This window comes from Strongylocentrotus purpuratus, unplaced genomic scaffold (assembly GCF_000002235.5).
Source record: "Strongylocentrotus purpuratus isolate Spur 01 unplaced genomic scaffold, Spur_5.0 spur5_scaffold_4, whole genome shotgun sequence".
Classification (NCBI taxonomy): Eukaryota; Metazoa; Echinodermata; class Echinoidea; order Camarodonta; family Strongylocentrotidae; genus Strongylocentrotus; species Strongylocentrotus purpuratus.
This window is the reverse complement of record NW_022145610.1, coordinates 31,491,545-31,635,723: the sequence shown is the minus strand read 5'-3', so window position 1 is coordinate 31,635,723 and position 144,179 is coordinate 31,491,545. Positions and strand designations below refer to the sequence as shown.

The window sequence follows — 144,179 nt, the reverse complement described above, 5'->3', positions numbered from 1 at the left end:
AACACAAAAATTTGAAAAACCAGGGTTATTCCTTATGTTATCTATTGTTTTGATAATTTCTTATGTATTTCTTTGTTTTTTTAACTTATGTATTTTATTGTTTTTGTTGTTTTATTTCATTTCCAACTATAATTCAACTATTTTGACCCCAAAATAAACACCTAAAATCTAAACAAGACCAAATAACCAATGTTTTACCTCTTTATTTGAAAAATGAGATTTCCATATGTTTTGTACACAAATCACAAAAATGAGCGATTTTCGGGCTGACATGCGAAGACAAAAGGACACGTGACTTTGTAATGGTAGGTCCGATTTTCGAAAAATTTCTTTCAAAAGTTGCGCAAGACTCGAAAGAAAAAAGTCACAAAATTTCAGTGCAAGATTTTCTTGCGTTAAAAAATTATCGCGAAAAATGTCGAGGGGGGGGCTTCTCAAGCCCCCCCCGGGCTAAATAGGGTTAAGATGTAAAGATTGTGGGTTTGAGCTGTGGTTTAGTAGTAATGTAATTTGATGAGACATCGATCAGAGTCAGTCAGTCATTCACATATGCCTCTGTAATACCTCGATTACACCTCTGCACCGACTCTGCACTGACTCCAAACCAACCAATTCTTGGCCATTGGAGTTAATGTAATTTCTTGTTTTAATAGTCTCTTGTTGGTCTCTTATTGGTTGATAGGACCAAAGTATTAAAAGGTGAAAGCCACTGTAGTATATGTGATATGTGATCTCATACATGTTATATATTGACCTAACATGATCAAATACAACCGTGCTGCGCTGTCAAAACGAAGTTCATGTGTTGTAGTAATACAGACAAACAACACCACATTACACGGTGGCAGCGGTGAGCTTCTAACCCACGCCATTGAAATGACTGGTGGCTAGTCTCGTGATGCTAAGTTGTCAACCAAGTTTTCATTCAAAGTTGAAATAACTTATAAATTCCTTTCTGTCTGTTTCAGATACAATGCCTGCTGCATGGCAATTATGCTCGTCGTCATCGTCTCTCTATCTGGGCTGTTTTGTTACATCATACTGCGCCTTGGCATGGTTCGTTGACATCAAAACAAGATAGATGAATTTCCAATCCTTCAATAAACAGAACACTGCTCACAAGCTCATTTAAATCTAATCTTAGCTTATTGCATTTATGCCTTTGCTAGAAAGATTCATTGTGTAATCCCAATGGTAAGTTATGAGAATTGAAATATTGGGATGTACATGCAAGGAGAATATATCTATTTCTATGCAAAACATGAATTCAAATGGCCGGTAATTTGATTTTTCAAAAGGGAAAAATCTTGTGGCCATTATACAATGTTCGTTGAAGAAAGTCTTTCTAACCTTGATGTATTAATTGTGTTATAAATGTCTGTAAATACTGGTACGCTTAACGGTAGATTCTTAGTTGCATAGTTCCATGTTGATGTAAGACATAGTGGAATGCCAATACATGGAGGAGGTTAACTATTTGGTAATAATATGTTATGTTACTACTCTAAGATTACCCTAAGAATATTCTCTCCCCGTGAATAATAATAATAATTTATAAAGCGCTTACCACCAAAGTCTATAAAAACACTTACTAGCCTTTCTCTCTGAAATTCAGTCTAGAAATGCTGTTTTTGTAACGTTTTTTTAATGACAGAACTGATCATTTGTTGATCTTTTTTTTCTCAAAGTCAAACTAATTATTGACAACTTAGACTTAAATGCCAACTGAAAAATATGGCTATGTTTAGGTTGTTTTGTTGGGAGGGAGTAATGTTTGGAAGTATTTTTGACTTTATTTTGCTTTAGGTATGCTTATAAGCGATGTTGTGGGGTTTAAATCCTGACTATCATATATCGAACCTACTTAATTCCACTCTCAAAGTATTTCAAACAACGAAGCATTTCAAAAATGCCAAATATATCATGTTTTATATTGCATTCACTTATATATATTGCAGAATTTTTATATTGAATTACATCAATTCTGTTTTGTTATTGTCAATTTTTTATCTTTGCCATAAAGTCGTGGCTATCTAGAATATGAATTCATTTAGTGACTTGTGTTTGTGTTTAAATAGATATGAGTTTTTTAAATATCTTAATTGATATAATAAAATAAAAAATGGCCTGATTGCATAAATAATGTTTATACTGATTTTCCTTGTATTATTGTGATGGTAGTGGCGGTTGTGATGATTATGATGATGGTGGTGATGGTGTATGAAATTGATGATGATGATAGACTTGGTAAAAATGATGATGCTAATGATGATGCTAATGGTGATAGTTATGATGGTGGTGATAACGGCTATGATAATTGTGATGGTGATGGTGATGATGGTTCAAGTTCAATTTAACATTTATTCTGATCATTTTTTTTTTAAAGAGTACATTGACACAATTTATAGAGGAGATCATAAAATAACAATACATGAATAAAGAGACAGCTCAATTTCAAAAGGCAAGAGCCTTATAGGTGCTGCCATCGAAAAAAGGTGGCATGATGGTGATGATGGTGATGTTTCTCGTACCGACTAAACTAAACAAATAACAAAAAATCATGAAAACATAATTCACAAACATGAAGTCAGTAGATAGCATCACTCCTTATGGAATTAAAGACCATACACATATGTAACTGTTTACCCACTATTTGAAACATGTTTAGATTCATAACTTCAATCAAAACGGTTACAAATTATAATTGTCTGAAACGTATAGAAAACGAGATTTGAATTTGTCACTTTGCAAATGAGGTGGTCTGTCTGTTTTGTATAAGGGTCTATGGTGTTAATGGAAAGATAAAGAGAGAGAAAAAAAATGGCAGTTAGATATATATAGAGAAGGAGGGAGACGGGGTATAGTCCTGTAAAAAAAAAATGAGCTGGACAGAGGGATAAAAGAGGCACCTGAATGCATGCACTTGGAAGGAGAGAGGAAAGTGAGGAAAAGTGGTAGATGTAAAATAAGAATACAAGGGGCAAAGGGAAGTGCAAGAAAAAATTAAAGAGCATCCGAAGATAAAATAGAGGGAGAACAAAAGCCAGAAGCGGGAAAGTAGAGAAAGAGAGAGACAGAGCAAGAGAAGGAGAGCGGGCAGAACAAGATAGGCAGAAAAGGGGGAGAGTAGAGAAAGATGCAGAGCAAAAAAAAGGAGAGCCAGAGGCGAGAAAGAGAGAGAATAGAAAAGGAGAGATGCAGAGACAGAGCAAGAGAAGGAGAGCAAGCAGAAGAGAGAGAGAGAGAGAGAGAGAGAGATGCATTGAATATCTCCAGCATGAATAGAATGGAATATTTACTTGCGCCAAAGTGATGCCTACAGCATGTATTATGTTAGGATTAGCGGAGTAAGAGAATGAATTGCATGTATCAAATGAAATGAATTGCATTTGCTGTTTGGACAAGCAGAGTCACACACGCGCACACACACGCGCGCACACATGTTCGTTAATATTTGATATTGATATGTGTGGCATGAATTTGTAAGGGCTGTTATTTGAATCTGCAAAAAACGATTTAATACCCAAATCTCAATTGTGTTATTGAAACATCACATAATCAACTTTGGCGCAAGTCGATTTTTGCACTCTCGCAAACAATGCCTCCTGTTCATATCACACAAAAATGATACCAAATGATTTGGGATAAAACACTCTTTCATAAGATGTATAATAATTTACTGTTCATAGATGATTTTTAAAATAATTAGCAATTTTCTAGGTGTAAACTTGTTTTTGACTCGCACTGTATAAAAAAACTAAGAGAGAAGTTCATGTAGACAAGTAAATAATTCTATTTCCGTGGGAGAGACGTAAACATGCATATACCTGGACAAAAATAACGTATGCAAAGGAAACTAGCATAATAGAAATGGGACGATTTGATATTGTAGCAGACTCGAGAGATTAAAAATATCGCAAATAACGTATCACTAGAATCTGGTAAGTTAACAGATGGCCATCGTACAAGTTTTAGGTCAACTACATATCGGGTGATTTTTAACAATACAAATTAAACCACCTCCATATAACATCTGGGATATACGAGAGATTCGCCAGAAAAATAACGATGTTTTAATGACGTCACAGTATAGACCAATCCTGCCCAAGCAGACGACATCCCATAAAGAATGAACATAATTACAATGCTATTATTTCTCGAATTATAATGAGTTAAGTAAGTGTATATTAATGTGATAGCATTTTAAACCATTCAAAAGGGATATGAAACCGATTCTGATGAATAGATTCTTTTGTTTTTAAATACACAGGATAGGAGTTAATAAACAATTTTTTTAAAAACTTTGAAATTGAAAAAAAAAAAACGGAATGATTTCATGGAAGGGCATTTGTTCCCTCTTGAACATATACCGCACGCTGTATGCAGCTGAAAATACAATGGCGTCTTATTTTGTTTACAAGTGACGGATTCCTTTTTTTTTAATCGCTGCATTATTCATCAACCATGCATGCGCAAGGTTGAGAGTGAGGCAACAGATTTAACATTTAGCCTGATGGTAGTAAAGTAAGATAAATAATTGAAGAGAAGATGACAAAACAGGCACTGCAAATGTGTGAGATGTCATGGGACACCCTACTTCTGCAAATCCTGTTCAACATGTGACGTCACACATCTCAGCAGCGTTCGGAGAGTTCTTCAGGTGCTATGCCGGGGCTGTATTTAAGCGTTTTGTAATTGATACTAATCATTACTTCGGATGTTTCCTAGCATTGAATTTTGATAACCTTGTCCAATCAAAGTTTCACCTTTGCAATAATGACAATAAAGTATTTTTAAAATCAATAAATAAATGTACGGCCCATCCATAACCCAACATCTATAAGATGTTAAATCTAGAAATGATTGTTAGTATGCATGGCAGTGAAAGTGTAGAAAGCGAGAGAGAGAGAAGAAAAAAAACAGGATCGGTGAAATATGGAACTTTCTTTTTCTTTGTGTGAAAAATTAGACCTACATATTTAGTTTTTGCATAATTCAATCAAAAAAATCATTTAAACCAATCATTCAATTTTATTAACTCTTCATTTAAAATAGAAACTAAGCGTGTTACATTGGAAACTAAGCGTGTTACATTGGAATGAGAAAATAAACAACTGTATCATCAGCAAATAATGAAAACCAAAGTAATTTGGATGAGCTAATAATATCATTCATATATATGATAAATAAAAGTAGTCCGAGAACCGATCCTTGCGGAACTCCATTATTTACATCCATATAATCAGATTCAACACCATCGACCACCACATATTGTTTTCTATTATACAGATAATCAGAAAAACACTGATGAGGTATAGCTCGTACACCGTAATGGTTCAGTTTTTTAAGTAAAATATGGTGTTCGATGGAGTCAAATGCCTTAGATAGATCCATAAATAATCCATAACACAGAGTAAAAGCTTACAGAGTTAGGCATTTTAATTGTTTGTAATAGTATATCTAATAAAAGTTGAAGAGCCAGGGTGATGAAATCATATGTAAAACAGAACCAACAACAAAAAATATAACAAATATTGACCTACCGGTTATCGAACGTTCGAAATTTGGTCGATTTAATAAGAGGCAAGTGCTTCAACCAACTTGGACCAAAATATTTCCATAGACATGACACGTAAACAGAAAATGGGATTCTCAAATCACATTTTGTAGTTAAAATATCACCATGATCCCAACATCTGATTAAACAATAAAGGTCACCCTCCTTGTAGAGAATTTTCCCAGCTACAACATATCTAAATTAATTGAGATATTGCTCAAACAAAACTGGAATGTAGAATCAGGATTTGAGCAAAATTCACCTCCCATAGGCATGAAACGCACATTGTGAAAATTCTGACATGTCACCTATGATTGATTTTCTTATTATGATAACATCATGATAATGCTAAATGGTCTAAATAAATCTTGTGGAAAATTGTCTCAGCTACAACATACTCGAAAATCACAAAATCCAAGCAGAAATAACGGCGATATCGCTCGCAAAAGACAGAAATGTAGAATCCAGATATGAGAAAAAGTCATCTCCCATAGGGATTACACGCAAAAAGTAATGGATTAAGTGAAAATAGGGTAATAATAAAGTAAATAGAGTTGTTTATTACATTATTTGCGATTCTACGTGTTTTAATACTCAAAGGAGATGGTACAGTGAAAGGTCAAAAAATAAAATGAAGACAAATATTGTTGGAGACACCCGGACTCGAACCATGGATCTAGAGGATGGAAGTCAAGTGCTTTACCGATATACCAAAACATTTCCCATAGCGATTACACGTAAACGGGAAATGGAATTCTCAAATCCTACTTTGCAAGTGAAATATGAGCATAATCCCGGCATCTGATCGAAAAATGAAATGCACACGTGTGATAGATTATTGTCTCAGCTACAACATACTCGAAGCTCAGCGTAAACAAAGCTAAAAGAACGGAGATATTGCTCGCAAAAGACAGAAATGTAGAATCCACTTTTGAGGAAATGTCATGTCCCATAGAGAATACATGCAAAATGTAAAAAATTGACATGCCTCCTTTAATTGCAAGATTTCGCCATGATGCCTTTGTCAAAATGAAAAATTGTGGACACTTTATTTGTAGAAAATTGTCTCAGCTAGAACATATCAAAATTTGAAACAAAATTGATCAATATTTACAGAGATACAATCAGTTTTCCAAAAATATGCTAACGTCATAATGTGCAAATTAAAATTTTGAGTTCGGAGGCCATTATGATGACGTCATGATTTAATTGAGGGTCAAATGAGACATGAAATCATATCTCCGACTCATAATCTATCCAAATATCAAAAAAATATTGGGAGTTCCCATCTATTCTGAAGAGTTACAATGAATTTTGTATAGGCATGATTTTGCCCATGTATTGTGGATAAAGATAACGCAGATCCGCGCGTGCTGCCAACTTTGACGGACGCTCATTGCGTTATTTAAAGGTGAACAAGTTATCAAAATGCTTGGAAAAATGTGCCAAATATGATGATAGAGAAAATTCGGCGATTCTATGTTGCAAAATGCCAGTACGCGCGGAAACGCGCACGTATGTGCGTGTGCGCGATTTTTTTGCAAAATGCTTTAAATGGCCTGAAACGTATGCAAAAAATTTTTTAAACGATTTTGAGCATTTTAAATTTTTGCGCGCGCACGAACGCGTACGCGCGCGTTTGCGCACGTTTATTTACCTAAAATTGACCGGACGGATATTAATCTTAATCATGATAAATATGAATGAAAAATTACTTTCCGTTATGAAGATATGATCATAAGTTGATTTTCACAAAATGGCGCCTGGATGACGTCACGATGATTTTGAGTCTTTGAAAAGTCACACAGTTCTAAGTTAGACTAAGATCTATCATCATTGAAAGATTCATAACAATAGCTTTATTCAGTCTTGAGATATCCTGCGAACAAATTCGAGGAAGAATAATAATAAATAAACTAGACTTTAATTCGTCACTTAGACGAATTAGGTGATACGTATGATAGTGGTTTACATAGCGAATAATGCATTACACGATATATTATTTTGTAAAATGCTTCTCCCATTTATATGCTTCTCCCATTATGATCTATTCATATGTCAAGATTAAATTGTGTCTCCTTGATCATCATGGATCTAGGGAAGATAGATTGAAACAATATATGACCTTTGACCCTGTGCAGTAACCAGTTACACATTTGACTCTAATTTACATCATGAAGAACACCTTTTGACGATTTTTATCTTATTCAAAGAAATGAAAATGTAATTGATAAATGATTATCATCATTATGATAATGATGATCATGATGATCATGGTCATGATCATAAGCGCGATCATGACATCTTATTGAAAAAAAAGAGGGTTGATTTAGATAGCATATAGTCTCAGCTACAACATACTCAAAAATCAACAAAATCCAAGCCGAAATAACGGCGATATTGCTCGCAAAAGACAGGAATGTAGAATCCAGATTTGAAAAAAAAAGTCATCTCCCATAGGGATTACACGCAAAAAGTAATGGATTAAGTGAAAATAGGGTAATAATAAAGTAAAAAGGGTTATTTATGACATTATTTGCGAATCTACGTGTTTAAATAATCAAAGGAGATGGTACAGTGAAGGTCAAAAGGAAAAAAAAAGTGAAAAAAAAAGTGTTGGAGACACCCGGAATCGAACCAGGGATCGCGAGGTTGGAAGTCAAGTGCGTTACCGATATACCAAAACATCTCCCATAGCGATTAATTACACGTAAACGGGAAATGGAATTCAGAAATCCTACTTTGCAAGTGAAATATGAGCATAATCCCGGCATCTGATCGAAATATAAAAGGCACACGTGTGATAGCTTATTGTCTCAGCTACAACATATTCGAAGCTCAGCGAAAACAAAGCTAAAATATGGGAGATTTCGCTCGCAAAAGACAGGAGTGTAGAATCCAGTTTTGAGAAAAAGTCATGTCCCATAGAGAATACACGCAAAATGTGAAAAATTGACATGCCTCCTTTAATCGCAAAAGTACGCCTTGATGCCTTAGTCAAAATGAAAAATTGAGGCAACTATACTTGTAGCAAATTGTCTCAGCTAGAACATATCAAAATTTAAAAGAAAATTGATCAATATTTACAGAGATACAATTAATTTTCCAAAAATATGCTGACGTCATAATATGCAAATTGAAATTTTGAGTTTGGAGGCCATTATGATGACATCATGAGTTAATTGAGGGTCAAATGAGACATGAAATCATATCTCCAACTCATAATCTATCTAAATATGAAAACATATTGGGAGTTCCCATCCATTCTGAACAGTTACAATGAATTTTGTATAGGCATGTTTTTGCCAATGTATGGTGGATAAAGATAACGCAGATCTGCGCGTGCTGTCAACTTTGACGGACGCTCATTGCGTTATTAAAAGGTGAACAAGTTATCAAAATGCTTGGAAAAATGTATCAAATATAATGACAGAAAAAATTCGGCGATTCTATATTGCAAAATGCCAGTACGCGCGAAAATGCGCGCGCATGCGCGTGTGCGTAATTTTTTTATCAAATGCTCCATATGGCCTGAAACGGATGTAAAAAAAAATTGGGATGATTTGGAGCATTTTAAATTTTTTTCGCGCGCGTAAACGCGCGGACATAAGCGTACGCGCATTTTTGCGCGCATTTATTGACTTGAAATTGACCGGACGGATATTGAGTTTAATCATGATAAATATGAATGAAAAATGGCTTTCCTTTATGAAGATATGATCATAAGCTGATTTTCACAAAATGGCGCCTGGATGACGTCACGATGACCTTGACTGTCTGAAAAGTCACACAGTTCTAAGTTAGACTAAGATCTATCATCATTGAAAGTTTCATGATAATGGCTTTATTCAGTCTTGAGATATCCTGCGAACAAATTCGAGGAAGAATAATAAAAATAAATAATAATAATAATAATAATAATAAAGAAAAATCTTGACGAAATCAAAAGGTGATACGTTGACTTCGTTACGTATCACCTAATAATAAAAATCTTGACGAAATCAAAAGGTGATACGTTGACTTCGTTACGTATCACCTAACTAGACTTTAATTCGTCACTTAGACGAATTAGGTGATACGTATGATAATGGTTTACATAACGAATAATGCATTACACGATATATTATTTTGTAAAATGCTTCTCCCATTCATATGCTTCTCCCATTATGATCTATTCATATGTCAAGATTAAATTGTGTCTCCTTGATCATCATGGATCTAGGGAAGATAGATTGAAACAATATATGACCTTTGACCCTGTGCAGTAACAAGTTACACATTTGACTCTAATTTACATCATGAAGAACACCTTTTGACGATTTTATCTTATTCAAAGAAATAAAAAATGTAATTGATAAATGATTAGCATCATTATGATAATGATGATCGTGATGATCATGATTATGATCATGAGCGCGATCATGACATCTTATTGAAAAAATGAGGGTTGATTTAGATAGCATATAGTCTCAGCTACAACATACTCAAAAATCAACAAAATCCAAGCCGAAATAACGGCGATATTGCTCGCAAAAGACAGGAATGTAGACTCCAGATTTTAGAAAAAGTCATCTCCAATAGGGATTACACGCAAAAAGTAATGGATTAAGTGAAAATAGGGTAATAATAAAGTAAAAAGGGTTATTTATGACATTATTTGCGAATCTACGTGTTTAAATAATCAAAGGAGATGGTACAGTGAAGGTCAAAAGGAAAAAAAAGTGAAGAAAAAAAAGTGTTGGAGACACCCGGACTCGAACCAGGGATCTCGAGGTTGGAAGTCAAGTGCGTTACCGATATACCAAAACATCTCCCATAGCGATTACACGTAAACGGGAAATGGAATTCAGAAATCCTACTTTGCAAGTGAAATATGAGCATGATCCCGGCATCTAATCGAAAAATAAAAGACACACTTTTGATAGCTCATTGTCTCAGCTAAAACATATCCAAAGCTCAGCGAAAACAAAGCTAAAACAACGGAGATTTTGCTCGCGAAAGACAGGAGTGTAGAATCCAGTTTTGAGAAAAAGTCATGTCCCTCAGAGAATACACGCAAAATGCGAAAAATTGACATGCCTCCTTTAATCGCAAAAATACACCATGATACTTTTGTCAAAAATAACAATTGTGAAAACTACATTTGTAGAAAATTTTCTCAGCTAGAACATATTAAAATTAAAAAGAAAATTGATCCATATTTACAGAGATACAATCAATTTTCCAAAAATATGCTGACGTCATAATATGCAAATTGAAATTTTGAGTTTGGAGGCCATTATGATGACGTCATGAGTTAATTGAGGATAAAATGAGACATGAAATCATATCTCCGACTCATAATCTATCCAAATATGAAAAAAATATTAGAAGTTTCTATCTATTCTAAAGAGTTACAATGAATTTTATATAGGCATGTTTTTGCCCATGTATTGTGGATAAAGATAACGCAAATCCGCGCGTGCTGTCAACTTTGACGGACGCTCATTGCGTTAATAAAAGGTGAACAAATTATCAAAATGCTTGGAAAAATGTACCGAATATGATGACAGAACAAAATCGGCGATTCTATGTTGCAAAATGCCAGTACGCGCGAAAACGCGCGCGAATGCGCGTGTGCGTAATTTTTTTATCAAATGCTCCATATGGCCTGAAACGTATGCAAAAAAAATTTGGGATGATTTGGAGCATTTTAAATTTTTGCGCGCGCGTAAACGCGCCGACGAACGCGCACGCGCGCATTTGCGCACTTTTATTGACCTCAACTTGACCGGACGGACATTTATCTTAATCGTGATAATTATGAATGAGAAATACTTTTCCGTTATGAAGATATGATCATTAGTTGATTTTCACAAAATGGCGCCTGGATGACGTCACGATAATTTTGACTCTCTAAAAAGTCACGCAGTTCTAAGTTAGACTAAGATCTATCATCATGGCAAGTTTCATGATAATGGCTTTATTCAGTCTTGAGATATCCTGCGAACAAATTCGAGGAAGAATAATAATAAATAATAATAAATAAATAAATAATAAAAATCTTGACGAAATCAAAAGGTGATACGTCTACGTACGTATCACCTAATAAATAACAATCTTGACGAAATCAATAGGTGATACGTAGACTTCGTTACGTATCACCTAATAAATAAAAATCTTGACGAAATCAATAGGTGATACGTAGACTTCGTTACGTATCACCTAATGATACGTATACTTCGTACACATCACCTAATGATTCCTTCAAAATTTGCAATTTCAACTTTCGATTGAAAATTTCGATATGATCTCAACATCTGATCGAAAAACAAAGTACACCGTTTTGATAGCCCATGGTCTCAGCTATAACATACCCCAATTTTGGAGAAAACAGAGCACACATAAGATAGATAGTGCTCATAGATGAATGCCATGTAGATTCATGATGTGAACGAAATTCACCTTCCATAGACAATTTTGAGCAATTTAAAATTTTACGCGCGCATTATTTTTGCGCGCATTTATTGACCTCAAATTGACCCGACGGATATTGATCTTAATCTTGATAAATATGAATGTAAAATTACTTTCCGTTATGAAGATATGATCATAAGTTGATTTTTACAAAATGGCGCCTGGATGACGTCACGATGACTTTGAGTCTTTAAAAAGTCACGCAGTTCTAAGTTAGACTAAGATCTATCATCATTGAAAGTTTCATGACAATGGCTTTATTCAGTCTTGAGATATCCTGCGAACAAAATCGAGGAAGAATAATAGGAAGAAGAAGAAGAAGAACTAGACTTTAAATCGTCACTTAGACGAATTAGGTGATACGTATGATAATGGTCTACATAACGAATAATGCATTACACGATATATTATTTTGTAAACTGCTTCTCCCATTCATATGCTTCTCCCAATTTGATCTATTCATATGTCAAGATTAAATTGTGTCTCCTTGATCATCATGGATCTAGGGAAGATAGATTGAAACAATATATGACCTTCGACCCTGTGCAGTAACCAGTTACACATTTGACTCTAATTTACATCATGAAGAACACCTTTTGACGATTTTTATCTTATTCAAAGAAATGAAAATGTAATTGATAAATGATTATCATCATTATGATAATGATGATCATGATGATCATGATCATGATCATGAGCGCGATCATGACATCTTATTGAAAAAATGAGGGTTGATTTAGATAGCATATAGTCTCAGCTACAACATACTCAAAAATCAACAAAATCCAAGCCGAAATAACGGCGATATTGCTCGCAAAAGACAGGAATGTAGACTCCAGATTTTAGAAAAAGTCATCTCCCATAGGGATTACACGCAAAAAGTAATGGATTAAGTGAAAATAGGGTAATAATAAAGTAAAAAGGGTTATTTATGACATTATTTGCGAATCTACGTGTTTAAATAATCAAAGGAGATGGTACAGTGAAGGTCAAAAGGAAAAAAAAGTGAGAAAAAAAAGTGTTGGAGACACCCGGACTCGAACCAGGGATCTCAAGGTTAGAAGTCAAGTGCGTTACTGATATACCAAAACATCTCCCATAGCGATAACACGTAAACGGGAAATGGAATTCTGAAGTCCTACTTTGGACGTGAAATATGAGCATGATCCCGGCATATGATCGAAAAATAAAGTGCACACTGGAGATAGCTCATTGTCTCAGCTACAACATACCTAAAGCTCAGCAAAAACAAAGCTTAAACAACGGAGATATTGCTCGCAAAAGAGGGAAATGTAGAATCCAGTTTTGAGAAATAGTCATGTCCCATAGACAATACACGCAAAATATGAAAAATTGACATGCCTCCTTTAATCGCAAAAATACGACATGATACCTTTGTCAAACTGAAAAATTGTAGACACTGCATTTGTAGAAAATTATCTCAGCTAGAACATATCAAAATTTGCAAGAAAGAAAATCAATATTTACAGAGATACAATCAATTGTCCAAAAATATGCAAACGTCATACTATCAAAATTTAAATTTTGAGTTCGGAGGCCATTATGATGACGTCTTTAGTTAATTGAGGGTCAAATGAGACATGAAATCATATCTCCACCCCTTAATCTATTTAAATATGAAAAAATATTGGGGGTTCCTATCTATTCTGAAGAGTTACAAAGAATTTTGTATAGGCATGTTTTTGCTCATGTATTGTGGATAAAGAAAACGCAGGTCCGCGCGCGCTGTCAACTTTGACGGACGCTCGTTGCGTTATTAAAAGGTTAACAAGTTATCAAACTGCTTGGAAAAATGTGCCAAATATGATGATAGAGAAAATTCGGCGATTCTATGTTGCAAAATAATAGTACGCGCAAAAAACGCGCGCGCATGCGCGTGAGCATAATTTTTTGTCAAATGCTTTAAATGGCCTGAAACGTATGCAAAAAAAATTTGGGATGATTTAGAGCATTTTTAATTTTTGCGAGCGCGTAAACGCGCGGATGAACGCGCACGCGCGCATTTACGCACGTTTATTGACCTGACATTGACGGGACGGATATTGATCTTAATCATGATAATTATGAATGAGAAATACTTTTCTGTTATGAAGATATGATCATAAGTTGATTTTCACAAAATGGCGTCTGGATGACGTCACGATGACTTTGAGTTTTTGAAAAGTCACGCAGTTCTAAGTTAGACTAAGATCTATCATCATGGCAAGTTTCATGATAATGGCTTAAGCCATTCTTGAGATATCCTGCGAACAAAATTGAGGAAGAATTATAATAATTTCTTCTATACAGACACAAAATAAATACTAGACTTTAATTCGTCACTTTGACGAATTAGGTGATACGTGTGTAACATAATGAAGAACGCATTTTCACGATTTCATCTTTCGTTATTAAATACTACTTCCATTATGGTATATCCATGAGTCAAGTTTCAACTGTGTAGAACAGAGGGAGACAGAGCAATATAATAAGAAGAAGGCAAGGCAAGAGAAAGAGAGAGAGAGAGAGAGAGAGGGAGAGGATAAAAGTGTAGAGAGGGAAAGAGAGATAGAGAGTGAGAGAGAGATGCAGAGACAGACCAAGTAAAGGAGAGGGGCAGAACATGAGGGGAGAAGGGAAACACAGCAAGAGAGAGGAGAGAGAGAGAGATGCAATTGAGAACAATGCCTTCCATATTTCTAGCATAAATAAGCTCTTTTGAATATTGGTCATGAAAGTGTTGCCGATAATCAAAAAACGATTATGTTCATGAATACGATGATGACGATATTAAAATGATGACCATGATTGAAAGTGGCACAGCGCCCCCTTCATGTTTTCGATTGAGGATCGTTATATATGATAACTGTTAACTATTACCAGGGAGAGTGCCCTGCTATTACTAAACATTGCAGAGATATACTTATACCAATCATTGAAGTGATATTTCGACGCACTAAATACGCAACAATGACGTCAATAGAGCTGATTATGACTAATAAGGACTATATCTTAATTAAATTTCATGCTGCTTATTGACCGTTCCGTATTGGAAAGAAAGATCTACCGTTTGAATAACGTTTTAACGCACTAAGGATGTGAATGCTTCCGTGTGCCATCTGTCAAGTCTTGAGATAACATGCAAATAAAGTTTTTAAGCCCTTTTTTTATCAATTAAACATGAACACAGTGATTTATTTAGTCCTGATTCAATATAAAATATGAGTAAGATATTTATATTTTACCCATCCATAAACCAACATCTATAAGATGTTAATTCTAGAAATGATTGTTAGTATACATGGCAGTGAATGGCTAAACGATTGAAATTGCCTCAAATTTCCTTTGATTTGATTTGTATACATGTAATACACTAATAAATGAGACACTGGGATGATGCAGAGAGAAAGGGGGAGACTATACAGAAATAGAGAGGCAGATCGAGACAAAACAAGAGATAAAGAGGAAGGCAGCAAGGCATCTCACCCATCTCCTTTTTTCTCAATTCTCTTTTCCCTCTTTCTTCTTCTACTTTTACTTCTTCTAATAATTCCCCTTTTTTTACAGTTTGGATAAAACATAACCTTTTTCTTGTAGTAGCTATTACCTAGAGGAAAATATAAATGTGTACAATTTGTCATATAAGTATTCGCATAATAACTTCGCCTCTATCATTTGTAATTTGTATAATGTGTAATGCTTGAATATTGATATCGATACCTTAGGATAGTGTTACTATACCCTCTGTCTATCCTCTTACCATCTTACCATCAACTTTTCTTTTCTTTCTTTGCTTTACATCATCATGTTCTTCTTCACTTTGTGTATCTCCTTTTTATATCAAATGATTTCGGAAGATCAAAAATGAAATACAAATTTCGAAGTTGAATATTGTTTTTAACAATTTACTCATTCAGGTTCAATTCTTTAATTTCGATGTTATTTAATATGAATGTTTGAATATATTGTATTTTAAATTTGTAAAACATTTCCTAATTCATCCGTTTATGCCGCAATGCATTGTTGTTCTTTTATTTTTATTCTCAATCAAACCATCATCAATTAAACTCAATACTAGGACACTGCTAACGTTAAAATTTCACAAATAGGACATACGTGACATCATAATTACTGCAAAGTTCTACGGAATTTGCAAATTCGACTTTCAATTGAAAATTGTGACATGATACCATCATCTGATCAAAAAACTAAAAGCACCGTTTTTATAGCCCATGGTCTCAGCTATAACATACCCCAACTTGGGAGAAAACAGAGCACACATAAGATAGATAGTGCTCATAGATGAATGCCATGTAGATTCATGATGTGAACGAAATTCACCTTCCATAGACATAACACGCAAATGACGAAAATTCTGACATGTGGCCTTTAATTGAATTTTGTACTATGATGACCTCATTAAAATGCAACTTAGTGAAAAGTGATCTTGTAGAGAATTGCCTTATCTACAAGATATCGACATTTCAAAGAGAATCGATGAATATTGAGAGAAATACACTACATTTTCCATAAATATAATGTCGTCATAATATGCATTTTTGTATTTTGACTTCCAAGGCCATTATGATGACGTCAAGATGTACTTAATGGCCAAATGAGATATGAAATCATACCTCCGACTCATACTGTATCTAAATAAGAAAAAAAATTGGTAGTCCTTATTCATCCCAATGGACTTTTTATAGGCATGTTTTTGCCCATATATGCTATGTATTGCAAAAATCGTGCGTACGGACGGTTATTTTGAACGGACGCTCATTCCGTTTTTAATAGTGATAAAGAGCTAAACATGGTATCAAATTTTCCGGAAAAATATGAGGAATATTCGGTCAAAAGCTTTTGCGGAGAAATTATTTTTCGTTCGGCCGTGACGAACGAAAACGTGCAAAAATGCGTGTTTTGCGTGATTTTTTATGAAATGCTTATAATGGCCTGAAACGTATGCAAAAAAAATTTAAGACGATTTTGAGCAATTTAAAATTTTACGCGCGCATTAACGCGCGCGCCTACGCGTACGCGCATTTTTGCGCGCATTTATTGACCTCAAATTGACCCGACGGATATTGATCTTAATCTTGATAAATATGAATGTAAAATTACTTTCCGTTATGAAGATATGATCATAAGTTGATTTTTACAAAATGGCGCCTGGATGACGTCACGATGACTTTGAGTCTTTGAAAAGTCACGCAGTTCTAAGTTAGACTAAGATCTATTATCATTGAAAGATTCATAACAATGGCTTCATTCAGTCTTGAGATATCCTGCGAACAAATTCGAGGAAGAATAATAATAAATAAATAACAATCTTGACGAAATCAAAAGGTGATACGTTGACTTCGTTACGTATCACCTAATGATTCCTTCAAAATTTGCAATTTCAACTTTCGATCGAAAATTTTAACATGATCCCAACATCTGATTAAAAAACAAAGTTACCCTTTTTTATAGCCCATGGTCTCAGCTATAACATACCCCAACTTGGGAGAAAACAGAGCACACATAAGATAGATAGTGCTCATAGATGAATGCCATGTAGATTCATGATGTGAACGAAATTCACCTTCCATAGACATAACACGCAAATGACGAAAATTCTGACATGTGGCCTTTAATTGAATTTTGTACTATGATGACCTCATTAAAATGCAACTTAGTGAAAAGTGATCTTGTAGAGAATTGCCTTATCTACAAGATATCGACATTTCAAAGAGAATCGATGAATATTGAGAGAAATACACTACATTTTCCATAAATATAATGTCGTCATAATATGCATTTTTGTATTTTGACTTCCAAGGCCATTATGATGACGTCAAGATGTACTTAATGGCCAAATGAGATATGAAATCATACCTCCGACTCATACTCTATCTAAATAAGAAAAAAAATTGGTAGTCCTTATTCATCCCAATGGACTTTTTATAGGCATGTTTTTGCCCATATATGCTATGTATTGCAAAAATCGTGCGTACGGACGGTTATTTTGAACGGACGCTCATTCCGTTTTTAATAGTGATAAAGAGCTAAACATGGTATCAAATTTTCCGGAAAAATATGAGGAATATTCGGTCAAAAGCTTTTGCGGAGAAATTATTTTTCGTTCGGCCGTGACGAACGAAAACGTGCAAAAATGCGTGTTTTGCGTGATTTTTTATGAAATGCTTATAATGGCCTGAAACGTATGCAAAAAAAATTTAAGACGATTTTGAGCAATTTAAAATTTTACGCGCGCATTAACGCGCGCGCCTACGCGTACGCGCATTTTTGCGCGCATTTATTGACCTCAAATTGACCCGACGGATATTGATCTTAATCTTGATAAATATGAATGTAAAATTACTTTCCGTTATGAAGATATGATCATAAGTTGATTTTTACAAAATGGCGCCTGGATGACGTCACGATGACTTTGAGTCTTTGAAAAGTCACGCAGTTCTAAGTTAGACTAAGATCTATTATCATTGAAAGATTCATAACAATGGCTTCATTCAGTCTTGAGATATCCTGCGAACAAATTCGAGGAAGAATAATAATAAATAAACTAGACTTTAATTCGTCACTTAGACGAATTAGGTGATACGTATGATAATGGTTTAAACAACGAATATTGTATTACACGATACATTATTTTATAAAATGCTTCTCCCATTTGGATCTTTCTATATGTCAAGTTTAAATTGTGTCCCCTTGATCATCATGGATCTCGGGAAGATAGATTGAAACAATATATGACCGTTGACCCTGTACAGTAACCAGTTACACCTTCGACTCTAATTTACATTATGAAGAACATATTTTACGATTTTATCTCATTCAAAGAAATGAAAATGTAATTGTTAAAGGATTATTATCATTATCATAATGATCATGATCATGAGCGTGATCCTGAAATCTAATTAAAAAAATGAGGAATGATTTAGATAGCATATTGTCTCAGCTACAACATACTAAAAAAATCTACTAAATCCAAGCAGAAATAATGGCGATATTGCTCGCAAAAGACAGGCATGTAGAATCCAGATTTGAAAAAAGTCATCTCCCATGAGGATACACGCAAAAAGTAATGGATTATGTGGGAAAAAGGGTAATAATAAGGTAAATACGGTTGTTTATTACATTATTTGCGAATCTATGTGTTTTAATAATCAAAGGAGATGGTACAGTGAAAGGTTAGAATGAAAAAAAAAAAAGAAGGAAAAAAAATGGTTGGAGACACCCGGACTCGAACCAGGGATCTCGAGTTTGGAAGTCAAGTGCGTTACCGACATACCAAAACATTTCCCATGGCGATTACACGTAAACGGGAAAAAGAATTCTCAAATCCTACTTTGCAAGTGATCTTTGAGAAAGATCCCGGCATCTGATTGAAAAATAAAAGACACATTAGTGATAGCTGATTGTCTCAGCTACAACATATCCGAAGCTCAGCGAAAACGAAGCAAAAACAACGGAGATCTTTCTCACGAAAGACAGGACTGTAGAATTTAGTTTTGAGAAAAAATCATGTCCCATTGAGAATACACGCAAAATGTGAAAAATTTACATGCCTCCTTTATTCGAAAAAATACGCCATGATGCCTTTGTCTAAATGAACATTAATGAATACTGCGTTTGTAGCAAATTGTCTCAGCTAGAACATATTAAAATGTGGAAGAAAAACAATCAATATTTACAGAGATACACTCAATTTTCGTAAAATATGCAATTTAAAATTTTGAGTTTGGAGGACATTATGATGACGTCATGAGTTAATTAAGGATCAAATGAGACATGAAATCATATCTCCAACTCATAATCAATCTAAATATAAAAGAATATAGGGAGTTTCTATCTATTCTGAAGAGTTACAATGAATTTTGTATAGACATGTTTTTGCCCGTGTATTGTGGGTAAGGATAACGCAGGCCCCCGCGCGCTGTCAACTTTGACGGACGCTCATTGCGTTATTAAAAGGTGAACAAGTTCTCAAAATGCTTGGAAAAATGTGTCAAATATGAAAACAGAGAAAATTCGGCGATTCTACGTTGCAAAATGCTAGTACGCGCAAAAAACGCGCGCGCATGCGCGTGAGCATAATTTTTTGTCAAATGCTCCATATGGCCTAAAACGTATGCAAAAAAAATTTGGGATGATTTAGAGCATTTAAAATTTTTGCGCGCGCGTAAACGCACGGACGAGCGCGCAGGCGCGCATTTGCGCACGTTTTTTTTATCTGGAATTGACCGGACGGATATTGATCTTAATCATGATAATTATGAATGAGAAATATTTTTCCGTTATGAAGATATGATCATAAGTTGATTTTCATAAAATGGCGCCTGGATTACGTCATGATGACTTTGAGTTTTTGAAAAGTCACGCAGTTCTAAGTTAGACTCAGATCTATCATCATGGCAAATTTCATGATAATGGCTTTAGCCATTCTTGAGATATCCTGCGAACAAAATTGAGGAAGAATAATAAAAATTTCTTCTATACAGACACAAAATAAATACTAGACTTTAATTCGTCACTTTGACGAATTAGGTGATACGTGTGTAACATAATGAAGAACGCATTTTCACGATTTCATCTTTCGTTATTAAATACTACTTCCATTATGGTATATCCATGAGTCAAGTTTCAACTGTGTAGAACAGAGGGAGACAGAGCAATATAATAAGAAGAAGGCAAGGCAAGAGAAAGAGAGAGAGAGGGAGAGGATAAAAGTGTAGAGAGGGAAAGAGAGATAGAGAGTGAGAGAGAGATGCAGAGACAGACCAAGTAAAGGAGAGGGGCAGAACATGAGGGGAGAAGGGAAACACAGCAAGAGAGAGGAGAGAGAGAGAGATGCAATTGAGAACAATGCCTTCCATATTTCTAGCATAAATAAGCTCTTTTGAATACTGGTCATGAAAGTGTTGCCGATAATCAAAAAACGATTATGTTCATGAATACGATGATGACGATATTAAAATGATGACCATGATTGAAAGTGGCACAGCGCCCCCTTCATGTTTTCGATTGAGGATCGTTATATATGATAACTGTTAACTATTACCAGGGAGAGTGCCCTGCTATTACTAAACATTGCAGAGATATACTTATACCAATCATTGAAGTGATATTTCGACGCACTAAATACGCAACAATGACGTCAATAGAGCTGATTATGACTAATAAGGACTATATCTTAATTAAGTTTCATGCTGCTTATTGACCGTTCCGTATTGGAAAGAAAGATCTACCGTTTGAATAACGTTTTAACGCACTAAGGATGTGAATGCTTCCGTGTGCCATCTGTCAAGTCTTGAGATAACATGCAAATAAAGTTTTTAAGCCCTTTTTTTATCAATTAAACATGAACACAGTGATTTATTTAGTCCTGATTCAATATAAAATATGAGTAAGATATTTATATTTTACCCATCCATAAACCAACATCTATAAGATGTTAATTCTAGAAATGATTGTTAGTATGCATGGCAGTGAATGGCTAAACGATTGAAATTGCCTCAAATTTCCTTTGATTTGATTTGTATACATGTAATACACTAATAAATGAGACACTGGGATGATGCAGAGAGAAAGGGGGAGACTATACAGAAATAGAGAGGCAGATCGAGACAAAACAAGAGATAAAGAGGAAGGCAGCAAGGCATCTCACCCATCTCCTTTTTTCTCAATTCTCTTTTCCCTCTTTCTTCTTCTACTTTTACTTCTTCTAATAATTCCCCTTTTTTTACAGTTTGGATAAAACATAACCTTTTTCTTGTAGTAGCTATTACCTAGAGGAAAATATAAATGTGTACAATTTGTCATATAAGTATTCGCATAATAACTTCGCCTCTATCATTTGTAATTTGTATGATGTGTAATGCTTGAATATTGATATCGATACCTTAGGATAGTGTTACTATACCCTCTGTCTATCCTCTTACCATCTTACCATCAACTTTTCTTTTCTTTCTTTGCTTTACATCATCATGTTCTTCTTCACTTTGTGTATCTCCTTTTTATATCAAATGATTTCGGAAGATCAAAAATGAAATACAAATTTCGAAGTTGAATATTGTTTTTAACAATTTACTCATTCAGGTTCAATTCTTTAATTTCGATGTTATTTAATATGAATGTTTGAATATATTGTATTTTAAATTTGTAAAACATTTCCTAATTCATCCGTTTATGCCGCAATGCATTGTTGTTCTTTTATTTTTATTCTCAATCAAACCATCATCAATTAAACTCAATACTAGGACACTGCTAACGTTAAAATTTCACAAATAGGACATACGTGACATCATAATTACTGCAAAGTTCTACGGAATTTGCAAATTCGACTTTCAATTGAAAATTGTGACATGATACCATCATCTGATCAAAAAACTAAAAGCACCGTTTTTATAGCCCATGGTCTCAGCTATAACATACCCCAACTTGGGAGAAAACAGAGCACACATAAGATAGATAGTGCTCATAGATGAATGCCATGTAGATTCATGATGTGAACGAAATTCACCTTCCATAGACATAACACGCAAATGACGAAAATTCTGACATGTGGCCTTTAACTGAATTTTGTACTATGATGACCTCATTAAAATGAAACTTAGTGAAAAGTGATCTTGTAGAGAATTGCCTTATCTACAACATATCGACATTTCAAAGAGAATCGATGAATATTGAGAGAAATACACTACATTTTCCATAAATACAATGACGTCATAATATGCAATTTTGTATTTTTGACTTCCAAGGCCATTATGATGACGTAAAGATGTACTTAATGGCCAAATGAGATATGAAATCATACCTCCGACTCATACTCTATCTAAATATGAAAAAAAAATTGGCAATCCCTATTCATCCCAATGGACTTTTCATAGGCATGTTTTTGCCCATATATGCAATGTATTACAAAAATCGCGCGTACGGACGGTTATCTTGAACGGACGCTCATTCCGTTTTTAATAGTGATAAAGAGCTAAACATGGTATCAAATTTTCCGGAAAAATATGAGGAATATTCGGTCAAAAGCTTTTGCGGAGAAATTATTTTTCGTTCGGCCGTGACGAACGAAAACGTGCAAAAATGCGTGTTTTGCGTGATTTTTTATGAAATGCTTATAATGGCCTGAAACGTATGCAAAAAAATTTAAGACGATTTTGAGCAATTTAAAATTTTACGCGCGCATTAACGCGCGCGCCTACGCGTACGCGCATTTTTGCGCGCATTTATTGAGCTCAAATTGACCCGACGGATATTGATCTTAATCATGATAAATATGAATGAAAAATTACTTTCCGTTATGAAGATATGATCATAAGTTGATTTTCACAAAATGGCGCCTGGATGACGTCACGATGATTTTGAGTCTTTGAAAAGTCACACAGTTCTAAGTTAGACTAAGATCTATCATCATTGAAAGATTCATAACAATGGCTTTATTCAGTCTTGAGATATCCTGCGAACAAATTCGAGGAAGAATAATAATAAATAAATAATAAAAATCTTGACGAAATCAAAAGGTGATACGTTGACTTCGTTACGTATCACCTAATAACAATCTTGACGAAATCAAAAGGTGATACGTTGACTTCGTTACGTATCACCTAATGATTCCTTCAAAATTTGCAATTTCAACTTTCGATCGAAAATTTTAACATGATCCCAACATCTGATTAAAAAACAAAGTTACCCTTTTTTATAGCCCATGGTCTCAGCTATAACATACCCCAACTTGGGAGAAAACAGAGCACACATAAGATAGATAGTGCTCATAGATGAATGCCATGTAGATTCATGATGTGAACGAAATTCACCTTCCATAGACATAACACGCAAATGACGAAAATTCTGACATGTGGCCTTTAATTGAATTTTGTACTATGATGACCTCATTAAAATGCAACTTAGTGAAAAGTGATCTTGTAGAGAATTGCCTTATCTACAAGATATCGACATTTCAAAGAGAATCGATGAATATTGAGAGAAATACACTACATTTTCCATAAATATAATGTCGTCATAATATGCATTTTTGTATTTTGACTTCCAAGGCCATTATGATGACGTCAAGATGTACTTAATGGCCAAATGAGATATGAAATCATACCTCCGACTCATACTCTATCTAAATAAGAAAAAAAATTGGTAGTCCTTATTCATCCCAATGGACTTTTTATAGGCATGTTTTTGCCCATATATGCTATGTATTGCAAAAATCGTGCGTACGGACGGTTATTTTGAACGGACGCTCATTCCGTTATTAATAGTGATCAAGAGATAAAAAGGGTATCAAATTGTTCGGAAAAATATGAGGAATATTCGGTCAAAAGCTTTTGCGGAGAAATTATTTTTCGTTCGGCCGTGACGAACGAAAACGTGCAAAAATGCGTGTTTTGCGTGATTTTTTATGAAATGCTTATAATGGCCTGAAACGTATGCAAAAAAAATTTAAGACGATTTTGAGCAATTTAAAATTTTACGCGCGCATTAACGCGCGCGCCTACGCGTACGCGCATTTTTGCGCGCATTTATTGAGCTCAAATTGACCCGACGGATATTGATCTTAATCATGATAAATATGAATGAAAAATTACTTTCCGTTATGAAGATATGATCATAAGTTGATTTTCACAAAATGGCGCCTGGATGACGTCACGATGATTTTGAGTCTTTGAAAAGTCACACAGTTCTAAGTTAGACTAAGATCTATCATCATTGAAAGATTCATAACAATGGCTTTATTCAGTCTTGAGATATCCTGCGAACAAATTCGAGGAAGAATAATAATAAATAAATAATAAAAATCTTGACGAAATCAAAAGGTGATACGTTGACTTCGTTACGTATCACCTAATAACAATCTTGACGAAATCAAAAGGTGATACGTTGACTTCGTTACGTATCACCTAATGATTCCTTCAAAATTTGCAATTTCAACTTTCGATCGAAAATTTTAACATGATCCCAACATCTGATTAAAAAACAAAGTTACCCTTTTTTATAGCCCATGGTCTCAGCTATAACATACCCCAACTTGGGAGAAAACAGAGCACACATAAGATAGATAGTGCTCATAGATGAATGCCATGTAGATTCATGATGTGAACGAAATTCACCTTCCATAGACATAACACGCAAATGACGAAAATTCTGACATGTGGCCTTTAATTGAATTTTGTACTATGATGACCTCATTAAAATGCAACTTAGTGAAAAGTGATCTTGTAGAGAATTGCCTTATCTACAAGATATCGACATTTCAAAGAGAATCGATGAATATTGAGAGAAATACACTACATTTTCCATAAATATAATGTCGTCATAATATGCATTTTTGTATTTTGACTTCCAAGGCCATTATGATGACGTCAAGATGTACTTAATGGCCAAATGAGATATGAAATCATACCTCCGACTCATACTCTATCTAAATAAGAAAAAAAATTGGTAGTCCTTATTCATCCCAATGGACTTTTTATAGGCATGTTTTTGCCCATATATGCTATGTATTGCAAAAATCGTGCGTACGGACGGTTATTTTGAACGGACGCTCATTCCGTTATTAATAGTGATCAAGAGATAAAAAGGGTATCAAATTGTTCGGAAAAATATGAGGAATATTCTGTCAAAAGTTTTTGCTGGGGGATTATTTTTCGTTCGGCCGTGACGAACGAAAACGTGCAAAAATGCGTGTTTTGCGTGATTTTTTATGAAATGCTTAAAATGGTCTGAAACGTATGCAAAAAAAATTTAAGACGATTTTAAGCAATTTTAAATTTTACGCGCGCATTAACGCGCGCGCCTACGCGTACGCACATTTTTGCGCGCATTTATTGACCTCAAATTGACCCGACGGATATTGATCTTAATCTTGATAAATATGAATGTAAAATTACTTTCCGTTATGAAGATATGATCATAAGTTGATTTTTACAAAATGGCGCCTGGATGACGTCACGATGACTTTGAGTCTTTGAAAAGTCACGCAGTTCTAAGTTAGACTAAGATCTATCATCATTGAAATTTTCATGACAATGGCTTCATTCAGTCTTGAGATATCCTGCGAACAAAATCGAGGAAGAATAATAGGAAGAAGAATAATAATAAAAATCTTGACGAAATCAAAAGGTGATACGTTGACTTCGTTACGTATCACCTAACTAGACTTTAATTCGTCACTTAGACGAATTAGGTGATACGTATGATATTGGTTTACCTAACAAAGAATGCATTACACGATATCATATTATTTTATAAAATGCTCTTCCCATAATGATCTATCCATATGTCAAGTTTAAATTGTGTCGATCCCTTGATCATTATGGATATAGGGAAGATAGATTGAGACAATATATGACCATTGACTCTGTGCAGTAACCAGTTACACCTTTGACTCTAATTTACATCATGAAGAACACCTTTTGACGATTTTTATCTTATTCAAAGAAATGAAAATATAATTGATAAATAAGAGCTTATGCCTGAATAATTAAAAATGTTTAGTGTATGACGTCACGATGTCCCGGCGTAAATGAAAAGTGTGAGAATACATTAGCGATCATTTTGAGTTGTCGACGTGAGATTCACTAGTTGCTTGAAAATAAAATCTTTAAATATCGGATGGATATTTACTGTCACTGTATAAGGAATGTGGATTAGAGGGATATTAATCCATCAGTCTTTCTTGAAGGCTTGTCAATTAAAGGAATACAAAGATTTGAATGTATTTCGCTCAAGAAATTACATACAGCATTGCCAGTAAATTTCACGGGATCAATGTTAAAATTTCCCATTTTATAAACCTGTTTATGTTCAGTATGTGTTTTTTGTAAAACATTTTCAAAGACAGGGATGAAATCATTGATATTTGATTGGGGTTTCCTATATATGACACTTACAATAATATTCTTATGTCTCGGCAAATTGCTTTCAATAAACAGTGATTCATAGTTGTATGATGGGTATAATATAAATATATCATTGCGTATTTCATATTCAAAATTGTCAGCGACCAATAGACCAATACCTCTACTCTTTTCTACTTGGCGATTAAAATGTATAAATAAATGACCAGACACATTGAATAATAGTGGCGTACTATCATTAACCCACGTTTCTATACATAAGTACAGATGAAATCGGATAAAGCATTACAATGTATGTTTAAACTACGCGAATTAAAATGTAAAATACTAAAATGATAGTTAATGTTACTGAATTCAGTCGTAAAATCCTCATCAATATAATATTTAAAGTTCAGAAACCTACTGAAATGAAACTCATATTCTTTTTCGGATAAATAGTTTAAATCATTGATATCAGTATAAGTATCTGTAGTATTACTACCATACATTGAATCAAGTTCGTCATTATTCAAGTCCTGAATAGGAAATGAACAATGAGAACAGAGTGGGTTATTAATGTAGCCGAATGCTCATGTTCTCTATAACGCTCATTTTACGTATTTTATTACCAGAGAAAAAAAGATGTCAGTCAGTCACTCAATAGTGTCTGAGAGTAAAGTCTAGAAAGTAAAAGGGTTTCCTTACATAATTTCAATACGAGGACACTGCTAACGTTTAAGTTTCACAAATAGGACATACGTGACATATTCATCATTTCAACATTCAACTGAAAATTGTGATATTATCTCATCATCTGATCAAAAAACTAAAAGCACCGTTTTTATAGCCCATGGTCTCAGCTATAACATACCCCAATTTGGGAGAAAACAGAGCACACATAAGATAGATAGTGCTCATAGATGAATGCCATGTAGATTCATGATGTGAACGAAATTCACCTTCCATAGACATAACACGCAAATGACGAAAATTCTGACATGTGGCCTTTAATTGAATTTTGTACTATGATGACCTCATTAAAATAAAACTTAGTGAAAAGTGATCTTGTAGAGAATTGCCTCATCTACAACATATCGACATTTCAAAGAGAATCGATGAATATTGAGAGAAATACACTCCATTTTCCATAAATACAATGACGTCATAATATGCAATTTTGTATTTTGACTTCCAAGGCCATTATGATGACGTTAAGATGTACTTAATGGCCAAATGAGATATGAAATCATACCTCCGACTCATACTCTATCTAAATATGAAGAAGAAAATTGGCAATCCCTATTCATCCCAATGGACTTTTTATAGGCATGTTTTTGCCCATATATGCAATGTATTACAAAAATCGCGCGTACGGACGGTTATCTTGAACGGACGCTCATTCCGTTTTTAATAGTGATAAAGAGTTAAACATGGTATCAAATTGTTCGGAAAAATATGAGGAATATTCTGTCAAAAGTTTTTGCGGAGGAATTATTTTTCATTCGGCCGTGACGAACGAAAACGTGCAAAAATGCGTGTTTTGCGTGATTTTTTATGAAATGCTTATAATGGCCTGAAACGTATGCAAAAAAAATTTAAGACGATTTTGAGCAATTTTAAATTTTACGCGCGCATTAACGCGCGCACCTTCGCGTACGCGCATTTTTGCGCGCATTTATTGACCTGAAATTGACCCGACACATATTGACCTTGATCATGACAAATATGAATGAGAAATGGCTTTCTTTTATGAAGATATGATCATAAGTTGATTTTCACAAAATGGCGCCTGGATGACGTCACGATGATTTTGAGTCTTTGAAAAGTCACGCAGTTCTAAGTTAGACTAAGATCTATCATCATTGAAAGTTTCATGACAATGGCTTTATTCAATCTTGAGATATCCTGCGAACAAAATCGAGGAAGAATAATAAGAATAATAGGAATAGGAATAAAAATCTTGACGAAATCAATAGGTGATACGTAGACTTCGTTACGTATCACCTAATAAAGAAAAATCTTGACGAAATCAAAAGGTGATACGTTGACTTCGTTACGTATCACCTAATAACTAGACTTGAATTCGTCACTTAGACGAATTAGGTGATACGTATGATAATGGTCTACATAACGAATAATGCATTACACGATATATTATTTTGTAAAATGCTTCTCCCATTCATATGCTTCTCCCATTATGATCTTTTCATATGTCAAGATTAAATTGTGTCTCCTTGATCATCATGGATCTAGGGAAGATAGATTGAAACAATATATGACCTTTGACCCTGTGCAGTAACCAGTTACACATTTGACTCTAATTTACATCATGAAGAACACCTTTTGACGATTTTTATCTTATTCAAAGAAATGAAAATGTAATTGATAAATGATTATCATCATTATGATTATGATGATCATAATGATCATGATCATGATCATGAGCGCGATCATGACAACTTATTGAAACAATGAGGGTTGATTTAGATAGCATATAGTCTCAGCTACAACATACTCAAAAATCAACAAAATCTAAGCCGAAATAACGGCGATATTGCTCGCAAAAGACAGGAATGTAGACTCCAGATTTTAGAAAAAGTCATCTCTCATAGGGATTACACGCAAAAAGTAATGGATTAAGTGAAAATAGGGTAATAATAAAGTAAAAAAGGGTTATTTATGACATTATTTGCGGATCTACGTGTTTAAATAATCAAAGGAGATGGTACAGTGAAGGTCAAAAGGAAAAAAAAAAGTGAAAAAAAAAAGTGTTGGAGACACCCGGACTCGAACCAGGGATCTCGAGGTTGGAAGTCAAGTGCGTTACCGATATACCAAAACATCTCCCATAGCGATTACACGTAAACGGGAAATGGAATTCAGAAATCCTACTTTGCAAGTGAAATATGAGCATGATCCCGGCATCTAATCGAAAAATAAAAGACACACTTTTGATAGCTCATTGTCTCAGCTACAACATATCCAAAGCTCAGCGAAAACAAAGATAAAACAACGGAGATTTTGCTCGCGAAAGACAGGAGTGTAGAATCCAGTTTTGAGAAAAAGTCACGTCCCATAGAGAATACACGCAAAATGCGAAAAATTGACATGCCTCCTTTAATCGCAAAAATACACCATGATACTTTTGTCAAAAATAAGAATTGTGAATACTACATTTGTAGAAAATTGTCTCAGCTAGAACATATCAAAATTAAAAAGAAAATTGATCCATATTTACAGAGATACAATCAATTTTTCAAAAATATGCTGACGTCATAATATGCAAATTAAAATTTTGAGTTTGGAGGCCATTATGATGACGTCATGAGTTAATTGAGGATAAAATGAGACATGAAATCATATATCCAACTCATAATCTATCCAAATATGAAAAAATATTAGGAGTTTCTATCTATTCTAAAGAGTTACAATGAATTTTATATAGGCATGTTTTTGCCCATGAATTGTGGATAAAGATAACGCAAATCCGCGCGCGCTGTCAACTTTGACGGACGCTCATTGCGTTAATAAAAGGTGAACAAATTATCAAAATGCTTGGAAAAATGTGCCAAATATGATGATAGAGAAAATTCGGCGATTCCATGTTGTAAAATGCTAGTACGCGCAAAAAAACGCGCGCGCATGCGCGTGAGCGCGATTTTTTGTCAAATGCTTTATATGGCCTGAAACGTATGCAAAAAAAATTTGGGATGATTTAGAGCTTTTTAATTTTTTGCGCGCGCGTAAACGCGCGGACGAACGCGCACGCGCGCATTTGCGCACGTTTATTGACCTGAAATTGACCGGACGGATATTGATCTTAATCATGATGAATATGAATGAGAAATACTTTTCCGTTATGAAGATATGATCATAAGTTGATTTTTACAAAATGGCGCCTGGATGACGTCACGATGACCTTGACTCTCTGGAAAGTCACACAGTTCTAAGTTAGACTAAGATCTATCATCATTGAAAGTTTCATGATAATGGCTTCATTCAGTCTTGAGATATCCTGCGAACAAATTCGAGGAAGAATAAAAAGAAATAATAACTAGATTTGTAATACTTGTTTGGAACAAGTATAGGTGGGCTGATCCAACAAAAAATTGAGACAAAATAAAGGGTACATTTGAAATAGCTTTTTGTCTCAGCTACAACATATTCGGAGTTCAGCGTAAATGAAGCTAAAACGACGTAGATATTGCTCGCGAAAGACGGGAATGTAGAATCAAGTTTTGAGAAAAAGTCATGTCCCATAGAGAATACACGCAAAATGTGAAAAAATTAGCTTGCCTCCTTTAATCGCAAAAATACGCCATGATGCCTTTGTCAAAATGAAAAATTGTGACTACTGGATTTGTAGAGAATTGTCTCAGCTAGAACATATCAAAATTTTAAAGAAAATTAATCAATTTTTAGAAAGATACAATCAATTTTCCAAAAAAATGCTGACGTCATAATAGGCAAATTGAAATTTTGAGTTCGGAGGCCATTATGATGACGTCATGAGTTAATTGAGGGTCAAATGAGACATGAAATCATATCTCTGATTCATACTCGCTCAAAATATGAAAAAAAATTGGGGTCACCTTGCATCCTAAAGAGCTATAATGGATTTTGCATAGGCATGTTTTTGCCCATATATGCTATGTATTACAAGAGCTCGCGCGCATTGAAATTTATGTTAAACGGTCGATTATTCAATTATTTATAGTCATAAAGAGACAAACATGGTATCAATTTGTTTGTAAGAATATGTGGAATATTATGAAAGAAAAAAAATGGCGATTCTATGGTGTCTAATAGTTTTACGCGCGAAAACGCGCGCGCATGCGCGTGTGCGCGATTTTTTTAAAAATGCTTAGAATGGCCTAAAACGTATGCAAAATGATTTTGAGACGATTTTGAGCATTTTAAAATTTTGCGCGCGCATTGACGCGCGGACGTACGCGCACGCGCGCGTTATTTGACCTGAAATTGACCGGACGGATATTGACCCTGATCATGATAAATATGAATCAGAAATACCTTTTGGTTATGAAGATATGATCAGGAGTTGATTTTCGTAAAATTTTACAAAATGGTGCCTAGATGACGTCATCAGTGAAGGTCAATGTTGAAAACGTTATTGTGCTTTGTACATATGCCTATACATATGTGTGCCAAATTTCAAATTATTTGATTGAGCCATTTCCAAGTTATCTTGCCAACAAAAAAGTGGTTAGAAATAAGAAAAATATATAATAAACTAGAAATTTAATTCGTCATGGGGACGAATTAGGTGGTCTGTCTTCAAGTCTTATGAGAGATTATAATATTTACTATATTGAGAAAGGGAGAAGTTATATAGACATGTAAACAATGATGATCATCATGATGATCATGATGATGATGATCTTGATAGTAATGGGGATGACGATGATGATGATCATGATGATCATGATGATGTTGATGATTATCATCAACAGACCACGATGACATCAGACTGAACAAAATTAGAGAAGATTTAGATAGCGTATAGTCTCAGCAACAACATACTCAAAAATCAACAAAAACCAAGCAGAAATAACAGCGATATTGCTCGCAAAAGACAAGAATGTAGAATCCAGATTTGAGAAAAAGTCATCTCCCATAAGGATTACACGCCAAAAGTAATGGATCTAGTGATAATAGGGTAATAATAAAGTAAATATGGTTGTTTATTACATTATTTGCAATTGTACGTGTTTTAATATTCAAAGGAGATGGTAGAGTGAAAGGTCAAAAAGAAAAAAAAGTGAAGAAAAAAAATTGTTGGAGACGCCCGGACTCGAACCAGGGACCTCGAGGTCGGAAGTCAAGTGCGTTACCGATATACCAAAACATTTCCCATAGAGATTACACGTAAACGGAAAATGGAATTATCAAATCCCACTTTGTATGTGAGATATGAGCATGATCCCGGCATCTGATCGAGAAATAAAGGGCACACTTGTGATAGCTTATTGTCTCAGCTACAACACACTCAAAGCTCAGCGTAAACAAAGATAAAACGACGGAGATATGGCTCGCGAAAGACGAGAATGTAGAATCCAGTTTTGAGAAAAAGTCATGTCCCATAGAGAATACACGCAAAATGTGAAAAATTGACATGCCTCCTTTAATCGCAAAAATACGCCATGATACCATTGTCAAAATGAAATATCGTGGTGACTGCTTTTGTAGAGAATATTCTCAGGTAGAACATATCAAAATTTGAAAGAAAATTGATCAATATTTAAAAAGATACAATCAATTTTCCAAAAATCTGCTGACGTCATAATATGCAAATTAAAATTTTGAGTTCGGAGGCCATTATGATGACGTCATGAGTTAATTGAGGGTCAAATGACACATGAAATCATATCTCCAACTCATGCTTTTTCCGACCATGATATAAAAGTTGGGGTCAATTGACTATCTGAAGAGCTATTTTGATTTTTAAAATGGGATGTTTTTGATCAAATTTGCATTATATTGCCCATAGCAGCACGCGCAGATTTTGAACTTTGACGCGCGCTCACGGCCTTATGAAAAGTCAAGAGTGACTGAAATTAATGTAAATTGTCATTTACAGTAAGAGGAAGCTAAATCATGTAAACAAAATTGAATTTGACCTTTAACGCGCGTTGTGAGCGCGCGCAACGCGCGCGGGGACATGTACGGACGGAAAATTTCGAAATGCTTAAAATGACCTGATTCGTACTCTCCTTTAATAGTTAAGTGATTTTGAGCATTTTAAAATTTTGACGCACGCGTACGCGCGCGTCATGACCTTAATGTGACCTTTGATGACATGACCTGTTGACCCTTGACCTGACGTATATGTGATATGAATATGAATGACCTTTGCTTATGCATCATGAAGATATGATGGATAACGTGATTTCACAAAATGGCGCCTGGATGACGTCACGATGACCTGATGACCTCGAAAATGTTCCTGTCACGTCTCATGACAATGATCTATGACTGTGTCAAAATTGAAAGAAATTAACACAACCAATCTTGAGTTAACCGATAAACAAAAACGGGAAGAAATAAAAATAAATAATAATAAATAAATAAATAAATAAATAAAGAAAGAAAATTCTGACGAAAACAATAGGTGATCTGTCGAAAACGACAGACCACCTAATAATAAATAATAAATAAAGGCAATTCTAACGAAATTATAAGGTGGTCTGTACGTTATACAGCCCACCTGATAATAATAACTAGACTTTAATTCGTCACTTAGACGAATTAGGTGATACGTATGATAGTGGTTTACATAGCGAATAATGCATTACACGATATATTATTTTGTAAAATGCTTCTCCCATTTATATGCTTCTCCCATTATGATCTATTCATATGTCAAGATTAAATTGTGTCTCCTTGATCATCATGGATCTAGGGAAGATAGATTGAAACAATATATGACCTTTGACCCTGTGCAGTAACCAGTTACACATTTGACTCTAATTTACATCATGAAGAACACCTTTTGACGATTTTTATCTTATTCAAAGAAATGAAAATGTAATTGATAAATGATTATCATCATTATGATAATGATGATCATGATGATCATGATCATGATCATAAGCGCGATCATGACATCTTATTGAAAAAAAAGAGGGTTGATTTAGATAGCATATAGTCTCAGCTACAACATACTCAAAAATCAACAAAATCCAACCCGAAATAACGGCGATATTGCTCGCAAAAGACAGGAATGTAGAATCCAGATTTGAAAAAAAAAGTCATCTCCCATAGGGATTACACGCAAAAAGTAATGGATTAAGTGAAAATAGGGTAATAATAAAGTAAAAAGGGTTATTTATGACATTATTTGCGAATCTACGTGTTTAAATAATCAAAGGAGATGGTACAGTGAAGGTCAAAAGGAAAAAACAAGTGAAAAAAAAAGTGTTGGAGACACCCGGAATCGAACCAGGGATCTCGAGGTTGGAAGTCAAGTGCGTTACCGATATACCAAAACATCTCCCATAGCGATTACACGTAAACGGGAAATGGAATTCAGAAATCCTACTTTGCAAGTGAAATATGAGCATAATCCCGGCATCTGATCGAAATATAAAAGGCACACGTGTGATAGCTTATTGTCTCAGCTACAACATATTCGAAGCTCAGCGAAAACAAAGCTAAAATATGGGAGATTTCGCTCGCAAAAGACAGGAGTGTAGAATCCAGTTTTGAGAAAAAGTCATGTCCCATAGAGAATACACGCAAAATGTGAAAAATTGACATGCCTCCTTTAATCGCAAAAGTACGCCTTGATGCCTTAGTCAAAATGAAAAATTGTGACAACTATACTTGTAGCAAATTGTCTCAGCTAGAACATATCAAAATTTAAAAGAAAATTGATCAATATTTACAGAGATACAATTAATTTTCCAAAAATATGCTGACGTCATAATATGCAAATTGAAATTTTGAGTTTGGAGGCCATTATGATGACATCATGAGTTAATTGAGGGTCAAATGAGACATGAAATCATATCTCCAACTCATAATCTATCTAAATATGAAAACATATTGGGAGTTCCCATCCATTCTGAACAGTTACAATGAATTTTGTATAGGCATGTTTTTGCCAATGTATGGTGGATAAAGATAACGCAGATCTGCGCGTGCTGTCAACTTTGACGGACGCTCATTGCGTTATTAAAAGGTGAACAAGTTATCAAAATGCTTGGAAAAATGTACCAAATATAATGACAGAAAAAATTCGGCGATTCTATATTGCAAAATGCCAGTACGCGCGAAAATGCGCGCGCATGCGCGTGTGCGTAATTTTTTTATCAAATGCTCCATATGGCCTGAAACGGATGTAAAAAAAAATTGGGATGATTTGGAGCATTTTAATTTTTTTCGCGCGCGTAAACGCGCGGACATAAGCGTACGCGCATTTTTGCGCGCATTTATTGACTTGAAATTGACCGGACGGATATTGAGTTTAATCATGATAAATATGAATGAAAAATGGCTTTCCTTTATGAAGATATGATCATAAGTTGATTTTCACAAAATGGCGCCTGGATGACGTCACGATGACCTTGACTGTCTGAAAAGTCACACAGTTTCTAAGTTAGACTAAGATCTATCATCATTGAAAGTTTCATGATAATGGCTTTATTCAGTCTTGAGATATCCTGCGAACAAATTCGAGGAAGAATAATAAAAATAAATAATAATAATAATAATAAAGAAAAATCTTGACGAAATCAAAAGGTGATACGTTGACTTCGTTACGTATCACCTAATAAATAATAATAAAATCTTGACGAAATCAAAAGGTGATACGTCTACGTACGTATCACCTAATAAATAAATAAATAATAAAAATCTTGACGAAATCAAAAGGTGATACGTCTACGTACGTATCACCTAATAAAAACCTTGACAAAAATACAGGGACAAAAAAAACCTATGCTAATAGAGAGAGGTGAATTCATTTTTTATAAGTTCATACTAATTTTTTATTAAAGGTTAGTGATAATAGTCAAATTTGACTGTTTGCTATATAATGCTGAACTCAACAAAAACAACATCAACATCGAGGCATCGTGGGTGGTCGGGGTATACGAAAGCGGAAGATGACGCGACCTTTCCTAAATTTGCCGTAGGGTTCGGGTAAATTGGACCAGATGATTTGTAGATGACCCGTGATTCGAAGTAAGCCATATAAATAATTATGTGTTGCTTCGAATCAATACCATAATGTGCTGAGCCGAGTCGACTGTGGATCAAAAGTTTTTTCTTCCTGCCATATCCATTCGTTATCTTTTATCTTTCCTTAGGAAGCTATCAAGGTAAGTGACTTTTTATTCCGAATGTATTTTTCATGAAATTTGTAGACATAATATTTATTATAGTCATAATCGTAATATAACTTAATCTAAACCAGATCGTTGTGCAATATCCTTTCTTACCAAATTAAACCTGGGAATGCCATTTTTTGTAAACCTTTCAGTTAGTACCCCCTTCTTTGTGCACTCTTCTTATCCATTTGCAATCTTCCCTTTAACCTTTCCACCCCTGTTTATTTCTCTCTCTTTGCCCATTACCCTCATATTAAACTGACGCAAGCAATTACATTCTCAGGCTGTAAGCGTTTTTATCCCTTTCACGACAAGATTTATTTTCCGGGCTAATTTGATAAATATTTTCATCAAATTGGCAACAATGATATATTTTTCCTTTATTGCTACATTATTTGAAAAAAATGTCTCTGAAAACATTACATGTGTGCCCATATGACTCCGAATAGTCTCATTGAACAACGCCCCCTATCGTCACAGTCCAGCAGCCTAACATGTTAGCCTACTGACTTTTACCCCAAAAAATCGTTAAAAATTCATTTTTTGTTTAAACGAAAAGCACATTTAACCCGACGTACGTTGACACTAGCTCTTTCATTGGAACCCTCATGTCCCATTGACTTTTGAAAGTTTACCCACCGTAATTTGGTCAAAATAGGTCGCTAGCTCGCCATTGCCTATATAACACTTGTAAAACAAGTCGAACTTTGGACGCAATTTGCAAAGCTATTGTAAGGTTATAGGTAAAGCACACGAAGGATAACAAGCACAAGCATTATAAATGCATTCATGAATTGGCACCAATTTATCTGCAAGAACTAATCCAGGAAAACAAACCCTCGCGCAATTTACGGTCATCTTTACAATTAAACCTCATGTCTACTTCTGTGTCAACTCTATCTTATGGTAATCGCTCTTTTTGCAAAGCTTCTGCTGAACTTTGGAATAGACTACCTTTCAATGTCAAAAACTGTCAAACTGTTAAACTAAGTCTTAAGACACATTTATTAAAAATTGTTTTCGCTTATTAATTAACTCTGTTCACTTTGATGTATATGTATTGTAACTTGTATGTTTATTTGCACTATTTTGTTTTGTTTAATATGTAATTGTTTATCAGTATATTTTGTTTGTTATAGCGCTATAGAGACTTTATAAGTAAAGTTTTTATTATATTATTTATGAATTATCATAGATCAGTTCTGATCGGTTCATTATGTCTGTTTCAGCTAACCCCCTACCGTATTTTTTTCCATTTAGTATAGGCACGCTTTTTGCCGAGGTAAGCAAAAACATGAATATTCATGATCGCCATGGACTATTCGATTATTTACAGAGGAGTGAAATTGTGCACCACATCAACTCCCCTACTTTAAGTCAAGTATTTCATTGTATTATGTAGTTTGGTAGGTTTATTTTAATAACTGTTTAATTATAAGATATCAATGATAGTTTAAAGATATGGAAAATGTTCTTGTATTTTATATTTAGCAAAGCAATCTCACATACAAATTCACTACCTAGTGTCGTCTAATCCGCGGATTGCCGTCTGCTATATACGTCCAGCGAGCGGAAATGAGACAACCGGATTAATATGCACTATGTTGTCGACGTGGTTTAATAAAAAATGTCCCAATGTTGATCGAAAAACAATGATGTTAATCTTTAAACGTGTTGCCAATTTGAGGATTTTAAATCATTATTTCCTTTTTAAAGTTCCTGGCATCAACGCAATAACGGCCATGAAACAAAAATGGACGCAATGTTGCTAAAAATGCCCTTTCTACCCATATACTTTGCATTATAGGGCTCTGGATCAAAAGTTGGTAAGCCAAATCACAAAACGTGGAATGAGTGGTGCTGAAGGGTTATAATCATAGCGCCTGGTTATTACAATGGGTATATTATCAACATTTTGAAGTAACCAATCTTTTCTTTTATTGTCCCTTTTAAACCTGTAGCCCGATAAAAATGGCAAATATTCATCTTGATGAAAAGCCCTATATCATGGCTCCTCATGAATACAAGGGCATCCAGTACCCAGGAGTAGTGCTTCCATCCAGCATCGACGCGATGGAGACCTTCGAAGTCCGTCCCGACGACGTCTTCGTTGTGACGTTTCCGAAGTCAGGTAAGGATTTGGTGAAATCATCTCATTACAAGGGCGAATACTTGTTCTCGGTAGTAAGGGCGGTGGGGAGGGGGGGGGGGTATATGTGTAAAATACCGTTCGCTTTTTCGAGTGATATTAAATTAGACTTAATCTAAAATCCTTGGCATGCCGTTGATTCTATTCATTTGATAACACTTGAACCTTTACGAATATTCTAACTGAAAATAATTAGTGTTCCAACTCCAAATATCAATAAAGGTACTCATTGGTTGATGGAGATCACCGGACTCGTTCTCACCGATGGATATCCGGAGAATATCAACCGGAGTACCTGGGGTTGCATCGAGATGATCAACATCCATGCTATCCAGTTGCCCAAGACAAGAGCCGAAGAGTTGGCCAACCCAGTGAAAATGACGCCAATGTTAGACGAGATTGTGAAAGCGCCCTCTCCAAGGCTGATGCGGAGCCACTTGCAGCTGAAGAATTTGCCGCCGAATTTGCACAAACTAGCCAAGGTATTTTTATTCTTTCGTATCAATGTTGTGTTCAGGCGCGCCGGAAGCAGTTTGGGATAGGGGGGGGGGAAACATTCCAGGGGGGCTCACCTTCCAGGGGCAGTAACGTAATGAGAAAAACGTTCGGAAGGTGGGGGGGGGGCATACGAAAAATCTGCATCACCACCAGTCTTACACGTTACATGCAGGTCCTGCGGAACGTTTTTCAAAGTGGAGTACAAACGATCAGGAAAGGCGTAAATTGGCGTGGGGTCCAGGGCGTGAGCCTCAGCAGGGTGTCAAGGGGCTGAGCCCCCGGAAACTCAGGGGTTTTAGGTATTTAATTACGGTTAGATGACCAACCAGGTGCCCTCTTTAAGCCATTGACGTGTTCCAGGGGGGGAGAGCCCCCAGAAGCTCAGAGGTTTTAATATTTAACTACGGTCAGATGAGCATGCAGGGGCCGCCTTAAGACCCTTGGTGGGGTCCAGGGGGCAGAGCCCCCGTAAGCTCAGGGGTTTCAGGTATTTAATTACAGTCAGATGAGCATCCAGGGGCCGCCTTAGGGCCTTTAGTGGGGTCCAGGGGGCAGAGCCACCGGAAGCTCAGGTTTTTTTAGGTATTTAATTACGGTCAGATGAGCATCCAGGGGCCCGCCTTAGGGCCCTTGGTGGGGTCCAGGGGGCATAACCCCCGGAAGATCAGGGTTTTTAGGTATTTAAATACGGTCAGATGAGCAACCAGGGGGCAGAGCCACCGGAAGCTCAAGGTTTTTTAAATATTTAATTACTGTCAAATGAGCATTTTTTATACCTTTTTTGTGACATTGGCAGGTCACTTATTTTTTTCTCTCCGTCTTTCTTTCTTTTTCTCTTTAACATACTTTTTCAAAAAGTGAGGGGGGGGGGCTCGAGCCGAGTCACTTTGCAGACCATGATATAAAGGCTTATTAATAAGCGTATTTTTAGCCCGACTGCGCATTTGGGAATTTCTTATTTTTCAACAAACGCATAAAAAGGTATGACCTACAAAAAAATGGAGAAAAAATACCGAAAAATCATGTCATAACATCAACATTTGCAAATCACTGGTATCGAATAAGAAATACACCCACCCCCCCCCCCCCTCATTAGTATGCCAACGTCCAGGGGCTCATGTCTTCTCACCCCTATAACAAAAAAACAGAAACGCTTTCCCATTTTCGCATAATATGTCCACGATATGCGCGTATTGCTATTATAAAGACCTCCATTGATAAATACCGTGTATAGGTGGCATGCGCAATGTTTATGAAATTTAATTCCTGTGAACTTTCCTTTTCTTTGAATAGAATTGTATATGTGATTTAATTCCAGTTTTTATTATTGTTGTTCTTTTGGGTTAAAAATACAAAACATGTTTACTCCTTTACTGCTTTTTTTTGTTTTGGAGGGGGGGGGGCGTTTTTTTGTTTTTTGTTTGGGGGGGGGCAAAAATGCGTTTTGCCCCCCCCCCCCACTTTTTTGGTTGGGGGCAACTGCCCCCTGCCCCCTGCCCCCCCCCACTTCCGGCGCCTATGGTTGTGTTATATTCGAAAGCAAATGTGCCAACAAAATAAATAGGTTTACTGATTTGACTCCCCCCCCCCCAAAAAAAAAAAATAAATAATAATAATAATAATAAATAAATTAATAAAGAAAAATTGTGTTTTTCTGGGAGAAAGTATTTCTAAAATGCCTTTCCAATTTTTGTTCCTATTTACGCAAGTTATTCTTATATATATATATATTAACCTGTATTTACGTTAGTTCCCCAAAACATACATTCATCCAAGCGGATGTTAAAATGTGTTTTTTTTCCGTTCGTACTCTACGCAGATTATATATGTGGCTCGCAACCCCAAAGATGTGATCAACTCTTATTTCAATTTCCTGGGGGACACGCGAGCTTTTCATAACAAGCCGTTCGACAAAGTTTTAGAGGACTTCATGGAAGAAGGTGAGGTGATGAATGTTATAGTAACGATGATGGTGTTTAATAATATGCCTATGATAATCCATAATTAAAAATTCCTTTTCGTTTCGAGTAATTGAAGCGAGCAATTGAAGCAAAAAACTTAAACGAATCATTATTATCAGTACTTTTTCTGTATAATTTTCTCTTTTTTCCGAATTATTATATTTTAATTTTGCTCTTTAATCCGTGGACAGACAACTTCCGGTGGGGTTCTTGGTTTGATCACGTGATGGCTGCATGGAAGATTCGAGACGAGAAGAACGTTCTATTTCTCTTCTTTGAGGATGTGAAAAGGGTATGAAGGCTTAACATACACTTAACATTAATTAGATAAATTTTTGATGATGATAAAATAATGTGCTCGTTATCTCTTAACGCCATTACAATGACAAAATAGTACTTAACTAAGCAATATAACTCTGTAATATATTTTTCAGTTAATTACATATACCCCCATGCATTTCTTGTTAATAAAACTGACATTGTGTAACGTGAAATATGAATTATAAAAATAAACCGAACTGATCTGAACTGAACTGAGAAATGTAACACTGATTACAATCGGTTCTAGGACTCTAATCCCCTGGACAATCACCCCTCGGCCAATACCAGCGGGACAATTACCCCCCAAAGAAAATTACCCCCCCCCCCGCGGAAAACCACTCTCGAGAATAATTACCCCCGGAAAAAAAAAACCTAGGATAATTTCCCCTCCGAGGACAATTACCTCCGTTGACACCCCCGCCCACCCCCCCCCGAGGACAATAACCCCCCGAAAAAATTCTGCTTTTATTAAAACCAACTTATTATCAGGGTAGACTTCCACTTTAATGAACAGGGGGGGGGGGGGTGTTTGGTGTTTAAAGTCCACACGGCCCGATTCTTTGTGTATTACCAGCCGGACTTTGTAGCGTGAAAAGCACCCCATTACCGGAAATTTTGGAAACATGAATGCGGTCCCTCCGTTCCCGGAACGGGGGGGGGGGGGGCGGAGGGCCCGGGCCCCTTTTTGTAAAAACACGTGATTTTTATCTTTTTTGGGAGGTTGGGGGGTTGGGCCCCCCTGGCGTTCAAGGGGGGTGCAAATTTTTAAATTTTCGAGGACCAAAAAAAAAATGTGCTCACTACCCTCCCCCCCCCCCCCCCCCCCCCCCCCCCCACTTAGCGACTTTACGGCTGGCGCGATTTTCAAATTTTCGGGAGCAAAAAAAAAAAAAAAAAGTTAGGCCCCCTCCCCTAAGAAATCCTGGATCCGCACCTGGCCTCCCCTCCCCCTCCCGCATTTCTTTAGTCCTTCTCTCCCTCCTCCTCTTCCCACTCCTCCTCCTCCTGCTCTTCCTTTTCTACTTCTTCTCCTTCTTTCAAGATTCTTCACCCTTGTTTTTCACAAATTCAGGATCCAAAGAAATGTATCCAGCAAGTCGCCGAATTTCTAGGGGGTCCTCTCTCTGAGGAGGCCCAACAGCGAATATTGGAAAAGAGCTCATTTGAAGGAATGGGGCTGACCTACAAAAAGCTTGCAGACGATGCTGCAAAAAGCGGGAAGGCGGACCCAACGCGTATCGACGGAAAACGGGGCTACATAAAGAAAGGTACATGGAAAATTTGTGCAACTTCATATGAAACTTTATAGGTACATAATTTTTCTTTGAGTCGTTTTAAGATATCGAGTACAATTTTCTCGGAAAACGTCATCAATTCATAATCGTCAATTCAAATCATAATGAGGACAATGTACAGTGGCGGATCCAGGGGGGGCCGAAACGGCCGCGGCCCCCCCTATTGGCAGCGCAAAAAAAAGAAAAAAAGAGGAAGAAAAGAAGAGAAAAAAAAGAAAGGAGAAGAGAAGAAAAAAAGGAGAAGAGAAAAAAAAGGAGAAGAGAAAAGAAAAGAGAAGAGAAAGAAGAGAAAAGAAAAGAGAAGAGGAAAGAAAGAAGAGAAAAGAAACAGAGAGAGAGAGAAAAAAAAAGAGAAATGATAACGAAGAAAGCTCCCCCCCCCCCCCCCCCCCCCCCCACCCCCCCCCCCCCCGAATTTGTGTTTCCAAAATCTCCGAAAAAGGGTTACTTTTCACGCAACAAAGTCCGGCCCGTACTGATTTTACACACCGGAGATAGAGGGGTGCTTTCAAAGAGAGGGAACATAATTGCGCGTACCCTAGATAACACTGAGTGAGTGGGGGGGGGGGGGAGGAAATGGCGCTTAGTGACAGTAACAACGAATAAGGGAAAAACTGTAATCGGGAGATTAGGGGTCATTCCAGTAGGCTTGGCAAACGTCATTGAATAGAGGGGGCCGGGCCGGCCGCATATAATCTCGAGCCTCGGATTCAAAGTTAAACGTTAAAAACGGCCCCTGCGCTACAAAGGTCACCACTCTTTAGTGAGAAATTTGAAAAGGGCACACTATTTTGGATGTCTTTTAAATAGAAGCTATATACTCAACAGTCACATTTTTAATTAGCGGTAGGGCCGCTTCACAACTCTTATTTTGCCCTTCATTTGGATTCAGCTTATACCAACTCGCTTGTGCTTGTATTTGAACTCATGTTGGTAAAACCATGGATTTATCCATGGTTGGTGTAATAAATCTTTCATTTCTACTGGTCTAATTGTGTGCTATCACAATCATGATTGTTTCATTTTCCCTGTAAAGCAGGCGCGTAGCCAGGGGGGGTATAGGGGCAGTGAGAGAACATAAGACGAAAAAGGAGCAGACAAGGAAATATTTCTTGAAATTCTGACAAGTCGAGAACGGTACAACGAATCGTCTTCTTTCTCTAATAATTTAATGAAATGTCAAAGCTTCCGCGCTACGCGCGAGCGGGGAAAAACTAAATCCAAACAACGATATAGAGTCGAGAATGGAACAACGAATTATCTTCTTTCTTTAATAATGTAATGAAATGTCAAAGCTTCCGCGTTTCGCGCGGGAGGGGGAAAACTGTATTGAAACAAGGATTTAGAGTCGAGAATGGAACAACGAATTATCCTTTTCTCTAATAATTTAATGAAACGTCAAAGCTTCCGCGCTTCGCGCGGGAGAGGGGAAACTGAATTCAAACAAGGATTTAGAGTCGAGAATGGAACAACGAATCTTCTAATTCTTTCTCTAATAATTTCATTAAACTATGAAAGGTCAAAGTTTCCGCGCTTCGCGAGGAGGGGGAGGGGAACTGAATTCAGACAAAGAATAAGAGTCGAAAATGGCACAACAAATCTTCTTCTTTCTCTAATAATTAATGAAAGGTCATAGCTTCCGCGCTTCGCGCGAGAGGGGGGGGGGGGGTGACGAACTAAATTCAAACAAGGATTTAAGTCGAGAATGGAACAACGAATCTTCTAATTCTTTCTCTAATAATTTCATTAAACTATGAAAGGTCAAAGTTTCGGCGCTTCGCGCGGGAGGGGGAGGGGAACTGAATTCAGACAAGAAATAAGAGTCGAGAATGGTACAACAAATCTTCTTTCCCTAATAATTAATGAAAGGTCAAAACTTCCGCGCTTTGCGCGAGAGGGGGGGGGGTGACGAACTAAATTCAAACAAGGATTTAGAGTCGAGAATGAAACAACGAATCTTCTAATTCTTTCTCTAATAATTTCATTAAACTATGAAAGGTCAAAGTTTCCGCGCTTCGCGCGGAGGGGGAGGGGAACTGAATTCAGACAAGAAATAAGAGTCGAGAATGGTACAACAAATCTTATTCTTTTTCTAATAATTAATGAAAGGTCATAGCTTCCGCGCTTCGCGCGAGAGGGGGGGGGGGCGAACTAAATTCAAACAAGGAGTTAGAGTCGAGAATGGAACAACGAATCTTCTAATTCTTTCTCTAATAATTTCATTAAACTATGAAAGGTCAAAGTTTCCGCGCTTTAGAGTCGAGAATGGTTCAACGAATCCTCTCCTCTAATAATTTCATGAAACATCAGAGCTTCTGCGCTTCGCGCTTAATAGGGGGGAGGGGGGACAGCGAGCTGCCCGAATATGAATTTTTGATATCTTTTCTCGTTTATTTTCGTGATAAATAACACTTTCATAATATACATGTAAATATATAATGCTCAAATTTTTGCTCGATCGCTTCGCTCACTAGCCGAATTGTGAAACCAGAAAATTACTTTTTCAGGCAAGAGGCTATAGCCCCCCCCCCCCCCCGATTGAAATGACAAAAATTGTACCGGTATGGTGCTTCTAATATGACCTTGTAAGTATTAATATGTTGAGTTTTAAAAAAAGGTCTGCGCAATTTTCAAATTTCTGGCCCCCCCCCCCCCCTATTGGAAAATCCTGGATCCGCGCCTGATGTACATGTAATTCCATCACTTCAAGACATCAATCTATCGAATAAACTTTTAGCAGTGTCATATACTCAACTTGGTAACATTATATGTATTTTAAAACTGCTCTCTAATCTATATACCTATGACATTATAACGTCTCTGTAATTAGTCCATCGTGTATTATCTTCTTCTTGCCATGTCGGGTAAACATCAGCAAATCTATTTCTATAAGATTGAAATAAAGCAACCCATTCAAATTAATGCTACATCCGAGAAAAACTAGGAACCAAATTCATTTTTGGATGTTATTCCCGTCTGTAATATACCTCTCTCACACCCCCAAACACACTCTACACCGACTCCAAGCCGATCAATCGTTGGCAATTCGTGATATTATAGATTTCTTTCGGCATGTTGTCGGTCTGGTGTCGGTCTTGTTCGTGTGACTGGGGTAGGCAAATTATAATTTATTTATTTATTTATTATTTTTTTTTTTACATAACCACACTCTTGGTATTATTTCTATACTAGGGACGAGTGGCCAGTGGAAGAATCGTTTTACGGTGGCTCAGAACGAGACTTTTGACGAATGGTATCAACGAAAGAGAGCGGGAACAGATCTTGATTTCAGCTTTGAATGATAGGGAAAGTTTTAGCCCTTCAACTTCATAATCAGGTCCTTTCTTAGGGTGAAAACAAAGTCTCAATGTATTCATCAATGCAAAATATATGCAATCGGAAACCCTTTCACCCCATGCGGTTGAACAAATTTGCCCAAAGAGCCCTTTTTATGTTTTAGGGCCCACCATCGTTTTATGCACTGAAGAACAATTTTTTTGGCTGAACATTGTCGGTGCCACCGTTTAAAGCATCAACACCATTTTGTAATAATTTGTTTTAATCTAACAGTGATCAAAGGGCGACGAAAACAGTTGGTGATCAAACAAATGTTGGCTTAGGGTCAAATTTATCGAGTATCGTTACATGCCGAATAAAAGCGCCATTTTGGGTAAAGAACTTCCTTAGGACCTATTGAACGATATAAGGTTAGGAGCCCCCGGAAAACATTTCAATTTAATGGTGTTGGGGCAGGGCCGTCGTCTCGAAACTCCAAAATAAGGTAAAGTAACATTGATTTGTTGTTGGGCTGGGGCGTTGTTCCGGAGCCCCCATATCATATACAACGTATATTCATATTGATTGTTGTAGGACCTGTCGAGAGTTGCATAGATGATGCAAGAGCAACATAACAGAAGTAGATCAATCAGACACTCCCTCTTCTTGAAAAGGAGGAACTAAACAGCAAAGATGCTATCACATGGGCAGCATACCATGCATCTTATCAACCGGCGACGGAATACCCACCAGCTAAATCTGCACTACTACCTCCGTTATATGACAAGTCTGCTATGCCAGCGATGATCAAGCATGGGATGGACGTAAATGCAGAATCAAGTCAATGCCCTTTCTGTAAGCATCAGGCAAATGGGTAATCCATTTCTGGATGAGTTTGATGATCTGATAATGATTGACAGTCGCAAATGCACAGACAGAGCCGTTGTTACTGGAGGAGATAGTTCAGGAGAAAGTCAAGAAGATCAAAGTGATTTAGATCAATGTAGCACTATTTGGGCGACTCTACATAACTATGCAGAGTCGTGAGAGTGACTTAGATGAATTCTTCACACACGAGATACAGTCCTTCCCTCCTTCTCTCTCAGACTTTGGTAAATCTACATCTGCCAGGTACAAAGTCTAACCTGCTGCATTGTCTTGAGTAGCCTGACCAACCAGAGCCACCATCAGCATATTGCTGTAAAGTCTTCGATGGAGCTGTCATCGTCCACTGTCTGCCTGATATCGGCTTCAGTACATTTAATGGATACGCCAACGAAGTCTTCATTCCCTATCTCGAGAAGCAACTGTAGACTACAAAGAGAATAGATCTTGTGTGGGACACTTACATTCCAGACAGTTTGAAAGAGTCTATACTCGTGAAAAGAGAGAACTGGCATCTGTTGGAAAGTGTCTGGCCAGACCAAGCTTCCAGGCAATTGGATGGATTTTCTCTGTGACCCAATCATTCAGAAAGAACTGTTTGCCTTTCTTACATCCAAAGTGAAAGAGTTCCACTGGCCAATGGCAAAGAGGTGTTTGTCTAATCATGAGAAACTGTGTCATCTGTCATATCTAGCATCGACATGGAAAACTGCAATCACGAAGAAGCCGAAACGAGGATTGAGGTTCATATTTTGCATGCACTAGAGCAGGGAGCAAAAACTGTCCTGATGCGAACAGTAGTCATCCGTGTCGGCAAATTCTATGATCTCCTCAAAACTCAACCATTAACTGACAACTGCATTCGGTATGGGTAAGAAATACAGATACTTCCACATCAATGCTATTTGTGGGAGTTTGGGAGAGTCAAAGTCACAAGCCCTTCTTGTGTTACTACACTCATGTTCTGGTTGCGACACAACATCGGCATACTTTCATGGCAAGGGAGAGAAGTCAGTCTGGCAGGCTTGGAAAGTGTATGATGATGCCACAGAGACATTTGCTTGTCTATTATCTAGCCAAGCATCCAATCCACAATATGACCGTTTACTCTGAGCCTTCCTAGTTTCTTGAAAGGCTGACCGTTGTGTTGCACAACAAATAGACTCCATCAAACTCTACCAATGCGGAGACAAGAAGAAGCATCTTCTGCCAAAAAAAATTCGATCGATGGAGAAACTGCCACCCCCGCTGAACGCACTACTATGGCATGTAAAGCGGGCCGTCTATCAAGCAGGAATCTGGACTTTAAGCACAAAAGCTAATCAAAATGTTCCCTCTCCACAGGACTATGGACGGACCAAAGGATAGGGTCTTGGTTACCAGTGTGGATGACAATATCGGATGTCTCTAAAGAATGTCAGGAACTGGTCAAGTGTTCATGCAAAGGAAACTGTTTTACCTGAAAATATGGCAGAGCAAATCTGCTCCTACTCTACTATCATTCTGAATGTCCTAAGGGATCACTATAGCAAAAAATGGTGATTGTATAACAACAATCCATACGAATTTACCTTACATGTATATATCATTCGGGGGCTCCGGGACAACGCCCCCACCTTCATACACTTATAACAACAATTTGCCGGGGCTCCTACCTTTATATCGTTCGATAGGTCCTAAGAGAGCCCTGTACCAAAACAGGCGGTCGTATAACAACAAACCAATGTGATCTTACATTATAATTATATAACATGGGGCTCCGGCACAACGCCACACCCCTAATCACACATATGTGAATATTATGCCGGGGGCTCCTAGCCTACCATCATTCAGCATGTCCTAAGGAAGCCCTGTACACAACATGGCGTTTGTACAACAAAAAAAATCAATGATATAATAGTACCTTATACATTTGGGGGGCTACGAGGCGACAACCCCGCCCCCACACACTTAGAGGAAATCATTGCCGGGGGATCCTACCCTAATATCGTTCAATAGGTCCTAAGAAAGCCCTGTACCGAAAATGGCATTTTTATAATAACAAATAAATGTTACATTAGCTTCTAAATTATTTGGGGGCACCGAAACGACGCCCCCACCCTTATATTAATTTTTTGCAGGGGGCTCCTAGCGTAATATCGTTCAAAATGTCCAAAGGAAGCCCTGTACCAAGAATGGCGCTATTAGCCGGCATGTAACGGTAATTTCACTAAGCCACGTGACTATCTTTTGTTCATGATAGTTTCTTGATTTAGATCTAGCGAAAACTGATCTCCTTTGGGATAAATTTTGAATACTCCCCATACCATATTTAAAGGAGTTTTTCATGTAGTACGTCATAGTATTTACAGAAATATGAATGATACAACGTTGCTATTATTATCCTTGTTTGGTTGACGAGTGTTTACGCCCCAGAACGATGAATACATCCTGAAAGCCTGGAACGAAAATACCATGTTTGTTTGCTTATTATTATTATTATTATTTATTTGACCAATCGGAAAAACATACAGTGAGTATAACAATCAGATAATACATGGACATTTCATAATACATTCAAACAGCTTTAGGAAAGTGGAGAAGAGAAAGAGAGAAGGATACAATCTGCTGGTCAGGGGTGACAAAAGCAATTTAAATTGCTATTACTCGAAAGCATGTCACCCCCACAGTCTGCATCCTGGAAAATTAAGAGTAAAGAAAGAACAGAATAAAAATTTACAATATGAGAAAATATATAAATATATATATATATCAGGGCCCCGTCTTACAAAGAGTTACGATCGATCCAAATCAATCGTAAGTCCTCCAATCAATCGCAAGTTTGCAGTCTCCTATCTCTTATGTACATAGTTACGATTGATATCAATCGCAAATAAGTTACGATTGATATCAACTCTTTGTAAGACGGGGCCCAGGACATCAATAGTTGGAGCAATTACTATTATATCCTTGATTACTTTCATTACATTATTATGTCATTACAATGGCTTTACGTTCATCACATAGATATAAAAACTTTCAAATCAATAATCTGGTGCTTACATTAGAAACATTTGATATGATTATTATTGGGAAGGAAAGTTACGTAATGGTATAAAATGATTAACAATAATTTCTAACTTTCAAAATGAAATGAATACAATTGTAATCTGAAGCCTGTATGTACTGAACGGAACGAAGAAATGAGCTTGCAATATTGATATTATTTCTATTATTTTCTAAGTGACAAAATAAACAAATTAGTCAGTTATGATCTAGGTAAGATGTATAATTAATCTTAGGGTTTCTACTACTACGTACGGAACTTAAGTACGACAACCACTTCTGATGTTGTTGCTGCTACTACTATTTTTTAAATACTACAATCACTTTCATTGAAATACTGATAACCATCTCTAGATTCGTACATGACTGCTACTCGTTTGGGATCAAGTCATTCGTCCTTAGATTAATAGTCAGGGTTTTGGTCAATTCATCCCAGAAATATTCTTGTCCTCTCATGTCCTCAGTCCAGTGGATATAGGGTCTGCCATCGTTGAGGTACAACCTCGCCAAGAACGGCATTTCATCATCAGGGATATCTTCAAGGAAAACCACGACTACGAATTCAGTCAGAGTGTCACTCACGTGATCCATGGCCGTACGGAACTTTAGTATGAACCAGCGGTCTTGCACAGCAGCTCTGCTAAGCACTATGATGGTCTTGTAACTATGGCTCACCACGTAATCGACGGAATCTAAGTAATGCATACCCAATACAAGGTCGTCGTCACCGCAGACGTTCCTCTGAAACTGTGGTAGTCGTTCTTCGAGAGCCGGTCGGAGCTGTTCGCGAATCCACTCTTCGTCATCGTCGTAGAAAATGATGTTCACGTCAAACTCGTATTCATTGTGGTCTCGAGCGTCTCGCATCTCTTTATAGCCCACTGCGGCCAGTTTCAGGAGAAATAGTTTGTACCTCAACTGCCATCGGTAGTGATACAACAGCACGCTGATTACAACCAAGCCAATGGAGGCGAGGGGAATCAGAAACAATAGACCATTTATTATACAGAGTTCATTTGGATCAACATCAAGCAGGGGTTTCTCACGAAAACGCTCCAGAGATTCTGACGAACAAATGGTTTTGTCCTTGTCTATCAGGGTACGTATAGGTTTATTTATCCAATCAATTAGCCACTTTAGATCACAGTTACAATCAATTGGGTTCATTGATATATCAAGTAAAGAAATGGAGGAAAAGATCGGCTTGAAAGTCCTTCGATTAAGGTGGGTTAATTTGTTGTCGGCCAATGAAAGATTTGTGACTTTCCACTTATTTGAGAACATTAGCTCCCCCAAGTATTCGATCTGGTTTCCTTTAAAGTTGATACTGTTTATTTGACCTAACCCTGACAATGCATCATCATGAATATGTTGGATGTTGTTTCCCTCCAAACTCAACTTCTGCAGCGATTCCAAACCCGAGAAGACAAGAGGATGTAGATTTGTAATAGCGCAGTATTCTAGATTTAGCTCTTGTAAAACAGAGAGTTGCCGGAATATCGCTGGCGGGAAAAAACTCAGGAAAGGGTTACTACTCAAATCCAAATGATTAAGATACAATAGTCCATCGAAAAGAGACGCATTTCTATCCTCATTCCATATGATATGTATTCTAAGCCGAGAGTTTTTCATGTCTAAATTAACAAGGGATTGTAAATGTTGAAACGAGCCAGGTCCGATACTAACCCCGATTTTGTGTCGATCAAGAATGTTTAGGAAAAGTGATCTTAATATTGGGGTGTTCAATTCCAGACTTTCGTGCAATTGACTTCCGGACAAATCAATGATTTGAATATTGTCAAGTCCCGAAAAGGCCGTCAGCTCAAAGACAGAAAGTTGTCTGTTAAAGCTTATGTTTAAGAAAGTCAAATTTCCTAAACCCCGAAATACAGATGCAGATATTTCTGTAATCAGATTACCGGATAAGTCCAATTCCAATAAGTCCACCGTCCAAATCTGATTTTGGGGATTTATTTGTGTTACTTGGTTGTCGTTGATTATCAGTACCTTTAATGCCTTCATGCCCTCGAAAAAGTCTGGTTGAATTTTGAATATGGGGAGATAGTTATAACTGATAGTTAATTTTTTGAGTTGTGTTAAACTTGAGAAGACTAAAGGATGGAGGCTCAGGTAGTTGCTGTGGAAGTCCAGAAGAGAGAGAGAAAAATCGCGCAGTGGATCAAAGAAACCTTCAGGAAACGCACCAACAGAGCCTTGCTGGATTGTAACCCCTTCGATGTCTGATTTTGAGATTCCGAGGATGATGTTCGCTAACACCTCGTCACTCAAACGGCAGGCACCCAAATTTAAAAAGCGAACATGTAGTGATGCGATCACATCAGGGTCTACTGATTGGATAGGGTTATCTCTAAGATCCAGAATATCAGTGTGGCACACAAAGGTGAAATATTCAGCCGTAAGGTGTTTTAGTTGATTAGAAGTCATGATAACAATGTTGGCATGCATGCCACAAGAACTTACATTGATGGAGGAGAGCCGGTTGCGGAACAGAATAACAGTATCTAGATGTGGACTCCATTTTAGAGTGTCGTTGGGGAGCGACGTCAAGTTTGTTTCCGTTAAATCGAGAAAGGAAAGCTGTGAAGACATCATAAAGACGCTTGTTGCCGGAAGCACAATACGCTGGTTATAGAATAGAGATAGATTCATTAAGCCCTTGAGGGGGTAAAAAGCGGCGGATTCTATCACTCTTATATCGTTAAAAGAAATGTCCAAGGAGTTGATCAGAGGGTATACTTTAAACGAGGAGTTCAAGAGTTTGGTGATAATGTTATAAGACAAGTCAAGCACCTTGGTATCCCCAGAAAGATTCTGGGGAACCGTCTTCAGGCCTTTATTGCTGCAATAAGCTTTTTTCAGGTCAAGGTTCTGATCGCATCCATGGTAAGATTTGTCCATGTCCATTGTTAAGGATGTCTTAGCCGAGTCTGGCTCGCGTCGATGTAAAGACTGGAAGGACATGCTGATGAGAAAACAAGCGACAAGCAATGGGTACAAGATTGAGCCGTTTGCCATGACGTCAAGATATCACCTCTGAAATAAGAAGGGTACACCGGTACCTTTGTCGGATGATAATGTCGTGGGAAAACTTTCAATGAAGGAAAGTGTAGACGTGGTGTATTTTTAGTTCATCATTTTATTTTGTCATCAGACGAAACCAAAACAAAGACCTGCAAGAAACAGGAGAATATCAATCAATTAATACTCTAGTTATTTATAATATCGATGAATGTAAATAAACATCTTTCGTTGAATTACAATCAATATTGTCATAACATAAAATATAAGTTTCATCAGCTAGTAACGCTGACACATTACCCATTAAACATCGGAAGTCTGTATCTACATCCACAGACCACAATAGAATAATTCAGTCAGAACTTCGGGAACATCATCATTATCACAAAATTACAGGCAAATCCCCTTTCATTCTCAGTAGCCACCATCATTATCCTCTGATAACAATGCCTCCGTCTTAAAACACATCAAAGACAATTTAGAATTTGGAGCTATTCAATCAGAATTACCTACTATGGTAGAATTCCTATCAAATAATATATTAATTGAAACAGTAGAATTAAAATGATTAAACCAAATTCAATTCTTATATGAGTCATTTCCAATTTAGATTCTTATAGAAAATATGATGTTCCATGATAGAATAGTCAACAAATGTTACCAGTGTAAAGACACATGATTAAAAGCATATTTAATGGGATTGCTTCCAGAGAAAAATAACTAATATACAATGTTACTTTTACTGAACTACAAGATTACTGTGATATTATAGTCATCTTGAGAAGAAACCTGCTTTATGATTTATGCTATACAATTCTCAAAATTATTGTAAACATCAAGACCAATTTTAAGTATCAGTGAGTGTGAATGATTCATACCTAATTCAAAATGCTTACACAAGATCGACATCATCCTGGCATGAAGCCGATTTACTAGGAACTTAAATCACCCAAGAAGATAACCATCATTTCCCATGGCCGATTTTGGTTTTGTTTAGAGTCAGGGACGGATCCAGGGGGGCACAGGGGGCAAGTGCCCCCCGGCCAACAAAAATATGTGAAAATCAGCCCTAAATTCGCCAAAAATGCACTATAAAACAGGGACGTGCCCTACATATATATATATATATATATATATATATATATACAATGGCTGACCTAAAAAGATGGCCTTAACAAAATAATATTGTACTTGCTTTCTATATCAGCTGAATGTACAGTATGAAGCAAAATGACCTTTTAAAGTTCTCGGAATTCCCGCCCCATATAATTGTATCATATGATTTAAAAAATAAACCATTTTGGCCTTTGTAGTTAGGGGAAAAGTTACAACAAAATAAACTATAGGCATCTTCAAAAAATAAAAGAGTAAATGCATTAAAATGTGAGGAATGTATGTCCATTCTGTCACTCTGAAGTTATCACACTAATAAATGAAATAAGGAGCAGATAAGACACGTTGACTATAAAAAGTAAATAAAATTAAAAAAATTGTATAGTTAAAAACCTAAATTAGTCATAGATGACGTAACAACAAATACAATAAAACATTAACAAAAATATAATAACAATGTTCAATGAAATGAAAATGTTACATTGATTTTTTAATAATTATCGGGAATAAGATCATTAAATTTCAGCACATAGGATTTGGGGTTATCAATTAACAGTAGTCTGTTTTAAAAGAAAACAAAAACAAAAAAGAGGCATTTCATGGCGACGGTTAAACTGTTTGATGTGACAGGGAGTGGAGGTTGTGCACACAGTGTGTGCGGGCAAGCACTGAATCCAAAGACCGGGGTAATTTTGTAAAGCGCTTAGAGACATTATATTAAGCGCTACAAAGCTAAATATTCAAGATTCAAGATTTATTCATTCCATTCAATAAAAAACATAAATGTATATAAAAGATATTACAAATGCAAAAGAGAAAGAAATATAAGTTATACAAGTTACAAAAACATCAGAAGGTCAGTGGTAAAGAAATCAAATGGAGTTTGGGTCACTGCAAAAGTTCAAATAAATTTGAACTTGTCGAGGCTGTACCAAAGGTTTGAATTAAAATATTTTTGCAATGGATAACTATGAACATAAATAATTTACTGGACAATAAAACAATACAAAAAGAAACAAATATATATATATATATATACATATATATATATATATAAGTGAAGAAGGAACAAAAAATGGAAATTCTTTTTATCACATAAAATAGTATACAGGGGTTACGTACTTGCTAATAAATAACATTTGAGTTTCCTTTTAAATCCATGAAAAAAATTCTAGTTTGACATATTTCCTGAGGGAGTGCATTCCAGACAAGAGGTGTGTTATGTTTAATAATAATTATTATTATTATTTCTTGAAGTATTTCGAGAGTAACTGTTCAATTGTTATCCGACTGATGTTAATACACATTTTCGTCATATCATGGGAAAGCAAATTTGAAATGAAAAGCATTAAATTATAATCTTAATGTGACCAGCAGGATCGACACAAAACCTGAGTTGCGTTTTTCCCAAACTCTGGGGGGTGGGGGGAGACCGGTCAGAGGTTCCCATAGCAATCAAGCCCATGGCCTGCCTACACAATGCTGAAACATTTTAGAATGACAAGTGACATTTTCATTTCAATGAAAATTACCGGTATATGCTTTATATATTAAATGGATATGGTTTATATACATTTTACCTATAGAAATAGAACTACTTTTGTATTTTTCAGTTAATATATATATAAATAGGCTATTGCTTGGATCAAAAAAGTCTATAGGTAACGAGTCAAAAATAATATATTATACTCACTGTTTACCTTGATCCTGCTAAATGCGAAATGAATCGTGTAATGAAGCGTCGAGTCTTCTCCTCAGAAAAATATATCAAATTGTAGCCGAGATAAAAGGATTCACACATAATTTTACCCAGTTCAAATAACAGTAACTGGCAACAAGTGACATGAGAGGTCTCTTCTAGAACGTGTTATGAAGGCGTTAACAATGTCTCTTTCGCAAGATATAAGGAGAGTTTTCTCTGGGTCTTGAATCCCGTTTGCCAGATGCCAAACATGCAGTTCGTCGAATAAAATGATCTAGAAATTAAATGTGCTTCGTTCCACCAGATTTTCATGTAGAAGTGACGGATAACCCGTATGAAATGAAAGACGAAGGCTGCATGAGTCTGTATTTCACCGTCTGGTGATGTGTTAGTTGGATCATGTGGTCCGAAAACGAAACCAGAGAAACAAACATATAACTACAGCTAAAGCCCCCATCACACCAAACTAGTTCTCACTACGTTCTGGAACCGTCCTAGAAAATCGTAAAAACGGGTTATGGTCGGGGTAGAATGTGTATAATGTCTATAATACGATCTTAGTTTGTTCATAAACAGTCCTCAATACGTCCATCTCGTCTGTACCCCGTCCACAGTTAGTTCAGATCAGGTAAATTTGCCATTTCTAGGCAGTCCAAGCCAGTCCGTAGTCGGTTTAAACTCATTATTAACTAGTTCTAACTCGTTCCCAATACGTTTAAACCCATTTTTAACTAGTTCGCCACTGTCTTAATTGTTCTAACTAGTTTGTAACCCGACCACCTCGTTCAGAGACAGTTCAACTCGTCCTCATCTCGTTGTTAGTGCGTTCGAACGTGCTCCTAGAGTGTGTGCAATCCCGCCCTGGCTCGGGGCCCCGCCCCCCCCCTCCCCCCACTCAGTGTTATTTAGGGTACGCATAATGCTTGTTCCCTCTTTTGGAAAGCACCCCCTATCTGAGGACTGCCAACATTTCGGAACCCCCCTTTCGCGGGCTTTTCGCGGGCTTTTCCTGCCTTAAAGACCCCCCTAAATCATGAAAAATGCTCGATGTATCCCCCTCAATTCGGAATCATTTCTCAGGAGTCCAAAGGGATGAGAGAGAAAAAAAAAACCTTTTTAAAGAAATCTCCGGGTGAAAAGTTAATACACCCCTTTTTTTACAATTCTCGGGCCGGACTTTGTCACATAACACGAAAAGTACCCCTTTACCGGACATTTTGGTAACACGCATATGGTCCGTCTGTTCTCGGAGTGGGGGGGGGGGGGGGGGGCGGGCTCGGGGCCTATCTGAACTTGAGTGTGGACGGGGTACAGACAAGTTGGACTTATTGTGGACTGTTTATGAACGAACTTGGGTCGTGTCATAGACATAAGTCCAATCTGAGCCCGTCTATGAAGTCCTTAAACAGATCGTAAACAGTTGCTACTACGTTCAACTCCGTTCGCACACAGCTTGAGCCCGTTTGGCAACATTTTCGAGAACTTAGTGAGAACTACTAGTGTGGTGTGATTGGGGCTTAACCAACCAAACAACAGAATACATGATCTCTCACCCAGTGACTCGGTCCTGATGGGCATTATGATGCAAAAAATATCATGTGATGAAGTGGCCTGGGCATTCCGCTCAAAGTGGAAACCTTAGTCTGTTCCCAGACAGAAAATAAACTACTTTAAATGACGATTGGGTGGGGGGGGGGGGGAGAGGAGACTTCAATACAATGATAATATCAACTGCCATTGAATCTCAGTACTTTTCCCACATTTACATCTACTACTCTATCGAGCTAGACAATTCTAAAACTTCTGTTGAAAATGTAAACATGTTACCAGCTTTCTCTCTTCTGCTTCTCCCATGCCTTCTCTCTCTCTCTCTCTCTCTCTCTGTGTGTTTGTCTGTCTGTCTATTTGTCTCTCTCTTTCTCTCTTTTCTCTCTCTCCATCTATATCATATATATACACTGTATATCAGTGGCGTACGCAGGATTTTTTCAAGGGGGGTGTTTTAAAATTCAAATTTTTGCAACGACTCAGCCAGCCGTTGAGGGGGTTTGAGGGGGTTAACCCCCCCCCCCCCCGCCCCTTCAAACGCGCCTGCTGTATATCCCCTTCCTGCTACTCCTCCTTTCTTCAACACCTCTCTTATACCTCTCTTCTTTAATCCCTTCATTCTTGTTTTCTCACTTTCTTCACCCATTTCTCCTCATGCCTATTTCTCTTCTCCTTTCACACTTTCTCTTTCTCCTTTTTCTGATATATCAACAAAATATATGAGTGTTTCAAACTCCTACGCATTCTATTTTTTTTTTTTAATGCTGACAAGCTTTATGAAACTGGAGCCTGTATCCCTTCCATTGTCTATTAATGTGAGCACTTGAAGAAAACTTTAGAACCTCAAGATTTGAGATAGAAATTGAGAATAAATACGAGTACCTGAAAACTAGCAGCCACTTGTCTTTTCAAAACGAACTTACGAAAGATAGTTATGGAGTGAGAGGGATTTTCCTCTTACAGCCAGGGAAATTTAGGACATTATTTTATTTTTAAATTTTTGCAATAGGCCTATATTTCCATTTTTGAGAAATACATTGACATATTGTGCTTTTGACCCTTATCAGCAACAACAACAGTTATTGTGATATCTGGTCGAATTAGGAATAAAAATGTTTAATACCTGGCTTTCCCACTAAACTATTCGAATGTAGATTGAGTTTCTCATCATAACTGAGTTTATTAAATTCTTGGTGTGTATTGGATCATCTTCGCTTATTTCTTTCAGTCTCTCTCTCTCTCTCTCTCTCTCTCTCTCTCTTTATCTCTCTCTCTCTCTCTTACTCTCTCTCTCTCTCTCTGATATCTCTCTCTATGTCTGTCTCTCATATAATTACAGCTATACGTCTCACGTTCCTAAACCATTTTCTTCACGCCTATATACTTCCTGCCCCCCTCTCTCTCCCCCCCCCCCCCCCCCCCCCCCCCCCCCTCCCCCCCCCCCACCCCCCCCCCCCCCCCCCCCCCCCCCTCTCTCTCTCTCTCTCTCTCTCTGTTGACTCAAGTTCCGCAATGAGAATTTTGAATTGAGGGGTCGAGCGGGGAGAGGTTTTGTTTTGTCATTATATTGTACCCACCGGTGAAATTTCTGGGAAGAAACCATCTCAAATCTAAAATCAGGCGGGAAATGTAAATTAATGACAAGGAATACACATTTTTGGGTGCATGGGTCCTAGCAGACGTCGCTCGGGGGAGCTATCAGGGAGGAAGTGATGGTGTTGTATTAATAAACAAAATGAATGGGGTGGCTCGATCCGTAGCTGCCCTTGTCTTACTCACTCTTAACATGCAGTCCCATCCTAGCCTTTTCCAGCCTGAACTACTTATCCAAACATTGATAGCCACATGTGTGTGTGTAATTGATATTTTACAGACGTGTATCAATCAGGTATGATTATTTACGTCTGGGGACCTTCTTTTAGCGTCACAATCCGAAAGACGTGACTCTGCGTCCTCAGCTAAGTCATTATTTTTGTAACTTCCATTATAAGCTGGATTACAGGCGCACGCCACAAAACCCCGTTGTGGCGGATCCAGGGGCGGATCCATGGGTGGGGGGGGGGGCCTCCCCTGACCAAAAATAGGTTTAAAGAAAATAAAAATGGTGCTCAAAGGGGGAAGGGTGTTGAGTAAAAAAAAATTAGAGCTCCATATCCCCCGCCCCCGTTGAGCAAAAAAAAGTATCATCGATCGTTTAATGCGACTTTACCACCCGCTGCCATAGGAGCCTATTTTACTTGTGTTTTTTTAGAAATCCATTGACATATGAATTATATAATGATTATTATAGTGCTGAAAATGGTACAGATTTTCAAAGCAGTAGGATATGCATGAAACTAAAACATTTAGGATTTAGGGTGCAAAGCAAAGGGTACCACTACTTTATCGGGCCCAGCTAAGCTGGTCTTTAATGTTTTAATGTCCTTAAAGATATAAACCGGTGGTGGTAAAATTGCGGTTCGAGGGTTGTGGGTGCAAGATAATTATATTCAATATTGTTAAAATATTACCTTCAGTGGTTTAGATGGCAATACTTAAACCTAAAAACCTTGGCAAAAAAAAACAGAAATATATGCCCAAATGTTCAATGTTGAACTCCATTCGCGATATCTATCCCGGCCGGATTGATATGATAATTATTTACCAAAATATATCGATTAGTAGGCGGTTTCCCGGCAAAATTTGTATCATCACGTACTAGTCAAAGCATATTCTTTTACATTATTGTTAATAAGAGCTTCCATTTCATTTTTTGAGATGGGGTTGTTTCCAAAACTGGTCATATACCTTTAATGGTTCGTTTTATTTTTTTTTCTCTTCAGAGCGTAACCCAATTAATGATGATGACTGTAATGTCTACAAAAAATAAAAACACCCAAAATCATATAAATTAAATTTTGCATAATATGACAGTGCTTTTTAGCAGCGGCGACGATCCCGGGGGATGGAGGGGGAAGACACGTCCCCCTCAACAAAAATTGTATAGCAAATAAAAGACTGCGACTGACAGGACGGTCCAAGAGTGCAGCGTTAAGCTAGACCAGGGAGGTGAAAGAAAGGAGTGGTAACTCTTGTAATTTATTCAAACGCATTCGTGAGTTCTAAAGCGTAACAATGCATGTGTAACATTCCACTTGGCTTTGAAGTTCCATGTTCCGCGCTTCCACTGCGGGGACTTTCGGAAGCCAGGCACCAGTTTTACATTTATTACAAAATATTAAATTACCGGCAAAATTTCAGTGTAAATCAAAAACTTTACAAGCGGATTGTATTAATTTTCAAATTTAGTACTCCGTCCTTCCTATAATTTGTGTGCCAGAGTTGGTAAAAGAAAAATTACATCCTGACAAAAACTCAATATTTTAGGATAATGCGCTAATTTGTGCTATTTTAATGTCCCGTTATTTTATCCATGATTTACAATCTTCAATAACATTAAGTTGGCTAATGCGTGTTTTCGTGTGTGTTTTTTTTTTTATAGTTTTGAAGTTAAATAAAGGATGTAATTACACAAGTTTGAGTTCGCTTGTTCTACTCTTTACACATTCAACAATGGATGGGAAATCGTTGAAAGGGGTGGCGAGCAATTGCTGTAATACCATTTTCTGATCGATGTAGGAATTCTAAATCCTGAAATTTCATGCGCTCTTTTATCTCACCACCTGGTCAACAGTTGTAGATTAGCGCATATCTTTTAGACGGCTTGGAGCATGGGGTCAAAGGAGAGCGACTTGATTCCAGTCCTTCTCTATCACGTCCCTGGTATCACGTAGGCACAGTTTACACTATAATGCTCCCTCGTCTCTCACATTTCGCCCCCTCCCCTCTGGTCATGAAAAGAAATCGCCTGGCCCCGTGGACACATCCATAAAGATAGAATTGGATCCCAATACAAACTTTTGTTGTATAAAATTTTCCTTAGGAGAGCGTCCGGGTGGCGTCATTTTTTTCTGCGGCACAGATTGGGGCTTTTTTTTCTTTTTTTAAAGAGGTCTTGATTTAACCCTAACCCTAAACTTTCCCATAGGCTCAACACGCACCTAACCCCAATGTGTGCCGCAGAAAAAAATAACGCGTCCGGGTGTCCGCCCCAGGACCCCCTGCGAGGGCTCTGCCCCTTGACCCCACCAAAAGGGCTAGCACACCCGTTGAATTCGCCCCCCACCGCCTCCGAAAAATCCTGGATCCGCCCCTGTTATGGTTATACACGTATTATTACACCTGAACATCGAACTTTGACACCTGGGCTGACCGCAGTATTCGGTCAACTTCTACTACAGCCGTGTATGTAGAGTTCTTTGAAATCAACAAGTAACGGCTGCAATTCAGGCAAAGCTTGACCAGGGAGCTAGGGGATAACCTTCCTGGATTGACCCACACTTCCTTTTGTTTCTTTATACTCGACTCGCGAACTTCCTGTCTGTTATTACGTAACAATTAACTGTATACAATATGGCCCTTTAGTAACAAGACGGAAGGCAAAGAGGACGGGAGAATTCACTCAACCGAGATCAAATAATGTATGCAGTTCGGATTCTGTCTTTTGAAATATTCTTATTCTTATCAGGTGAATGAAATAAGTTGTATTGAGGCACTTCACAAAGACTTATGCATTAAACTTGGCAAAACGGACTATATTGAACCCCTATTGAAAGGCCTACATGACTTGTGCTCAGACGGCAATCTCTTCAGCGGTATTGCTGTATAGTGTGTTCACAGAATAAAACTTCTAACTTCTCGCCAACTTCATTATTACTGGCAAATTCATTGACAGCCTGATCGCTAGCTGTATATACGGTGCATACAGGTAAGCATAATTTCCTGATCTTTTGGCGAAACTTCTTCTTTTACATTGTAAAAGAGAATTAGGTCTAGTACTTATATCTTGTGTCAAAGTCTCAATCCGCCCCTTATATGCCATTGTAGCGCACAATATACGATCCTCCTAGTCTACAAGCACAAACCCTGGCCAGTCATAAAAGAGAGTCTACACTATAAGACCATATAGGCCATGTACTGTAACTGCTCCTGACACAACTAGTAGGTAACTGGGCTAGGCTTCTCTCAAGGCACAATGATTTGTTGATGAAGTGTCAAATTAGGGTCTGTGCTTGCAGACTACGATCCTCCTGCGATCCGGTTTTCCGAAGAAATGACAAATACATTAGATATATGGACTATGGACATGTGAACAAACATTATCTTCCCGCTTTTATTTTTTTAGTGATGATAAAAATACCATCAACCTGAATTTTAGTGCACCGAAGCCTTCTAGTCAGAATTAAAGCTGAATCGGCTTCAAATGGTAGACAATTGCATAAATAGCCTAACGTACATCACGACAACTCTGAGCCGATTTAGCTTTTCCTTCTCCATAGAAGCTCAAAGTTGCGCCGTTCAGTACACCATACTTTATAGCAGAAATCAATCATAAAGGATAATACTTTGTATCTTGTTGTTAGAATGGAATCTAACATCGACGAATTGCCCCTTATCATGGGCAACCATGTGCACAAAGGCATCCGGTATCCCAACTCCGTTCTCCCGTCAACTATTGATGCTATGGAAACATTCGAAGTTCGCCCCGATGACATCTTCGTCAACACTTATCCGAAATCAGGTATGAGTACGGCCACAACAGCCCACGAGACTAACAGTTCCTGGACGACAACCTCGAGACCGACAGACAATCAGATAAGCCGACCCATGAGACCGACAGCCTATACGCTCTAAAAAAAAATCGAGTGATCACTGACGTGACTCCTCTGGAGAGTGAAAATGTAGTGAAAATAGAGTGAACCTTCACTATTTTCTTCTTAGAGAGCACTCTAAAATCAATCGATATTCACTCTTAAACAAGTGATCACTGACGTGACTCCCGGGGGAGTGAAAATAGAGTGAACATTCACTCTTTTCTTCTTAGAGAGATATGAGACCGACAATAAGTGACTGAGACTGACAGCCTAACGGGCCTTCTAAAAACGTTTAATTTTGTTGGGGGAGGGGGAGGGTCACAAGATGGACGTCACTGGACAGTATTGGTTTTTGGCTTGTCGGTCTCTTGACACTTCAGTCTCTAAGATGTCGATCTTTCTACGTGAATGTCCCGTTTGGCTATTTAAAAAATATATATATTCTACTTCATTTAAGGTCACGTAGTGGAATAGAAATTTAAATAAATAAACTAGTTGAATATGGTTTCCCGTGTATTTATATATATTGATATTCATGATTTCTGATCAGGTGAATTTCATTGTAAATATATATCTACAGCTTGTAGACAAAATTTTGTTAGGGAATATCTTGGCAAATCTTGGCAGGTACCCATTGGATAATGGAGATCATCGGGCTCATTCTCGCCGATGGCTACCCGGACAAAATCGACCGGACCCTTTGGTCATCTTGTATTGAGATGATCAATATTGGTATCAACAAGCTACCTAAGACGAGAGCAGAAGAGTTGACCAACCCGATCAACATGACGCCATTTCTGGACGTGGTGGTGAAGGCGCCTTCCCCGCGAGTGATACAAACTCATCTGCGCTTTAAGCTGTTGCCAACGAATCTCCTGAAACGCGCCAAGGTAATCCATGTGACATGCTATCCACATATTCCAAACAATGTTCCTAACGAATCAAGTCTGTCTACTAGTTTAGCTGATAATTTTTTCATTTTCATTTATTTTTTCAACACCGTAAAAGAACACGTATCATGATTGTGATAGCAATTATGTTCATTAAATGTATCAATGTCATAATTTAATTAAACCTTCCTTACAGTGGATGATGTACTTCACTGTGTTTCCATTTGTTGCTGTGGTCAGCGCGAAGGCCCTCATCATGATATTTAAGAGGCGGTCACCTTTTCACAGTGTTTCACATCATGGAGTAGTTGAATGTTTGATGGGGTCAAATCTTCGTGTATATTATAAGGCCGGTCCCTGTGTCTTTTAGTTGTCGGCGATTGCGAATCAGGAGCTGTCTTGTGCGATATATATTAAATAATTTTGTCAGCAGAGTTTGACAATAATACTCATCAACGCCTGTTCAGCATCTAGATGAGGGTAAAGCACAGAGTTGTTATATACAGCTCTATGCGGAACAGTTCCTGAATGGGGAAATAAATTGTTTCAAGAGCCACCTTGAACTGCTCCAAAGAAGGCAGTTCGACGATGATCTGAGGTAGCTCGTCCCAGTCCTTAAGTGTCCTGGGGAAATAACTAAATGTTTAAGTGTCCATTGATCGAAGAGCCTAGTCTTATATATCGTAGTTGTTGACTCCTCCTTGTAGTTCGCTCCCTCGGTTTGATGTAATCCGGTATTGGTATCGCAATTTTGTTATTTGCTTTCTTGTAGAACATTGACAAAAGAGGACGGTAAAATTATGCTTATTAGACAAATAAATTATGACAAAAGTTTTGCCTCTACAAAAAAGTAACATTATACATTCAAAAGGTATTTATTCTACACATGCCTTTCTCGGTCAGTATTTATGTATTTAAGCGCAAACTGAAGTTACTGTATTTGAGTCGATATCGTCTAGATTTATAGTTGTGATCAATATTTAAGAAAATTATTTGCTATATAGGTCAGCATAATTCTACTCCCGTTTCTAACATCCATTCATCTGTCTGTCTTGTTTAGTTTTTGTCTGTATTTCATTCCTGTTGCTCGTAGTATATTCCTGTTCCAGTTGTTTATAGCCATTATTTAGTACTCAGTAGATTTTATTGTACTTATTTATGTTTAATGTTTTATCAGTTGTTTAGTTAGTATTAGTTTTGTTAGCATTTAAACGTACACATTATTCTTATCTGACGAGTTTGTTCTTTTAGGACATACTCATGAACTACTCATGAGGGACCTTAAATTCACAAGCCTTGCTTTCAACCAAGGTCACCTCATCTTTCTATTGTAAGCCATATTATGTTCACTCTTTTATATTCATGTCATATTTGTAATGTGTGTTATGAAAGAAAGATATATAAACTTGAAACTTGAAACTTGAAACTTGAAACTTGAAACTTGAATCACGTGTAGTAAGTTGCAGGTATCTAATTATTGGAAAGAATTCTTTTTGCACAGCAGCGGTATAACCTTCAGCCAAAATGGAATTAACATAAGTTTCATGAGAATCACGCTTTTTTGTTTTGTTGTAATATTCTTTATTGTATTCACTCAATAAATAATATTAATTCATACAAATTGTAATATATAACATATTGAAACCAATTACAGAGTACAAAATACAGTAATCTCAATTATATTGAATGAATTAATATTGTTATAACCCCCCCCCCTCTATATTTTGTTCTGTAGTACTAGTATCTCTATTACATATTATAATTTATAACATATTGGAACAAAGTACAGACTACAATCAACTTTGTTATATCCCCTACCCCCGTTAAAAACAAAACCAACAACAACAAACACAAAACAAAAACAGAAAACAAAAACAACAAAAAACCAAAAAAAAAAAAAAAAAAAACACACAGCTGTGAATCGGGCAGGCCCCCCCCCCCTTTCCTCATCCCTTGCATTTTCTTGCATATTGTCCATGTTTACCTTGAGATGTTCCCATTTTTTATAGTGGAGCGTCAACGTATTTCGTTCAGTAGCACTCTTTCTTTCTTCCTGTTTACTTTTGAATATTTTCTCTCTTATTTCTTCAATACTTGGAGGCTTCTTTTTTTCCCTACTAATAAATATCAAATATTAAATTAATAAAACCACGTGATTAATCATTTGCCTATCTTCGGTTATTTCGTCTAATCCAATGTGAACTTCCTTCCAGCTCATATCTTTAAGGATTGGAATATCCAAACTATCACTACATTGATCCCATAATTTTCTCACCATTTCGCATTCAAAAAATATGTGCTTATATGTTTCCTCTTCTTTTCCACAAAATGAGCATTTATCACTTAATATGAATTGAAACCTGTATAAATAACGATTGACATAAACAATTTTATAAAGCAATTTGGATTGAAATTCTCTTAGTTTATTATCTAAAGTACTAATTCTTGGTCGGACAAAAACCTTTTCAATTTCTTTAACCGACAGATTGTATGATGAATGTAAATTCTGAAAACTGACAGGGACGTCTTGCATTTTTTGTATGCATGCCCTGTACAGATTCTTCGAACAAACCGATTCAAATTGGAATGTTTTTTTTGTGAACATAAATTCTATTTTTAGATCATGAAATGAAATTTGCCTCTTTGTTTATTCGATTTTCCATTCCTTAGGTATATTACCATAGATTTCTTTAAGCATTGATATTTCCTCTTCCACTAGTCCCATACATCTGAAATAAGTTTCCGACTTTAATGTTCCTTTTCCATCTATAATATGGTACAATCTATAAGTATTTTTTAAGAAAAGATTTTCATTGAAGTATGTTTTTCCACTATTGTGTATAAACCTATTATTTAAAAAAATTTCATTCCCTTTGTGAGTTGTATCTTTTTAAATAAAATCATTAATATCTAACCAAATATTTATTAAATCCCGATAGTATTTTGGTAATTGTATATCGATCTTGTTAGGTAAATAGTTACAGTAAAAAATAAGATTTCCTCCGAAAGGTCTCATTAAAAATTTGAAATACTTTTTCCATTTAACTCTCTGGTTTCCTGTTACAAGTCTTTTAATCCACATCACCTTTTGTACTTTCACAAAAAGTTGAAAGTTGAGCATTTTTAATCCTCCTTGCTTGTAATCAAAATACATCGTACTTTTTTTAATTTTGTCTTTACCTCGCCATAGAAAATTAAAACAGATCTCATCAATTTCTTTTATAACCCATTCAGGCACTGGAGTCAAAGAGCTTACATAGATTAGTTTTGAATATGCGTATGTTTTCAGTAAATGAATTTTCCCTATCAAAGTAAGATCTCTTTGTTTCCACCAATTTAACGATTTCTTTATTTTGCTTAATATTTCTTTGTAATTCATCTCTTCCGCCACATTGGGATCTAATGTAAAATATATACCGAGTATTTTTAAAATGTGTGACTCCTTTCCAAAAGGATACACAGTCGCAGAGCCAACAGAAGATCCTAAGGGTAAAATAAATGTTTTATTTCCATTAATCTTTAGTCCTGATATTTTCCTAAAATTTTCCATGATTACCTCTATTCTATTAATCGAGTTTATGTCTCGTACAAAAATTGACATGTCATCTGCATATAAGATCATCTTTATTTCTGTTTCTCCAAAACAAATACCTTTTACCAACTTATCATTTCTAATGCAGTGAGTTAAGCATTCTATGCATAAAATAAATAAATATGGAGATAACGGATCTCCTTGTCTTACACCCTTTTGAACTTTAAAATATCCGGTAGATTTACCCCCATTAAAAACACAACTTTGAGCATTGGTAAGTAAAATTGTAACCCATTCACAAAACATTGGCCCAAACCCGAAAGAAATGAGCACTTTCTGAAGAAAACTATGTGAAATCGAGTCGAAAGCTTTTTCATAATCTATTGCCAATAGGTACCCTGGTTTGTTAAAACAAGAAGTATGAAAAATCATATCATTGATTAATCTGATTGCATCACCAATGTTTCTATCTTTTAAATAACCTACTTAATCGACCGACACAATTTCATTCAAAACTGTTTTTATTCTTTTAGAAAGTATTTTGGTAATAATCTTATAGTCTACGTTGAGTAAGGAGATAGGTCTATAATTACTAATGAATTTGGGGTCTTTACCATCCTTATGTATAAGCGTTATGATTGCTTGTTTTTGAGAAGGTGACAATTCCTTGAATTTCATAGTATCGTTAAATGCCTTAAGAACTAAGTCACCAACTACATGCCAGAATGTAATATAAAATTCTACATTTAATCCGTCATTTCCTGGGGATTTATTTAACTGCATTTCTTTTAAGATTTCAATACACTCTCCCTGGTTAATTTTTCCTTCACATAGCTTCCTCTGATTTTCTGTTAATTTGGGTAAGGTTTTGGGGAAAAAATTAATATTTTCGCATAATCCTTCTTCTGATTTAGCATACAGTTTAGAAATAAAAACGCTTGATGGATAATCATTATAGTGATTATCGATGAAATTTCTTTATCATAACCCATCTGTGTCTGCTTTGTTGACTCTATTTATATACTCAGGTGGTATATCTGGCACGGAATCCGAAAGATGTGGTCAACTCTTATTTCAATTTCATAGGAAACACACGGGCTTTTGATAACGCTCCATATGATAAAGTCGCCGAGGCCTTTATGGAAGAACGTAAGTTATTATTTAATTTCTGATATTAAGAATACAAATTAAATCGAGTACTTGTCATACGAATACATTGTGAATGTAATCACAATGTAGGGGTATATACCAATGTCTAAAAAAATTGTATATTTTCGATTTGAGATTTCCCTTTGTAGGTGTCCTTTTTTTCTTCAGAAAGTGCCCTTTTTTGGTGCCTGCCCACTTTTGAAGTCGCTCGGCCGCCCCTGAAGGCCCTGATGTGTATAGTATGATATAGTCGGAGGTTTCGGAATCGTCAAAATGAAAGGCAATTGACTCCATCTCGCTAAAAATCATATGCACTGCACACATAAGTGGATGTGGGACTACATTGACATATGGCAGGAGAGTTTTGTCCAAAGTTTTCAGCTTTTTCTTACTGACCGCAGAGAAAATGTCGTATATAACCGGACATTGACAATGTTAAAATCTTTCTTTCAATTTCCAGAAAATTTCAGATGGGGTTCTTGGTTTGATCATGTGATGGCCGCGTGGAAGCTCCGAGATGAAGAGAATATTCTTTTCATGTTCTACGAAGACATGCAAAAGGTATATGTATGTCTAGATTATACCTGCAATATCAATCCCCTACAAAAAAAATGGCAGGGGTTCTCAAATTTAGGGGGTGTCTGTTTATTTATTTGTTAATGTCTGAAACGCAAGGAAAAGGGTCCTCACGTTAGGGGGATCCTTTGTCATTACCGAACCGAATAAAGACATATATTCTTAGCTATATTTTTTAATCATTTTTACAGGCATGACTAAATTATGGTGGCCCTGAAGGGACATCGCGAATAGACTAAATCGTGAAAAATATGCGATAAAATTCACGATATCGTCAATTTTATCGCATATTTTTCACGAAGAAATTCACGAAATTGACGATATCGTGAACTTTATCGTGAACTTTTCACGATGAAATTGACGATATCGTGAATTTTATCGTGAAAAGTTCACGATATAAAGTTCACGATATCGTCAATTTTATCGTGTACTCTATCGTGTACTCTATCGTGTACTCTCCTGACGGGCGCTTCGTAAACAAAACCAGCCCTAGATGGGGGAGACAGAGAGAAGGAAAAAAGGGAAAGGGAAAGAGAAGATAAAAGGAAAGAAAGAATAATAAGAAGAAAAGAGGGAAACGGGGGGGGGGGCGAAGGGCTCTTGCCTCCTCCTCACTCCCCCCCCCCCCTCCCCGCCAAAAAATAAATCAGAGAGAGAGAGAGAAGGGAAAGGGAAAGGGAAAGAGAAGATAAAAGGAAAGAAAGAAGAGGAAGAAGAAGAAAAGAGGAAAACGGGGGAAGGGCGAAGGACTCTTGCCCCCCCCCCCTCCCCCCGCCAAAAAATAAATCAGAGAGAGAGAGAGAAGGGAAAGGGAAAGGGAAAGAGAAGATAAAAGGAAAGAAAGAAGAGGGAGAAGAAGAAAAGAGGGAAACGGGGGCAAAGGGCTTTTGCCTCGTCCCCCCGCCCCCCGCCAAAAAATAAATAAGAGAGAGAGAGAGAAGGAAAGGGAAAGAGAAGAAAGAAAGAGAAAAACGAAAAAGAGGGAGAATAGGAAAGAAAGGAAAAGAAAGAAAAGAAAGGAGGCAAGAGCCCTTCGCCCCTGTTTCCCTCTTTTCTTATTCTTTTTCCTCTTCTTTCTTTCCTTTTATATTTTCTTTCCCTCTCCCTTCTCTTTCCCTTTATGGCGGGAGCGGGGAGGGGGAGGTAAGAGCCTTTCGCCCTTCCCCCGTTTCCCTCTTTCCGTCTTCTTCTTCTTTCTTTCCTTTTATATTTTCTTTCCCTTTCCCTTTCCCTTCTCTCTATCTCTCTCTCTCTCTCCTATTTATTTGTTGGCGCGGGAGGGGGGAGGCAAGAGCCCCTCTTTTCTTCTTATTCTTCTTCCTTTCCTTTTTTATTCTCTTTCCCTTTCCCTTCTCTCTCTCTTATTTATTTTTTGGGCGGGGGGATGCAAGAGCCCTTCGCCCCCGTTTCCCTCTTTTCTTCTTCTTCTTCCTCTTCTTTCTTTCCTTTTATCTTCTCTTTCCCTTACCCTTTCCCTTCTCTCTCTATCTCTTATTTATTTTTTTGGCGGGGGGTGGGGAGGGAGGAGGAAAGAGCCCTTCGCCCTTCCCCCGTTTCCCTCTTTCCTTCTTATTCCTCTTCTTTCTTTCCTTTTATATTTTTTTTCCCTTTCCCTTCTCTCTCTTATTTATTTTTGGGGGGGGGGGGGGGAGGAGGCAAGAGCCCTTCGCGGCCCTTCCCCTGTTTCCCTCTTATTCCTCTTCTTTCTTTCCCTTTCCCTTCTCTCTCTCTCTCTCTCTCTCTCTTATTTATTTTTTTGGCGGGGGGGGGGGGGAGGTAAGAGCCTTTCGCCCTTCCCCCGTTTCCCTCTTTCCTTCTTCCTCTTCTTTCTTTCCTTTTATATTTTCTTTCCCTTTCCCTTTCCCTTCTCTCTCTCCTTATTTATTTTTTGGCGGGGGGGGGGGGGGGGAGTGAGGAGGAGGCAAGAGCCCTTCGCCCCCCCCCCCCCCCCCGTTTCCCTCTTTTCTTCTTATTATTCTTTCTTTCCTTTTATCTTCTCTTTCCCTTTCCCTTTTTTCCTTCTCTCTGTCTCCCCCAGCTAGGGCTGGTTTTGTTTACGAAGCGCCCGTCAGGAGAGTACACGATAGAGTACACGATAGAGTACACGATAAAATTGACGATATCGTGAACTTTATATCGTGAACTTTTCACGATAAAGTTCACGATATCGTCAATTTCGTGAATTTCTTCGTGAAAAATATGCGATAAAATTGACGATATCGTGAATTTTATCGCATATTTTTCACGATTTAGTCTATTCGCGATGTCCCTTCAGGGCCACCATACTAAATGGTGCCCCTAGAACGTCTTTGGATTAGGAAGGGGTTCTTTCAGATAATTTATTTTTCAGGCACAACAAATGGTTCAGTGCTTCAAGTCTTTGAAATAAATGTAGGTAATATAAGGTGATGTGTAAATCCCATATTATCATTATTATCATATTTTTAATTAGTTAAATAATTGATTTCCCCCAATTATTCAAATATATTCATTTATCTCTTACATCTTTCCCCTCTCTTGCTCCCCGCCCCCACCTCTTTCTTGATCTATCTCTGTCCGTCTCCCCTCTCTTTCGATCCCTCTTTTTCCCTGTCTCTCTGTTTTGTTTTCTCTCTCACTTTTATTTTTGTTCAAATAGGAACCAGTGAAATCCATTGAGCAAGTAGCCAAATTTCTTGGACGCCCACTCTCAGAAGAAACATTACAGCGCGTACTGGAACACAGTTCTTTCAAAGGGATGTCACAAACGTATAGAAAAGCAGCAGAAGAGGCGGCGAAGAGCGGAGGGATCGACTTCACAGCTCCGAGCTTTCTGAAAAAGGGTAAAGTCTTGAATTCATTACTTGATAAGAGACATACAATGGTAAAGGCAATATCAAACAACACAAGAAAAACGATTGCTCCGTTATGCCATAACGGCTTTTCATTTATCATGATTATAAATTCACCTCCCCCCCCCCCCCCTCCACCAAAAAGAAAAAAAGAAAAACAAAGAAAAACTAAAATCCGTATTGATATCTGAAATTACAGCAAGCGTATTGCTTATCACGGTCGTTACAAAAAGGAACTATACCCCTAGTATTGTATCCACGGATAGAACATTAGACTTGACCATTACTCATTGCTTTTCTGATTTTTATACTAGGTACGAGTGGTCAATGGAAGAGCCGATTTACGGTGACTTTAAACGAAACCTTCGACAGATGGTACCAGAAAAAGGTGAAAGGAGCCGACATCAAATTCGACTTCGAATAAAGGGAACAAATTTCCATCTTATGAATATTAATATATATTTTTGTAATGTATCGATTGGATATAAATAAATGAAAGTAGCACAAGTACATGTATGTTTTCATTACTCTCCGAAGTTGCCCAAGCTTGCCTAAATCACACTGGTAGATGGTAGAACAATGTATCAAAATGTAAGTGTAAGTTTTGTTGGATTCTGTGACCAAATACGTTGGACCTGTCCCAAACTTACATTACTAAGAACCAAATATAAAAACAATTCTCTATTTGTAAAAAAAGGTAGATTATGTGCTATTTTTACTTTCCATTGAATTTGTCTGTACAAAATACAAGTATGTGGCATTGGAGAAGGGCAGAGAATATTTCATAGAGAACAATGCAATGACAATATTAAAATCACTGTTTTTCACTTTTCACATTTGACCGAATGAGTTTATGTACAATGTGTTTTGATAGCTGTTGGCCTAGGGTTGATTCACTCAAATCCAACTAAACTAGTACAATACAAGACAGGGACTACATCGTGTTCATGTGTCTAAACCAAAAACTGATGAGTCTTAAAACTCTTTATTACGTCACAATCTTTCGTGCGCGCTTACAGTGTAGCTGCTCCTAATGAATATTTATGCATATTCTTACATCCTCCCTTTTTTGTAAAAGATGTGGAGTGACATCATTATTTAAAGGATATAACCATATTACTGTCATGGATACACAAAACAAATAATTTTGGTTATTAAAATTTCTGTCTTAGTGCAATCTTTAACTTTAACATATCAAAATCATAAAGCATGGAATATATAGTCGAATGTTGAACTAGAACATGACTTTGGTGTACAAATAAGATTAAATAGCTCGAAATACAATCTTTGCTATGTAGTATATCCGTTGTAACCAGTTTTATGATTAAAATATCAACAAATTAAATGCTTTTTTTTTCTTCATTTTGTTTTGTTTTTCTAACACAACACTAGAGTACTTATTTACAGCTGTCTATTATACATAATGTAAGCATAACACTTTTCAAACTAACAAACTCAATCTGATCAAACTCTCTTGGGAGTGAAATCTTAGCAAAATAAAACATTATCAGGATATTTTTGACTTAAATTCTTGATCATACTAAAATGTTCCGCAAAACTTTGGCTAGACATCTTTGTCAATCAAATAATTTCAACACATATGTATATTAACTTGCATTAGTTTTCAACAAAATCACAGAATCATCTTTTTTGCTTCAAACATCTTACTTGTCAACATAGTCACCAAATCTTTGGGGTGGCTTGCTTACTCTACCAGATCTGGTCTTTAGGAAAGACTGAGTGTCATTTTTGTCTACCTGTTCTGTTCGAGTATTTTGTGTTCTCTGAGGTTTGTTTTCTTTCACGTGATTTTGAGTACTTTGAGGGTGTTTAGTCATGACAGTGTTAGATGGTAGATACGCCTCTTTCCTTTCAGTCCCATGAGCACGTGGTTGTGGCTGTGGCTTCTCAGAAATTGTTTTCTGTTGATCTTCCTCAGTGTTTGGTGGGGGTTCTTCAGTTCTCTTGAGGTCGACCCTGTTTCTTCTGAGGAGTAATCCAGAGTCGGTCTCCACCTCGTAGGACCTCTCGTCGAGCCGTCTATTTACCACTGCTCTTTGCCAAACTGTGCTTCCTGATTTGTATGGCTTGAGACGTACGATATCTCCTTCTACTAAGGTCGGCAGATCTTTGGCATGTAAGTTGTAGCGTTCTGACTGCTTACGTTGTAGCATTTTAAGCTTTTTCCTGTCTTCACTGAGAACCTCTGCACCTCTTGGTTTCAGGAGACTGGATGAAGTGGGAAGTAGTGTTCTCGTCCTCCGTCCATGAAGCCTTTGCGCTGGGCTACTGTCAACACCTTGGTTTGGGGTATTTCGGAGTTCTAGCATTGCTAAGTAGGCGTCACCCTTAGACTGTGATGTTTTCTTGAGGAGTCTCTTTGCAGCCTTCACTGCAGCTTCTACCTTCCCATTTGCCTGGCTGTGTCTTGGGGAGATTGTGACGTGATCAAACTGCCATCTTTTAGAGAACTTCGCGAAATCTTCGGATGAGTACTGTGGTCCATTGTCACTGATTACAGTGCTCGGGATGCCATATCGAGCGAAGTGGCTCTTCAGTTTCCCGATTACTGCCCGACTGCCAAGGTCATACAGTCTGTCGATTTCCCAGAAGTTGGAAAGGTAGTCGACGGTAACGAGGTAGTGTTTCTTGTTAAGTTCGAACAGGTCGGTACCTACTTTCTCCCATGGCCTGTCTGGGATGTCGTGTGGCATGAGGGTTTCCTTCTGGTTCTGCTGCTCGTACATTCTGCAGGCTTCACATGTCTGGATAAACTGCTTGACATCCGCGTTCATCCCAGGCCAATAGATGATTTCTCTGGCCCTTCTAAGGGTCCCTTCAATTCCAAGATGAGAAGTGTGAAGAGTTTCCTTCATTTCCTTGCGGAGGGTTATGGGGATGACTACTCTTTCTCCCCTGAATACTAGTCCATCTTGCACGCTTAGCTCGTCTCGGATATTGAAGTATGACTTAGCCGCTTCGGGTACTTCTGCTTTCTGTTCCGGCCAACCTTTGTGGATGACCTTCTTGACGGTCTGTAGAACCTCATCATTGTTAGTATGAGATTGCAGTTGTTTAACCCTCTCCTCTCCCATACTCAGGGTTTCAACGATGTTCACCTCACCAAATTCAGTGGCTCCTACAGTGGTGGGTAGGTAAGCTCTTGACAGCATGTCAGCCAGATGCATGTCCTGTCCCTTTACCCAGGTGATGTCGATGTCGTAGTGCAACATCCTCATTAACATTCCTTGAAGGCGTCTTGGTGCCTTATGGAGAGGTTTCTTGACGATCGCCTGTAAAGGTTTATGGTCACTCTCGACTATGACCCTTTGTCCAAAGGTATATTGGTGGAATCGTTCGAGAGCGAAACATATGGCAAGTGCCTCTTTCTCGATCTGGGCGTACCTCTGTTCAGTTGCTGTTAGAGCTCTGCTAACGTAGGACAACGGTTGTCCCTTCTGGAGAAGTACTGCTCCGAGCCCTGACTTGCTTGCATCACACTGGATGGTCAGTGGTAGGTCTGGTGAGTAATATGCTAGGACAGGTGCCCTGGTCAAAGATTCCTTCACTCTTGACATTGCCCTCTCGTGCTCCGATGTCCATTCCCAATCGGCATCCTTATGTGTTAGTCGTCTCAACGGCTCAAACATATCTGACAGCATAGGTAGAAACCTTGCGAGGTAGTTGACGCTGCCTTGTAGGCGTTGCACTTCCGTAGGGTCAGAAGGGTTGGGCATCTCTAGAATTGCTTTGACCTTTTCAGGATCTACCTTCAGTCCCTTGTCTGTCACTATGTGTCCTAGAAATGGAATGCTTGTAGCCTTCAGCACAGATTTCTTCTGGTTGAGTTTGATACCTTTATCTCTGCATCTCTGGAGCAGAGCTTCTAGCTTACGATCATGGTCCTTCTCTGCTTGCTCTCTGTTGTCTCCAACACCAAACAGGATAATGTCGTCAGCAACACACTCAATTCCATCAAGGCCATCCAAAGCCTGTTGTAGCTTCTTTTGGAATATTTCCGCTGACGCATTCAGACCAAAGGGTAGTCTTTTCCATCTATATCTCCCGAACGGGGTGTTCATTGTTGTAAGGAAGCTACTCTCATCATCAAGCTCACAGTGGAGATAGCCTGATCTCAAATCAAACTTGGAAAAGATCTTAGCCTTTGACAGCTCCGGGAGAATGTCTTCCATGACTGGCAATCTGTGTATTTCCCTTTGCAAGGCTTTGTTGAGGGGTCTTGGGTCAATGCAAAACCTCAATTCATTCTTGTCTTTCTTCTCAATAACGACCAGTCTGCTACACCATGGGGTTGGTTCCTCAACCTTTATCAAGATGTCTTGGTCAACCAATTTAGCAAGTCCATCCTTGACTCTCTGCTTCATTGCAACTGGTACTGGTTTGGCGTTACACTGTGTTGGGGTCACTTCTTCCCTGGTCACCAACTTGACCTTGCCAGGTAGTTTTCCAGGAGTTTGCTCGTCGAAGATGTCACTGAAACTCTCTAAGATGTTTTCAGGGCTTACAGCACAGACCTGGTTGAAGTTCTCATAATGTACAGTTATGAATTTCATCTGTTGTGCAGCTGGACCGCTCAGGAGTGGTACTAAGTTCTCCTTAACAACGATGAAGTTGACTCTGTACTTCTTGTTGTTCTTAGTGTTACGCAACACGACCTTAGCCCGACCTTCTGCTTGAAGACGAGAACGGTTGTACATCTTCAGTATGATGTTCTCTTTGACTATGTCTTCTGCACTCGGGACAAGGCTCTTTGAAATAACATTCACACTCGCACCTGAGTCAATCTGGAAGTTAGCTGGCCTGTTCTCAACCAACATCTCCGCAAACAGTCCTTTGGATGGTTTGGTGCCTGTAGCGTACACCTCTATCTCTATGTGGTTCACAGATTCCGTTTCCGACTCTGTCTGGTTCTCTGCTGAATCCTCAGACTCTACGTTATGGATCTCCTTCTTGTACTTTGATCCCTTCTTACAGCATATGGCGAAGTGGTTTTCTTTCCCACATTTCTTGCACATCTTCCCATAGGCGGGGCACTCTTCCTTTTTGCGTCTATGAGTATTTCCGCAGAACTTGCACTTTATGAGATTCTCTCCTTCTGGCTGTCGCCTTGGACTCTTCGTCCACTGCTTTCTTTCATGTGACTTTTCTACCCTGTGGATAGAAGGATCATCTCCAATGACCTGCATTTGGGAGGCAGTGACTTCAGAAGAACGGCAAATGTCTATAGCTGTCTCCAACTTCAAGTCTTTCCTTTGGAGGAGGATTTTCCTTGTTGCAGTATCAGCAATTCCCAACACGATGCGATCTCTGATGAGGCTTTCCCTCAGGCAGTCGCAAAACTTACAGGTTTTAGCGAGCTGTTTCAACTCTGTCACATATGCTTCGATGCTTTCACCTTGTTTCTGGTCCCGCTTGTTGAATATGAATCTCTCATATATCTCATTGGTTTGTCCGATGATGACAGAATTCATCTTCTGGATAATGACATCGACTTTCTTGTCATCTCCATCTCTTTCAAAAGTAATAGCATTGAAGATTTTTAGACCTTCAGGACCTACTGTATGGAGAAATACAGCTCTTTGGTACTCACTGTCCTGTTGCTTTAACTTAGTGATAACCTCATAATTTTCATACATTTGTTTAAACATCTTCCACTCTTCCACCCTATCTTCTTTATGCCTTAGGGGTGGCGGTGGTGCAATATGAAAGGGAAGTTGAGCTTCAGCCATGTTTGTAAATGTGTACAATCCAATCTGTTACATGTAATGTCACTGAACCTGGTTCTGTCCTAGACAAAAAGTACCATGCATGCAGAGTTACTACAACAAATATAATGCATTGGACCAATACTTAAAATCAGCACATAAACAGAAAGAATGCACTTGTATACTGGCAATCAGTATGGTACACACAATGTCCATACAACTCTTGAACCAAGACTATGTAGTTTCACACCAATAGGTCACATTACAGGGATCTACTAAAGTAATGACAAGAACGTCCCTGCCTAGGCCATCTAGAATACTAATGTGTCATGAACTTAGATACCATCAATATTATTGAATACACATGACATTATCATGAGACCTCCTCGTGAACTCTTACAATTCAGATTTTAAGTCTATCTCATTTCTATACATCGACTAACTTCTAACAGAAGACAATGGTCAAACTAGCTAGATCTAAATGTAGATCTGTATTACTATTACTAATAATACTAGTCAGAACTCAGATGGGTACCATGGAATCCCCAATTGGTTGAATATATCATACAACTTACAAGTATATAGCTCTCAAACCTATAAAGTACAGAACAAGGGTTAGGCATATTGCTTATCAACAATAATCAAATTCAAAACAATTCCACACTTGACCCTTCTTACATTCAGCTCAGTCTTATAATATTAATAGCTGATTGTTGTCCAGTCCAGTAGGCCTATATAATTATAATTAACTGTTCAATCTCTTCGAAGTATACTGAAGCTATATGTCCTGAATATCAGTTCCAACTCAATCCGAGGTAGATATGGACCTATCGGCGATCGTTAAAGCTCAGTTTCTAGACTAGATCTAGATCTGATATTGATCAATCATCAAGTCCCTTTTCCTTGTGAAGACAACACATCTGGAATAGATTCTGGATACACCTTGTCGTCGTAGTGTAGATCTGGCAGTGATACTGGAGTCCAAAGAAGTCTGCACATCAAGAAAGGCTCACTCAGTGACTGACGTTACAATAGTTGCGCAGTAGTTCCAGTTAATAACACAGTCTCATAATGTAGGTCTAACTTGTTACATGTAGGTCTACAAAGTCAAGTATGCTCCCATCGCGTGAAGTTACTTTTCTGCTTCACTGCTGCAGTGCTGGGCTCACCTGTAGTCTAGTCTCGGAGGGTGCTTACACCATGTCCATGTCCGCACGAACACACACAAATACACTGTAGATCTAGGTCCTATCTAGACCAGAGTCGATCTAGACTAGCTTGTGATCCAATAACGATAAACTCCAATCAAGAGTTCGATTACACACATCATCGCACGACGACGTCGAAGTGGTTCCAGGTCCACATGCACGCGACACATAAAAGTTCTTTCTCGTGCACCGGAATACGGATTCACAGAAGACACACACATGTAGTACAGAATATACACGACGACGCACTATAGTACATACCGCACCGCACTGCGTTGAAGTCGCCAAACTCAGTTCTCGGTCATCAACAATTCTGTCTCACAAAGCATGTCCAAAATCCGCTATCACTACAGTGATCAGACTCAAGATCATTTCAACGGCAAAAAAACATCTATCCCACCGCTGCCACCATGTTTTGATAGCTGTTGGCCTAGGGTTGATTCACTCAAATCCAACTAAACTAGTACAATACAAGACAGGGACTACATCGTGTTCATGTGTCTAAACCAAAAACTGATGAGTCTTAAAACTCTTTATTACGTCACAATCTTTCGTGCGCGCTTACAGTGTAGCTGCTCCTAATGAATATTTATGCATATTCTTACACAATGTGCACTTGAAAACAAGTACAGGAATAAAATTCAGTTCTTAAAGCCCCACTGTCCTACTTATAGCTACCGGTACTTGCTTCTCTCTATATAGAAAACTTCCCAAATCGTTGAGTTAGTTGAGAGCTGAGTTAATAAGATAGCCACCTGTCAGTGACCTCACTGTGAGGTCTAATCCCTTCTGGCTCAGTAATATTGACGGTCTTTAACATAGAGGAGTAAAAGAGAGGATGGGAGGTGGAACAAAAGGGGGACAGGGGAAGGTGAGGGGAGAAGTGGAGGGAGGAAGAGAACGATTAAGAGACTGAGAGGAGAAGCACAATTTAGTAAAGCAATGTTATATGAGTTGAAGGAATAAATAATTTAAAGCTAAAGACCAGTTATGGTCATGCGATTGCATTGTGAAAGAAACGTTGTGAAATCGATCAGAAAAGGTTGATCATCTAGCATAGATGTACTGCAAGGTTCTGGAATCATCAAAATGAAAAGAAATTTGGCCAAGTCTTCATAAAGTTAGAAGCATTGTACACAGAAAGATGTATATGGGACTACACACACATGGGTGTCGATCCTTACGTAATACCTATTCATCAGGGGGGGATGAATGAATAGATCATCCCCCCTGATGAATAGGTATCAGTTACGGATCGACACCCATGTACACACACGTGCACGACGTGCATTTCATATCTCTCAACAGGCAAGAGATACACTAATTTACCAAATATATCAATTAGAAGGTGGTTTCCGGTCAAAATTGTTATCATCATCTACATGTAATATTCAAAACATATTCTTTCACATGATTGGTAATAAGAGCTTCCATGTCATTTTTTTTTTAAATTGGGGCGTTTCCAATACTGGTCTTTACCTTTAATGCCCGATAATAATCTGCAACATGATTTCCATTTGGATTATTAATAGCCTCAGTAAAACAAAGATGAGGGATGGACTAAGTCACTTATCATACAGAACAGTATACACATTTTGAAAAATAAAAGTTGTTATAAACCCCATAACTTTTAATATCAATATGACATTATATCCATATTTGTTCACACCATTGCAAGTTGTACAAATATCAACAAGAAATATTATATTACAGAAGTCTGATGTTGGCATTCAATATTTTCTCAAAGAAAGAGCTTATTGCTATATATTCTACATAATACAACAAAGAAATTGTGATACTTAAATCAGAAATACATCTAGATTTCATCTAACAAAAATATACAAAGAAATGGCAAATAGAAAAAATTAACTATACAATGTATGAACTGCAGATATTTTTTACAATACATGGTGTAAAATTAAGCTACCGATAAATTGCAGTTAACTTGTGGAAACTCTGGCGACTTAATGTATGTATTTGATTCTTTGCAAGGAGCACCTTTTGTTAACATTTGTCTACATAAATGGACAAATCATAATCAAGAGTGCATAAGCACTACAATATCAAGAATTCATTGCAGAGATATTGATGTGATAAACAACAAACCAAGACAACTATTATCAGCCTCTATTGGGAGTATCAACATAAATCCTAAAATGTAACTAACTTTTTTTTTAATTTTCATCATATCATTAGTCACTTTGAATGGTATTTATGCATTAATGACAAAATTGTGTAGTTGTTTCATAAAATTGTTCACTTAGTATCTGTGTACTAACCATATTCAATATCAAATCGTTTGCACCAAATCCATGTCATTCACTGCAGCTAAAAAGATTCAATAAAGCAAGTTAAAATACCCTAAGGATTATAGATCATGGATAAATGACAAATAACATGACAACAGTCTTATATGGATCAGAAATCTCAAGAATGAATGTAATCTTCATTTGATGAACATGAGTTGCAAGCATGCTTAATCATTGGTTCAGTAATCTGAACATTAACATCAATAAAGTAACCTATTCAAAACTAAAGCCATTTTATTACACACCTCTTTAAAGATAAAGTTGAGTTCTGGTCATGCGATTGCATTGTTAAAGAAACTGTGTGGAAAACGATCAGAAAAGGTTGATCATCTAGCATATAAGTATTGGTGTGTACTGCAAGGTCCAGGGAATCATGAAAATGATAAGAAATTTGGCCCAGTCTTGGTAAAGTTACAAGCACTGTACACAGGAATATGTATATGGGACTATACATGAACATGTGGCATAAAAATCTGTTGCGATTTTTAAGTTGTTACATGCCATATTTAGAACGACAATGATAATGCTCACAAATTTTTGTTTCACCTCTTCCCAGAACTCAACCTTCTCTTTAAGGGGGTTCTTTGTCATAAAACTCAATGCAGCATCAAAGTGATCGAATCCCTTTATCGATCACATGGCTTATTAAAAAATGGAGAGGTTTAAATGTAAATCGTGTACAAGGGATAGAGGGATAGAACTTGTTTGAAGATTCAACTGACTAATCATGGCATGAGGAAACAGTTGTACATTAAGACACATGGAAAACACTTTGGTATACCACATCATATCATGGTGGCTAACCACGCGGCCTCATAATACTTAGTCCTTAACAGCAACAGCAATAACAGAATAAAGTATAGCGTGTGACATCAAAGACATAAATATACTCTCCAAATTAGATATTAGAAATTAGAAATAATCATTTCAGTAAAAATTATGCATAAAAAACATGTGTCTCACCTTATTGCGCTTGTGAACATGCAGGTACTATAAAGTGTGTCTGAATGTTTCTTCAGCTAAGACGAAAAAAGGGTATTACAATTTACAAATAAATAAGGGTATGACTTAACATCCTCCTGGCTCTCTGCAAAGTTAAAACTCTGTTGTATTGCCTGCCTGCAGCACCAATGCAACTTGTCGCTTGGGTGGCAGAAGGGCGATAGCTCGAATTTCAGGTCAAAAATGAAACATTAAGCTGAAGGGCGTTAGCACTAAATCGCCTCAAACTTTTATGAAACTGACTTATTTCCGAGTAAATAATTGTGGCCGTGTTCTACTATAACATTTATATTAGTCTTTTAAGTTTTAGATAGAGAAACCAATTTTCCGGACGAAAAGCAGTTTAAATTTAAAACAAATCTTTAACTGCGAATAATCGATAAGTAGTTTTCGCGTCGCTCGCGCGCTAACGCCCTTCTGCCACTCGGCCAACAAACTGTATAATGTTGATGTTTCTCATCCCCATCCTCCTGTATAGGAAATTTGGAACTACAACTCCCTTTATCTTTCTCTTGAGGCAAAATATGCAATGGATTAAAATCTAAAATCACACAAAAATGATTGTCTTTGAATAAGTGATTTTCTAAGCTGGTGGTAGACTAAAATTTTAACATGTATAAACATTATATATTATGCTAGGCCAGGTTTGATTCACGAGGCGTATCCAGGATTCAGTTAATGGAGAGGTGGGGCGGGAAGGGGGAAGGGGGAGGGGGAAATTTAAAAAAAAAATCCCTTATAAGAAAATAACAGACAGTAAAAAAATTATATCAAAATAAAGAGTAATAGAAAAAAAGTATTATCTATGTATTCAAGAAAGAAAAGATTGATTTAAAATAGGGAAGGTGGGAGCAGGGCACTAGCTGGTTCCCCCCCCCCCCCCCTCTCCTTAAATCTGCCAGGGAGCTTACTGGTCATAAACCCCACGCTGGCAAGCTGGGCTCAGCACCATATCTATGCCGGTGGATAGGGGATGTGGGGTCGGGGAAGACTCCCAGTGGACCCCACTTACGGTAATACTGCAGTACAATAAAAACCTTTATATATTTTTACAGTGTATATAAAATATAAACTATTCTTTCCGACCAAGAAATCATCTTTTTTAACCTCGTTTATATCCGGGCAACAACAAAAAACACTGGAATATACAGTGTATATAAAATATAACCTATTCTTTCCGACCAAGAAATCATCTTTTTTAACCTCGTTTATATCCGGGCAACAACAAAAAACACTGGAATAAAAAAATTTCGGAACAATAAAATCAACTTAACGGTATCATACTTTAAAAAAGATTATTTTGTCACAAGAGCCAACCAACTCTGTGGTGAGCAGATATCGCGCAATACTGTAAAGAAGATTTTATACTCTTTATCTAGATGCAAACCAAACTATTTGCACAACTCAATGCTCAGATAGCAAGAACAATGCATACCCACTGTATATGCCATTAAGGTATTTTCAAGAGAGCATACACTGCCCAAAATACAGACCGTATCCATGTCTCAAATATAAATAAAGAGCCTCTTTAAACTGCAAATGGCAATAATTTACTCAAAAATATCAGCACCTCTAATCCATTTGCATCTGATATCATTTACATTCTGGCACCATTTATACAAATATAAAGTTTCCAAACATACGGTAACAAAGGTCAATATACATCTTTCTTACCAAAATAACAGTTTTAAAATATCCTTTTGAAACAAACTTTACTGTCAATGGTCTTTATTGCTAAATACACGGCTACAAAAAAACAAGCAAGTTAGTATATTTCAAAGTGAAGATCAATTAAAATGCTAAAATACAAAACTTAAGAAAGAAAAACAGAAAGAATCAATTGTACCAACTACCGAGCAATAAAAATGTATAAAAAAACAAAATGAAGTGTTCCAACATAGATCTACATATTGTCAGCTGAGAACCATAATGGCTTTACCTCAAGTTGGTGAGATAACCATTTATGCCCCTCTGGCTCTCAGTATAGGAAGCTCTTGCACAAAAATAGTTTTTTCCCTTCAAAAGACGTCAATCTCTCTCTCTCTCTCTCTACGGTCATTGACGCCATAAGGCAGTCTCTCATGTCACATCTTTGCAGGCACCCGTACATAATATCACACTCTACTGTCACGTAAAATGACAAGAGTGATAGATCTATGGATCCATCACAGTCAACAAATTGTTGTGTCACAAGTACCAGTCGACTCTCGCAGCAAGGCATCATATTTCAAACAAATACTAAGTCTTTCTCTCCTCACTCATGTATATAATCTGTTGAGAAATAGAAGGACATTGTCTCACATACTTAAACACCGAGTATAAAACACCTCTCTGGCTCTCAAGAAACGATATGAAGAATAACATCATTCTCCATTATATCCACAAAGAAGGTCCCAATGACAGATATCTAAAAAAATGTTCCATCATTTCAAACAGATGCAACATTCTTTCTACCCTGTGCTTGCAACTTGTCATCTGCGCACCTCCTCATATACCCTGATGTAATCCATTTACAGCCAAAACGACATTAACTCCTAAAACTTCAGCCATATTCCTTTCCAACTCTCGCCATTTCCAGGCCATCCATTTGTCGACTTTGGATACACAGCAAATACCGTGCCTACAGGTTGTGCTCTTCTTTCCCAGTAAAAAAATCATCAGTATGAGCTTGCAATCTTGAGCTTTGAGCTTTGATATAAACGTTGTCCGATTTGAGTTGGCAGCTGCTCCGCAATACTTGATAAATAGAGAAATAGTGATTCTCATTTCTCCTACTATTTTTGGCAACAAGTCATGAAGGACTAGTGCCATCATCACATTTCCCTGATGATTGACCCTTCACCTCTCTTGACCTTGCGCTGAACTGAGCCCTAATTCTCCCAACTGCTTTTCATGATTGGCAAGGTTTCCTAGCAAGTGGTATCTGCTTCCTCACTGCCAGGTTTCACATTTGATTGATGACAGATCCAGAGCTCACCTGGATAGACCCTTCCCCTTTTGACCTTGCTCCATCCTTCGTCCTTGTCCTTAATTCAGGCCACTGGGTCTTCATTCTTTGGACAGGTGTTATCAGAGGTCATCCTCATCACAACACTTTATATTTCCCCAATGGAAGACTTGACCCATCACCTGTGCTCTTGAGATCATAGCTCTCCTTTCTTTGCCAAGGTCTCATCAGAGGTCACATCTACTTCCTTACCACTACACTTCATTCATGTATTTACCCGAAGAAAGATTGACCCTTCACCTTGTATGACCCTTCACCTTGTATGACCCTTCACCTTTACCCTTAATTGAGGATATTGATCCCCATTCTTTGCCGAGAGGTCTCGTAAGTGATAATGTAGACGTCATCATCATTTCACTTCATAATTCCTTGTTGGAAAATCGACAATTCATCTTGCTTGACCTTTCACCTTTGCCCTTGATTCAATTGAGACCATTACTCTCCATCCGTTGCATGGAGGTCTCGTTGTAAGTGGTGAGCATCTGTTTCCTGACTGTCTCTGTGAGCTCGTTCACGTCCTCACTGGTCTTTCCTTCGGTGGAGACAGGGGGTAGCACTGTGATGGTAAACTTTCCTGAATAAGCAAAATAAGCAAGAAAACAAGTCTCGAATTGAACTTGGCATTTAACACAATTTAAAGTCACCATAGGCATATCCAAAAGAATCATAGAGAATGAAACAATATTAAAAACTGTAGTTTACATCCATAAGAATATGTTTTGGTTGTGTGTCCATGAAAAATCACTTTTAGGAATTTTGTCTTCATTACAGCACAGTAGAGTATATTTATATAGCACTTGCATTATATATTGATCTAATTATTATTCTTACCATGATATAGATATACACAAGTGAGGTACAGGAGTATATCAGTAGCTATGATTCTGGTTCCAAATATGACCCATATTTATCTTCAAGTTAGGAGTCTACCTGTGCAGAATTTTCCTTAAAATTATACTTCATATTTCACATTAGAAATGGCTCGTGCTCAATTTAACCTTCATAATAACAATTATTATCTATATAAGGCTTCCATGTGCTAAAATAAACCAATAAATTAATATCTTTAGCACAGTACCCGGATGACGGATCAATATTGTTTTCGTATTGCTCTGCCATCCAGGAACTTCAACTGTTGATACAATATTGCTTCACTTTTGCTGGTACCTGTTCACTGTACCCAATTTGCAAAACTGGTGTCCCTTCTGACAATAGAGCATTATTTCGCTAATCAGCCTGATATAGATAATAATAATAATATAGTATGGCTTTGATTTTGTGTGATACAAGAATATATTGCTCGAGCTATAACAATATTGGAGAGTCCAAGACGAGCAATATATTCTTGTATCACACTCAAAGCCATCCAATATTATATAAATATAAAATTAAACAAATAACCATGAACCCACAGTAGCTATTAATGAAGACATTATGCATGACATTGAAAAAATGCTTACCAGTTCCGAATCGCTTTTCCCTGTGGCTGTAGAAATCAGAATATGATGAAAACACGATTGGAATGACAGGTACCTGTATCAAAAAAATAATAACAATAATTGGAAACAATCAGGCGTGGTATTCTCAAAAAGTTGTTATCTTTTACGTTAGCAAAACAATGTTAACTGACGTAACAAATCAAAATTAGGACAAGTCATCGTTTAATGTCTGCACAAATCTGGCTGTGTTTGCGTAAACTTAGTGCCAAGCATATTGAGTTTGTTTTTATTAACATCATTTTCCCCAGCATAAAAGATACCATAGCTTTCAGAATACATCCCCAGTTAATATTGGGATTATTTTCTTGAACATATTCTTTTTCAACCAGATGTGCGTTTTGTATGACATATTCATGATATCTATTTATGATATGAGCAGGACCCTGATTCTTAATCAAGATTGTGTTTGAAAGGATGCTCAAACAGGTGTTTCGCTGCATGATGTTTCATTATACGACATTCAGACTAGGAGAAATTAATTGCTTTAGGTACCATGAATTCTGGTATTTCAAACTGTTCATCTGAACACTGGGTAATTTACCTGAGCTTGGACGGCAAGATGGAAAGCTCCTTTCTTGAAAGGTAGCAGACCTGTTTCCCTATTTCTGGTTCCCTCAGGGAATATCCAAACTTTGATCTGGAGAGAAAAATTTAATCAATTCATACATCATAGAAAACACTTTTCTAGGCCTTAAAGTTTACCATTCACCTAAAATTATTTTTGCTCTGTACATGTATGTAACAGGTTCATTTTTGCTTTAAAATGCTCAAACTATGAAATTCAAATATTAATACTTTAAAAATATGTTGCTAGTTTAAATACACTCTCGATAAACATTGACCTAGGAGGGTGTAAAAATGTTGTGTTAACGTATTTCTGGCTCTCAGCAGATGACTGTGTTATATCTGGGAAAGTCCAAGGTATTTGGTTTGTTGGTGTCTTGTACCTCAACACAGTATGGTGAGTTCTGAACATAAACTATTAGATCAAAATCACTTCATATTATTTGGTCTTTAATTTATACAAAATATGAGGTCTAATAACTTCAATTCAATTCAATTCAATTCAATTTATTTCAACCATAAACATACTCATACAATAATTCAGGTAAATATAAAAACATGGGGTTAGGACTTGGGAGCCCCAAAAGAAGATTGAATACAAACTTGTGGTTGGGCACCAACTATGACATAAACCTGTATTTCGAGAAATTAGAGAAATCAACAAAAAGAACATTAACAGGAAAACAAATATATACAAGAAAAAGATTATAACATTGATATAACTTAATATGATGTAAGGTGAGGTCAGTGAGGTAGAGGACAAAATATCTAGGACTTGTCCATCTCTGCAAAAGAGAGTTCCTTGTATTGGGGTCCCTGTCTTTGACTTACATTTTTATCCTTGATGTGTTGGGCTGTCTTCTCCATTGTACTTCTGGCCTTTTCTGGATTAAGGCGATCTACAAAGACTGTTCCACACAGGTACAGACTCACACCGAACGGTCCAAAGAACAAAAGCTCCTTCTTCCCCAAGACAACACATCGCTTGGGCCAAACGCCAAACGAGAACATGCCTATACGTGTAGAGTAAATTAAAAGATGAAAGGTTTAACAGTAAACTTCATTGTTGGGCATGGTCAGAGAATTGGTAAAAGAAAAAGATCAGTTGCCCACTTGCACTAGTTGCATCTCTATTATTTATAACAAGAGCAATTAATTACTATCAAGAATTCGTCCATTTATATACATTTACAATTACAGTGTACATCAAAATTCCACCCAAATTCACCCTTTATCATGCTTCTGAAACATGATTAAATGTATAGAAAATGTCTTGGTCAAGTTTACTAATTGAAGATATCAGGAAATTATTTTGAGGATGATATTGAAATCAATGAAACAATGGTTGAACAGCGAAGGAAGAGTCTTGCCCGAGTTGCCAATTTGTCTTAATCTGATAGTGATTTCCATATAATGAACAAAATTACAGAGAAAAAAACTCTTTTACATTATCTTTGTCTGATATTTTCCTTAAATCTTTGTATATCATGGTAGTCTGATTGATCTGCTTCTAAATGAAAGCAAGCAACATTATTTTGGAATTGTAAATGGCCGTATTTACTCACTCATCAAATCAATGGAAGATTGGTGATTGGCAACGACAATGGCTGGCTTATTGTAGTCAAGGTGGTGGAGCCCTCGAACTTCAGCACGTATTCCAAACAGACCATTTGTGTTGGAGAGCAGCATCGAGGCCCATCTGCAAATATAAAAATAAAAGCAGCATGATTACTATTGTTGTGAATGAATATGGAAAGATATATTGGTGATGTCAATATTTGAAGAAGTCTGTGAAGAAGTCTTTCACAAAAAACTTTTGGCTTTGGTATTCAAAATCTTCTTGACAATGGATCAGAAAGATTTGTTTAAACAAATTTAAAGGGAGGCATGAAGCAACAAAATGGGAGCTTCATTATTTTTCAACTTCAGCTTTAAAAAAAAGAAGTCAGGTTTCATTATGCTTCATTATCTGTTAGCCTTATCAATTTTCCATGCTCAAAAATAAAATATCATTAAAAAAAATATGACTACCCAGGCAGAATCAGAGAGATCCCCCTCCCCTTCCCCAGTCACAAAAAAGAATGATTTAGGCCTGCTATTGTTTTTTTTTAAATTTATTTATATGTTCTATTGATCATTCATAATCACATTTTTACAAACAATCATAGGAGAAATTACAGTTAAAACAAAAAGAAAAACTAAAAAACAAAACAAACAAATAAAACACAGCAGCAATAATTTATACGATAGTATAAAACAATGTAAAGCTAAAGTCCTAACTCAGCTGCGGGGGGCTCGGGGAAACAGGCTCCTGCAATTCCAGCATGAACAACCCGATAACACACATTAAAAAAACCCGACCAGGTGACCACGAGCAGACTTCCGCAAAAAGGGATAAAGACCGCTCCCCGAATCCCCTGCGGCGCATTCCTTGAGCAAGAGATGGCAACGAATAATCAGAAACGGTTATGAATCTACATCAAAACTTCAAAGTTCAAACAAAGATTAAAAAAGATCCAATGTACATTTAGGCCTGCTACTGTTCTTGATGATTAGTGAATCATGTATCATGATCATTGTATTGGAGAGTCTAGATGTTTATTATCATAAGCTGAAAAATCAACCTATTTGTTCGGGAATATACGTTCCTCGTCAAATCTCTGGAGGAGAGCACCAAAAGATAAAATCTGTTTTTAAACGCTCCTCCATGACGACAAATTTTTCTGTCAAGACTTAAGTAAATCATCATCATATATACATTGTATATTGTTAACAAAAGAGAATTATCAAAGAGATATCAAATAAATTTAATTTTTTACTATCACATTAATTAGTTTCAAGACATTACTAAACATCAACAAATCTAGATCTAGTGTGACTTCAATCGACTTAATTAATTATTATGATCATTAATGTATCACTTTAGCATTGAGAGGACTTTACAAAATTAAGCATAGACTACACGATTAATGTCAAAATCAGTTAAGTCGCATTTGAGAGAGGTGGAGCGACTCCTGATCTGGATTGGAAAATTAGCTTTAAGAAGAACACAAGAAACATGAAGAACAAGGCAATTTTTGCCTCTCTGATGTCAGGAGCGGAGGAGCCCATGGCATTGGTCTTGTGATAAAGGTAATCAAGTTACATTCTTACCGATGATTTGAAGGATCTCGAGGCCTGGGAAGTGACAAAATGATGATAATCAATGCCTGAATCTGCAGCAATGTGTAATAGAGAGTCATCTTAGCATAATATTTGAATGTGTTGCTCAGCTCATACAAAAGTATCAGTCCCAGCAACACACTGATCACGACTATTTGCATCCAGTCGAGCTCCATGATGTTGCTTGCCTCGCCTCGCCTCGTCTAATCCGAGTTAAATTCGAAGATACAACATTACAATCAAACAATGTTTATTCTCGATCTGATCCTTCTCTTTCAGTTGCATGAGAGCGAGAGCGAGAGATCATGCTCAACTCAAGGCCTCCGATAAACCTCTAAAGTTAGGCTCCGGCTCTAGCCAAACACTTTTTACTCAAGGCTGCTGGTGTTCAGCTATTCTTGGGAAAGCAGAATGCGTGTACAGAGCAGAGAAAGTGCCTCTCGCTACCGACTCGTTATTAGCTAAGTTAGAATTGCATTGGTACGGTACCTGCACCTGCAGCGGAAATACCATCAGTTTTCGTCATTTATTGGTGATATAGTCTACACCTTCCTACTGATCCTAGTGTGCAACATAACCAATGCACAAACAATGTGCTTAGGCAAAATACACTTCAAATGCGACCTGCGATCGTCTACTTCAACTTTGACCGCTACGACCCCGCGCGAGCTATTCGAGTACGTACGTTGATGATCAGTCATGCGATGTAAACAAAGATTTGGTTAGCCTGGCCTGGCCTGCCGCCGATCAGGAAAATTAATTTTCGTCCCTAGCCTGATATCGGTACTAATTTGGTTGTTGTGATTGCGTAATTTGGTGATGGAAGCGGGATGGGCTGAGGGTAGGGGGGGGGGGGGGGAGGGGGTGAGGAGGGGGGGGGGGAGGAGAGGTAACTGTTTTTGGCTTTTTCAGTTTAATTTTGTTTGCAATGATCGGAATCAAAGATCATTGATCTCCGATCAAAGAATGTCCATCCCTTGCTTTCAGGGGCTCTATACGATACTTGTCTTTTTCAACTATTCAAGAGGGGGCCGGTGTTGGTGGCGGGGTTAGTGGGCATCGGCAAAAGGAGGCGAACAGGTCATACCTCTTCTTTGGAGGAAGGGGCACAACCCACCCCACAACCGACCGTGCTCCAGCCCTCGTAGAACTAAATGTCCAAATCGCATGTATTTCCGTTTGCACCTTATGTAATGGTCTGTAATTCTCTTCCCCTTCTCTCTCTCTCTCTCTCTCTCTCTCTCTCTCTCTCTCTCTCTCTCTCTCTCTCTCTCTCTCTCTCAGTCTCTCTCAGTCTTTGTCTCTCTGTCTGTCTCTGTCTAGGCTGCAAGATTGGAATCGGAAAGGGGCGGGGCGGAGAATGATCACAATTAAGTCAGGCGGGGCTTTTAGTTTGTTTGTGGAAATGGGGGGGGGGGCACCAACAAAAAAGGGCACTTTCTGGAGAGAAAAAAATAGGGCACCTCCAAAGGGAAATCTCAAGGCGAACATACACAATTTTCTAGACATTGTTACATACCCTTACATTGTGATTACATGATCTGGGATGATTTCAATATTTGTTTCTATTATTTTATACATACTATGCAGTTGGGCGTGATGGTCTGAATATACATTTGCGAGCGAGCGAGGCGAGGAAATAAATTAAGATTTGTGAGGTCGCAGTGCGAAAAATTACGTCTAATAAAGAGTGAAATCCCAATCCTGTTGAGGGTAGTATAAACACATTTACTTTCATCATCTGATCAAAGTTGATAATTATACTGTTTGTTTGGTTGATTGCACTGGCGTACCTATGGGGGGCAGGGGGGCAAAGTGCCCCCCTGACGGGCTCCAGGGGAAAAAAAGAAAAAGGGGAAAGAAAAGAAAAGACAGGGAAAGGAAAGAAAAAGAAAAAAGGAAAAGGAAAGAAAAAAGGAAAGAAAGAGAAAAAAGGAAAAAAAGGAAAGAAAAAAGGAAGAAGAAGAAAAAAGGAATAATAATAATAATAATAATAGCTAGTTCTTATATAGAAAAAGAAAAAGGGAAAAGAAAAGGAAAGGAATAAAAATGGGGGGAAAAAAAATAAAGAACATGGCCGTAAGCACCAGGGGGGGGGGGCAGTTGACCCCAGATATTTTGAAATCGTACAGTTTTTTTCCTGAAAATGTAGTGTAGGCCTATACCAAATCCTTCAATTCTACTTTTGAAAATGCAAAAGTACCCTCATGACCAGTTCAGTCGCTCGAACTCCCTTCACTCCTTTTGCTTTTGAGATTCTTCGAAAACTTTTAACGCATCTTTCCCCCTTCCCCCATCAGAAAAATATTCCGCATACGGCCCTGAAAAATTAAAACAAATGAAAATAGGAAAATATAAGTGATATAACAAATTTGAAACTCTTCGCTGGCGCGAACTGCTTGCTAGCCTATTTTGTATTAAATGTTTTCACTTCCTCGTCCCCCTGAAAAAAGAAAAGGATTAGTATTGCCTAGAATACAATTGTGCCTGCCCCGACGGGCCCCGACCTGCAACCATGGCAACAATAACACACAATATATGTACCAAATGTTACTAAAAGAGACTAATTCATTTTTCTCGCTCGCTACACTCGCTCGCGAATAAAATGAATAGACATTGCTTTGGAAACAATTGTGCCCACCCTTGACCTGCAACAATATCATTAAAAATGGAAGAGTTTTTTCGCCCTCTCGCCAAAAAGGAATTGAATCGCGTTAAACGCGATTGCGTCCATCCTGACCTGCACCAATAAAAACAAGTTTATTTATTAAATTCTATTAAAAGAGAATTTTTTTTTTTTGCTTGCTCGCTATGCTCGCTCGCCAAAATGGAATTGACACCGCTAACGTGCCCGCCATAACCTGCAACAACCAGTTAATAATTATGAACGAAACGTTATTCAAAGAAGTTTTGGTGTGCTCGTGCTCGCCAAAACGGAATTAACGTCACCTTAGACATAATTGTGTAAGCCCTGCCCTGCAACAAAAAAATCTGAAATTTATGAACCAATTATCATTACAAAAATTTTGCTCGCTCGCTACACTCGCTCGCCAAAATAGAAATAATACCGCTTTTAATAATCACGTCCCTGACATGGAACAATTAAACCAAGTTTATATACCATATTTTCCCTATAAAGAGAAGTGATTTTTTTTTGCTCGCTCGCTACGCTCGCTCGCCAAAATAGAATTAACACCGCTTTTAATAATCACGTCCCTGACATGGAACAATGAACCCAAGTTTTATGTACCATATTTTCCCTATAAAAGAAAAGTGATTTTTTTTTTTCGCTAGCTCGTGGAATTATGTGCCCACCACTAACCCAGGCGCGGATTCAGGATTTCTTAGGGGAGGGGGCCCAACTTTTTTTTTTTTTTTTGCTCCCGAAAATTTGAAAATCGCGCCGGCCGAAAAGTCGCTCAGTGGGGGGAGGGGGGGGGGTGTGGTGAGCACATTTTTTTTTTCTGATCCTCAAAAAAATTTCAATTTGCACCCCCCCCCCCTTGAGCGCCAGGGGGGGCCCAACCCCCCAAAAAGGTAAAAATCACGTGATTTTACATGATTTTTTTCTCAAGGGGGGGGGGGGCCCGGGCCCCCCGGGCCCCCCCCCTGGATCCGCCACTGCACTAACCTGCTACAATATCATTAAAAAGAGAAATGTAGGGGGTTGCCTGCCCGCCAAAATGGGATTGACATTGCCTTAAACACGATTGTGCCCGCCCCCTACCTGCAACAATGAAACAAATTTTATATAGCAATTCATTGAGAGAAAGATGTATTTTCGCTCGCTAGCTAAAATGGGTATAAAATCACCCTAAACACAATATTGTTCCCGCGCCCTGCATGGGACAATTGAACCAAGTTTAAGTGGCAATTATTAAAAAAGAAGTGATTTTTTTCTTGCTCGCTACACTAGTTTGCAAAAAAATAAAATTAACGTCGCTAACAAGTGAATGTTCCCACCCCCAACTTGCAACAATATCAGTTTATATACCAAACGTTACTTAAAGATTTTTTTTTGCTCGCTCGCTCGCTCGCCAGAAGTGAAAATTAGCATCGCCTTTTTTGTTTGTTTCGGTCGCTTGCCCCCCCCCCCCCCCCTGACGGAGTACCCCAGGTACGCCACTGGTTGATTGATTATTTATACGTTTTGTTTTATACCCGAATCTTTCATATTTCTTTACCTAAGATTGTCTTTTATCATTTGTACAGTGTATGCATTTGTTGTAAATTGTTGTTACATCATTGTACAAATTATTGTATGGCCCAATTGTAAACCAATCAAATAGCTGAACACGGCTTCTACCGTGCTTAAATAAATGAATCAAATCAAATCAAATCAAATCAAATACATTAAATAATTATATCACTAAATGCGAGTGAGCATTGGGGGAAATTGATCTTAGTAGCTTTAAATTAGGGGCACGTAATGATGAGAGGAAAAGTGGACACTTATCGAAAGGGATAAGACACTTCAGGGGCGGCGATTCTTTTCATGACCGGGGGGGGGCGAAATACGAGGGAAGAGGGAGTCTAGAGAACGAGAGGGACGGAAGGTGACGGAAGTGACCTCGCATGCAGACAGGTTTTTGTTTTTTTGTATGAAAAAAAAATTACATTCCTTTGCAAAACTATGTTGTAAACAGGCGCGGATCCACGGGGTGGAAAAAAAGAGGAAAATTTTGATATAATTATTTTAGTAAGTGCTCACACTACCCCCCCCCCCCCCTCCACTGAGCGAAAATAACGGTCTGCGCGAATTTCAGGGTGCATATACAAAAAACAATTATGCTCCTTACCCCCCCCCCCCCATGAGCGCAATATTGGTTGGCGCGATTTTCACATTTTAGCCCCCCCCCCCCCCTATCGACAAATCCTGGATCCACCACTGGTGTAAAAACAAGCTATTTAGTTTTTTTCACTTTTACTTTGCCGGTATTAGTGTGCAGTCCGAAGCGTTGTATGTTTAGTTGGTAAATTTTGGTAAATTTTAATTTTTTTTAATTTTTAATGAAGGACCTTCAAGGGACTTCATGTTTTTAAAAAGATGTACACCATTTCCCCTTAGGTGACAATATTTTTATAATCAGGCAAGAAGGGACTCCTTTAAAGTGAGGATTTGAGTGGGTTTGGCAATGGTTTGGATGATTGGTGTTTTAGAGATAAATTGGTGAGAGGTTATTTTTATTATTTTACACAGAGGCGGCGGAGCGACTTCCAAAGTGGGGGGGGGGCACCAAAAAAAAGGGCACTTTCTGTGAAAAAAGGGCACCTACAAAGGGAAATCTCAAAGCGAAAATAAACAATTTTTAGACATTGGTATATACCCCTAAAATTTGATAACATTATCAGGGATGATTTCAATATTTGTTTCTCTTTATACATCGTAAATAATATTGCTTTTTAAAGCATCATACCTTGCAGTTGGTTGTGATGGTCGAAAAAATCATTTGCGAGCGGGGAAAAATATAAGATTTGTGAGGTCACAGTGCGAAAACTACATCTTATAAAGAGGAAAAAACAATCCTCATCGGGTTATAAATAAGCACATTTTCATAACAGCAAACTGAAAAGACCTTTGATAAGTAACATAATTATAACATCTATAAATGTGAGCGAGCGTATAGCGAGCGAGCTTTGGGAGATATTGCTCTTAGTCGCTTGAAATTAGGGGCACGTTTAATGATGAGAGGAAAGGGGGACACTTATCGAAGGGATAAGACACTTATTAGAAAATAAGGAAAGGAAAAGGGGCATGTATCATTGTTAAAAAAGATTAATTATCAGAGGTGAAAAGGGGCACTTATCGCACCTGAAAAGGGGCAAACGCCATATATGAAAGAGGCACTTATGAGAATGAAAAAGGGGCACTAATAATAAAGTAATAGAGGGAAATGTGCATTTGTTGAAAGAAAAGGAGCACCGATCAGATTTTGATAGGGGCATTTATTGGAGGTGAAAGGGGGCTTTTATGAAAAGCGGAAATTATGAAGGAAAAAGAGCATTTATTAGGAAGGAAAAGGGGCACGTGTCAAAATAAAAGGGGGTGTTATTAGAAATGAAAAGAGCACTTATCAGGAGGAAAAGGAGGCACTTGTCAAAATAAAACGATTGTCTCTCAGAATTTAATAGCGTCATTTACCAGACATGAAAAGGAGAACTAGTAGGAGAATGAAAAAGGACTATTTTCATAGGTGAAAAGGGGCATTTATGAAAAGGCGAAAGGCTCTTTGTTAAATGGGGGGACTTATCATAAGGAAAAGGGGCACTTATTAGAAAGGAAAGTGGGCTCAATGTGAAAATATAAGGTGCGCTTATACGAGTTAAAAAGAGGTAGTTATTAAAAGGGAAAGGGGCACTTCTTACAAAGGAAAAGGGGCAATTGTCAAAGTAAAAGAGTGAAAGTAAAAAAGTGAAAAGGGGCGCTTCTCGTATCCGAAAAGAGGCACTTACTAGAGATTAAAGAGGGCACTTATGAGAATGGAAAATAGACACTTATTGCAAAGGAAACTGGGAACTTGTCTGGTAAAAGAGGTACGTGTCAAAATAAAAGTGGCACATATCAGAGGTGGAAAGGAGAGGGGGTACTTTTAAAAATTAACAGGGGCACATATCAAAGTAAGAGGGCACTTTTTATGTAAAAAGGGGCACTTCTTACAAAGTTAAAGGGGCACTTTTCCCATGGAAAAAGGGGCACTTGTTTGGTACTTGAAAAATGGGGGGGGGGAGGGAGGCACTGTGCCCCCCTGCCCCCCGGGTCCGCCGCCTCTGAGTTTACACTACTTTTACTAAGAAGGGGGTGGGGGGGGGTTGGATTTTACCACTACAATAACATTCCCTTTGTTTGGAAAAAGAAGCTCTTCTCCCTCTTCTCAAATTTTTGAGAGAAGTTAAAGCATTTAATACATTGTATACAAATGAATGAATGAATGAATGGAGGGTGATATTTTGAAACATGTTATCATTGCTCCATTTCCTCTTTTAATCACTTTTACTAAGCAGGGGGGGGGGGGGGGTGTTTGATTCTACCGCTACATAACAAACCTATATAAATTGTTTAGTTTTAAAATAGAAAGTTCATTGTGGATAAAACCGAATGTAAAGTTATAATTATTTTGAACAGAATGTTGTATTGTATCATGTATGTCATCATTCTCTCTTGATCCCCATCTCTACAGTGTCATCTATCACAATCACTCTCCCAATTGTTAATGTCTTTTCCTCCTCCTTTCATGTTCATTCCATGGTTCACTAATTTGTTTCATTGGTATTCTAACCATTGCAATCATATAATAATAAGGATCACAATGATTTTTCTTTCCTTTCTCTTTATCTCTTTTCTGATTTTGCGCCCTTCAATTATTTTTTCCTTAGAGACACCATAGTATTTAAAATCGGTCGGATTTGGGCAGATTAGTTCAACGAACTTTAGCGGATAATTTGAATTTTAAATGCCGTGCGGACATCGAATCAACGAGCTTGTGCATTCATTGTGCGGCTTTCTCTTAAAACTTAAGATTGAAGATATCAGCCTCGATTTACAGGTATGGCTTTCTTTTGTTAATTAGAGCTAAATTAGTGTAGGGTCTAATAACCAAATGATAGATAGTAGAATTCATAGCTTGCTGTCTTGATTCAAATGTATGGCGACCTAATAATAATACCGTACTCCGTAGGCTACATACTACATAGGCCTAACAGAAAATGAACGGGCGTCACCGCTGCTCTGTCTCGCCAGAACTCAGGGGCTGGTGACATTGCGGCGGGGCGCGGTTTCGGTGGTGCAGCATGCAGGCCAGCGGCGCCAGGTGCGGGTGGGAATTTTCCGACTTTATTTTCTTGACTTTGTTTTCAAAATTTAATGTTATAAATTATAACTTAAGTCAAATTTATCTTCTAGTCTACACGGTACTGACATGTTTTATGCAGACAGGGTTGCTATCGTCAATCCGTAGATCTAGATCTAGATGTAGATCTCTAGAGACTAGACTCTACTACTTACTAGGTCTAGATCTAGACTGAATTTTCCGTCTCTTTCGTTCGTTAGCCTCTTATTGGGGTAGGGTCGGCCGGCTCTCTCTTTAGAGACGGAAACCGTCTATACACATTCCCTTGATAACGCCACGGCCATTTCAGGTCGTAGCGTTTTGCCCCCAAAATTCCCCAAAATATCATTTTACCTCGTGCATGTTAGGTTGCAAATTAGGTCTAGATCTAGGCTATAATTAATCGGTTCCACTTACTAACTTGATTGAAATAATCCGTTTAATGGTCCCTTTTAAGGAAATTATGGGTCAAAATCGAAATCCATTTTGAAAATCTTTTTCAACATGGATTTCGATTTCGACCCATAAATTCCTAAAAAGGGACTATTAAACTGATTATTTCAGTCAAGTTGGTAAGTGGAACTGATTTATTATAGCCTAGATCTAGGCCTAATTTACAATATAACATGCACGAGGTAAAATGATATTTTGGGGGATTTTGGGGGCAAAACGCTACGACCTGAAATGGCCGTGGCGTTATCAAGGGAATGTGTATAGACGGTTTCCGTCTCTAAAGAGAGAGCCGGCCGACCCTACCCCAATAAGAGGCTAACGAACGAAAGAGACGGAAAATTCGGTCTATACTAGATCTAGATTCTAGACCCCTAGGCCTAACTAGATCTAAGTTACAGCTGAACTAAATTTACAAATTCAAATCAAAGAAAGAGAAAAAGAAGAAGAAAACAAATAAGAATGGTTAGATTTAGGCCTAGGTCTATCAGTATCAGGATTATGAATTTGAATTTTGATTGAATAGAGATTAGAATTTAGAGGTCTAACGTTAGGGCTCGTTCCTGGAAACCAACGACAAGACAGACGGATATAACTTTATCCGCCAACGGCCAACTAGAGTCTAGATGTCTCTGATCTTCCTAAACCGTTTCACAGAGAGCTTACTTAGACTTCTAGATAGATATCTTGTGAGATCGATACTTAGCCTTTAATAGTTGCAATACCCATAGATTTAAAAATTTTTTTTTTTTAGGAAAACTGCAATTATTTATTTGAATGAGGAATAAAAAAGAGGGCAAGTAGTCTAGTACCAGGAAATAAGAGATGCAATATAGGCCTAGATCTACTTCAAAATTTGTGTAGATTATACAATAGAAGTATTTTAAAAATATAATTGTGAGTATTTCATTACATGACCGGTGAATCAGTTTTGTTCTTGAGATGGGTACCCCCCGGATATTTTCATTTGATAGTTTATAAAAATACACCCTTATTGGCCTTAAAATATTCTTAGTAAAAATACAATGTTTTGAAAGTTTTGTCCAATGTTTTAGGCGTCAGTAAATTATTTAAATGACAAAATTTCAACATTCCAAAGAATAAAACACATGTCTTAAACTATTCATTTCATTTCACACATTTGAAGATAGAGTTTATCTCGAAAGCAATATGGGTCTGAAAACTAAAGAATACACTTCGAACTATGGCTTGCCTGCCGTGGCAGAATACCCATCCCTTCAAGGATTTTACAATGTGGAAATAAAGGCGTATAGACCTAATCAGTTTATAAACATGGGAAAATCCTTAAATATAAACATGGCATATTTTCATAAGATTATCAAATACAAAAATCGATAACCTCACTGTTTAAGTGAATGAGTAGAAAAATCATAGTTGGGGGATTTGTAGTCCTTTTTGCCAGCCATAGTCTACCCAATAAATGACATGTGATGGCGCTGCCCATTGACTAAAGAGTTATGACAGCTCTAGATATGACAGTGTCAGAGGCATCATAACTACTTAGTCAGGATGTTGTCGTTGATCTTGGCAAAGAGGGCTTTGTGAAACACGTAGCGGACAAGTCGCTCACTAACGCTGATTTAGTCAAGAAGTTAGACTTATGACGGTTTCTATTGATCTAGGAACGGGCCCCTAGACTCTAGTCTAGATCTACAAGCTTACAGTCACACATTTTGGTTCTTTTTTTATTTTTATTTTTTAAAATTTAAGTTCACCTGGCCAGGCAGCTAGTGTTCACTTCAGCGTGTTCAGTTTCACGATTTCATGAATCTTTCAGTTTCAGTTTCAAATTCTGTTTATAAATGGCTAACTGTTGAACTGTTGAATGTTCCTCAGAATTCGATTTTAGTTCAAGACTGTAGTCAAGTTGTTACTAACTGCATTTTTTCTTCTTGTAAAATCCAACAGTTAACACAAGTCAGTTAATGATGAGTGAGAGTGGTAATTTTCATGATTTTGGTTGCTTAGATCTAGTTTCTGTTGCTGAGATGAGAGAAGAAATGAAAACATTAATAAATTTAGATGTCTACTCAGCTCAGCTCAACATCAGACATGAGAATTTGAATTCTTGCTTTTAGTTTTACAACAATTCAAAAAAAAATAATACACTAATAGTTGCTCAGAATTTCCAGAAGTAGATGGAAGAAATATGTAGATCTACATATCTGACATCCTGACATGACTTGTGTCTGTAATGTATCAGCAATGTAAATGTCAGTTTCACAAAACTGTCATAAAGACAACCTCACTGAGTCACCGGCATCCCATTGAAACATGTCTTAATTCTATTACGTGTTTTAATGGAACTTGTTCTTAGGATGGATTCATAAAATGATGGCAGATGCCATGCTTTTCCTGACATAGGGACAGGTCATTTTCAGCAAACAGAAATCAAACATGCTCCTTCAAAATTTTAGATATTTTCTATTGTCTGTTAGCCAGAACTTCCAGAAGGGCTTTAATAATCAAATTTGTGTAAAATGATATGAGCCACTCCCCTTCCTGCCTCACAGAGATGATACTAATAATTATATCCCCTCCTTGTTTTCTTTGTTTTTGTAGTCTACTTGAAGATCAGAATTGAGGAGCAGAAATGGATAATGTCCATGTGGCAATCCGTTTGAGGCCATTCATCAAAAGGTAAGGGACAGGGCCATACACTAGCTATTTTGCTGGGGTAGTCGGACTCCAACTCGAGAGCATAATTATGGTTATGTATGCAGTTCACCTGTCTGATGTTTACGTTTTGATATGATGGGGTCTGGAGTAGTGAAAAGGGTGGACTGGAGTCGTGAGCAATTAGGCTCTGCACACGTACAGCAAAGCCCTAAAAGAGCTCTGGTAAAATACATACAAAATTCATGAGAATTGATGCAGCAGAATTATATTTCTTTCAAAGAGAGCTTTCGTGGTTCCTAGCAGATGTATTTGTACACTGGTCCAGAGTGAGATTGTAGGGATCCCCTCTTATTAGGATCATTTGATCAACCTCCTTTTAAATGTATTAATGTACAGCCAAACCAGGTTTAGCAACCACCTGTTTACAAAGACCACATATTTTGTTTCCCTTGAAAATGGTTTCTCATTGAAACATGTACTAAAGGAACCTGTACATAAAGACCACCTGTCTGTAAAGACCACTTTTCTTGTCTCCCTTGGGTGGTATTTATCAGACGGGTTTCACTGATATACATTTTATTTATTTATTTTTTTTTTTTTTGGGGGGGGATGTGACTTCTGTTGGTTTGTTTTTCTATTGTTTAGTATTGAAAAAGCTGAGTTTCATTCTAACAGAACTACCACCTTATCCATCTTTACTTGTCTTCGTCCAGTTTGTTGCCAATTTAATAAATGTTTGCAATTATTATTCCATCATCAGAGAGAGTGAGAACGATGCACACCATCATTGGAGGGCAGAGGGCAAGAACGTGCAGCAGTACGATGCCAGAGTGAAGCCCGCTGGCAAGCCCTACACATTCGGTAATAAAACATTGCTTAGAAGTCTGTTTTATGCCTGTAATGAAAATTAAACATCCCATTCAGCATATGAATTCTAAAAGAATAAATTTATCAGCTTTTCTTTGTATAGAAAAAGTATTATTATTTTTTATTGCATTATATTTTGTGGGGAAAAGGTTTTTGTGAACTTTTCAGCATGTTGCCAATTTACAGTTTTTAAAGCTCATTTTTCACGACTGAATTTTGTATATTTGGTACATGTATTATATGTAATGAATATGATTTAAAAATAATTATGTTGTCACCTTAATGTTTATGTATTACTTGATGTATATTTTGTATTAATTAGGGTATTAATACCCCATATTTTTGTCTTCTCGTTATCAAGATCGTGTCTTTGATGAAAATGAGACAACCTTGGATGTATATGAAGAAATTGCTCTACCAATCATTTCTTCTGCCATGGATGGGTATGATGGTAAGCTATCATTTTGTGCACAACTGCACATGTATAAAGCATTCTTGCTAGTTCATGAAACTCTTGGTGTTCGTACCATGCGTGGGGGACTGGAACAAATAAGTAACAAGGATATATTCTCTCAACAAGGGTATTGATAACCATTCACATTTTGTGGTTTGGGTCAGTAACTTCTAATTCAGAGCCATTAAAAATATACCAGATGCATCAAAAGAAAGGATGGAAACTTATGCAATATGCATATATACAGTTTCCAGTTTTGTTGCATGACCACATCATGGAGGTGTTTTAGGTGGTTTAGTGGAAAGGTCGCCCGACTGCAGACCACAAGGTACAAGGTTCAAATCCCAGCCCGGCACTAACGATTTTTGGCAAGACGATAATCTACATTTGCCGCTCTCCACCAAGATGTTAAATGTAGGATGCGAGCATTAATGTAGTTTGCTCAGCATTGTGTGCATCTGTACAATGGCGCCTGGATGGAATGCTCCCCCAGGGAGTGGAGAATTTGCATACATTGTGTGCAGGCAAGCCTGAATCTGATTGACCGGGGTAATAATATATTTGTAAAGCGCTAAGAGACATCATCAATGTATTAAGAGCTATATCAAAGCGAAATATTATTATCGTATATTTGACAATGGGAACCATTTTACTGATAAAATTGATAATTTGTGAAATTCTATGTATGTTATTGTTCATGTTTATTCAATTTTTATTGATTATTAAAGTCTATTTATGAATTTCTAGGAACAATTTTTGCTTATGGACAAACCAGCAGTGGCAAAACCTTCACCATGCAAGGCTCTCGTCTCTCCCTGGTATCATCCCAAGCACCATCAATGAAGTGTTTGAGACCATTGAAAATGTAAGTGTGTCATATTGAGGTCACCGCATGCCAGGATTTTAGCCGGGAGGGTGTCTGGGCTTTTATAGACGTCCAATTTCTTTTGAAAGACACTGTTTTTAATGTTAGTCCATATATAAATATTCATTTAAGTCCAAATTCAAGATCTTTGACACATTAACTTTAAGGCTTGGTCACATATTAAAGACAATGGTAACCAGCATAAGAAAAAAAAGAAAAAACTGGCACAGCAAAATAAAAACAGTTTAAATGGCAAGTTCGGGGTGATAAAACATTAGTTGCATACAAAAAAGACTCCTATTATCATACTTGCTTATCTGTCAGTTTTACTTGAAAATAATAAGTTTAAACAAATTGTTACACAACCAACTCGAGGGTCTAATATTCTTGACATGATTGTAACCACTATTGCTTTATTGTATAAAGAAGTGGAAATATTACCGCCTATTGGTATGAGTGACCACAACTGCATACTTTGGCTACCCAAAGATAAGATAAATCGCAGTAACCGAGTAAAGAAAAAGCTTGTTCGCCCTATTCCGGATAGTGGAAAAAGGTCATTTGGTAGTTGGTTAACTCAGTATACTTGGGAAGAGATGTTCAGTGTAAAAGACCCATCTATGAAATGTAAAATGTTTTTAGATACAATTCAGTCTCAGTTGGATATACATGTTCCTACTAAGGAGATTCGTTTGCATAGTAGAGATAAGCCTTGGATAAATGCTGAAGTTAAAGATGTTATCCGCCAAAGACAGCAAGCTTTTAATAACAAATCAAAAAGTTTGTGGCATCATCTTAGAAACAAGGTTAAACGGTTGATAAAACGACAGAAGATTTCATATTATAACACCAGAGTTCGCAACTTAAAAAGTGACAGCCCAGCAGCTTGGTATAAGCAGATTCGGATTTTAACAAATACTGAAAAGAAACATACTCCAATTGTAGTACCAAATATTGACCCGAATGACCCCGACAAATTCAAATATATTGCTAATTATATAAACGAGCATTTTTTAGTGGTGGCATCCGATCTTCCAGGTCTTAGTAGGAATGATTTACCTGCTTACTTACCAGCTCAGGAAACATGTCCGATTGTACGACCTTATGAAGTTTTTAAACAATTGAGTTCGTTAAACCAACAAAAGTCTGTTATAAGTGGAGACTTACCAGTGCGAATTCTTAGAGAGTTTGCACTGGAATTTTGTACACCTCTTACTGATATCTTAAACACTTCTTTCCAGTTGTCAGTGGTACCATATCAGTGGAAACGATGTGAGATCACACCAATTCCTAAATGTAAGCCTGTTATACCTCAGAATTTAAGACCTATAGCACTAACCAGTTATTTTGCGAAAATAGCTGAGTCTTATATATGTAAATGGTTACTCGAAGACATTTCAATTCAAATTGATTTTAATCAATACGGAAACCGTCAAAGTCTGTCAACTAATCATTACTTAATTCGTTTGCTTCACCAGATTTATAAAAATGCAGAAAATTCTCGGTCCATATCTACACTTATATTTACAGACTTTTCAAAAGCATTTGATCGTATAGACCATAATATACTTGCCAATAAGTTAATCCACCTTCATGTTCGGCCTTGTATTATTTCATGGATCTTAGATTTTATTGAACACCGTCAACAACGTGTGAAATATCTTGGTCATTTTTCAGACTGGTCAACGTCTCATGCCGGTGTAGCACAGGGCAGGCGCGGATCCAGGATTTCTTAGGGGAGGGGGCCCAACTTTTTTTTTTTTTTGCTCCCGAAAATTTGAAAATCGCGCCGGCCGAAAAGTCGCTAAGTGGGGGGGGGGGGGGGTGGGTTGGTGTCATACAGAGCACAATTTTTTTTTTTTTTTTTTTTTTTTTTTTTTTTTTTTTGCTCCCGAAAATTTGAAAAACGCGCCGGCCAAAAATTCGCTCAGTGGGGGGGGGGGGGGGGGGGGGGGGGGGGGGGGGTAGTGAGCACATTTTTTTTTTTGATCCTCAAAAAAATTTCAATTTGCACCCCCCCCTTGAGCGCCAGGGGGGGGGGCCCAACCCCAAAAAAAGGTAAAAATCACGTGATTTTACATGATTTTTTTCTCAAGGGGGGGGGCCCGGGCCCCCGGGCCCCCCCCCCTGGATCCGCCACTGGCACAGGGTACAAAATTAGGACCAATTATTTTCCTAATAATGATAAATGATGCTTGTTTTAACTCAGAAGTACCATACTTCAAGTATGTAGACGATCTGACATTAGTTGAAAGTCGTACATTATCACAACCATCTAAATTACCAAATACTTTATCTGAGTTTTATCAATGGTCTCTTCGTAATAACATGACTCTTAATCCATCGAAATGTCATTGTATGTTTATCTCTTTTTCTAAGAATATAGCTGATCAGAGACCTTTGTTTATTGGGGATGAGTGCTTAAACAGTGTACAAAAAGCAAAAATTTTAGGAATAACTGTGCAGTCCGATTTGAAATGGGACAGTCATATCTCAGACCTTTTATGCCGTGCTATTAAAAAACTTTTCATGCTTCGTATTCTCAAAACATACAGATTACCTTTCTGTGATCTAGTAACAATTTACAAGGGATATATTCGCCCAATATTGGATTATGGAGTACCTGTTTTTAACGGAAACCTCACCCAAAGTCATATCTTAAGTTTGGAACGAATCCAGAAAAGAGCATGTAGGACCATACTAGGTGATCAATATATTAATTATGACAAAGCTCTTGAAGTGTGTTCTTTGCAGACCCTGTCAGATAGACGCAAACAATTATGCACTAATTTTGCTTCATCTCTTGTCAACAACCCACTTTGTAAACATTGGTTACCTGTTAACAATAATGTAGATTATTCACTGCGAAGAAGGACCAAGTATCGTCAATTTCATTGTAAAACGAACCGCTATAGAAATAGCTCAATTCCATACCTAATAGACCTGTTGAATGCATGAATGAATCTTAATTGTCTACCTGTTGAATGGTCCGGTGTCTCATTGTCTGCATACATTTTTACATTTTTACATTTTACATTCCGCATTTTAAATTTTAAATTCTATGCTTCCATAATTACTTGTAACATCTTTTTAAAATGTACATTGAATAGTGATAAGGTTTTGTAGCAATCATGACATGGCAATTCAGATCAAATGGTGTTCAAGTTTTTAATTCATTTGCTTATTTATCCCCAATTTACGAAAGTCGGGAAGGAGCTTGCTTGTGTTGTTTATTTTTTTTTAAATATCCGACACTCCTTGACACAGGAGAGGTCCAGGGATGAGCGAGCAGACCGTTAGCTAGTGTATGGGAGTGTGAATGAGAGTGTGAATGGGAGTGTGTATAAGAGTGTAAATGGGAGTGTTTATGAGAGTGTCCAAGGTACAGGAGTGAGAATAGGAGCGTGTATAGGAATGAAAGCGTGTATTGAAGAGCAAAGGGCCTGCTTGCTCATCCTTTGACCTACTCTTGTGTCACGTCACAAAATATATTTTAAACGTGAATTAATTTGCCTTTTATTGCCTTAGTCATATTAGTTACGAACTTTGTTATGAATTTTGTTATATACTGTATATTATACTTTGTGATAATGTCAACCACATTTGTATGTATTATAATTCATTGCCAATGTAAATTGTTCATAATTCAGCCATCTGGCTGCGAAGTGCAATCAATAAAACCTTTTCAATTTCAATTTCAATTTCAATTTCAATTTCAATTTCAATTTCAATTTCAATATAAGCTGTAAAAATATTGAACACTTTTCCTCAGTGTCATTTGGATTTTGCTGATGTGATTTTTTTAAAGTCAGTCTATCACATGCAGTTTACTGCAAATAGGGCCTTATTGGCCTTGAGATATTACTATGTCTCTAGATATATGTTAGATTTGTTTGTTAAAGTAGAGTCAAGATATTATGATGCAATGCATTAGAACCTGCGACATTCTCGTTCCAACTACTTTGTCTTTCTTCCACAATCTTTGTTCACATAGACCCCTGACAGAGAGTTCTTGCTTAGAGTGAGCTACGCAGAGCTGTACAATGAGGGAATCACAGATCTCCTCTCCGATGAGAAGAAACAGCTCAGCATCAGAGAGAATGGGGTAAGGTTACTTCTTACTTTCACTGTCTCTCTCTGTCTCTCTCTCTTTCTCTCTCTCTCTCTCTCTCTCTCTCCCTCCCTCCCTTCCTTCTTCCTTCCCTCCCTCCCTCCCTCCCTCCCTCCCTCTCTCTCTCTCTCTCTCCCTCTCTCTCTCTCCCTCCCTCCCTCCACCCTCTTTCTCTCTCTCTCTCTCTCTTTCCCTCTTCTTTGATTTTCTTTCTCTCTGTCACTCACTGTCTCTCAAAATTACATACAATTTGTCTGCCTTTCCCTTTATTGTCCCTCTGCAGGTATCCTGTTCTCTTAATTATATTATATTATTCCAAACAAATGATATGGTGTAATTTTACTAGTACTTTGCATTCTGCACAATTTTTGTCTTCTTTAATGGTTAACCCCTTTTAAACAATGATGATGAATTGAATGAGCTGCTGTTTATGGGCTATGTTTTTTTCTTTTTGTATTTGTCTTTCATGATGCCAGGAGCGTGTCTATGTGAGTAACCTGACCGAGGAGGTGTGTACTAGCTCTATTCAGATTCTGAACCTCTTGAGGAAAGGAGACGCCAGACGCCATGTTGGGAGAACCAATATGAACGAACACAGCAGTCGCTCCCACACCATATTTTGCATGGTAAGCTGTCTTAAATAAAATTTTATTTTTATTTTTATTTTTTAAATCAAGTAATTTGTACAAACATCATGTTGGTAAGCTGTCTTTAGCTGTCTTTATTTACATGGTTAAAGGCGATACACAGTTTTAGTCACAACCGTGGAATTAAATGTTGTAAAAAGGCTAGAATAGTAATCTTTCCTCACTCAGGTAACTTTGAAACATAAAAGCTCTAAGAACCTTATTTGTCAGGCCAGGTGAAAATACTGTTTCCTCTTGGAGTAGTTTGTTCTGTTTGGGAAATACCCATGTAATTATTTACTTTGTTTCTGATCAACATGCATACTACATCTACAGCATGTTCTCTGAAAGTTATAAGCTCTCGTTAATGCAGGGATTCAAGAAAAAACTCTGTAAAATTCAAGGATATCAACATTGCTTCATTTGTATTAAATACCTTGGTTTAGGAAGATGGATTGAATAAGTTAAGGAGGAATGGATATAAATCTTGTCACGTGATTTGTCAATAATTACGTTTCCACAGTGCCACAACAGTATTGTGGCACTGTAATTAAAAGGTCATTCTCACATCCATTTGAAAAGATTTTCGACAGGGCTGATTCGGATAGGGTATCTTCAAATTCATTGATTTTCTTCCCCCAGATCATTGAGTCAAGAGGGAGAAAGGAAGTAGGTGAATGTGCTGTCAAGGTTTCTCACCTGGTAAGTATTAACAGTAGTTCTTAACCTTATTTGACCTACAACCCCATCACATATTTTGAATCGGTGGCCCATCGGACACACCTTTTCCCCTTCCTACTTGTATGTTTCTCTGATCGTTATGCTTCAACCCAAGCAAGTTTTCATTGAAGAACTGATTCTCCTCCAAAAAGGATATTCATGAGAAGATGTTTCTGTTCTCCACTCACTCTTTGGGGGTTGTAGATTATTTTCATCATAAGAAACTAATAAGCTACAAAAATATTAAGTACCCCACAAGAAGTTGCACTTTTATGACTCAAGGATGAGAACATTCAATGGCCATGGTGGCTGTGTGGTTGTTAGATGCACATTGATATACCGAAGGTGAGGTGAAATCGTAACATTTTTTTCTTTATCAAACTCTCAGAACTTGGTTGACCTTGCCGGGTCAGAACGCGCCAACGAAACGAAAGCAGAGGGCGCCAGATTGAAGGAATCCTGCAATATAAACCAGTCTCTCTTTGTGCTTGGGACGGTAATCAATCGCCTGGCTTCCGGAGCAGAATTCGTGCCATTTCGTGACTCCAAACTCACCCGGATCCTTTCCTCGTCGTTGGGCGGCAACGCCAAGACAGCCATCATCTGCACCATCACGTCAGCCTCGTTGGAACAGACGCTGTCCACTCTTCAAGTGAGTCTAATTCAGGATTAGGGATTGATTTGATAAGTTTGTAGAGAAGAAACATTGAGGTTATTTAGGAAAGAATCTGACGTTCTGTATAGGTTTCCATGGGGAATGAGTATTCACAAGCTTTCAGTAGGACCATTTGGTATCCCCGGTGAAAAAATGGTATATTAAAGCGATCCGGTAACTTCTTCTTAGATCCTTTAAAAAATCCTTGATTTATCTCATGCTGCAATGATAATTATAAACCTTTAGGTCAGTCAGGCACCCCATGACTTTTACAAGCCGATCGCTTGTCTGATTATCAAGATATTAATGATTGAAAATCGAAATCAAATTTTGCATTTGCCAAACGGTTTTCATAACACTACAGTCAATTGGGAAAAACAAGTATGGTAAAACCGGTTACTCAAAGATTTTTTACTTTTTTGAGGGACTTCTTGATCATTTTGAAGCGCAATTTTTTAGGGTTTCAATATTACACCATATCACAGACACTGATTACACGTAGGGCCGTGCATCTCAGATTTAACATTGTGAAACGATCCCTTTAACACCCAGGGACTGACCTTCAATGTCACCATCTACAGGACATGACTCAGTTTGAACTGGGTTCTACTAGAGTCTTTAAATTTGTTTTTATAGATGTTAGCAACTGGTCGATTGGTTTAAGGCGCTTGACTGGAGATGCGAAGGTCGAGGGTTAGAATCCTGACTAATATCCTTTGGCAAGATATTTACCTGCACTTGCTACTCTCCACCCAGGTGTTAAATGGGTACCCGGTAGGATGCGAACGTTCATGTGGTTGGACGAGCAAGTGTGCGCTTGTAAAATGGCGACTGGCTGGAATGCTCCCCCGGGAGTGGAAAATGTGCATACATTGTGTGTGGGTGAGCCTGAATCTGATGACGGGTAATAATATATCTGTAAAGCGCTTAGGCACATCGTCGGATCAATGAATTGAGCGCTAAATAAACACAGAATATTATTATTATTATTATTACCATGTCTCTGTGCATTCTCTCTCTACAGTTTGCCACGCGGGCAAAGTCAATCAAGAACAAGCCTGTGATGAACGAAATCTTGTCCGACGAGGCCCTTATGCAGAGGATGAAGAAAGAGATCCAGAGCCTGAAGAAAAAATTAGAAGGGGTAAGACCAGGGAAACTAAAGCATTGTTTATACAAGCACAAAAATAGCTCTTAGAATCATGAACCCAATGCTGATATGAAGCACATAGTATTTAGGGGGTTTTAGCAGTGAGGCAGTAAAAGTGAGGAATGTTGCGAATCCCACTGTATGATTGTTCACTCATTTTATTTTCACTGAATTAAACTCCTTGAATTCGTAATCTCAGATACATGTAACTTTGGCAGGACTATGTCATCAATGCGTTTTATACCAAATTATAATCAGAAATTCATTTTTTTCCCCTGCCAATCCATGGTAGCTAGGACACTAATTTTGAAAGCAAGGGCCATGAGACATTGAATTATACATTGTGTGACACATGAGAATATCATCATGTCATTTGTGTACAGAAATGAAAGGTAGTTAAAACTCATTGAAACTTCTGGTTGTTTCTTTGAGTAATAAATCTTCCAATTGAAACTGACTTACCGGTACATGTTTTTGCATTTGTGGTGGGTGGACATTTATGGAAGATTCTGATGCCTGCATGGAGGACCAGTGTTTGTCCAGTGTATATTTGAATGAGTTGAGTGTTGATGCTCAGACTACAGATGGAGGAAACTGAGACCAGTGATATCTATTTTTCTTCTGGATATTTCTTTCAACCATAGTCCCAGGCTCCTCCACTAGCACTGACCGATGAGGATAAGGAGGCCCTCTTGAGCCAGGAGAGGGAGAGGATGAAGAAGGAGGTGATGAAGGAGATGCAGGAGAAGATGGATTACTTCAACAACATGGTGGTCGTCTCCAAGGGTGGGGCAACCCCCAAGAAACAACTCAAGAGAAAGGTCAGTCACAACAAGCTGCAGATCAGCAGATCACTCTTTATAACTCTATATACATGTAGCGCTGATAGGGAAAAGACCGGAACAGGACTAGACCAGGAATTTTTTGTCTGTTTAGTTCTTGCTATCACCCATGATTAGGCAATAGATTAAAAAAGGTATATTGACCACATTTTAAAAAGTATGTTTTCAAAATGGATTTCTAAACTGCAACAATTTCTTGTCATTTCATGTCAGATGTGACGTTAATATTTTTATTTGATGATTTTGCAACATATTTCTGTTTACTATTTCCTATTATTGGCATAGGAGTGATTGCCATTGCATGTTCCATAGCATATTACATTTTGATGTATGTATTATTTAGAAAGGCAGCATACCCAAATCTATCTTGATTGTTCTCCAGGGAAAAGAATACACAGGGGCTCAGGTCAAATTTGCCCCCAAAACGCCCAAAAGAGCCCCCCCCCCCCCCCCCCCAAAAAAAAAAAAAAAAAAAAAAAAAAAAAATGTGCATAGAGTTCAATGCACAACAAATTAAAGAGTGCTATTTTCATGCAAGCAAGCTTGAAAAGTAGCCCCCAAAATTTAATTTTTTTTTCCCCGTTCTCCCTTCTTTCTTCATTCCCGTGGCATGCAGCCCCGACGTGAGACATGGTGCCCCGGCATGCAGCTACAGCCCCTCCTATTACCACCACGCCCTGCCTTGCTGAGAGCCCAGAAGAGCCCCATCTTGGAAGCCTCTGACGCTTCCCTCTCATCGCTCCTAGACGCATCGGTGGATCCATTCATCTCCATGTCAAGTGGATCTGTAAGCAGCATCAGCAGTGACGGTAAGTATCTGGCAGAAAGAAAAATGCGGATAGGTACATAACAAATTAATTGGCACTGTTCATTGTTAACTCGAAAGTTACGAGTTAAATTAGACTGAGGTTTGCACACTGAGCTTCAGCATCATCAGATTAAACAAAAATGTTATTCTTGAAATAATGCTCTGAATTTTTAATTAAATCGTTAAATTAAATCATTTGATTTTGAACATCATGGCCTCATCATCTTTGTGTACCAAGAATCCATCCATAACACACCAGTTACCATTGTGCTGTGCATGGCAGCTGAAAGACCAGAGTACCTCTTTAACCCGTAGTCATGAATCATGATTAACAGGTGTAATGCACATTCATGTAAAGCAAACTGCATCCCTAAGAATAAGTGTATATAATCTGAGAGATGAGATTTATTCCTGCCTATTGATGTACAATATGCCTTATAAAAAGGTGAGAACCAAAAGATATATAATTGAAGATGTTCTTGGCATGATGTAATGCTAATTAGCATGACATGGGCGCAGCCATTTTCCTCATTTCGTGCTGAGGAACTGTACAAAACATTATGCTAAGAACATCTTGCTGTATATCTCTCTCATACACTTTGGTAGGAAATCTTATAGATTGATGGGCAAGAATGCAATAAACCTCTCAGAATAAAGAAAGTTATTTCTTGGGGTGAGGTTTCCTTTGACTTCATTCAGAATTAATTAAAGCATGATTTATTGAATGTTGAATTATTAAACAAACATCACTATATCATCTTCTAGAGCCAGAGGGTAGTTAACTTGTTAACTCATATTCTTTGTTATAGAGTTGATGCCCTTCGGGGTTTATTCAAACATGTATTATTTTATAATTTTCATGTTTTAATTCTCATCATGATCATTTTATCTCCTTATCTGAAACACTGCGTTCATGCACTATCATTAACTTCATTTTTTCCCTTTGGTAAGTAACTCTTTATGATACGAGAATAATGCATGTGTGTGCTGCTTACCTGTTGTAGTTATTTGTGCAGTGCATGCTGTAATGGTAAATTTGTCTATAAAAGGGGGGATTCTTCTGAGATTCAAATTGTGTAGATTATTTCTTCTTTGTTTTTTGGCTATTACATGTAGTCATTTGATTGCATGAGCAACACATCTGAAATTTGAAGGATTAAAGATTGATATAAATGTTGTAGGTAGTTTAGTGTAGTTTCTCTTGATACATACCCAGCTTGATAGTTCGCACATATAGCCAACTAGCCAATCATTTAGAATGCGATCTCATGCATGTTCCTTTATCATTTGACGACTTCTAACATACCAACGACAAGGGCGAAAGCTTTGAAATATAGCAAAAAATAATTTGGGAACCTATTTTCAAATGTGTTTTATGTCATATTTGTCTAATACTTGTGTCATTTGCTGTTCATTTACTAACCCAAATTTGTTAATTATTTTACAATGATTGTTCAATAAATATTTGTTGTGCCAAATGCTTATAAAAGAGTAGAATCTTGATAATTCAGCAAGCAGTTGAAAAGATTAATGAAATTGTGATGATTTTAATTGAATAAAGCCAGTTGAAAGTGAAAATAAAATCAGTTATGCTGTTTTTGAAGAAGCATTGTTTTCAATCAGAATTAAGAGTTTGTTTTCGACATGTTCTTATCAGTCAAATGAAATGCGGAAGAAAAACTATTGCTGTTGACTCAATGCAAATTAAAGTGAGTTCAACTGCTTTGCCAAGAAACTTAGTAATTTCATTTATGTTGTATTTTCCAGCTCATTTAATGATTATTTGTTTAATTATGTGAGTGACTGTCAAATGTGACTTCCTACATTGTAAGTTCCAATTTTCTTGCTGCACTACTGCAAATTCTAAATATGTATATATCGAGGGTTCAGTGACACATAGACGTAACTATTTTGCCAAAATAAGTATTTTATATCAAAATGTTCAGGAAACACAAAGACTTAACTCCACCCAACACCCCAATTGAAGTCATGGCTAGTGAAACATAGAATTAAGGCCCAAGTGCTCAGTGACACATAAACCACTTTTTCTCATAATGGCCAAAATGGAGTTATGTCTTTGTGTCATTGACCCTTCGATATACTACATGTACCGTACTTAGAATAAATTATCACAGTGAACTTCCTTAATTATCAATTAATCAACTCTTTTCCAATGCTTTTTCTCTGCAGAATTCAATGATGAAAATGCAGAGGCCTTCAGAGCAGCAGTCCCTAACTTCGGTAATGAAGGCCTGGACGCTGACTTACCGGATCTAGATGTCGCCTACTCGAGGAAGAACAAGCGCAGGAGAGCCAGTGTACACTTTGGGGATGATGATGTGTACACTTTCACATTAGAAGAATACAACAAAGAAATGGCTTGTCAGACAGAGGTATGGTGAAGCTTCATTTTATAAATTGAAAAAAGTAAATCTCGCACCCCCCCCCCCCCCCACCCCCCAAAAAAGTTGGGTTTACTACACATTTCTGTATATCATGATACAAAGATTCATATATATATTTGGAGTCAGACTAACTCGGACCCGGGGACAACTCGGTTTAGGGTTAGGGTTAGGTAAAAATGACCAAAAAATGACTGTTTTTGCAGCGGGGCCAAGTTGTCCCGGGTCCGAGTTAGCCCGGATCCATATATATGTATATGTAAATAAATAGCCTTTATAAAAATAAAATTGAAAGTTTATTTATGTAGGTACGGTTTTACAGTATGCTTAAAGCCTTTTTTATTCATTATTTCTTGAATTTGACCCACTCAGTATTAACAATACCATCAAAGTGATCCTTTACATGTATGGTAAATGCAGATGCCTCGTTCCCATGTCATGATATACTGTGGTTGTCAGCAACCGTTGGGGCAAGATAATCATAGTGGTTTGAACAAGCCTAAGTGTTTCATTTAGTATTATACAACTCACTTCCAAATCCTAATCAAATGATTGGTCATGCCCGGTCATACATGTGTGATTCGTTTACTGAGACTATCCCACGTTTTTCAAGAAAAAGCATGCAATAGTTTCCAGTACTATCCCACGCATAGAGGTAAAAGCGCTCGTACTGTGTGAGCATCGGCCTATTCTTAGAGGTAAGTGTGCTTATCTATGTGTGCGCACTAAATTAAGCCTATTAAACTTGAGACTGTCACGAATCAATCTTGAATGAATTCTTTTTACATCAAATAACAAGGATCTAGGAGTTTTGTAGTATAAAACAAATGATGCATGTCTTCATTCATTCATTATACGATCTATCCGCCCTTGTTGAGGATGTGTGTATCTATATTCACAGATAGATACACACAGACTCAACTCGAGTGCGGATAGATCATATAATGAACTCATGCGCATGCATCATTGTATATTGTACCACTTAGTAATTTCCATTACGCTATCTTTGTCTGACAGGCGGTTGCATCCCCCTCTGAGGATCAAGTACTTGGGATGACAGCTTCCCTCGAGTCTGCTCAGGAAGAAATTAAGACCTTGAAGGAGATGCTTGAAGGAAAGGAAAGTGATGTCCTAGAGAGGCAAGCCAGGGAAGCAGAGATGCAGGCTGCTCTGGACTCTGCAAACTTGGAGAAAGAAGAACTGAAGAGCCACATTTCAGAGAGCCAGAACAAGGAACTGATGGAGCTGCAAGCTGCACTAGACTCTGCAAACTTGGAGAAGGCAGAACTGAAGTCCCGCATGGCTGAGATACAAGAGGGGCAGCAGACAGGGATGCAAGATGCCCTGAACGCTGCAAACTTGGAGATTGAGGTACTGAAAAACCACGTTTCAGAGAGCCAGAACAAGGAACTGATGGAGCTGCAAGCTGCACTGGACACTGCAAACTTGGCGAATGCAGAACTTATGTCCCGCATGGCTGAGATAGAGAAGGAGCAGCAGACAGAGATACAGGCTGCACTGGGCTCTGCAAACTTGGAGAATGCAGAACTGAAGTCCCTCATGGCAGAACAACAGAACAAGCAGCTGATGGAGTTACAGGATGCCCTGAACACTGCAAACTTGGAGATTGAGGTACTGAAAAACCACATGACACAGGTACAGAATGAACAGCTGATGGAGACGCAGGCTGTACTGGACGCTGCAAACCTGGAAAATGAAGAGCTGAAAAGCCACTTGGCAGATGTACAGAACAAGCAGCTGATGGAGTTGCAGGCTGCCCTGGACTTGGCCAATGCAGAGAATGCAGATATAAAGTCAAGGCTGGGTAGCATGGAAACAGACGCACTTACCGAAGCGATGACAACACTTGAGAAGAGCCACAAGGAACTCGCCGTCCTACAAGCTGCATTGGACTCTGCCAATCAGGAAAGAGAAGCCTTTGGAGAGGTGCATATCAGCGAGAACAGCCAGCTACGTACAGAGCTCGAGTCAGCATCCAGGGAACTCCATTCTCTCAAGGAGCAATATGAGGAAAGGGACACAACCAGACTGAACGAGGCGCTGGCTACCCTGGAGAAGCAGGCTGCTGATCTGACTGAGCTGCAAGCTGCATTGGAGATGTCCAGGGGAGAGAAAGAGACCTTGGAAAGGAGATCAGAGGAGATGCCTTCCAGTGAGCTAAATGATATCAAGGCCACGTTGGAGTCCTCTCAACAGGAAAATGCAGAACTAAGAAGTAGATTGGAAGAGGTACTAGCAAAAAGACTCTCCTATTAATTTGTTTTAATCTCTGTCCAAAATGCATATAAATATATCCCTGTTTTGAAACGTTCTCTATGAATCCTCACAGAATTCAGATACCATTATGTCTTTAAAACCCTAATATATTGTTTTTATTTATTCCTATGTTATCTCCTAGATAATTGTTGTGTACACTTCTATCATTGTAACAGATTTAACATTTTCACATGGTTAATATTAGACTAGACTTCATAGCTTAGTCATTTAATATTAGGCCAACTATCTAACAATTTTCTTGTAATTTTACTGTCCTAGAACTATGTTATCAATCTTAGAAATTACTGTCTAAGTAGAAATATTTTATCAATCAAATTCTCTTTTATTGTAGAATTATTGCAATTCAGCCTAAAAATGTCAGCATTCAGTGTTACCTATAAACTCTTCAATGAAATTTCATTCTAGGTACAGAGTGATCAAGTTAGAGAGATGCAAGTTGTTCTCGAGACGCTGACAGAAGAGAATGCTGCCCTCAAGGACAGGCTGGAGGAGCTACAGACCAAAGACATCAATCAAGTCCAAGTCGAGGAGCCAGAAGAGATTCTCGTAATGTAAGTCTGCCAAATCACTCCATCAATATCACAAATAATATATCAAATATTTAGGAGCGCTAAGAACAAAAAGTACCATAGCGCTTACAAATACAAATATAAGAAAAGAGGACAAAAATGTACAGTACATGAAGCATATCACATAGATCATTGGGGAAAAAGGTGAGTTTTGAGGGATCTTTTGAAGGTGGCAAGACAGGTAATTTCCCTTAAATTACGGAAAAGAGAAGAAGAATGAGACAGTGGATTACCGACGTTGATCCAATCATTTGACTGACTGGCAACTTAAGTACCAGTGCTCATACAAATGAACTTATTCCTGGCAACTTGTAAATGCTCATGGGATTCACAATGGTGTTTTTTTAATGATTTTTATCCATTGTTTTCTATGTAATTCTTTTGTATACACTTTGTTTTGCTGAATATATAGTATTAATAATAATAATTACAAAGGTTGTATTGACAACTTGTCTAAAGGGCATACAACCACTGGGACTAGATTTCATCCCATAAACCTGAATTTAATTCAATGTTAACAATTGCTTGTGAAATTTATTCTGGATGACACTGACAAACCTGCAATGACTGTTGACTGTCCATAAAGACCACATGTTCTGTTTCTCATATTTGAAATTTTTCTTATTATGTGTTTATATTAAAGATCCGTTAATGATAATAATAATATTCCGCTTTTGCCCAATACATTGATACAACGATGTGCCTAAGCGCTTTACAGATATACTATTACCCCAGTCATCGGATTCAGGCTTACCCACACACAATGTATGCACATTTCCCACTCCCTGGGGAGCATTCCGTGTCTACTAAGGGCGCGTTCATGCTTGATTTTGACGGCCAGAATCAGGCATCTGTTACGCGTTTAGTTTAAAACACGGTTGCGTCTTAGCTCACTTTTGTAGAATCACCGAAAAACGGCGATCACGATCGCCGATCGTAAACTCACAAAAAGATGCGTTTACACTTTGTAAACGCGTTTAAATGGGGTCAACGCACTGACCTCTAGTGGGTCTACGTAGCATGCACAGTGAAGGTTTGCGAATCCAGCTGGAAGACCAATTAAGGCCACACACGAAGAATTGCCTGGGGAGCCAGAGAAGTAAGCATGAACACTACATCGTGGAACTGCGATCACGATGAGCGTTTACGATGAGCGTTTCAGATCGCTCATTCTGCCTTCAAAATTTAAGCATGAACGCAGCCAAAGACTACTTGTCTCGCTTGCATAGTAGTTTTTATGTACAATTTTCACTGTATTTCCTTTCTGGGATTCCTCGTATTAGGAGAGCTGAACTGGAGATGTCATCAGCTCTGTGCGATGCTCTCCAAGAAGAGAAGGACCAGCTGCAGACCAAACTGGATGAGACCATCCCAGATGCTGCTCAAGCCACGCAGACACATCATCCGGATGTAGATAAATTGTAAGTGCTTTATTCCTGTTAGTGAAACTTCATGTAACATCATGTTACTCTATCTAAATCTTTTTGATGTTTATAAACTCTAACCGTTTTCTTCCAACAAAAATGGCTTGTTGTTTTTGGACATAATAAAGTTTCTGTAAACTCTTACACTTTTAGTTGATATCACTTTACACTTTGCTGGAAAGCCTCTGAAGCACTTACTACACAATGAGACATAATTGTAATATAACTTTTCAATCTCTCAAAATCATTAATTTAGAAATTGGAACTTACAATTGACCTCTTAGAGTTGTGACCAATTGCAAATTTTTTACATGGAGCTACCAGCTTTTTAAAATTAGTCAGTATTATCAGTAAGTGAGACCGTTGTCATTAGAGTAAAAATCTTGAACAATTATGCTGCCTTTAACGAAAAAGAATGCTTGCTATCATTTCTTTGTTAAAATCACAGTTTAGCAAGTCTTTCTTATCAGCATTCTGGCTTTTTTAACAAAAATGTACGATCAAAACTTGCATCAACACACTGTTGTCAATTAAGTAGTTAACTATTAATGATTATCTTGTTCATGGTCTTTTAATATGATGTATACAGGAAAGGAGAACTGATGGAGTCATTAACACTGTGTGAAGCTCTGAGTGAAGAAAGGAACCAGTTGCATTCTAAGCTGGAAGAGACCAAGAAAGAACTTGAGATGAGAACAGATGCATCATCTGACATCATCAAAATGTAAGTACTGGTATTCCTATAGCCTATTAAAGGCCCACTGTACTACTTGTAGGTACTTGCTCCCTCTATATAGAAAATAATGCCAAAGCGGTGACCATTGGTCCCCCATGATCCTCTTTTTCTTATGTTAATTGAGAGCCGAGTTGATGAGATAACCACCTGCCAGTGACCTTGCTGGGTGTTCTAATCCCTTCTAGCCAAACTAGTACAAACGGCCTTTAAAGAAACATAGAAGTGGGCTCTCATGTGGAATTTAACGGACACCGTTCAATTTGGGTGTTTACCCAATAACAGGTGTTGGCAATCACCAGGATTAGCCTTCCGTTCTATGACCAACAGGCTGCTCCATGTACTGCCCTGCCTTTTTCCCATATGGTAAATCCCCATTTGCATCACCCAAAGACTCTCAGAGAGACTACAGAGTATTTCTGAATTGGCCTACAAGTTGCTGTGTGCAGACCATTAATGGTATTTCCACCAATTCTGATGTCAGCAAATTATGAACTTCTGCTCATGGAAACTGACAACCCTCTCCCTTTAAAATCACAGCACCTCTTTGCTGTGATTACAACCTTTATTTTTAGAGGAGGAACTTTGTTTTTCACTCACTCTCAAATAAACCAATTGTATTGTACAAACTCTTCCTGATTGGGGTTGGAATAGTAAGCCGTCCGTTTTGTAAAGAATGAACCCAGTTGACTCTGGATTGAAGTGATGTCAGACTGACACGTGCAGTGACCGTCCCTGATCAAGAGTCCAATTAGCCTCTTCTCAAACTGGAACACTAACAATGTGCTCTAAGTAAAAGGTATAGACCAGTTTCGGAAATGCCCCCCTCTGAAAAAATGAAATGGAAGCTCTATTACCTGTCATGTGAAAGAATATATTTTGACTAATACATGATGATACAAATTTTGCCTACTAGTTGTATTTGGTGAATTATCATATCTATCTGGACTAGATAGATATTGCGTAGTCCCATATACATCTTTCTGTGTACAGTGCTTGTAACTTTACCAAGACTGGGCCAAATTTCTTATCATTTTGATGATTCAAGAACCTTGCAGTAGACACCAATACTTATATGCTAGATGATCAACCTTTTCTGATTGATTCCACAACGTTTCTTTCACAATGCAAGCGCATGACTGGAACAGGTCTATACCTATAAATTCTGTTCAAGTACTATTTGATAATGAGTTATCATTCTAAATAAGGCCCATAATTCCATTTTGCCATACAACATTCGCTATATGTTCTGCTTTACACCGTTCACACAAACAAATGAGACGCCTGTAATGTACAAGTATCTCTAGAGATACATTGTACAAAACGTTACCAGTATACCGCATCTGAACGGCGATGTCTCTTCCCTTTGCATGGTGTCCTTTAGGAAGGAAGAGATAGGGGAGCTGAGGTTTGTTCACACAAACAAACTAGTTGCCTGTAATATACAGGTACCTCTAGCGATATGTGTATTGTACAAAATGTTATCAGTATACCACGTCTGAACGGGGATGTCTCTTCCCTTTGCATGGTGTCCTTTAGGAAGGAAGAGATAGCAGAGCTAAGGTTTGTGCTGCTGCAGAAGGCTGAGGAGTATGCGGAGCTGCAGCAGTTTACAAGGTGGGAGGACAAATCTCTTAAAGAACAAGAGGTGAGAACTAGAATTAGAGTTTCAAAGATAATAATAATAATTATAGTGCTTATATAGCGCCTAACACTTACTTTATCAGAAGTCTCTAAGCGCTCTACAAATAATGGAGCATAATTACCCTGGCTTTAGCAGTGCAGTTGTTACGCGCGCTGCGTTTCAAGGAATAAATTTCCACCAGGTACCCATTTACTTCACCTGGGTGGAGTGTGGCAAATGTAGATCAATGTCTTGCCAAAGGACATTAGTGCAGCGGCGGCACTCAAACCGCTGACCTTGTGATAGATGGATAGATAGATAGATAGATTGATACATGTAAGTACAGACTCGGGTTTGATGTGCGTTTTGCTCTGTCTCTCATTAAACAAATAGTGAGGGGGGGGGGGGGGTGTCTCCTGAATAGGGATTCAAAAGTATGGAATACTCTTTGGAAATCTACTATATTCATATTCACATTTACACAAGATTAAATGTGTATCATGATTTAGATATATAATATTTAATCAAAATATGTTTACAGGGCTTGCCCTTAACTTTTTTTGAGGTGGCCAGCAGGGCCACTTGGGTAGGAGATCTGGGTGGCCAAATGGATTTTCAGGTGGCCCCACTTTTATGCATTAAATAATGCAAATGTTTAATAAAAAAATGCATAAATTATACGTGTTAAAAGCAGCATGAGCTGCATTTAATAATGAAAGGTGAGTGACTCTTTAGACTCTCATTCCAAATCCTCTCTCTTTGTTTATATACTTCTGTCTCAACTTCACTTCAATGTTTTTCTCCCTTTCTCCTTGACTATCATGCATCACAAGGACCCCCTCCCCCTTAAGTTAGGATTGTACAGGGCACACAAGGCGCCAAACTTCTGCTTTTCTTTGAGCTCCAAGTTCTGTTGGAAGATATAAAATTGATTGTATATTTACTTTAGGCCTGAGTCGAAACGGGTCCCCGCCCGGGCCCCGACCGTCGAGCTGAAACCCGGTTTTTGGTTTTCGGGTTTCGGGTTTTTCAAAATTAAATTTCACACTGATATTTTGAAATATAGAACTAAAAATATGGAATTCACAAACTTATATTTCAATATAATCAAATAAATATGCTTTAGAAATAAATGGATATTGTTTCAGTTGACGGTAGGTGTTTTTATCGCTCTAAAATTGAGGCTGCAAGAAAGGAATCACGCTTCGTGGTACCGATCGAGTGCGTTCAGAAACGGAAGTGGAAATAGATATATGACCCACTGAAGACAGAGCAAGAAAATGCCACACACAAGACTAAAATATTGATCAGACTATTGCAATTAAATCGTAATACTAAAGGCATTAATTTAATTGTCAAAATATATCCACAACATAATGGTTTATCCTTGATAGTTTGATGAAGGAAAATAAATTAGAGCTCTTGAAATAACATCGAAGTGCCTTTCGTTCGTTCTAAAAATGCGTGTATAACGGCAAGCAGAAGTTACGAGTCAAGCTTCATATGCACGTTTAAATCCCTACACCGTCATCCGACCTGATCGGAACAATAAGCATTAAACCAATTAAAAAACATCACGTAAGACTTTAAGGGACTCCAATTCAACAAAATTACCGTAAAATAATTATTTGCTTTGACAAATAATACTATAGATATTCATAATATCTTACAGAAATAATGATATTTCATGAGCTACGTACTCGATATCGAGTTCAGCTAGCCATCATTTTGAAATGAGACGTAGTTGTCATGCATGCAGCGCAGAATGCGGCAGCTCGCAGCTAGAGAGGGAAAAAAAACCACATAATAGTCACGTGAATATCACGTGATCTCAGGCCCGCGCTTTTTCCTCTCTCTTCTGCATACTGCCCTCTACAGTCTACTGCATGACAACTACGTCTCATTTCAAAATGATGGCTAGCTGAACTCGATATCGAGTACGGGCCATCTAGTCGGTGATTTCAGGTGGCCCGACAGCGTTTCAGGTGGCCATTGGCACCGGGCCACCGCTAAATTCGAGCCCTGGTTTACCTAACTACATCCACAAACGATTTGGCTGTATTTTAATCACAATTGTGTAATTCTTTGATAGTTTCATGTTGTATATTTCATGTACTTTACCCTTCTCTGTTGTGTTTTTATAAATGATGAGTAATTAATTGTTTTAAATCTGTGAGCACCACTTAGAAATTCAACTTATGTAAAAAAAAAATTAAAAAAAATTAAAGATGAATCTTTTTTCTCAAAGATTCATGATTTATAATTTATGTAGTTTAAATACTTGTCAGAAATCAGTAGGGTTTAACAGAGAGTTTTTTCAGCTGTAGTTTTAATGTTTATATGTATATAAGATAGACCAGCATGCTTCCACCAAATGATCTGTACTGGTAATCATGTCTTTTTGTATTCTCATAGTCTGAATACCAGTGTGAAATCAACAGACTCCAGGAGATCATGAAACAAAAGGATAAAGATCTGAGGGATATAGAGGTAAGTAAATTCTCATGATCTTTTCCAATCTCTATTATTTATTTCTTCTCCTTTCCATGCTAATCATCACCAATTTAAGTTGCTGATACATAAGTCTTTGAAATTTTGTTGTTGTTGTTGTTAGTTCTTATGATTTGTGGTGATAATTATCATTACTTTTGTTTAAAAATTGTTCTTACTTATTAATACTATAGAATAAACGAGCAATTGTTAGTTCTACTGAACCATATTTACATTTCATGTAAAGAACCATGTGTGATCGATATTGTAAAAATACAAATTTTGATGCCTACAGTCCAAAATTTTATAATTTTTACTGACATTCTGTGCCTCAGTCAGTTGGCACCGAAACAAGTTTAATGTGGTAATGTAAAGACACAAAGATATTAATCAAAATACATGTTATCAAGCTATGAATATTGCTAAGAAAGAAATTTTTCACTGATTAATCAAGATCCTGCTATTATCTTGCCATCAGACAAAGATTACAGCCCAACTGACCCAGTCCGAAAATGAAAAGACGGATCTGGATTTCCAGCTGGATGCGGAGAAAGAGCGCAACCGCTCGATGACCTCTGAACTCCGCCAGCAGCTGCAAGAGGCCTATGACAAGCTGAAGGAGAAGGAGGGGGCAGAGGGAGCGACTGCAGAAGAAGGCATGGAGCTGGAGACTGAGAACAGGGAGAATGCGGTTGAGCTGGAGTCAAGGCTGGCTGAAGTCTTGAGGGAGATGGAGTCCTTGAAGGAGAAGGAAATTCAGAAGGAGAAGATGGTGACGGAACTGGAGATGAAGTTAGCTGGTGCCTTGCAGGAGAAGGAGAATGTGGAAGAGGAGAAAGTACATGAGCTTGAGTCAAGGTTGGCCAGCATTCTGATGGAGATGGAGGCTCTAAAGAAAGAGGTAACCATGAGAGAGGAGAAGGTATGTGACCTAGAAGCCAAGCTGGCTAATGCTGTCCAGGAGATGGACACCCTGAGGGAGGAGGAGACTCTGAAAGAACAGAAAATGATGGAGCTAGAATCAAGGTTCAACGTGGTTCTCCAGGAGCAAGATGGTGAGAAAGAGGAGAAATTGTTGGAGCTGAGTTCTAAGCTGGCTAATCTCCTGCAGGAGACAGAAGAACTGAGGGAAGAGAAGAATTTCAAAGAAGAGAGAATTGCTGAACTGGAGTCATTGCTAGCCAGTGTACCTGAAGAGAATGTGGATTTGAAGGAAAAGAAAATCTTGGAGCTAGAATCCCATTTGGCAAATTTTTTTGAAGAAACAGATTCCCTGAGAATAGCAGAAGCATTGAAAGTTGAGAGAATTTCTGAGCTAGAGTCAAGGTTAGGTGAGGTCGTACATGAGAAGGAGAGTAGAGCGGAAGACAAAGCAACAGTGCTGGACGCACAGTTGGCTTCCGTTCTCCAAGAGGTAGAGGCTCTGAGGGAAGAGAAGAAATTCAAAGAAGAGAGAATTGCCGAACTGGAGTCATTGCTAGCCAGTGTACCTGAAGAAGATGTGGATTTGAAGGAAGAGAGAATCTTGCAGCTAGAATCCCATTTGGCAAATGTTTTTGAAGAAACCGATTCCCTGAGAGAAGCAGAAGCATGGAAAGATGAGAGAATTTCTAAGCTAGAGTCAAGGTTAGGTGAGGTCGTACATGAGAAGGAGAGTGGAGCGGAAGACAAAGCAACAGAGCTGGAAGCACAGTTGGCTTCCGTTCTCCAAGAGGTAGAGGCTCTGCGAGAAGAGAAGAATGTGAAAGAAGAGCAAATAAGTGAGCTGGAGTCGAGGCTGGCCAATGTCCAACAAGACAAGGAAGGTGAAGAGGAAGGTAGAGTTGTCAAACAGGATTCACAGTTGTCTGATGCACTGCAGGAGTTGGATGCCATGAAGGAAGAAAAGACCCTGAGAGAAGAGAAAATAGCTCAGCTGGAGTCCTGGTTGACCACCGGCATGCAGGAGATAGAGGTTCTTAGGCAAGAGAAGGATGTCCGAGAAGCACAAATGACCGAGCTGGAATCAAGGTTAGCCATCGTTTCAAAAGAGATCAGCGAGGAAGGCAAAGTGGCAGAGTTGGAGTCCCATTTGACCAATGTCGTGGAAGAGATGGACTCACTGCGGGAAGAGAAGAACCTGAATAAGGACAAAGTGGTGGAGCTGGAGTCAGATCTGGCCAGTGTTATCCAGGAACTGGAGGCTTTGAAGGAGGAGAAGAACTTGAAAGATAAGCAGATCTCTGAGCTTGAGGAAAGGTTGACCAGCGCCTCGCAGGAGAAGAGCGCAGAAGAAGACAAGGTGGTTGAGCTGGAGGCACATTTGACAGGTGTTCTTCAAGAGCTGGAAGCTTTGAAAGAAGAAAAGAACCAGAAAGTAGGCAAGTTTCTTGAGATGCAGTCGCATTTGAATGATGCACGCCAAGAGTTGGAGTTTCTAAATGAGGATAAGAACTTGAGAGAAGAGGAAATGGCTGAATTGAAGTCGAGGTTTGCCAACGTCTCGCAGGAGCAGGACATCTTCAGAGAGGAGCAAGTGGCTGAAGCAGAAGCACAGCTGGTCAATGTTCTGCAGGAGATAGAGGCTCTGAAAGAAGAGGAGAACTTGAGAGAACAGCACATGGCAGAGCTTGAGGCAATGTTAGCCAATGTGTCGCAGGAGCAGGACACAGTAAGAGAGGAAAAAGTGCTTGAATTGGAGTCAAGATTATCCTGTGTCCTCCAAGAGATGGACACGTTGAAAGAAGAAGAGAAACTGAAAGAGGCGGAGGCTACTGAACTAGAAACAAGACATTCAGAAGTTCTAAATGACATGGAGAGATTGCAAGATGAGCTCACTAGGTAAGAAGCTATAAAAGTGATAAGTCTTCAAAATGCTCCAGTAGTGTCAGTAGTATGACCATTTAATTTTTGAGTATACAACTATTTTCATCATTTCTTAAAACTATTTTACCTAATGTGGAGTTTAAACTCTTTTTGACCATTATTCATAGAATTGTGATTTTATAATTTTTTTTTCATTTACTATGTAAATATTATTGTTGTTATCTTACCATCACAGTTGTATTTTAGGAACAGTTCTTCGGTTAGACGTCAACTATTACTTACTAATGTCCATAAGTACTTTGCATAAGTACTAGTTGAATTAACTATTCACGTTTTAAGTTTGTTGTATGTCATCACATAAGTAATACTTTGCTCTATCTAATCAAACAATTACTTTTTCTGAACATATGAGTAATGAGGTATTGTCAAATATAAAAAATGTGTATTCTTTTTACGTCTTTGCCATTTTTTTGTCTTCACAGAATCCAAGATGAGAAGGCTCGACTTGAAGCTGCAAACTATGAAATCATGTCGCAGGTTAGTGTCATTATGGGTACCACCTTCCAGCACAAAACAGGCTGGTTAATTGTCCATGCTCTGGCATGTGTATTAGTGACAGGTGTGTCATTGTCAGAGAAAGGGTTAAAATAAGGGTTGCCTTGGTAATCATAATAATATCAATATTCATATATTGATATTGATATTTAGCATTTATTATTCATTCAGAAATTCGTTTTTCAATGGTAAAAGTTTATAGATCAGGGCCTCTTCTTACAAAGAGTTTATATCAATCCCAACTTATTTGCGATTAATATCAATCACAACTATGTACATAAGAGATAGGAGACTGCAAACTTGCGATTGATTTGGATCAATCGTAACTCTTTGTAAGACGGGGCCCAGTTTACAAAAGGAAATAATCATAATCATAGACAATTACAGTAATGGTAAAATACAGTCATAACGGCTTTAGTAGGGTAAGTTACACCAAATCAATTTTGTACGATGAGCTAGGGTGCAGACAGAGCGAGAGAGTAGAAGAAGACCACAGGTAGGCAGAGAGTGTGGGTAGAACGGTGCAGAAAGGAAAAAGGATAATAAGGATGTTGATAATGATCATAAAAATAGTAATAATGATTAATATGATGATGATAAACATGTTTTACAAACAAGTGATGAATGATGTATTCAATAGCATGGATGTCAAATGTAGACAAGCAATGAGTGCCAAAAGGACAAAGGCCTTGCTACGCAAGTTGTGGTAAACAAAAGTTATAAAGAAGCCAGTTCTTATTGACAATTTACCATGACTACTGATCTATTGTCAATTTTTAGATGCAGAAGGATGTGGTTACCATGGAGACTCAGACAGAGGAAGATGTAGCAGAGGTAGAGCAAAGTCATGATCTTCATGCAGCTATCGAAAAACTCCGCAAAGTGCTCGCATCCAAGGACCAAGAGATCTGTGAAGTAAAGGTCAGTTTGAAGAAGAAAAAAATGATGATTAATAAAGACCCATTGTATAGTCAGGCTCCTCACCAGGGGAGTGTTTCATTAAGACTAAGATCAAATTTAAGTTGGACTTTACTATGGCAGGCCGTTTATGCCATTTTTTTTCTCTCACCATTCACTGGCATTGGTCTCCCAAGGGATGCACAAATCATGGTCACAAATCTACATTTTTTTGATAGTTCATATTTGAAGGAAAATTATTATTTAAAGATCATAATTGAGAGACCAATGGTGAGAGCAACTAGTGGCATGAATAGCCTGCCATAGTGAAGTGCAACTTAAAGTCGATCTTAGTCTTTGTGAAACACCCCCCAGGAATCTGTTCAAACTTGGACCACACTGAGTGACATATGGCCTTGCAGCGTCCAAGGGCATGGTTTAATAGGACAGTAGCAGTTCTATATATCAAATGTCCATGTGTGTATTGATATAAAAATAGCCCTTGTCCATACCCCTGTCAGAAAAAATGCTCCTTTTTCTTCTTTTTTTCAATGTTTTTTTTTTTTCTTTAAATTGTGAAATTTTCATTTTTCAAATTTGTCTTATTTAACCTATTTTTTATGGGAATTGAGTGTGTGTCAATATTGTTTCTGAGATTTTAGAAGAACACATGTAAAGCTTCAATCAAAAGAGGGCGCCAGATGGCTCCATCAGTATTAAAAGCCACTCTCTCGTTACTATACCAATCTGACTGTACTATCCTTTGTCGTCTGACATTAAATGCCATCGAACTAAGCTTGAAACATGATGACAGCGGTGAAAGTTTGTAAATCCATGTAGGAAAGTGTTTGTAATACACCTATAACTCTATTATGCGTCTGCATACCGTGTTATGAACTGGAATTCACCTGTTTACTTTGAGAGTCAACTCAACGTATAGTCAGCCCCACTCATGTAAGTTTGTGTAGTGTTACTTGCATGCAAAGCATTGAAATTCGAGATCTCTGTCTGAATTGTTTGCTGTGGTGTACAACATGCCTGACACTGTGTCTCCTGAGGGTACTGAGGGTGATTTGCAAGGGGCCCATTTCGTAAAGCCTTCTGTCCAACCCCCTGGTCATTTCCATGCGGCTGCGGGAAATGTAGGTCTAGTTGAAGGGTGGAAAATCTGGAGACAGCAATGGGACAACTACACTATTCTCACAAACCTCTCCAAACAACCAGATCGGTACCAAACTGCACTACTACTGCACAGTGTGGGACAAGATTGTCTGCGTGTCTACAACGGCATGAAGTTTGCTAATGCCGCTGAAAGTGTGAAATGCTCTGTGATACTGGATAAGTTTGATAAACATTTCCTTGGTGAGAGCAGAGAATTCTTTGAAAGATTCAAGTTCAATCAACGCAGTCAGGAAGATGGTGAATCTATTGAACAGTATGTGACAGCTCTGCGTACAATGAGTAAGACGTGTGGATTCTGTGACTGCATGAATGACAAATTGCTCGTTGATCGTGTTCTACTGGGAGTACGTGATGATCGTATGCGAGAACTACTCATCTCCAAATCTGATCTTGACCTCTCTACTGCCATTGATGTTTGTAAAGCAGTTGAAGCGACGTCTACTCACATGAAGGCGTTGAAAAGTGAGGAAATCAACAGGGTGAATCGAAAACCTTTCCCTAAACATGCTAAAACTGGAAGTGGAAAGCAGAAGTTTGTAAAGCAGAAGCCGAAAGAGCTCAAAAAGTGCAAGTTCTGTAATAAATCACACGAAATGAAGAAGGAATGCTGCCCTGCATGGGGTCAAAAGTGCAATGTGTGCCATAAGCCCAATCACTTCAAGGGATCTGCAGTGTGTACTTCCAAGAGTGTTCACCAACTCGAAGATGATGAGTACTCCTCCACTGAAAGTATCAGTGTTGTACAGATAAATACAGTAAGCCCTGAAGATGGACCAATTTTTTGCAACATGCTACTAAATGGTCGAAGAGTACAGTTCCAGTTGGACTCTGGAGCAACAGTGAGTGTTCTCCCACAGAAGTTTCTGTCTGAAGAAGATGTAGTGAGAAATGAATGCATCCATCTCCGGATGTGGAACCACTCTCCGCTACTACGTGCTGTGGGAAAGTGCAAAGTCGTGACAAGGAATCCAGCTACTGGAAAAAAGTACAGGATTGACTATGTCATAGTTAAGGAGGATCTGACTCCACTGCTAAGCAAAACAGCTTCTGAGAAGATGCAGCTTATCACTGTTCACTACGAATCTATGGAAATAGTCCACAACATATTTCCTGAGAATGTCTGCAACCTAGCTCCTGAGAATCTTCACAAAGAGTATCCTGTGGTCTTCTCATCCTCTGTGACTGGTACTCTGCCGGGGAACGATGTTCATCTGACTGTTATGGATGATGCTACCCCTAGTGTTCGTCCTGCTAGAGTGATACCAGAATCCTTGAGAAGTATTGTGAAGGATGAACTTGATGCACTGCAGACAAGAGACCTGATTGAGGAAGTAAGTTCTCCAACTGACTGGGTAAGCCAGATGGCTGTTGTACAGAAGAAATCTGGTAAAGTGCGTGTGTGCTTAGACCCTAGACCACTCAATCTCGTGCTGAAAAGAGAACATTATCCTCTGCCTGTTCTCGATGATATCCTGCCTCAACTGTCCAATGCAACGGTCTTCTCCATCTGTGATCTTAAAGATGGATATTTGCACTGTGTTCTTGACGACGACTCAAGTCTGCTAACTACCTTTGCAACACCATGGGGAAGGTATAAATGGAAACGTCTACCATTTGGCTTGAAGGTTAGCAGCGAAATCTTCCAAAAGAGACTTCATCTAGCACTGGATGGTCTTCAAGGGGTACGATGTGTGGCAGATGACATCATAATCTGGGGTAACAGTGATGCTGAGCATGATACCCGACTACAGAGTCTTCTACAGAGATGTCAAACTGTTGGCATAGTGTTGAACAAGGAGAAATGCCAATTTCGACTGAAGGAAATCTCGTTCCTAGGCCACATAGTATCCAACTCTGGACTGAAAGCTGATCCATCCAAGATCGATGCAATCCTGAACATGAGTTCTCCAACCTGCAAGGATGACATCCATCGCTTACGTGGCATGGTCAATTATTTGGCCAGGTATCTGCCCAAACTATCTGATGTCATGAAGCCTCTCAATGACTTAACCCACAACAACTCTGCGTGGACTTGGGACTCCAACCATGACAAAGCCTTTAGGTTGCTGAAAGAGATGCTGATACAAGCTCCTGTGTTGGCGTTCTACAACCAAAGCAAGCCACTTCAAATCCAAACTGATGCCAGTGCTACAGGGTTAGGTGCTGTGATGCTACAGGATGGTCAACCAATAGCATATGCCAGTAGGATGCTGAGTGATCCTGAGACCAGATACTCTGTCATTGAGAAGGAGATGCTAGCAATAGTTTTTGCACTGGAAAAGTGGAATCAGTTCACTTTTGGTCGTAATACAACAGTATATAGTGACCACAAACCACTGGAGTGCATTGTGAAGAAGGCCCTGGACAAAGCTCCCAAACGCCTACAAGGAATGTTACTACGCGCCATGGCGTATGATGTTGAAGTGAAATACCTTAAAGGGAAGGACAACATCTTGGCTGATGCACTAAGCCGTGCTTCTCTTCCGTATGAGAGCGGACAGCATGATCTAGAGGTGGTGAATGCTGTCAAACTCTTGTCTCTCCCTGATGACAAGATAGCTGAGATAAAGAGACAGACTACCCAAGATCCAACTCTCTCCCAGCTCAAAGACACCATACTTGATGGGTGGCCAGACAACAAGACAAAGCTTCCTTTGTCACTGACTCCATACTTCAGTTTCAGAGATGAACTTTCGGTGACTGATGATCTGATTTTCAAGGGAGAACGGCTGGTAATCCCTAAGCAGATGAGGCGACAGATCAAGGAGGAGTTACACATTGGCCACAATGGAGTCGAAGGAACTTTGAGAAGAGCCCGTGAATATGTCTATTGGCCAGGTATGAACAAGGAGATAAAGGAGTGGATCCAGACATGCGGGACCTGTCAAGAAAACTCAGTCTCTCAACCTGCCCAACCTTTGATGTCTCATCCTATCTCTGACAGGCCATGGTCAAGAATTGGAATCGATCTCTTCCATCATGATAACGAGAACTATCTCATTATGGTCTGTTACTACTCCAAGTTCTTTGAGATAGAAAAGCTACAGAGGACGACTGCCCCCGCAGTTATCAAGCGACTGAAACGTCACATCGGACGCTATGGAGTGCCAGAGATCATTGTCTCAGACAATGGACCTCCTTTCTCTTCAAGGGACTTTGCTGAGTTTGCCAAAGAGATGGGAATCAAGCATAACACCATCTCACCTCACAACAGCAAGGCAAATGGCAAGGCAGAGTCTGCTGTTAAGACTGCCAAAAGACTGCTTACCAAATGCAAGGACACTGGAGATAACGTTGATCTAGCCTTACTCAACGTTCGTAATACACCAACTCAAGGTACCCAGACCAGTCCTGCGCAAAGGTTCATGGGTAGACGAACACGTACACTCCTACCCACCACAACTCAGCTGTTGATGCCTGATCGTGACTCAGGACCTGATGTCGAGAAACTCAATTCAAACCAGAGACGACAGGAGAAGTATTTCAACAGAAATACAAGGAAGCTCAAGGATCTTCCACTTGGAGCAACTGTACGTGTGAAACCATTCAACCATAGAAAGAAATGGAAGAAAGCGGTGATCCTGAAGAAAATAGACGATCGATCATATGAAGTTCGCTGTGATGGTCAAACACTTCGTAGAAACAGAGAACATCTCAGAGCGACCTCATCCACGTCAGATACACTTGATCCTATTCCCAACATGTTTAACTGGGAATGCCAGGACAATAACCAACCCAAGGTGAGGACTACAGAGCAGCGTCAATCTACCACTACAAGTCCTGTGAAGTTTCGCGGTGATGGTACATCTGAGACGTTTGACGAGAACAACACAAGCTCGCTGAGACGTTCAAACAGACAACGTCGAGAACCGCATAAGATGAAAGATTTCGTAACATTTTGAACACTTAAAAAGAGAACATTCGCGAGATACGTGAATGACATCACTTCATCTAACTCTGTTTGGACATTTGAACTTGTTTTTAAAATTTGAAGAAACTGGACTCTAAACACAATCCCAAATCTTCTGACACTATGAAGACTCACAAGAACTCAAAAGGACTCTGATATTTTTTGCTTTGAAATATTATTTTGTGCAGTTATATGATTGTAAAAGATCTCATAAACCAATCTTTATCTGTTTTGGTACCAGGTTGATATTGACCTCCAAAATTGAGACATTCTCCGGCACAAAGCTCAAAGAGGGGAGGATGTGTCAATATTGTTTCTGAGATTTTAGAAGAACACATGTAAAGCTTCAATCAAAAGAGGGCGCCAGATGGCTCCATCAGTATTAAAAGCCACTCTCTCGTTACTATACCAATCTGACTGTACTATCCTTTGTCGTCTGACATTAAATGCCATCGAACTAAGCTTGAAACAGAGTGGTCCCCATGTTTAGTCAATGGGAATTACAGAATTCATTAGACAATGGGTTAACTGCATTTGTCGTTCAATCCTTCATAAAAATGAATAACTATTTTCCCTCCAATCCAGGCCCAGTCTAGCCATGAAATGGGAAGACTGGAAGAACTTCAGCAATGCCTTGAAGAGGAGAGTAGAGAGCGTGAGGTGAGAGCCATATTCTTTCATTTCTATCTTGATGAAAATGAGCAAGGCATTGTAAGTAACTTGACTCTCTCTACGCAGGTCTTTAAATGGGAACCGGTTTAGCCAGGATGCAAATGTCACTTTGGTTTTAATTAGCATTGGCTCACCAGCAATTGCCTGGAATACTTCACAGAGGAGTGAAAGGTATGCTCTGGAAGTGCAGAATTATAATTAAATCAAGTAGCCTGTGAAACAATGTCTATAAAAAAATGTTTTGATATATTGTAAAAGGAATGGTGCTATATACGTATCATTGGATAAGTTTAAAGGCCTTGTAGAGCAGCTGTTCAAAGTAAATGGTATGAAAACGAATTGGGGTGATAATTTTTGCAAGGAGAAAGTTTCAGCTAAGCTATGAAATCTGGAGAAAAGAAGACCTTATTGATTGATTTATATGATTGTATTCTCTGTTATAACTATTATCATGTACATTATGTTTTCTATAATGTATGTTTAGTTATGATAATTACCATTGTTCATTATGTTCAATTATGTTATCTTTGATAAAGTGAAATAAATAAACTTAAAACTTGAATACTACTGCTCCTTTAACAAACTAGTATTTTCATGATCTTTAAAAGGAGAGAATCACCGCCGAGCTGAGAAGTCTTGAGGCGGAGAAGACGAGAGTTGAGGCAGCCTTGGTGAAGGCAGAGCTGGAGCTCTGTGATTCCATCTCAGAAACCCGTCTTCTGAAGGAAGAGATGGAGATGATGGAATCTAGATTGGCGGAAGGACGAGAATCAGCCTTAGGCCATCAACGACAAGAAATGGAGGAACTGTGAGTTATATGTTTGTCATTATATACCATTCCAACTTAACCTGCTGTCACCAAAACAATTAACATTGGTACATATCGAGGGGTCAGTGACACAAAGACGTAACTCCATTTTGAGAAAAAGTAGTTAATGTGTCACTGAGCATTTGGGTTTTAAGGAGTTAAGTCTATGTTTCACTAGCCATTGACTTCAATTGGGTGTTTGGTGGAGTTAAGTCTTTGTGTTTCCTGGAAAGCCCTAATTTTTCTGAACATTTTGATGTTCAAATACTCATTTTGGCAAAATATGGAGTTACGTCTTTGTGTCACTGAACCCTCGATATGATAAAAGTGGTTTATTTCTTTGCACAAATCCTCATTTTGTGATAATATTTGACTGATAAAGATACACTGAGTTGGTCCTTAAGTGCCAGGCTATTCTAATTCCATTTCTCTTTTCACTGAGGTACACTGTGTCAGAATTGACAGCTATCCTGAAAGCCATTGGAAACCTGTACAATAAGTTCCCCCTTTTTTAGACGAGGAAAAATCATGGAATTTTAGATGGATCAGTCAATTAAGGGAGAATTCAGGAAATTTCATTGGCCAATTAGAAAGAAATTGTTGATATTATTTTGTTTAGAGTTTAAACAGCATATCCACATGATGGTTGGCTCTGATGGCTTTTTAGATGCCTCCTTTTGGAATCCTAGCATTTTGAATCTTCTTCAGGGAAGAATCATGGGATTTTGTTATCATGACTTTCTCGGAATCCTGATGTAATCTTTATCTATTTCTTGCACTAGGATGGTGGAACTTGATTCAGCAAAGAACCTGCTCTCTCAGAAAGAAGACGAGATCGAGAAACTTCAAGAGTTCATGAAACTGGAGAACGAAGAAGCAATTAAGCAGGAGGTAATATAGTTTTATTATTATTATTATTACATGTACGTGTAGGATTTGACTTTGTCAAGTGGTTTAAAAGCAGGACTAAGGATATGAAGGTCTTCGGTGCAAGCCCTGGGTGAAGGGATATGTTTTCATTTCACAGAGGGGAGGGGGGTGAGTGAAAACATGGTTTCATTGATAGATCTTGGGCACAGGAATGAGATAATATGTTCTTTGTGAGAAATTCCTAGGACAAAACAAATAGAGAGTTGCTGGGCTGCTGGGAATATTTGTAGCGGGTATTCACAGCGTTGCCAATTAATGTTTTATCAATCACATTTGCAATGTTTTGAATTTTCCTATCTTTTATCTTATTTTCCATAAACTTTCACAGATCTATTTCTCCTATTTTTCTTCCTTTATCAAACCTGTGTGATGTCTGAATGGACTTCACCTTTAACATTTTACAATAACAGACATGTTTGATCATTCCGCTTTCTTTTGTTAATGTTTTTAGGCCCAATCACGCCATGAAACCAAACGGTTACATAATCTTCTTCAGCAGCTAGAGGGTGAGAGCAAGCTGGTAAAGGTTCGTACTTTCCTCTTTCTGATTTGAACTATTTGCTTGTCTTTTAAAGGTGAACAAAAAGGGAGATGCATGTTTGGGCCGTGTAGAAACAACTTGCAAAGACAGAATGATGGCCCTTTTCAAATGTTATTTGATGGGCACTGCATGGAATTCATGTGTATATTATGAAGTTTTAAATATTTACAGCCTAAGAGATGGGAACTATTGTGGCAATAAAGTATTCATAAAGAAAAACTTGCAGATATTAAAGAAAATAACAAAACATTCTCTTGTATTTTTCATTTAATACATCAGGTAATTGTGTAGAATTGATATTTTATTTCATTTTTATTTTTCATTTCCAACAAAATACAATACATAATAACAAATACAATGTAAAATGTTTACAAAACATAATTACATTTGAAATAAACAAATCTTAACAATAATTTATACATTTTGATGAAGACAAAAAACGAATTATAAATTTAACTCCATTTATATTTTAAGGAAATGGAGAGGTCCACTAAAAAGCAGAGCTTGTAAATTGTAGACCCCTCAGATAATAATGAGTGTAAAAAGAGTATAGAATACATAAACGATACAAGGAGAATAGCGGCCAACAGAGACAACATTTATTAAAACACGTAATGACTGAAAACAAGAAGACCTAAAAAATTGTATGACGAAGAAGGAACAGAAAAAAAAAGAAAAAAGAAAATGTAGGCTGCGTTTGGAGGAAAGGAGAGGAGAAAAAAGGAAAATTGTAGAGATCAAGCACGAAATAGGGAGCGCACAAAATCCTTGAGATAGCTGAAACAAAAAGAACAAGAACATTATGGCATATTTGATTACGATATGAAGTTGACGTCTTTATATTTATGTTTATACAGGAGCAGATAAGACAGGAATGTGAAACCAGTTGGCAGGTAGTGTGTGAGGAGTTGAGAACAGCCATGCAGGAATCAGAGAGAGAGAAACAGAGGTTAGAAGCCGCTCTCTGGAACGCGGAAGAAAAACAGGTATAATTAATTTGTTCAAACTTGATTAATTCAATGCCACTCGCGAAAGTTTCATTTCACAAAAGCTCTACTTTTTACAATAGTGTCTTAAAGGCATCCTTTAACAATGTTAAATTTGAGATGCACGGCCCTACGTGTTATCAGTGTCTGTCATATGGTGTAGATTGAAGCCCTAAAAAATTGTGCTTCAAAATGATTATGAAGTGCCTCAAACAAGTAAAAATCTTTGAGTGACCGGTTTTACCATACTCATTTTTCCCAATAGACTGAATTGTTATCAAAACCGTAAGGAAAACGAAAACGGAAATTTTGTTTTCCAATCATAAATACATGTATCTTGATAATCAGACAGGCGATCGGCTTGTAAACGTCTCGGGGTTCCTGACTGACCTAAAGGCTCATAATTATGATTGCAGCATGAGCTAAATCCAGGATTTTGTTTCAGAATCTGAGGCAATGTTTAATACCAAGTCACTTAATTCTTCTACTGGAAGGAACTTTCTTCAGAGATGATAAAATCTGACCATTAATTTGTTTGCTTTGCCCAGGTGCAATCTCATCAATTCTCTGAACACAGACTACAGGGAGTATGTGAGGAGTTGAGAACAGCCATGGAGGAATCTGAAAGAGAGAAAGAAAGGTTAGAGGTGGCTCTCAGGAAAGCAGAAGAAAAACAGGTAACAAGATGAACATCTTCAATAGCCATTACAAAGAAGGAAATGGGGGGGGGGGGGAACTGAGAATCTTTCAAGAAAAAGGTGCACAGTTGAAGTGAAGAGAGTTTGAATTCAAGCCATGAGAGATGTCAGGGATTTCAAAGATGCTACAAAACGTTGCTTTATCATTTCCTTTGTTCTATATTTGACCCCTTAAAGAAATAGTAATGAAGCAGTTGACTCCATTTATCTACATTTACACATATTTCTTCTGTTGGTTTTGTCCCTTTAAAGGAGTCTTTAGAAAAAGAGGTCAAGAAGCGCAAGGACGAGGTGAAGAGAGTCAGAATCGAGTCCTTCAAGAATGTCCAAGACTGGGAGGAGAGAGCTAACACCATTTGTGGTGAAATACAAGAAAAGCTTGATGAGGAACAGGCCAAACTGTCGGAGACCAAGGAAAAATTGGTAGGTCTGGGCCTTATCCTTTCACAGAGATTCAACTAATCTGAATTGATTGCAAGCCCTCCAAAACCTGTAATTACAAATTTACAACATCCAATTTCATCAGAACATTTTTGCAGCTGGTATGAAGTTGAAACCAATGGCAATTCTTTATAAGACGGGATCCTGATATTTAGACATTAATTTTCTTGTTACGATAATCAGGTATTCTTCTTTAAATTGGCAACATCCATGTTTTGTTGTTGCTACATATCACTGATACCAATTGATGGACAGAGACTGTGTAAAAAAAATGTTGGCCATTTAAATTCAGTACAGCCTTGAGGGTAAAGTTTAGAAGGAAATTTGAATTCTTCAATGTTTTTTTGCCAAACAAATGGGAGACCTAATTGTCCCAAATTACATCACGTTTGAATGACCAATTTTCCAATTTGATGTTCACATAAATGTTAGCATTAAAATATTCACTAATTACATACTGTATATGGAAGTATCCAGGTTGAATTGAAGAAAGAATTTTATTATTTTAATTAATATTATATATTTTTTTTTTCTTTCTTTATCTGTTTTTCTTCCCCTCAACAGTCGCAATTTGAAGTTTTATGCGAGGAGTTAAAGGAGGAACTCAAAGCCAAAGATGAAGAGATTGACAGAGTGAAAGAAGACAAGAGGGATATATTCAACAAAAAGGTAACTCAACTTTCCTCATATATTCTTTATTTTTCTAATCAAAAGCTTCTATAAAGGGTCATTCTTCCCTCCCCATGCCCCCCCCCCCCCCATCTTTTAGCCGCCTTCTCCGTTTCGATGCAAAATTTAGATGTAAGTAAGCCTTCCTAAGATACGGGTAGGCTTATCATATATTTTGTTAAGGTTGTGAAATGAAATTAGATTTTTATTCAACTAATATTCAATTAAGAAGATATTTCTGGTATTAAAAAGGAAAAAAATGATGGCAACTTTTATGCAAACAAGTACATTGGAATTCTGATGAAGATGTAGATTCAAAGAATGGCTTTTTGCTTTAATTATGATGCAAGTATTCCTACCAGTGAATATAATTTGATTCATTAAAGATAAACTTGAGTTCTGGTAAAAAAAGAAAATGATTTTTATTACAGAATTAAACAAAACTTCGCTGAATGTTCAAGATTACAAATAAATGTCATTTGCCAAACAATTTTGGTGGAAAAATGAGTAATGAGCATAGAAAGATACAGAAATCAAGGTACATGTAAGTAGGCCCAACACCATTTGTGTAGTCCCATATACAGTACATCAATCTTTCTGTGTACAGTCACTTTAGACTGGGCCAAATTTATTATGATTTTGATGACTCCAGAACCTTGCAGAACACCCCAATACTTACATGCTACATGATCAACTTTTTCTGATAGATTCCACACCTTTTCTTTCACAATGCAATCGCATGACCAGAACTCAACTTTATCTTTAACCTTTGTGATTATCAGGAGATGTTGGAGAAACAGTACGCCAAGATGAAGAAGCAGGTGAACCAGACTGTGCAGAGTTCCATCCGTGATGTGGGCGAGGCGGAGGCGAGAGCAAACGCTGTCTGTGAAGAGCTGGAAGAAGAGCTAGAGGCAGAGAAGACCAAGGTCAAGGATGCCCAAGAGAAAGTGGTAGGTCGATCGGAATCCCGTCAGGCTCGTCCAAATATGACCTGGGGGGTGTTTCACAAAGATCCTAATTTGAACTTATCTGTAAGTTGGGCTTCACAATTATGGAAAGCTGTAATTAGCATCTATGAAAATATTTTGTAAAAGTTATTTTAGAAGGCATAAAGATTCAAATCATTCATATTTTCTATTATCCAGGAGATTTCATATTCTTGATGTGGAATTTATAAAAAGTCTGAAATACTTGATTTTTCGCTTTTTAATATATTTTATTTTAAGGCTACAAATGGCTTTCCATAATTTTTAAGTCCAACTTAGAGTTAAGTTCAACTTAGGATCTTTGTGAAACACCCCCCTTGTAAACTGCTGCAAAAGAAAGCCACTTTTGTATGTGTATATAGATGGAAACTGTGCGCAACGAAGGCCCTGCACGTTTTCACTGAGCTCTGTGTTATAATACACAGAAATATGAAGTATGGTACACTTAAAATCACTATTTTTAAAAAATGTTGCGGTTTTGCGATATCACCACCCACCCCTTGTATCCAGAGCTTCAAACTATAAGCTGTACATAAATCAAAATTAATATCATTGTAATTTTAACCTCCCCATATTATTGTCCCTTAGGAATGCCAAGCCAAGCACATCTGTGAGCTGGAGGCCAAGCTGCAATCTCAACTCACGCAGTCTAAGGGGGGCGATCCCACCACCCGACGGTCCCTAGAGTCGGAGCTGTCTGCCAAGAAGAGGGAGATGACAGTCTTAGAGATGGAGCATACTAGAGAAATACTCAAGCTAGAGGAAAGGTATACATTTTTTCTTCACTTTATCAAATCTTGTAAATTAGTTATTCTCATGATTTGTTTTAAAGCGCCACTGCACTTTTTTATAGCTACTTGCACCCTCTATATAGCAAACAATGCCTAATCGGTGACCATTGGTCCCCCATGATCCTCTTTTTCTTATGTTAATTGAGAGCTGAGTTGATGAGATAGCCACCTGTCAGTGACAACCCTCGGTGGTCTAATCCCTCCTAGCCAAACTAGTACAGATGGCCTTTAAATCATCCTGCATTCTTCTGTAAAATTATGTAATGATCTTTTGCCTGAATGATTTAAAATTTTACTGCTAATTTTCTTGAATATCTTCCTGTATGACGAAAGAAAAACTTATCTCAATTTTCCTTTTTGTCTCAGAATAAGAGATCTCGACAGTGAGAAGAAATTCCTGGATGAGAAGAACAGAGAATACCGAAATGAGCTGAGACGGGAACACCAGAGGGCAGCAGATAGTTCAGGTAATTGCTATTTGCTGTTTGCAAGATGATGGCGTTATAAATATAATAATAATAATAATAATATTTAATTTTTATATAGCGCTTAATACAAGTGTCTCTAAGCGCTTTACAAATATGCTATTACCCCGGTCAGAAAAGAAGAAATTGAACAAAATAATAATTTGTTGTTGACATGTTTTTCACATCAGTCAGTTTTTTGTTATGTATATATTGACTGTGCTATTAATGCTGAACCTTGACTCATACATATTTCAGTAGTATAAAGTGATTAACCTACTCAAACCTGCTTCACCTTTCATCTGTCTGGAAAGACCACTCGTTTCAAATTTTGATTATTCATTCTCGATACATATGCAGTTCTTTCCACAGGAAATTATCCCGAAGCTGGCATTTGTGGATCGGGAGCATCGTACGATGTCTCCGTCTTCTCTCTCCGCGCTGAAAACGAGTCGATTGGAAAGAACCTGAAGCTGGCACAAAAGAAGTACGAGACCCTGAAGACCCAGCGAGATGAGCAAGTGTAAGTACTTACCAAACCAAATTCTGTATTGTTTTGTTCTCAAGATGCAAAATAATTATTTTAAATGGATCGTTTAACAATGTTTAATGTGAGATGCACGGCCCTATGTGTTATCAGTGTCCATGATATGGTGTAGTATTGAAGCCAACAAAAAATGCACTCCAAAATGGTTATGAAGTGCCTCATGAAAGTAAAAATCTTTGAGTGACAGGTTTACCATACTCATTTTCCCCAATAGACTGAACTATTATCAAAAACGTTAGGAAAACGAAAAATTAAATTTCAATTTCCAATCATAATATCTTGATAATCAGACAGGCGATCGGCTTGTAAAAGTCACAGGATTCCTGACTGATATAAAGGTTTATAATTATGATTGCAGCATCAGCTAAATCCAGATTTTGTTTCAGAATCTGAGGCAATGTTACTGAGTCACTTTGAAAGAAAATATTAATAATAATAATGAGAAAATAGATTGATTAAAAAATCAATCATATTTTTTAAATCAATAAAAAGAAGATAAATTTTTACTTTGAACACACTAACCAATATGTTTTAAAATTTCAAGTAATTACTCTTGTTTTCATTTTTTTTCAATCATTTTTGCGATAAACTTATACAGTTCACAAAAATTAACATTGAACTTAATTAGTTCCCAGACTTAACACGCTTGTTGCCATCTTCTTGATTCTAATTCAACGCTCTCATGTCCCATATCTTGAAGATACCGTTTCACAGAAACACTTGTTTGTTGTTCTTTATGTATTCCACAGGGATAGGAACTCCAAATTAAAGCAAGAAGTTTACTACTGGCAAGGAAAATATGACAAACTGAAGAGCCTTGCTGAACAGAAAACCAAAGAGTTGCGAGCTTCCCACCCTCTGAAAGGTAAACTTTGATTAAAAACAACTGAACCTTTATATCGAAAAAGTGTATTTAATCTTTGTGAATATTGATATCAAGTAATGATAAATACATATTAAATGGAAATCCAACCTTGATAGCAAACTACTCTGGAGGAAATCGGAAAATCAGAGAGTTAGACTGGCGAAAGTTTGAATGAAATCAGATTTTTGATGACACAGTGCAGTCTTTTAGTACCTTTAGAACCTTTATACAAAGAAAATGTATTTAATCTTTGTGAATTGTTATTAAGTAATGATAATTACATATTAAAGGGAAATCCAACCTTGATAGCAAACTACTCTGGAAGAAAGCAGAAAGTGGCGTAAATATTCATAAATGAATGATACACGCCAATAAAACTCAAACAACAACAACGACAACAGAAAAATCAGAGAGTAAGACTGGTGAAATTTTGAATGAAATCAGAATTTTGATAACACATTGCAGTCTTTTAGTACCTTTTGATAGCAATATCTGTGGAAGAGCCCATTTGAATTATGGAAGCTTACATGTAGTTGAGGGTCTAAATTTCTGTGTTGCTTTTTTCTTGTATTTTGCCGATGTAGATTGCAATACAGAGCACCCTGGGATTGCGAGGAGTGCCTTAGAGGGGGCGGCATCATCCCCAAGCGTTAAGAGGAGGGCTGGCCAGCCCCCCTACCAAGGAACATTGAATGAGAGGATGTTTGAGATGTTAAAGACCAACAGAGCGGAGGAGCCAGAGGACAACCCCAAAGAATGCACCACACAGTGAGAAAGCCATTCGAAGACCAGGAAGGTGTTTCATGAAACTTGTCATCAGTGACAAATGACAGTTTTTGTGTTATAAGCTACGGAAATCCTTGCTTCTGATTGGTTATCAGCAGATTTGTTACTGATTTTAGTCAATTGTCATTGAAAAAAGGTTTTGTGAAACGGGTCACAGATGCTACAGCCTCCTACATGTGACATGGCAATCAACCCATCTCTATCTAAGCAATACAATGCAAACCTTTTCGCTTATACAGTCAAACCTGCTGTAGTGACCGCCTGTATAGAAATATCACCTGTCTATAAAGACCTTTTTTTGTTTCCCTTGAAAATGGTTTCTCATTGAAACATGTTCTAAATTAACCTGTACATGAGACCACCTGCCTATCAAGACCACTTCTAGAC

General features: G+C 37.8%; 7 protein-coding genes across 7 annotated transcripts; 4 read left to right on the top strand and 3 right to left on the bottom strand.

Annotated features, from left to right (window-relative positions):
* The first annotated feature begins 38,693 nt into the window (after positions 1–38,693).
* LOC115929113 (estrogen sulfotransferase Ste2-like) lies at positions 38,694–41,377 on the top strand. The gene is made up of 3 exons (XM_030997320.1): positions 38,694–38,853; positions 39,094–39,353; positions 41,189–41,377. Exons 1-3 carry the CDS (start codon positions 38,694–38,696, stop codon positions 41,375–41,377), a joined length of 609 nt encoding a protein of 202 aa, XP_030853180.1.
* Positions 41,378–41,490: 113 nt separating this feature from the next.
* LOC105443706 lies at positions 41,491–47,535 on the top strand. Its single transcript, XM_030997319.1, has 3 exons — positions 41,491–41,622; positions 42,724–42,919; positions 47,402–47,535. The coding sequence occupies exons 1-3, from the start codon at positions 41,557–41,559 to the stop codon at positions 47,533–47,535; spliced, it is 396 nt and encodes a 131-aa protein (XP_030853179.1). The 5' UTR covers positions 41,491–41,556.
* Positions 47,536–50,421: 2,886 nt separating this feature from the next.
* On the bottom strand, positions 50,422–53,134 carry LOC587981 (slit homolog 1 protein-like). Its single transcript, XM_030997318.1, has 2 exons — positions 52,326–53,134; positions 50,422–51,683 (listed from the first exon to the last, which is right to left on the bottom strand). Exons 1-2 carry the CDS (start codon positions 53,132–53,134, stop codon positions 50,522–50,524), a joined length of 1,971 nt encoding a protein of 656 aa, XP_030853178.1. The 3' UTR covers positions 50,422–50,521.
* Positions 53,135–62,057: 8,923 nt separating this feature from the next.
* On the top strand, positions 62,058–73,084 carry LOC576053 (sulfotransferase 1A1). Its single transcript, XM_776399.5, has 7 exons — positions 62,058–62,361; positions 63,017–63,174; positions 63,875–64,137; positions 68,698–68,818; positions 69,279–69,379; positions 72,033–72,216; positions 72,540–73,084. Exons 2-7 carry the CDS (start codon positions 63,018–63,020, stop codon positions 72,647–72,649), a joined length of 936 nt encoding a protein of 311 aa, XP_781492.3. The 5' UTR covers positions 62,058–62,361; position 63,017; the 3' UTR covers positions 72,650–73,084.
* An 805-nt stretch (positions 73,085–73,889) lies between these two features.
* LOC105442558 (uncharacterized protein K02A2.6-like) lies at positions 73,890–77,975 on the bottom strand. The gene has a single exon (XM_030997317.1). The coding sequence runs from the start codon at positions 77,973–77,975 to the stop codon at positions 73,890–73,892; it is 4,086 nt and encodes a 1,361-aa protein (XP_030853177.1).
* A 7,549-nt stretch (positions 77,976–85,524) lies between these two features.
* Positions 85,525–91,387, bottom strand: LOC576124 (1-acyl-sn-glycerol-3-phosphate acyltransferase alpha). The gene is made up of 6 exons (XM_776465.5): positions 90,694–91,387; positions 89,106–89,239; positions 88,372–88,553; positions 87,518–87,613; positions 86,938–87,010; positions 85,525–86,051 (listed from the first exon to the last, which is right to left on the bottom strand). Exons 1-6 carry the CDS (start codon positions 90,876–90,878, stop codon positions 85,900–85,902), a joined length of 822 nt encoding a protein of 273 aa, XP_781558.2. The 5' UTR covers positions 90,879–91,387; the 3' UTR covers positions 85,525–85,899.
* A 6,730-nt stretch (positions 91,388–98,117) lies between these two features.
* LOC105443707 (centromere-associated protein E) lies at positions 98,118–143,810 on the top strand. The gene is given in 37 exon segments (XM_030997604.1): positions 98,118–98,246; positions 101,562–101,639; positions 102,379–102,479; positions 102,847–102,936; positions 103,687–103,746; positions 103,749–103,804; positions 107,799–107,909; positions 108,392–108,541; positions 109,184–109,243; positions 109,650–109,913; positions 110,941–111,060; positions 111,711–111,887; positions 112,525–112,717; positions 114,907–115,109; positions 116,136–117,368; positions 117,822–117,967; positions 119,269–119,406; positions 119,999–120,133; positions 121,682–121,790; positions 124,182–124,256; positions 124,735–127,076; positions 127,544–127,598; positions 128,397–128,537; positions 134,191–134,265; positions 134,886–135,085; positions 135,868–135,976; positions 136,467–136,541; positions 137,414–137,542; positions 138,091–138,219; positions 138,493–138,663; positions 139,246–139,350; positions 140,133–140,303; positions 140,928–141,106; positions 141,497–141,597; positions 141,955–142,117; positions 142,891–143,006; positions 143,591–143,810. Coding segments are annotated over 36 exon segments (7,917 nt in total). The 5' UTR covers positions 98,118–98,246; positions 101,562–101,592; the 3' UTR covers positions 143,779–143,810.
* Positions 143,811–144,179: the final 369 nt, after the last annotated feature.

Bases quoted from the DNA above. Each gene is read 5' to 3' on its own strand.
- LOC115929113 (XM_030997320.1), top strand. From the start codon at position 38,694: ATGGCAAATATTCATCTTGATGAAAAGCCCTATATCATGGCTCCTCAT. The intron at 38,854-39,093 runs GTAAGGATTTGG...ATATCAATAAAG, and splicing joins TGTGACGTTTCCGAAGTCAG to GTACTCATTGGTTGATGGAG. The intron at 39,354-41,188 runs GTATTTTTATTC...TACTCTACGCAG, and splicing joins ATTTGCACAAACTAGCCAAG to ATTATATATGTGGCTCGCAA.
- LOC105443706 (XM_030997319.1), top strand. From the start codon at position 41,557: ATGGCTGCATGGAAGATTCGAGACGAGAAGAACGTTCTATTTCTCTTC. The intron at 41,623-42,723 runs GTATGAAGGCTT...TCACAAATTCAG, and splicing joins TCTTTGAGGATGTGAAAAGG to GATCCAAAGAAATGTATCCA. The intron at 42,920-47,401 runs GTACATGGAAAA...CTGACCAACCAG, and splicing joins ACGGGGCTACATAAAGAAAG to AGCCACCATCAGCATATTGC.
- LOC587981 (XM_030997318.1), bottom strand. From the start codon at position 53,134: ATGTCCTTCCAGTCTTTACATCGACGCGAGCCAGACTCGGCTAAGACA. The intron at 51,684-52,325 runs GCGCGATTTTTC...GGATTTGAGTAG, and splicing joins GAAGGTTTCTTTGATCCACT to TAACCCTTTCCTGAGTTTTT.
- LOC576053 (XM_776399.5), top strand. From the start codon at position 63,018: ATGGAATCTAACATCGACGAATTGCCCCTTATCATGGGCAACCATGTG. The intron at 64,138-68,697 runs GTAATCCATGTG...TTATATACTCAG, and splicing joins ATCTCCTGAAACGCGCCAAG to GTGGTATATCTGGCACGGAA. The intron at 72,217-72,539 runs GTAAAGTCTTGA...TTTTTATACTAG, and splicing joins TCCGAGCTTTCTGAAAAAGG to GTACGAGTGGTCAATGGAAG.
- LOC105442558 (XM_030997317.1), bottom strand. From the start codon at position 77,975: ATGGCTGAAGCTCAACTTCCCTTTCATATTGCACCACCGCCACCCCTA.
- LOC576124 (XM_776465.5), bottom strand. From the start codon at position 90,878: ATGGAGCTCGACTGGATGCAAATAGTCGTGATCAGTGTGTTGCTGGGA. The intron at 88,554-89,105 runs GTGAGTAAATAC...CTACACGTATAG, and splicing joins ATCTTCCATTGATTTGATGA to GCATGTTCTCGTTTGGCGTT. The intron at 86,052-86,937 runs GTAAGCATTTTT...TTGCTTATTCAG, and splicing joins GGAAAAGCGATTCGGAACTG to GAAAGTTTACCATCACAGTG.